Source organism: Crinia signifera, chromosome 3 (assembly GCF_055691185.1).
Source record: "Crinia signifera chromosome 3, ASM5569118v1, whole genome shotgun sequence".
Classification (NCBI taxonomy): domain Eukaryota; kingdom Metazoa; phylum Chordata; class Amphibia; order Anura; family Myobatrachidae; genus Crinia; species Crinia signifera.
Genome location: NC_139219.1, coordinates 155,780,410 through 155,918,530, shown reverse-complemented (window position 1 = coordinate 155,918,530; position 138,121 = coordinate 155,780,410). Strand labels below are relative to the sequence as shown.

General features: G+C 44.1%; 2 protein-coding genes across 2 annotated transcripts; both read left to right on the top strand.

Annotated features, from left to right (window-relative positions):
* The first annotated feature begins 19,504 nt into the window (after positions 1 to 19,504).
* On the top strand, positions 19,505 to 69,066 carry SMPDL3A (sphingomyelin phosphodiesterase acid like 3A). The gene is made up of 8 exons (XM_083176785.1): positions 19,505 to 19,679; positions 33,504 to 33,717; positions 36,524 to 36,668; positions 40,903 to 40,999; positions 49,760 to 49,932; positions 56,052 to 56,232; positions 64,786 to 64,910; positions 67,107 to 69,066. Exons 1-8 carry the CDS (start codon positions 19,583 to 19,585, stop codon positions 67,455 to 67,457), a joined length of 1,383 nt encoding a protein of 460 aa, XP_083032911.1. The 5' UTR covers positions 19,505 to 19,582; the 3' UTR covers positions 67,458 to 69,066.
* An 11,098-nt stretch (positions 69,067 to 80,164) lies between these two features.
* FABP7 (fatty acid binding protein 7) lies at positions 80,165 to 86,517 on the top strand. Its single transcript, XM_083176784.1, has 4 exons — positions 80,165 to 80,355; positions 80,744 to 80,916; positions 82,791 to 82,892; positions 86,239 to 86,517. The coding sequence occupies exons 1-4, from the start codon at positions 80,283 to 80,285 to the stop codon at positions 86,287 to 86,289; spliced, it is 399 nt and encodes a 132-aa protein (XP_083032910.1). The 5' UTR covers positions 80,165 to 80,282; the 3' UTR covers positions 86,290 to 86,517.
* The last annotated feature ends 51,604 nt before the right edge of the window (positions 86,518 to 138,121 follow it).

Sequence of the window (138,121 nt, the reverse complement as noted above, 5' to 3'; positions counted from 1 at the left end):
TGTGATACAGGGGGAGCAGCCTGTGGTGCCAGAGCATTATTATAAAGGGGGACATCTCAGGAAACAGCAGAAATATATACTTTTTTTATTTGTGAGTTTGATCCATTCCTCACTTACTGTATGTCGCAATCCTGCTGCTGCGGCTCCCAGCTTTTCAACACTGTCAGCCATGGTCCCCGACTCCCCTTCCAGCCTGCTTTCTGCTACTTCCTGTACAGACGCCCGGGCGGTGTCATCGTCATGACATCCAAACCCACAGTCTGTCACTGGGGGGATGAGAGGGAACAGGCGACCATGTTCCTGTAGCCACAGACATGTTTTAAAAGCCTACAGGAACATGGCCGCCGACAGTGCAGGACTAGGTAAGGCGACCGCGGAAGCAGCACTCCTGTCAGAGCGGTCTGGAGGGCACATGGCACCCTGCCCTCCGGCCCAGCCTGCCCCTGCCTACCATCTACTACAGCATGGTGGGAGAATAATTTGGTAGCAGCGAGCCATGCGAGGGGACGTGGTACACTTTTACGGTGTCCATGTTGACATTCGGGACGAATTGTGGAAATCTCATGTCAATATTTTCACTGTCAACCTTACCATTGTTGACCTTCTAACCTTGTCAACCTTAGCCATGTTGACCTATTTCAGGTGTCAACCTAAGCCCTGACGACCTTAGGTGGTCAACCCAATGTGCTACAGTAGTACATGTGCTACAACAAGCAGGTTCCTAAATGGTCATAAATCTATGCTTACATAGGGATAGATGATCAGTAGGCCATTATCGGTCTTTTGAATTGATACAAGATCATTAATTGCAAATTGATACATAACTAATATTGTATACAAGCCAGACATCTGTATTTTTTCAGGATAAATTGATAAGTCACACTTGTGCACTGGAAACCCTCTTCACTGATACCCCTTTCACACTGAACCTCTAACCCGGGAAATTGCTGGCTTGTTGCCGGGCCGACCATGGTGGTCGAGATGCGGTGTAAAAGCCCTAAACCTTATATCTCTGGTCAACCAACCCTGCAATTCGACCAGGGATATAAGAAGGGTTAAACCCTGGTCGCCCTCTGTATAATGGGACATCCAGGTGTATTGTGAATGAGTTTCTGGGTCTGATCTGGCAATTACGATGTGAAAGTGGTATGACAGACTAAAGCAACAGTAGGACACTTCTCTGGGGGTGTAGGGGGAGGCGGGGTGCGGGCGGGCCACGCGCGGGGGGTGCCACTGTGTTGCTGTGCCACTGGGGGCCCGGATTGAAGGTCAGTCCCGGGCCCCAACATTTCTAGTGGTGGCCCTGATACCGCTCATGTTTAGCATGAAAAAGATGCTTGGCAGGATAGGGGAGCATGGCTGCATCTGTATTTCCAGAATACAACTGCAGTGCTACTTCCACAGAAGGCTGTATAACAAACAACGATGACTAAGCATAGGTCTTTTTAAGGAGCCCAGTCACATGCTGTAGGTTTGATTATCAATAATGACTCATTTGAAAAATACAAATAAAATATTGGAATATTCTTATGAAAACAACGCATCAAATTATTATTTAAAATACTAGTAATTAATTATACAGGTACAGCACTGGCCCAGTAGCATGTTTGGTTACTAAACTTAATCTTGCATGTGTGAATCATAATAAATTACTTACAATGAAATATGTTTCAGTGTACTCATCTAATCAGAATGCTAGTTCGTGCCTCATTATTTTAATTATACTATCTTGAAAAATATAATTACTTAAATGCTAATTTTATTTAATGGGAAAAATATCATCTATCTTTCGGTCTTGAGGTTTGTCAGGGCACCATATCAGTGCATGTTTTAAGTATGTCCATGCTTGACCATAGATGACTTAATTAATACTTCAGTCAATTTGATTTTTATCATCTGTCCTGAGACATAGATATACTTAAAACTATGTCCATTCTGGATGGTACCTTGAGGACTGCGTTTTGGGAACATCTGCCCTAGCAGATGCATAAACCATACTCAAATTATCCAAATTCCTGAGTTTGCAATAATTAGCACCTGATGTAGATTTTATATAATAGCAAAATACTTATTGCACCAAATACAAATTAATCTCCTCCTTACATTAGTCTACTTATTTTAAGACATTTAAATTTTTAGATGCCACAAAAACAAACAAATTACATCAAAAAATGTATAGAGGGTATACTGAGGTTAACTATACTGTATTATTAACCTTAGCTTGTGAGCTTAATACTGTAGCTGGAGTCTGCATAGCAACCAATGAATTAGGCAGCACTGGTATGATAAACAAGCAGGCAGTGAAGGGAAGCATTGCTTAGCTGATACATTCTCTAACATCTCAAGATTATGATGCAATTGGGCGAGTGATTTCATGCATGAATTTGTTGCCATGCAACAGCTATAACCTGCAATAGAATGACGTAGGCTTAGTTGATGAGAAAAACAGTACAGAAATGTTAATGCTGCCAGATATCATTTGTATACAACTTAGGGTTAAATAAACAGTTTCTACAGTTCTAGTTTAATACAGTTTTTCCAAAGCAGCGTATCCATGTGTCACAATACCAAAGTTGATGTGTCCCGACAAAGGTAGATCCTGTGAGTGCTAGGCCCAAGAACTAAAATATGCTTTGGGCACCCCTCCTCTGCCCCAACCCAAGGCGATAGGGAGAACCAGAGGGTGACAAGGAAGGTAGACAGTGACAGGAAGAGGCAGTGGGTGACAGGCGAGTAAATGTACTATGCTCACACATATTGTGCAGGTATAGCAGATCCAGGAGAAAGGGACAGGGGGCGGCACCATGATAGGAGAGGGTTTGGGAGGGGGTGTTAGTGGTGCCAGTGTACATACTATGAGACAGGTGAGAGAGAGGAGAACAGAGAGAGGGCGGAAAATAGGCCCTGTTGTTTAAAGTACACTGGCCCACATAGGCGACAAAAGTGAAGGATGTAAATGTGGGGTGTGGTATAGGGGTCCGACAGTCAGGATCCCGATAGTCATTAGCCCGACATCGGGATCCCGACTGGCCAGACACAGACAGCATGGTGAGCGCAACAAGGCCCCTTGCGGACTTGCTGCGCTCGCCACGCTGCGGGCATTCTCCCTCTATGGGGGTTGTGGACCCCACGAGGGAAAATAGCAGGTGGCCATCGGGAACCCGGCTGTCGGTGTTTTGACAGTCGGGATCCCGACGTCGGGTAAATGTCGAGACCCCATCGGGCCCCCGTAATTGTGCGCGCACTGAAGGCGCGCTCTGGAAAAGGGGTTGTGGCCACTCAAAAGGGGGCATGTCCTTAAGTGTAGTGTACCACACCATTACACAATATGCAACAAAATACTAGACCCCATTATACTTGCCCCTTACACATGATGCCAAATGGATTGAGCCAAAATTCACATAATGCTACTTGATTTGAGCCAAAATTCACATAATGCCACACGGATTGAGCCTAAATTCACAATATGCTTTTGGCGCACATTAAAAATTTACACCATAATGCCCATTACATGTTAAGCAACACACCATAATGTCCATTTTGTTTTATGCCATACACCATAAAGCCTATTAAAAATTATGCTACATAAGTATTGCTTGCCTACATGCTCATTGCCAAGGGTTCCATGCTCATTGCCAGGGATTCCATGCTCATGCCATGTAGGATTACATTATCATTGTCAAAGGGGAATACATGCTTGCGTTAACTGGGGGACAGCCGCCACCGGGCAGAAGTGACAGCCATTGACAGCCGGGCAGAGAGCGGGGGGCTGACCGACTGTATTCAGAGCACTGCAGGTCCTGGATATGTTAAATAATGCCCCTTTCACACCAGGAAATGCAGGGACTTACTCGGAAATATGGTCCCAGGATCATGCAAGGACATTCCCAGGCTGGCCCCTTTTACACCAGCCTAGTCCCTGCATTTTCTGGTGTGAGGCGCCTATATCTTCAGAACCAACTGACCCAGTATCATATTGAAGAACCGTTGAGTCGGCTTAAAATGATTTTGGTCCCGTGAAACTTAGCCATTTGGTTCCAGAGAAATCTGCCCTCAAAGAACATGAACAGCCATGAAATTACATTTCAGAAATAAAATAAATGGTTTACCCGCAATATCTCCGGAACCAATTGACCCATATGGACCAGCCTGGTATAAGATTGAAGACCCAGTGATTTGGGTTCGAATGAGATCAACCACGAGCTTCTGTGAGTGACCGAAGTCTGGGCCAAGGGAAATTGCAGATGATTAAAACTGGAATAAATGTTGAGCTCAAAAATTGGCAAATTTGGTAAACTGCCTCTGATTCATAGATTCTTTCTATGAGTTAAAGCTAAGATGGCAAACTGATGCGGCTCCACACACACAAGGTCACCCCTTCCCCCAGCTCTCTAAGGTAAGGGGCAGTTTTCTCAGGCGGTGGGACCATCTTGCTCCCAGTATTGGCATTGATAAAAATGGTAATCTCTAAGCTAATCAGCATGGCAATATTTTTGGGTAGTCCCAGTACCCCCCAGAGGAATAGGCATCCCACCCACTGCTTAGTGAAGAAGGAAAGATGGGGAGATAATGACAAGAATCACAGCACCATCAAGGGGCTGCAAATAGCTGCAACAGTGGGCAGAATTATACTTTGCCCCACCCTGGCACAGCCCGCCACTGCCCTCTAGCCTAATGGGCACATGAAGCTTGTGCACCACCAGAGCCGTCATCCCTATGCCCCTGGCCACAAAAAAACAAGCTTCATGTTACAGTATATACAGCCCAATGTAGTGTCCTTGCTTCTCACGTCCCAGTGTGTATTTGGAATAGTAAGTCAATAATAAAATAGCAGGGAGTTTGGCTTTGATAGTAATAAATAAACAAGACTCTTCTGTTTTAAGGCATTTAGCACAGCCAATGCCTTATTCTGGTTTGCAGAGAAAGGGAAACTGAATACCAATGCTTTGAAGAGATGGTGTTGTAATTTAAGAAAGGCTACAGTAACTGATCAAAATACAGAGATGCAGTGGAGATCACTTGCATTCTTATACCAGTTGAGTTCTGTCAATCTCCTGGTGCAGTCATCAAGTCATTCCTTGGAAGGGAGGAGCTGATGGGAAGTAAACAAGTAATTTCATTTTTGCGCAACCTGGACCCTGCGCATCCAGCTTGTTGTGGCTCACATTGAATTTAGCTGACGAACCTCTTCCAGGTTGCCAAGTACGGTATTGCATCACTGAGGTCATTGACATCCCAAGGATGGTGGGACACACACACATCTGACTCCTCTACATTCATGCTTGAAAGAGTTGGACATCTGTCCATTAGTGCCAGCAGACGGAGAAAGGCAGAAAGTAGTCATCTCATCCAGATGCACCCTGGGACCAGTAGACAGATCTGTAGCAACCTCATTGCCTTTGTAGTTATGCCTGTAGTGTACAAGCTGGCTATCAAGCATACAGTATGTAGCCTGGGAGTGCTGTGGCCCCACAATTGTAAAATTGTACTGGCCCAGCCTGCCAACGATCCCTGCCCAGACACTGCAGGGTACTGTGGAAGTGGACTAGACTGGGAGAGACATCCTCCTGTCTTTCTCTCCCAGGAGACACTGTGGGCCTGTGGCCAGAGATAGGATAAGAGTCAGGAGATGGCAGGGCTTGCAGGTGGAAAGCTGCAGTGCTGCCTGCTGTCATGTAGGCATACCTCACAACTTTTAAAATGGGAAGGTCGTGACTTCTGTATGCACCTAAGGCGTGTGCGCCCAAAATTTAGGGACATCAGTCACTCACACTGGGCCATGCCCTTATTTTGCCATTGTGGGGGCATGTCAGCACTGTGTGAGCTGCTGGCCATGCCCCCAGCCCCTCTGCCTCCAGTAATAGATGAAGGGCCGGAAATGGGGGACTCCCAAATGCACTCCCACATCGGGACACTGCAATCCGCGGGCGGGATGTGGGACAGTTGGTATGACAGAGGTATGTAAACTGTATGTGGTGGTGTGCTCGGCTTCTTCTCTGCTGAGAGCACCACATACAGGAAGGAAGGCAAGAGAAATGTATGTGTGTATGTATATTATTTAAATTATGATTATTATTTGTTTATATGGTGCCACAAGCATTCCGCAGCATCTGACAATACATAAATAAGCAAAAAATATATATATATGAATTGCAGTACAAGGCAATTTGGACAAGTACATGGTAAATTGAGACAGTTCCATATATATACTTGTAGTGTGGCCGGGCACAACCTCCAAATAGGTTGCTGGTTGAGTGCCTTCGTCGACAGTAATGTAGACTTCTTTGGGATTGAGACGCGGAACTCCAAACTTGTGAATTTGCGTTTTTCTTTATTGAGACATACAGCAACGTTTCAATGCAGGTGCATTATCATCAGGCTCAACATATAAATCACATCTACCCTCTTAAATACTCCCAGGTGTACCTTACGCTGGGAGAACGGTAACACAAACCACCCCCCTTATGTAACAGCGTGTAGCAACCGGCCTGTCAATCAGAGTTACCCTGTTGTCAAGGGGCTCCGGGGCAGGCTGGTTAACCCTTATCGTGCAACATAAATACCGTAGATAAAGTACAAGAATGCACAAATGGACAAATATATGAAACATACAAAATACATGAAGTAAAAATATACATAGAATCTCGTGAATATAATCCAAATGTATGTACAATATGGGGAGCATATTGGGGAAAGCCCGAATATCCACCCCCGTAACGTGAATAACACATATATACACATCAGAATGTGGCAAATGGACACGCTAGTCTAAAGCTTGCCGATCAGAACCATTAATATACCATATTGGAGCAACAATTGTTCACAGTAGGACATTAATGCCTGAGTGTTCATAGGCCTTTCGGTGAAAGGGTACCAAGTTTAGCACTCCAGCGGGCTTCACATCTCAATAACTGGAGTCCCCTGTTACCCCCAAGTATGGAGGTGGGGATGTGATCTATTATTCTGTATTTGAGAGATGCCAGGCTGTGTTTTGCCGACACAAAGTGTCGTGAGACGGGCTGGTCGCTGGTGCCTTTCAATAGAGCTTTGCGTATCGCTGACCTGTGGGCCGTCATCCTTTCTTTGAAGGGGCGTTCCGTTTTTCCTATATAAGACAACCCACAGGGGCAGATAATTTGATAAACAGTAAACAGAGTATTATAAGTCAACAAATGTCTAATCGGGATGGGGTGTCCCGTATGGAGATGGTTAAATGAAGACCCTGGTATCAAGAAACTGCAGGTGGTACACAGACATCTCACACAACCCACCCTATTCGAAGATTTACAGGGACGATGCGGTGAAGCATTGGATTTTACCAGGATGTCCCTGATACTTTTGGAGTGTTTATAACTGGGCATGATAGTAGTATGGCTTAACCCCAATTGCGGGTCCGCCTGTATTAGGGGCCAATGCTGGCGTACAATTTTAGTGGATGTAGGGCTGTGTTGATTGTATGTCGACACCCAAGGCAGTCGATTACGCAATTCTCCTCTATCTGTGTTAGTAATAAGCAGTGCATCATGGTCTAAAGATAACACCTTCTGCTTGGTAGTCTCTAGTAGATCAGCTGGGTACCCCCGCTGTCGGAATCGGGCAATCATTTCGTCCATTTGTATTTCAGCCATAGATGATTCCGATACTATTCTCCTCACTCTCAATAATTGTGAGTAAGGGAGACTACGTATCGTGGATTTAGGATGACAACTATGATAATTCAAAAGGTTATTTCTATTGGTTGGCTTGGCATACAGGCAGGTTGAAATGTTACCCTCCGTCAGTCTAATTAATACATCTAGATAATGAATTTCATGATCGCTAAAGTTATATGTTAACTTGATCGGGTGATCGCTACTGTTTTGTGTCTCAATCACCCTAATGAGGTCCTCTGGTGGGCCACGCCAAAATATCAAAATGTCGTCGATATAACAATTGTAATGGGTTATTCTATCTGCAATTGATGGGGTGTCAAAGAATAAGGATTGTTCCAGCTCGAACATAAATATATTAGCGTACGACGGCGCTACGGCCACCCCCATTGCGACCCCCATCAATTGCAGATAGAACATCCCCATACATGAAAAAATTTCTTGTCAGAATCACAGACATATGCTCTAGCACCAATTCTGTGGCTGGTCCCTGGTATAGGGGGTTTTGTGTAAAAAATCTCTTTAAGGCTGCAAGTCCCATCGAAAGGGGGATAGAAGTGTATAATACACTGACATCTATCGTGAAGAGGTACATTTTTTCAGTTTTACCAACTGAAAAAATTTTACCTCTTCACGATAGATGGTGTTACTTAATACCCATGAGGGGGCATATACAATGAGAAATTGGCCATATTGGCCCTTTTCGCATTGTTCCCTATGAAAAATAATGGCATCCGACCGACGCGATCAACGCGATTTTAACTTTAAAACTAATTTAACATTGTTCTCTATGGGAAAATCGCGTTGATCGCATCGGTCGCATGGGCAATCGCGTTGATCGCATTGATCGCATCGGTCGCAAAAAGAGATTTTGTCATTACCGGCAATTAAAGCTGGTAATTGACAGAAAATCGCGTCCATCGCGTCAATCGCATGCCTTAAGTACCTTAACTTAAGGCATGTGATCAACCCCGACGGGCGCTGTGCTAGGAAACAAGTACCAAAATACCATTCATGCAACAGTCATATTTGAACTAGCATCACTAGTGATTAGTATACTGCATTGTCTTAGGTAAATGTACAAATTTCTTTTTAAAATTAGATAGTGACTTAAAATTGACTAGTGACTTGGACATGGTCTGTAACATCTCACCATTTGCTTATCTCAGTTTTATTGCTCACTTTCTCTAGTGGGAGAGGGGCATTGGGTGCGGTCTTAATTATTGACGTTAGAAACAGCTTTGAAACAGACTAAGCCTTGGCTGGCTATAGAAATTTAGTCAGAATTCAAAGTAGGAAGAATGTAAGTAGGAATATACAACCGCATACTGTCAGCCTAGACTTAGCCTGGACTTAAACTGGACAGAAACTGAAGGAAACTACAATCAACATAAGTGCAACTCTTAACTGCTAAAACTTACTCCTTCTGCTTGCATATGCACTGTCTGTTTTGAAAATGCACAGCTGTACCTCTAATGACTTCACCTCTCCTGCTCTTCCATTGATAATAGGTGTCCCCCAACATTTTATTCTTGGCCCTCTTCTTCTCTATCTCTACATGTCCTCTGTGGGTGAGCTTATTTCCTCACTTAACTTCCACTATCACCTCTATGCTGATAATACTCAAATCTACCGATCCTTTCCTGATCTCTCTCCCTCTATCCTCACTCATATGTCCAACTGTCTCTCTGCTGTCTACTCTTGGATGACCCAGCGCTTTTTTAGACTTAAAATATTAAAGACTAAGCTGACCTCTTCCCACCCTCCTGCATAAAACATGACAATCTCTCATCCTAACCTGTTTAAGCTCACTTCTTCGCCTTCTGTGTCACCCCAGTCTGTCTAACCCTCCCCTTTAGAATGTAAGCTCTCACGAGCAGGGCCCTCTCTCCTTATGTGCCCCACATCAGACCAACTTTACTCCAACCATCCAACTAGTTGCTTGGATGGAATAAAAATATGGTACTGGATGGGAGCAAAGGACAATCAGAAATGTGCTCACAAACCCAGGAAAATGGACAAAAGCATTCAGTCAAATTGTTTAAATCAAACAGGTTACCGTGTCTGAGTGACAGTTTTTGTCCTTTTTTCAGATTTTGGGAGCAATTTTCTGAAGTAAATATTACATCTGCTCCCATCCAGTACCATATTTTTATTCCCTCCAAGCAACTAGTTGTATGGTTAGAGGAAAGTTGGTCATATGTGTGGCCAGCATTAGAATATATAAACCTTTGCCACCCTGATAATTGTTTAAGTGTCCTGTCCCCTGGTGCAACTATCCATATTAACCATGTACTTGTCCTAAACTGTCTTGTACTGTAATTTGTTATGTGTTTTTGATTATAACTATGCTCTGTAAAGCGCTGCGGAATCTGTGTGCGCTATATAAGAAACTGTTAATAAATAAATAAATAAATGAAAGCCTGATGGCTTGGCTAGTCCCTGAAGTGGAGACGAGCAGGGTCCCGCTGCCCTGCCGCCGAGAGACTGAGATATGCGTGAGACGCACGCGTTTCCCAGTCTGATGGAGTCCCTCTCTGCCGGCTCTCTCCAGCGGGGACCTTCTGGTGAGAGCTGAGCAAAGAAGAGAGGGTCTCCATCTGTATGTCACATTTGTTATTTCATTTCAGATAAAACATGTTGTGTAAAAATATATATATATATGTTTCCTGTATAAGGTAAACATCACAGGTCACTATGATGAATAAAAATGTTTGCTCTGCAAATTTTACTCCTATTTTGACAAATTAAATAGGCACTCAAAGGGTTAAGAGACTTGGCACTCAAAGGGTTAAGACTTGAGACAGGTGAGTATTTTGAGATAAGGTTTAATAAAGTATGTGCTTTATTTTTTTTTTTTATATATGTGCTACCCTTTTTTTTTTTTTTAAAGGGTGTGTTACCGAGGTGAATGTTTCAGTAGTAATAGTATTGGGTTATGAAAGATATTGTCACATTGATATGATTAATCTGACATTTATATTATTACCAGAGTTCAGTGAACTTTTCCAAACACACAAATGCACTGAGATCCTTCCAGTTTTATTATTGTTGATTTTACAGTACCTTTGAGATTTATGAATTTCCCTTTTCCTTACATTACACTTCCTCTTCCACACCATTTTATATATCGTAATGCATAGTGAAAACTATTTATCTATGTCAGGGGAATTATAGTTATAGAATGGATACGTGTGACATTATTACTATTAATGACGAAGTATGACATTCAAGTGGCTATAGTACATTTTTAAATATAATGCTTACATGGCCAAAACGTAAAAATAAAATTCAGAATCCAGCTTTAGGGTGAAATGTAATAGGATGAGAGATTAAGAAAGTGAGAGATTTGGACAGAACTCTCCAGTTTTTTTAAAGCGGCAATATTTACACTGCAAAACCAGTTTGATTGCTGCTTTAAAAAAACTGGAGATTTCTTACCAAATCTCTCAATTTCTGAACCTCTCATCCTATTATATTTCACCCATATCCTGGTTTATAATTTTTTTTGTTTGTTTATTTTGGTTAGTGGGTGCAAAGCCCCTTGCTAATTATAGCTATGTAGAGGATCTGCTTATGTGCAACTCTGCATTTTGCACAGCAATTACTGTAAACTGAAGAACTTCTTCATTCTGTTTACTAATGTTCCTCTGAGCAACTGCTTTGCATACAGACTGGGAATATCTAGTCTCTGAGGGAAATGCCCATGTTACTAAAACTTAAAATTACCAGAAAAAAAAGCAAACGTCTCTGAGCAGCCATTTAATTTTAAAATGAATTATTTCTCCGAAAATACTGGCTCATAATTTGTGAAATAACTCATTGTGGACACTACCAGTTTTTAGAAAAGAAGACATATACCAAAAAGCAATAATGAGCATAGTGCTTCCTATTCTACATTTAAACACAAGCCATGGGGCGTAAGTTCGTCCAAGTTGCCCGGAGGCAAGATGTATATTGGTGCCCCCCCCCCCCATATACACACACACAATCTTATATAAAATATATCTTATGAAATACAGATATATATATATATATATATATATATATATAGATACAGTACATAGAGAGAGAGAGAGGGGGAGAGAGAACATATATTTCAGAACTCAGCCACAGATGCTATATTAATGCCTTTCAAATAATGAATTTAAACTCACAGGGGAGGAGAGGTGCCCCCTTGGGAGCAGGAGCCCGACGGCAGATGACTCCATTGCCTCCCAGAGTTCTGCCTCTGGTAATGCAGTTGGCAGGTTGATATTAAATAGGTCTACATTAAATAGTTCAAAAGGTTGACACATGCAATAGGTCAAAATGGCAAACATCGACATGAAAAAAAGGTTCACATTAGTTTTCCATTTTTTCCCAAAACAGGTGTTTTTTCATTCTTTACTATTCAAGTGGACATATAGGGGAAAAATAATAGTGTGCCGAGCATAGCAAGCCATGTGAGATGCGAGTTGAAACCGTACAATTATACGGTGGCCATGATGATATCTAGTATGGCAACGAGGGGCTGAAGAAGGTGATGAGATATACAGAAAAAAAACCCATGTGCATATAGTAGTTATCACAGAAAACTAAGTATCATTTCTAGACAGAGGGTGATATTAAGTATAGAGGTTAACAGACGGCTAGGTATTCTCCTTCAAAAGAGGAACAATAACACAATTCAGTTCTCCGTATCAAGTAGGATATCAGCTCCTTTTTGAGTGGTAAAATAGGTACAGTATGCCAGCTATTCCACTTAACTAATGGGGATTTTGCAAATAATGAATAGGGTAGACCTTGAGTCTCCATTCCAAAAGCTGGGTGAGTTTTGCAAATAACTTTAATCAATAATAGGGGAGAGGGATCTTTTCAGTGTTGAGCTATTGTAGCCCTAGTAGCTATGTAGATATGGGCCAAAACATAGCAATCTGCTTGCGACAGACTTGGGGGAGTAGTTTTAAGCACTGTAGAGGTGAATGCAAACACTGCATACCAAAGGGGCATATCCTGGGGCACAACCAAAATATATGGAAGATGTCTCCCACGTCTGAACAATTGCTCCAGCAATATTTGGATTGATCAGGCCAAATTCTGTGTAATTTGGCTGGGGTATAGTACAACGGATTCAGTATTGAATCCCGGCGGTCGGGATCCCGGCGTTCAGAATCCCGACGCCGGAATCCCGACAGCCGAAATGCCGACAAGGGGGGGACGTGGATCGCCCCCCTTGCGGGCTTGCTGCGCTCGCCACGCAGCGGGCCCGGTGCCTCGCTACGCTGGGCACACTAATTTATTCTCCCTCCAGGGGTGTCGTGGACACTCACGGAGGGAGAATGTGTCGGCATTTTGGCGGTCGGGATCAGGGGCTGGCTGGCAACTTTCAGCCTGGGGGGGCAAAACAAGCAAGTGGCCCATCACCATCGACTTCATTTCACCACCCTACCCTCTTCCCTCTAGTATGCAGCCAGGATTAAACAATCCTTCCCCCCCCCCCCCCCTCACACACACAAATACAACAGAAAAGGGGAAAGTACGCGCGCGTTGCAAAAATTTACACTGTAATGCCCATTACATATTACGCCACACACCATAATGCCCATTACACATAATGCCACACACCGTAATGCCCATTACACATAAAGCCATCACTGTAATACTAATTAAACATAATGCCACACACCGTAATGCCCACTACACATAATGCCAACACTGTTATGCCCAATACACATAAAGCCATCACTGTATTGCTAATTAAACATAATGCCACACACCGTAATGCCCACTACACATAATGCCACACACTGTAATGCCCATTACACATAAAACCATGGTTGTAGTGCTAATTAAACATAATGCCAATTACACATAATGCCCATTACACATAAAGCCATCACTGTAATGCTAATTAAACATAATGCCAACACTGTAATGCCCATTACACATAAAGCCATCACTGTAATGCTAATTAAACATAATGCCACACACCGTAATGCCCACTACACATAATGCCAACACCGTAATGCCCATAAAACATAATGCCACATGCTATAAAGCCCATTAAACATAATGCTAACACCGTAATGCCCACTACACATAATGCCAACACCCTAATGCCCATTACACATAAAGCCATCACTGTAATGCTAATTAAACATAATGCCACACACCGTAATGCCCACTACACATAATGCCAACACAGTAATGCCCATTACACATAATGCTAACACCCTAATGCCCATTACACATAATGCCAACACCCTAATGCCCATAAAACATAATGCCAACACCCTAATGCCCATACAACATAATGCCACATGCTATAAAGTCCATTAATGCCAACACCGTAATGCTCATTACACATAATGCCAACACCATAATGCCCACTACACATAATGCCAGCACCCTCTCATTACACATAATGCTAACACCGTAATGCCCACTACACATAATGCCAACACCCTAATGCTCATTACACATAATGCTAACACCCTAATGCCCATTACACATAAAGCCATCACTGTAATGCTAATTAAACATAATGCCACACACTGTAATGCCCACTACACATAATGCTAACACCCTAATGCCCATTACACATAATGCTAACACCCTAATGCTCATTACACATAATGCCAACACCCTAATGCTCATTACACATAATGCCACATGCTATAAAGTCCATTACACATAATGCCAACACCGTAATGCTCATTACACATAATGCCAACACCCTAATGCCCATTACACATAATGCCACATGCTATAAAGCCCATTACACATAATAATGGCAATTACATATTATACCATATAACTGCTGCTTACCTACATGTTCATTGTCAGAAGTATATCACTTGTTGCCACTGGTTACATGCTTCTTTGCAGGTGTTTCCATGGGGATTTTTTGGCAGGGGGCGGCCAGGGTACATGCTCATCGCCAAGGGGTTCTATTTAAATAGCGCGCCAGCGCTACCCGAATCCGCACTTCCGGGTAGCGCTGGCCGCGCTGTTGTCTTCTGACAGACACTAGAGGTATGGCAGTACCTCTAGTGTCGGTCTCCTATAAGGCGGCGGCCATTTTTGGAGAGGCCGTCGCCTTACATTTCTGTGGCCAGGAGGAAGCCGGGGATGCTGAAGTGCAACACGGAGGTAGCGGGTGTCTGCAGAGGTGACGGCTGGGTTGCGGCAGCGTGTGCAAGATGCACACAGCGGCCCAGCCTGCACCTAGTCACACTGGCCTGGGGGGCATGTGCCACCCTGCCCCCCGGCCCAGCCCGCCCCTGGTCGGGATTCTGAACGCCGGGATCCTAACTGCATCCCAGTACAACCTGTGTAGGAGTTGAAATGTATTTCTTTATGATTATTACATCTGGACATACAGTAGCATGAGTAGATGAGTAGATAGTCTCCCATTGTTGCTGTGTAAGTGTACAATGTAAATCTCCCTCCCACTTCAGTTGAGCTGGGGATTTACCTGAAATCAATGTTTCTTGGAACATAGAGTACCAAAATCTAATGAAGCCTCTACTGGTACAGAAGGACAGTTTAGAAAGTACATTTGGAGGGGAGGGATAATGGGCCTGAAGATCTAATAGCGCTAGACAGCCAATGTGATATACATAGGTATGTAAACATTTCGGTATAGGGTAGATTAAATTGAGATTGTAATCTGGGGAAGGTGGTTATTCTGGAACCATCGACCCGGTCAGCAATAGTAGTAATACTGCAGGAAATCCACTTTGAGACATTCAAATCAGCTATCAATCCAGCGAGGGCTGCTAATGACATTTTTTGAGAAATTAGTGTAACTGCTTTCGAGTGCATTGTGATAGCATCCCACCCCTTAAGAGAGTCTGACACCGTATGCAAGAGATTCTGTATAGTGGGTCTGAGTTGAGTGGGAATCCATAGTAGATCTATAAGGTTAATTAGGATTTAGAACTTTCTCCATATCTACCCATTGTTTCACTCCTGGAGGCAGTGACCAATCGCTTATTTGGGCAACTAGGCATGCATATTGGTACGTCCTTAAATCGGGGACTTGCAGGCCTCCTAGTTTTTGTTGACTGGGTTAAATGCTTGTAAGCTATACCTTTCCAAATATAGTGGACTATGACTGCTTTTGTCTGATCAATACATTTCTGTGGGACCAAATAGAGGATGGTGCAGAGTAGATACATCAGTTTTGGCTGAATGGACATCTTATATGCTGCCGGTCTACCCAACCAGGAGACCTCTAAACTGCTACACCTTTTCAAGATGGCTTTTATTTGTGTGAGTAAGAGGGAGAAGTTAAACTCCACTGTTGTAGACAGCTTATTAGGGATATTGATGCCGAGATATAGTATATTATCTTTTTTCCAATTATAGTTATATTGAGATTTAAGTCTTGTCAACTTACCAGGGTTTAAATTAAATGGTAGGGCTTCTGTTTTGGATGTATTAAGTTTATAATACAAGGCCTGACTGTAGCGGGTAAGCAAATCTTGGAGCACACACAACGAGGATTCGGGGTCTGTAATAAAAACAAGAACATCGTCCACAAAGAGGCTCAATTTGTGGTGGGTGCAGTTTACCCATATCCCTGGAAAAAGGGGAGATTGTCGCAGTAGGGCTGCCAAAGGTTCTATGGCCAGAACATACATGAGGGGGGACAAGGGAAATCCCTGTCTAGTGCCGTTTGAGATCTTAAAAGGGGGGGACTGAAAGCCCTTACTAAGCACTAAGGCAGATGTTGAACTAAACCGTAAGCCGGCTCTCCGGAGCACTTCCTCAAGAAAGCCCCAATGTAGGCAATCAAACGCCTTCTCAGCATCTAGGGAAAGAAAGATGGCTAATAGAAACACTCTTCTTGTAATATCAGAGGCTTGTCTACTGAAGTCTGATGAAGCCGACTTGATCTGGGTGTATAAGTTGAGGTATAAGGGGAGATAGTCTAGTGGCTATAAGTTTAGAAAATATCTTTAAATGAGTATTAAGGAGTGCTATGGGTCTGTAGTTTTGGCAAAGCGATGGGTCTTTTCCCTGTTTATGTATGGTTATGATGCGAGCCTGTAACATTTCCGTAGGGAAAGAACCACAGTCAGAGGCATATCTATATATTGAGGTGTCAAAGTAGGAGCAAATTTTTTATAAAAATAATTTGTGAAGCCGTCTGGACCAGGGGCCTTTCCTTCTGGTAGGGAATTAATAACTGTTGTTATCTCCTCCAACTCAGAGTTCAGAGCGACCAGCTGCTCAGGAGGCAAACTAGGGAGATTTACACTGCTCAAAAAAATAAAGGGAACACTAACATAACACATACTAGATCTGAATTAATTAAATATTCATATTAAATACTTTGTGCTTTACATAGTTAAATGTGCTGACAACAAAATCACACAAAAATTATCAATGGAAATCACATTTATTAACCCATGGAGGTCTGGATTTGGAGTCACACTCAAAATTAAAGTGGAAAAACACAATACAGGCTGATCCAACTTTGATGTAATGTCCTTAAAACAAGTAAAATGAGGCTCAGTAGTGTGTGTTGCCTCCACGTGCCTGTATGACCTCCCTACAATGCCTGGGCATGCTCCTGATGAGGTGGTGGATGGTCTCCTGAAGGATCTCCTCTCAGACCTGGACTAAGGCATCCGCCAACTCCTGGACAGTCTGTGGTGCAACGTGGCTGGATGGAGCAAGACATGATGTCCCAGATGGAGCGAAACATGATGTCCCAGATGTGCTCAATTGGATTCAGGTCTGGGGAATGGGCAGGCCAGTCCATAGCATTAATGCCTTCATCTTGCAGGAACTGCTGACACACTCCAGCCATATGAGGTCTAGCATTGTCTTGCATTAGGAGGAACCCAGGGCCAACCGGACCAGCAAAACACTTTTGTTGGTAAGCTGCTCAATCAGAGGTGTGTCATTCAGGTGCCAAAAGGGAGGGGTAATTCTGTCTAGGAAAAAAAACATTTTGTATCCCAATTGCACACTGAGAAAATAACTACATATTAATCAGATAATACAGAGATCTTGGTTGCATATATCTGCAGATATAGGGCTAAGCCCCCAGGCCGTACGTCAAGGCCTCTCTGTCACTGGGGGTCCCTAATACTGGGTATGGGTCTGGGGTGTGGGCCCCCAACATGCCAACACAGGATGAGTACCCCATGGCAGCACACAAATGAAAATTAGTAAGGGTTAATAAGAAGCACAAAGTGCTATGTAGGGAAGTGAAGGTGGGATTAAAATACAAAATATATACAATGTGATAGGAAAAATAAGAGTTAATAAAGTGTTAGGGTGTGCTTACCTGGAGCAAACCAGCCCTACCAACACAGGGGGCACAGGACCAGCATATGGTCTCACAAGGGGTCTGATGATCTCATCTAGGTACCTAATGGCAGTTAGGCTACCTCTGGCTAGCACATGGAGGGCTGTGCGGCCCCCCAAAGAAATACCACCCCACACCATTACTGACCCACTGCCCACTGTCATGCTGGAGGATGTTGCAGGCAGCAGAATGTTCTCCTTTGCATCTCCAGACTTTGTCACATCTGTCACATGCTCAGTGTGAACCTGCTTTCATCTGTGAAGAGTACAGGGCGCCAGTGGCGAATTTCCCAATCTTAATGTCCTCTGGCAAATGCCAAATGTCCTGCATGGGTTGGGCTGTAAGCACAACCCCCACCTGTGGACGTTGGGCTCTCATACCACCCTCATGTAGTCTGTTTCTAACCATCTGAGTAGACAGATGCATATTTGTGGCTTGCTGGAGGTCATTTTGCAGTTCTCCCCCTGTTCCTCCTTGCACAAAGGCGGAGGTAGCGCTCCTGCTGCTGGGTTGTTGCCCTCCTATGGCCTCCTCCACGTCTCCTGATGTACTGGCCTGTCTCCTGGTTGCGCCTCCATTCTCTGGACACTACGCTGACAGACACAGCAAACCTTCTTGCCACAGCTCACACTGATGTGCCATCCTGGATGAGCTGCACTACCTGAGCCACTTGTGTGGGTTGTAGACTCCGTCTCATGCTACCACTACAGTGAAAGCACCACCAGCTTTCAAAAGTGATCAAAACATCAGCCAGAAATCATAGGAGCTGAGAAGTGGTTTGTGGTCACCACCTGCAGAACAACTCCTTTATTGGGGCTGTCTTGCTAATTGCCTATAATTTCCACCTGTTGTCTATTCCATTTGCACGACAGCATGCGGAATTGATTGTCAATCAGTGTACTGTAGCTTCCTAAGTAAACAGTTTGATTTCACAGAAGTGTGATTGACTTGGAGTTACATTGTGCTGTTTAAGTGTTCCCTTTATTTTTTTGGGCAGTGTATATCTTTTAGGAAGGAGAAAACTATTGAGGAATTGGGGGGGGGGGGTTTCATGTGACAGCTGTCACCAGGGAGCCTCTGGTGAAAGCTATCACAAGGACCCCCCAGACATGACACCCCCCGGACCTTAAATTTTAAGCTCCAGAATGCAGATTTTGATGTCCGGTCCGGAGGTCTGGGGTCTTGTCCAGGTTCGGTTTTTACATAGTCCTTGTTTTAACATTTGCATTGTGGTGTAAAAAGCGACCTAATTTCCATGAAAGTTACATCTATAGTAACTAAACAAATGTTTAATTTATAGTAAACAGATTAATAGACCTTTGCTTACAGTAAATACTTTCCATAAATAAATAAATCATTACTGGCTACATAAAGCTCCACAGACATATCCGAGGGCTATCATTAGAAAGTACAGCAGTAGTAGTAGTAGTACATAGTAGTACACTATCTATACACAGTGCCGTGCCTGCAAAGGTTAATCCCTGTAACCAGAGAAGTTACTCACTCCCAACATTGTGTAAACAAGGAAGTTTTTTTTTTTTGTGTGTGTGTGTGTGCAAGTCATAAAGAAACCTCATAGAGAAACCTCAGAGTCAGATAGTAAGTTAGCAGAGGAGAGAGAGAGATGGGGTCTCTCCGTGTCTGCTTGTGTCTCCTGCTCTGTGTTGTGACCTCAGCTCTTCCAGTGGTTCCTGATAGTGAGCAGCAGCAAGGGGCTTCAGGTAAGTACACCAGGCAATCTGTAACCGGCTCTGGTAGTAGTAGTGTTGTTTACATTACAACACACACAGAGGCTGAGCTAATATACTTTTGCTGTGTACAATACTTTGTAAAGTAATAGTACATAATATTATCTGTGTAAGACATGCTTCAATGCCTACAGGCAGAGTGACATTTACTGTATGTAGGGTATAGTTTTTTGCCAGGCAGGAAACATTATGGATAGTGTTTCCTTCTTTCTTGTCTGTCTGTCTGTCTGTCTGTCTGCCTGTCTCTCTCAGGGTCATAGTTATTTATAGGTTCGCCACCCAATAATTATAATATCAACATGGCAGTATGAAATGAATAGTATGTAAACAGATACACCTGCGCACAGATTAGATAATTGTTCGGGAGAGCTTCAGGATGTTGCAGGATTGCTCTTCCTGTATGGCCTGGTAATAGAGTGGATGGATCCAGCGCAATGTTCATACCTCCCAACATGATCTTCTCCGGGAGGGACAGTATTATTTGGTACTGGACTTGCTTGTTAATGTGTAATTACTGTCACCTGTGTTGAAACATCTTTCTCACCGCTTTACCTGTTCAAAACAGGTGATGGCAATCATACAATAACAAGGAAGTTCAGGACCAGAGCATTCTGTCCCTCCTGGAGAGGGTCATGTTGGGAGGTATGAATGTGTCTGTGGTGGAAGTGGAACTATGGACTCAATAGTTGTGTTCATTTGAATACATTTTTATTTATCTAACGTCTGACAGTATGGGGGTAATTCAGACCTGATCGTATGGCAGCAAATATGCACAACGGTTGATTTATGGATAGATTGCGCATGCGCGGGACCGTCCTGCAATAAAAGCCTACTACTATTTTTAATCGTTGTTTCATGGGGAAAAAAAACAAAACTTAGATGTGCGGAAAAAAACGTGCCTGTTTTTGTGGCAGCCGCTACTCTGAGCCTGCAATGACTGGTGCCCAGTGGAAAAATCATTGGATGGGGAGCGGCTTATGAATGTTTTTGAAGATTTGAAAAATCTGCAACCTTGCACATCAATTTAAACATCGGTCACATTAATTCGCAAGGCGAGATTTCACTCTAGCGGGGCGGCATCTACCTGAACGCTTGCCACTGCAAATTTGTGGCCATGCAATCAGTTCTGAAATGGCCCCTATATCCTAATGCGGGGTACACACCAGGATGACCCGCTCACGATGTGCACCGTAAGCAGGTCCGATCCGATGGCGACCTGCACCCAGGGCCGGTGCAAGGCACCAGAGCGCCCCAGGCGAGTCTGGGTGGGGGCGCCACGGTGCCGGGGGAGGGGGTACCTGTCCTGCGGCACTGTGTATTTAAAGCTGGCGGCGGAGGCAGCGAGGGGTCCCTGCAGTTAATAAGAAATAACAAGCGCTATCTACCGGGCTATGCGGAAGCGCTTCTGTTGTGAAAACACTGGCCGCACGGCGCACGCTGATTGGCTGAATCTCAGCCAATCAGCGTGCGGACAGTGTTTTCACAACAGAAGCGCTTCCGCATAGCCCGGCGGATAGCGCTCGTTATTTCTTATCGACTGTAGATTGTGTGGTGATTGGGCCCTTTTCTGTCCTGGTGTGGACCGATACCGGTCCCGCGGGTCGGTCGTTATTCAGATCCTACCTGCAGCAGGTAGGATCTGGAAACAACCATACTCCCGGGTGCAGGCAGGGCCGGCACCACCACTAGGCAAATCTAGGCATTTGCCTAGGGCGCCGGCCACTGGAGGGCGGCATTTTGCCCCCCGTGCCGCGGGGGTACCTGTCCTGCGGCGCTGTGTATTTAAAGCTGGCGGCGGAGGCAGCGAGGGGTCCCTGCAGTCGATAAGAAATAACGAGCGCTATCCGCCGGGCTATGCGGAAGCGCTTCTGTTGTGAAAACACTGTCCGCACGCTGATTGGCTGAGATTCAGCCAATCAGCGTGCGCCGTGCGGCCAGTGTTTTCACAACAGAAGCGCTTCCGCATAGCCCGGTAGATAGCGCTTGTTATTTCTTATTGACTGCAGGGACCCCTCGCTGCCTCCGCCGCCAGCTTTAAATACACAGCGCCGCAGGACAGGTACCCCCGCGGCACGGGGGGCAAAATGCCGCCCTCCAGTGGCCGGCGCCCTAGGCAAATGCCTAGATTTGCCTAGTGGTGGTGCCGGCCCTGCCTGCACCCGGGAGTATGGTTGTTTCCAGATCCTACCTGCTGCAGGTAGGATCTGAATAACGACCGACCCGCGGGACCGGTATCGGTCCACACCAGGACAGAAAAGGGCCCAATCACCACACAATCTACATACAATCGGTCGGAATTGGATCTAGATTGATGGGATCGGACCCTTGTCGTCCTGGTTCGTACCCAGCATAAGTCTGTGGATAATTGCTACTTGTCAATATGGAAATGGTTGACATGAAAAAGGTCAACATGTTTTTTTTATGTTTATTTGGTGTGTCTATGTCGACTTAAGTCGACATGGACACCGTATAAGTGTACCAAAACCACCTTTAAAAAAAAAATAAAATAAATAAAAACATGAAAATCTCATGTCAGCCTTTTTCATGTCGACCTTTTCAATGGAGACCTAATGCTTGTGTCAGCCTAATGACCTATAGTGGTCCTAAGGCATGTCGAACTAGTGACTGTCGACCAATAGTGGTTGACCTAATGACTTCCAACCTAATGCCTGTAGACCACATCCCACCACCACCACTAGTGGTGCAGGGTATAGCTCTGGGTTGAAAGCTGGTTCTTTGGAATTACAGCCCTGGGCTGACAAGTTTTGGGGCTTGTTAATGTGTATGCCATCTATGACATGATCTCCCTGACTGGAACCTCTTGCCATTTTTCTACCTATTTTCCGTTACTAGATCAAACTCAAAGATCCAGGGCTGGTAATTGATTTTTGGGGATGCCATTGTTTTTAGATTGGATATGCTTTGCATTATGGAGCTTGGTAAATTCTGCAATCAAATAACCCCCATAGAAATCTATAGGAACTGCTATAATGGTTGAGAATAGTGGATTGCAGCAGATACTGTCTTCTTCCGTTCAGTGTCAGACTGAGGCATGAAGGGCCCACCGTGGGGAATGGGATCCAATGGCTTTTTCAGCCTGGTTCTGGTTACGGCTATGGGGGGGACCCCACACCGTTTATTTATTTATTTATTTATTTATTTTTCTATTTTTTACACACTGAAGCCTGCACGGATCTGACTGATAAAATAAATAAATAAAGTGTATTTTCCTGCCGTATTTGGCACGCCCGAGAAAGTCGGCTCCTGATTGGCCGCTAGGCGGCCAATAGAATCATTCGGAGGAGAGGCGCGGATGGCGAAACATCTCTGCGTCTCTCCTTAGTCCGTCTTGGGTTCCGGCCGGAATAGCCGGTGTTTGTTATTTTCTGAAGACCTGGGGCAATCATTGACACAGCAAAATCACACTGGTTTTGCTGTGTCAATGATTGCCACTTTAAAAAAACTGGAGATTTCTTACCAAATCTCTCACTTTCTGAATCTCTCATCCTATTACATTTCACCCCTGGATTACGTTGGACAGAAGAGGACAGATTTTCGCCAGAGGGGCTTAGTAAGTGGGATTTCCTTCCACAGGTACCCCTATGGATTTCTTTGGATCCTGGACCCCGGACTCTGCAGCCCTGGAGCCCTGGACCAGCCCCGGACCCAGGACAAAGGCCCCGGACCCTGGACTCTACAGCTCTGAAGCCCCGGACCCTGGACCAGCCCAGGATCAAGGCCCCGGACCCCAGACTCTACAGCCCTGGAGCCCTGGACCCAGGAGCACCGGACCCAGGACCTAGGGACTTACCGACGGGATCAAGATAGGTAAGTATCAGTATGTGTGGGCTTTGGATGTATTAAAGTTTTATTTTTCATGTGTCTGTGTGTGTTTATTTGACTATTTTTAATACTGTGGAACTACAAGTGCCAGCGGGCCCTTTAATGCCCCGCATGCTGGGACTTGTGGTTCTCCAAGTCCCAGCTTGCAGGGGAGGCTTGCTGGGACTCATAGTTCCACAGTATTAAACAATAGTTAATTATTTATTTTACACTTAATCAGCCCAGTGAGCACTGCTCCAGGGGACAGCACCAGGCTCAGCCTGGTCAGGTAAGTCCTGGAGGTGGGGACCCCTTTATTGGGGGGTCCCCACTCCCCCAGGGCCCTTGGCCAGGCTGACTGGTCAGTAGGGTTAATGTTTTGGCCGCGGGAACTTATATAATAAGTGTCCCCCAGCTGTGACCTTACCCTGCTGGCTGGTTTGGCCTGGTTCTTAAAATACGGGGGACCCCTAGTCATTTTGTCCACCGTATTTTGGGAACCAGCCCTGGTCCTGGAGCCTGGGGCTGGTTTTAAAAAATCGCGGAACCCCTATTCGCCGGGTTTCCTGATTTTTTATTACCAGCCCCAGCTCTTTCAGCCTGGTGCTAATTACGGTTGTGGGGGGGACCTCACACCGTTTTTTTTTAAATGTATTTATTTTTCTATTTTTTACACACTGAAGCCTGCACGGATCTGAGTGATCCGTGCAGACTGCTTATACGAATTCGTATTAGCGGCCGTATATACGGCCGCTAATACGAATGTTTACGCCATCGGAGGGTTACAAAGCATTTGTCGTATTTGACTGCTTTGTAAATTCCCCTCTGGAACACGACTTTGCATACGGCTGAAACAGTAGTATGCAGTTGTATTCATTCATATTAAGAATACGAATACGATTTTTAGTATTCGTATTCTTAGTAAATTTCCCCCTTTGGGTATGGTGCCTTGCTACGCTTTGCACACTATTTTATTCTCCCACCATGCCCTAGTGGATGGTAGGGCATCAAATACTGCCTGTGGGCACGTCGGCTCAAAAAAAAGTGAAAAAAACCCCACCTTTTGACTGTTGACCTTCCCCATGTCGACCTAATGACCTATCGACCTAACCAATGTTGACATTCAGTCATGTCAACCTTCATGCATGCATACCTCCCACTTATCTCGGGAACATTTCTGCGTCCCTCCCACGGCTGGCAGTGTCCCGCGGGGGGGGGGGGGGGGGGGGTTGTCCCCTGTCAATAGACGCTGTGCGCATGCAGTCCCATGGTCTAGGGATATAGTGAGCAGCTCCCAGAGTCGCTTGCCATGCTCCCACAGTGGCGAAAATGGGGGCGTGGCCTCACGGCAATAGGTCACGCCCTCTTGTCGGGAGGCCATGCCCCCCAAATTTTGGGCTCGCGCAGCGCCCCTCCTCCTGGCCCGGCAATGTTAGGAGGTATGTGCATGTCAACCTCAGTCATGTCGACCTTCATGTTGATCTTGTGGTGTCAACCTAATGCTTGTCGACCTAGTTACTGGAGACCTAGTGACCGTATCCCCACCATGGAATGCAGTGATAGGAGCCCATGTTAAGGGGTGGGGCCAGTTTCCATTTGGGGTGTGGCGAGCTGTCACATTGGTTTGCCTAACCATTAGAGCAGTGGTTCCCAAACTTTTTAAAATCAGGGCGCCCTCGAGCATCAGAATTTTTCCGGGTCACGTGATTCGAGCATATATATGTTTTTTTTAAAGCCTAAATTTCTGTTCATTAAAAGCAAACAAGATTTATCTACTTGAATATTGCCTCCTATCCGAATGTAGATGGTAGAGTTATCATTGTTTACACGGTTATCTAAAATTTAGAGTTTATTGTACTTAGCTTGTTCACATGTGAATCATTCAGTCAATTAGCAGCTCAGATATAAAACCTAAGACTGGCTGCACCACTATCACACTTGCTCCTGAGGAAGCCGGAGGTGCATATTCCGGGGAAACGTGTTGAGCACATCTAAAATCTGACATCTAAAAACATCATCCCTCTGACTTCCCTTATTGAACATCTGAATACAATCTTGTGGGTTACAGCATTATCCCTAATTCAATCCAAGAGAAAAGGAAGATCGTCGAATGGGAGTCCTGAGCCTTTGAAATTATAAGGCAATTTAGAATTATCATTGTCACAGACATCTGGACACAATTCTACCAGAAAAATTGGATGATAATATTTTCATTACATCTGTCAGCTCCAAACATTCCCCTATTAAGGGATTATTCTCATGAGATCATACTCCAAAGTGATATATCTTTAAATGATTCCATTTAAAAACCAGTGCTGGTGGCTTCAAATCATAATATATATATGAACAAACAGAAGCAAATTCTGTCACTCACCACACAACTGACCCTAATAGTGTGTACACATGGTACAATTTGCATTCCGATGTTGACGATATAGTCAACATCGGATCGGCATCGGATGCAGATCGCAAGGGTTTTAACCCTTGTGTTCCAGATCCGATCCCGATGCACGTTCACGTATCGCAAGCCAGAAAGTCTTGGTTGCCTTGACTATATAGTGCAGATCTGCACTATATTGTCAAGATTGTATGCAAATCGGATGTGCCTTGCGATTCGATCCCGATCCGATCTGATCATATCGGGGATCGCATCTCAAGGCACATCTCACCGTGTGTACACACATTAGGATGATGTATATACACAATTTACTTCATTTAATATATTTTTCTAAATGACTCCATAAAAATTTTTGGCCTAGGGTTGCCACGACAAAATTTCTAATACTATAGGCAGCTGTGATTCAAAAAAAGTTTGGGAACCACTGGCCTAGTCTGAAACCTAATCCCTATAGCAGGCAGCTAGTCCAAACCTGCTCCTGTTCCCTTTCTAGATACTTATATTTGCAAGTTATTGCCCAAAAATACTTGTTTTTCATATGCTACTAGTATTTGTTGATAAATTTGACTCATCCCAATCTTTCATTCTGTATGTCTGTCCCCATTTTATATTAGTTGATGTAATTAGGACCTAGTATTAACACACAGAGCTAAAATATGTAGCTGAGTCAATAAGCTGATTATATTAAAAGAAAAATTGGTACTTGTTTCCTAGCACGGCCACAACGATCATGATCGTGGGCATCGTGAGGAAAAATCGGGGGCATCGCGGGCATCGCAAGCACTAAAAAAATCGGGTGCGATGGTCGCGACGCGATGCCCGCGATTTCCCCATAGGGAACAATGTTAAATGCCTCAATTTAGCCGCGATGCCCCCGATTTTCCATAGGAAACAATGTGAAATGGGTCAATTTACCCAAATCATCATAGGGAACAATGTTAAATGGGCCATAAACCCCCCAAAACACCCCTGAACAGTGAAATGTCCCCCCAAAAGTATTTTACGCCACCCCACGATCAACGCGAACCCGAAGCGTGGCGAGCGCAGCGAGCCCGCGAGGGGCGGCGGTACGCCTCCTCCAACCTTTTCATACCCCCACTATTCACTAGGGCGTGGAGTTGAGAATAGAATAGTGTGGCGAGCGCAGCGAGCCACCGAGCCCGAAGCGTGGCGAGCACAGCGAGCCCCGCGAGGGGACGCGGATACCTGTGAAGGCCGCGAAGGGACGCGTTTACCTGTGAAGGTATCCGCGTCCCCTCGCGGGGCTCGCTGCGCTCGCCACGCTTCGGGCTCGGTGGCTCGCTACGCTCGCCACACTATTCTATTCTCAACTCCACGCCCTAGTGGATAGTGGGGGTATGAAAAGGTCGGAGGACGCGTACCGCCGCCCCACGCGGGCTCGCTGCGCTCGCCACGCTTCAGGTTCGCGTTGATCGTGGGGTGGCGTAAAGTACTTTTGGGGGGACATTTCACTGTTCTGAGGTGTTTTTGGGGCTTTCTGGCCCATTTACCATTGTTCCCTATGATGATTTGGTGAAATTCAGGTATTGTTCCCTATGAGAAATCGGGGGCATCGCGGGTACATTGAGCCATTTAACATTGTTTCCTATGGGGAAATTGTGGGCATCGCGTCTGGACCATTTAAGGGTTTTTTAGCCGCATACGACGCGACCGATGCGATTTTGACTATTTTCAATGCATTTCAATGGGAAAATCGGGGGCATCGCGTCGGTCGCGTCGTATACCACTAAAAATGACACACGATGCCCGCGATTGTGGCCGTGCTAGGAAACAAGTACCAAAAAATTTCACACATTCAGTACAATCCCCTCCCTGACACTGCAATAAAACACACAGACAAGGAAAACCATTGATTTTACCAATTTATAATTCCTAAAACCACTGCTAGCCTTATATGTATTTATGTTACGGCCTAATGAAAAATCATATGTGTCATTGTGGAACGCACTAAAGGCCTTTCTTTTCAAAGCTCCTAACCGTGCTCTACAACATCCCTCCCAACAGTCCCCATTCCCGCAGGAACATCCCGGTTTTCGTGGACGTTCCCGCATCCCGGCCGTGGCCGGCTGTGTCCAGTGGCATGTGGGGGGGAGGGGGGGCTGTTGGGAGTATACACAGTGAATAAACACTGTGCGCATGCGTCTATTCCCTCAGCCAGAGGGTTTGGGGGCATGGCACCACAGCGGCATTATGGGGGTGTGGCCTCACGAGAAGACGCGCATACAGGCCACACTCCCTTTCTGGCTAGCCACGCCTCCTAATTTTGTGCGCCTGTGTCCCTCTTTAAAGAGCATGAAAGTTGGGAGGTATGTAACAATGATGTCACACATATCATTTTTCACTATGCCTTAGGGCAGTGGTTCCCAAACTGTGCGCCGTGGCTCCCTGGGGTGCCGCGGGACACTTACAGGGGTGCCCCAGGTTGGTGGTCCAGGACCAATTAAAATTATTAATGGTGAATTATTTGTAAGCAAAACCAGTGCTGGTGGCTGCCAATCATAAAATGTGTACAAACAGAAGCAAATCCTGCCTTTTACCACATAACTGACCCTAAGAATCACATATAAACCCAATCTAATTAAAACATTTTTGGCCTAGGGGTGCCGTGAAAAAATTCTTATACTCTAGGGTGCCGTGATTCAAAAAAGATTGGGAACCCCTGCCTTAGGGTTATAAATTTACATTCACATCTTGCATAAACACAGTTTTCATTTACCCACAAGGACATGTCTAAACAGAGAAAAACTCTCACGTTTCAAAGTAATAAAGTAATAATTATGTGTATATTATAGAAGTAAATGAAATGAATGCTGTTACAGTATATTATATCTGAAGATACAGTACACGTGCTTTTTATAAAATTTTGAGCCATCTACAAAATATAATGTCACACTTGGAAATAACAGCAACCCGATAGTCTTGTCATCTGCAGCAATTTGTTTCTTTGGATAATGATAGCCTACATATTGCAACAATATTTTCTTGGTAGCTGATTGATAGACTGTGATAGGTAACCCTGGGATCACTTGTTGTTACTTAGGGCAGTATTCAATGAGAAAAATTTAAAAAAATATATATTTTTTAAATTAAATATATATTCATGTGCTATAAGCACATGAATAAAAATAACATTCCCCTTCACAGAAAGAAAATCCTGATTTTTTGACACCAAAATTAAAAAAAAAAACCTTTTAGTTTAAAAGTTCACATTCCAGTTCTCCATGAAAAGATGGAGAATTGCTACACGGAGAGACACGGCGAAAATCACTTAAAAAGACGGCGAAATTATCACATTGAATAGGGTGGTTCACTTTTGGAGAGCAAAATGCTCCTTCCAACGCGAAAATAGCACAAACTCGCCATAAAACACGGCAAATTTTTCTCATTGAATACTGCCCTTAGGGCCTGATTCAGACCTGTTAGCAATATTGCATTTTTTTGCAAATGGTCAAAACCATGTTGCACTGCAGGTGGGGCAGATGTAACGTGCAGAGAGAGTAATAGGGCTTACACACACAGCGACACTGCTGAGCGTTCTGAGCAATGCTAGATCTCTCAGAACACTCAGTGATGTGCCAGCGATGTGCCAGCAATGTGTGCTGAGCGATCTGTCAAACCTTACCTAGATTTATCCAGCATGTTGGACATTGATCACTGGGACAGTGGTGAGTGGCAGGATCGCGCATTGATATGCCCCTACACACGGGGAGATACAGGGGCATTTTCTAGTAAAATCGCTCTGTCCAGGGACCTGGTGCATTTTCTCCCTCATGGAGAGGGTCAGGTAGGCAAGTATGTAGTAAGTCAGGTTTAAATCAGGCATGGGGAGGGGATACCAACATGTATCAGACAACTGGGATGAACTTATGCCACTTGGTCACATCACATGCAGCGCACTGTCCCAATGTTTTCTGCCCCCGATGTCCACAGACCCAGTGGTCTGCTGACCCTACTGAGTGCTCTGGATGTCTGCCACAGAGAATGTTTACATTCCTCTCCAACAGCCAATCCTACAGTAAGTGCGTGTGCATGTAGCTGGGCAACCGTATGCCCAGTACAAACAATGCATTCCCCACTGCAATAAGCAAACAGAAGAGTTTTTAAAGCGGATTGTCAGGACAGCTTCATATTGGAGGCTGTGTCCAGACAAGACTAAAATAATAAATCACCACATCATTTAGGGCCAGATGTATCAAGCTTCAAAAATTATAAAATGGAGAGTGATAAACAACCAGTCAATCAGCTCCTACCTGCAGGGCAGCCAAGAGGGATGCCGGGCCCCGGTAAATTTTTGGGGGAGTGGCCTAATTGCGGGAGGCCATGGCCCCAAAATGTTTAGAGCTTGGTGGCTCTCACGCTGTTAGTGAGATGCTCATGCTGAGCCTGCTGTCAGCACACCAAATGCTGTAGAGGTGTGTGGGCTGCTGCTGCCAGGGAGGGACGGAGGGGGAAAGGGGGGGGGGGGGTCGGATCAGGGCACCCACAGGCCCCTTCAGAAAACCTGGGCCCGGATAATTAGTACCCTCTCCCCCCCTCTCAGCGGCCCTGTCTAACTTCCATGTCAAAGGTTGGGTTTGAAAAAAAGGACAGGTAGGAGCTGATACATTTATTTATTTATTTATTAACAGTTTCTTATATAGCGCATACATATTACGCAGTGCTTTACAGAGAATATTTGAACATTCACATCAGTCCCTGCCCCAGTGGAGCTTACAATCTATATTCCCTACCACATGTACACACACACACATACACAGACATTCTAGGTTTAATTTTTTTTTGTTGGAAGCCAATTAACCTATCTGTAGATTTTTGGATTGTGAGAGTAAACCGGAGTACACGGAGTAAACCAACGCAAGCATGGGGAGAATATACAAACTCCAGACAGTTAGAGCCATGGTCAAACCGATGACCTCAGTGCTGTGAGGCAGTAATGCTAACCATTACACCATCCGTGCTGCCCCACATCGATTGATACAAGATTTATACTTTGTTACTAGGCGCTGGCTGTGTGTGTGTGGGGGGGGGGGGAGGGGGGGCAGCTGCTTTACCGACACCTGTGGCTGCTGCCCCCAGGTCACCCCCTGAACCCGCTTTGCCTACTGCCGGCGTTGCAGCTCTAATGCCCGGCAGCAGGGTCCCTTTGCTTTGCTTTGGTGAATGCGTGGTATATTACTGGTTAATTACCGTGTACCTTTCACAACGGGTTCAATGTGAAAGGTACAAAAAGGGTAATTAACCAGTAATATACCGTTTACAACATGCAGTGTGAATGGGGTGAAACTTGCTCTGACCCGGTTAAAGAAATGTAAAAAAAAAAAAAAAGGGTCAGAACAGGTTTGGCAGTGTGAAAGCAGCGTCAGAGGACTACATTTATAAAGCAAATACAGTGTTACACTTAGGGTGGTATTCAATCTGGGGTCACAGCATTTGAGCTTGCTCGACAGCCGTGACCCTGTCCCGTTCTCGGGCTGCTCGACCGAGAACATGCAGGCGGGATTCAATTCCACCTGCAGTGGGACGAGAAGGGGGCCTGGTCACGTGTCACGGCTGCTTGTGAAGTCGGGTTTGTTTTGCCGAGCTCCCCTGTTCAATGCTGTTGGGGAAGACAGCATTGAATAGGGCCCGGCGGCCATCTCCCCCGTCAGGAGATGGTCTCCGGTGATTGAATACCCCCTTAGTATAAATGTTGTCTACATTTGTTTTATATATGTATGTAAAATTCAAACAGCTTATCTTTAAATTAGAAAGACTGAAAGCCAAATTTAATCTAATCAACAATTCTTTACCTTAAATAAAAATATTAAGGGGGCGATTCTCTAAGACAGAAATGCGGTGGCAGCGCTGCGGAGGGAATCGCCAGCAAAAGCTGGCGATTCCCTGCAGAAGCCTATGGGCTTCTTACCGCAGCGCTGTTTGAGGCATCTGTAACGGATCCCTCCCAGCATGCCCTGCGCCTGGCGCATCACTCTGCACATGCGCAGATGGACTCCAGGGTCACAGACCCGGAAGTCAAGTGCCTGCACCGCATTGCAGGGGACAGCTCTTATCGCAAGAGCTGTCCCTTGCGTTAATGTTAAAACATATGCCGTTATTAATAATGCGGTGGCCGGCGAAGGGGGGGGGGGGGGGGGGGCGAACAGGGCTGCGGATGTTACAACATCCCGCCCTAAGTGTTTTGGTCTAATTGTCAAACTTATATTAACAATGATCTTAGTATTCCATTTAAGGGCCTTGTGTGGCAGCAGTATCTAAAAAGACCATTCTCTCCAAATGTATTCACAGAAATAGTTCACCCATTACTTTAATGACTCCTTTAACATAACTATATAAAATGGATTGGATAGAATGCTCTCTGTCTATGTAGTCTAGAGCCAGTACATTTTTTCAGAATATGGCTTCCTTAATTGGATACTCTGCTGAATCCTACTAAGGCACATATGCATACTTTAGTTAAATTTACCACATGGTATAATACAGTATGACTACTTTAACCCTTTGAGTGCCAACATCTCTGTGAGAGATGTTCAAAATATCCACTTTTGTTATATAAATTCAAATAAAAAAATGTGTAGAAAAAGATTACATTTCCTATAGGCGGTAAACATTACAGGTTATTATGGTGATTCAAAATGTTTGCTGGGCAATTTTACACCTACTGTATTTTGACAAATTCACTTGGCACTCAAAGGGTTAAAAAAAAGTCTCTCCTCCTTTTTACGATTTCCCGGCTTCATTAGTTACATGGGTGTCTTATTATTGTTCATTTGGAATTATTAATATTAATATTATTTCTATTGGAACCATTCCTTTAATATAATCTTTCTCTATGGTTATTTAATGTATTATTTTATTTGACATACTGTATGCCACATTTTACTGTATTTGCAAATGTTCTGCATTTAATCATTAATAAAAAAACAAACAAATATAAAACAAAGTTAACTGAAATGTACTGCACAAGCTCAAAAGCTATATGTTTCATTGGGCTGGGTTCATGTTTACTCAGGCCCATGTAAATTCACTGCAAGTGTATCGTGAATGTGCAAACCTGGTGTGCGAACTCCTTCATGACTATCACAGTTACTGAGGCGTTCACACACAATGGTGCAGGAAGTGGGCGGGCAAGGGGCTGCCACATGGGGACGCCCAGTGTGCGTCCAGAAAAATGCTGGGTGTCCCCATGCAAATACAGGCATGGTGAAGCCTGCACGGGTCAGGCTGATGTCACATGATGTCAGTGCCTGCCCCATTCTCGGTCATTTATGAGGCAAATATAAGTCAGTAATTAGTAATTAGATGGTTGGCAACCATCGAATGATTTTTCGCCTGTGTGCCTACATGTGAATGGATGTAAAAGCGTACACATCCATTTGCATGTCTGCATGGACATTTGCGCTGTGGCGGACAGCGGTCATTCGCTCGCCTGGCAGATGGCATTTACCCGCTCGCCAAGCAGTGAAAGAACACACTTTTTCATTATGTTATGTTATTAAAAGCATTGTTGGATGCTCAAGTTTTACCCCAACTTAATGTTTTCTTTGTTTTCTGTTCAGGGCAGTTTTGGCATATTTCAGACCTACATTTGGATTTCTCTTATCACCTAACTGATGATCACACCAAAGTGTGTTTGTCATCTAAGGGTGTCAATGCCTCAAGCCCAGGAATATATGGAGACTTCATGTGTGACTCCCCGTATGGACTTATATTATCAGCAATTCAGTATCTAAAGGACTCAAAACAAAAAGTTGACTTCATGATATGGACTGGGTAAGTCTCTATCCTGCTTTCTGCCTAGATGCATACAACTTTAAGGGTTGTATCTTTCTTTAGACTGCATGCTCCCTGTTCTGCTCCTGCAGACATACTGGGGTTTATTTACTAAGATGAGATTTCTATTGAAGATGCGATGTTGCTATGGGCAACCTATCAGAGTCTATCTATTATCTCCTTGAAGGTGTAATAAAATAGTATAGCAACATCCCATCTTCAATTAAACTCCATCTTAGTAAATAAACCCCACTGTAGGAGCCTGATTAATAAAACACGTTTGGGAGATATTTATCATTATCCCCTATTCAGAATATCTGTGCTGATAAGCAACTGACGGTGAAGCCTAAAGCTGGCCATACATCAGAAAGATCGATCTTAAGATCGATTGCGCTCATGATTGTGTACAATTTCCCTTGAAATCCCCAGCAGTCGTTGGTGGTTTTTGGACACACAATGTTCTCACAATCCATCATACAATCAGTCATACAATCCATCTGCTGCATGATTGTATGATTGTGTACACAAGATGTGCACACAATCTGCATACAATCCATCTTACAATCAATTGAGATTGTATGATTGGGTACAATATCTTTCTGATGTATTGCCACCTTAAATCTTATGTTCACTGCTAATAATAGTACTGTAGTACATAAGCCAGCATGAATCAGCTAATTCTACACCCTATTGGGCTAAATGACCCCTGAAGTCACAAGCATGTGACATGGTACAACTGGGGAAGGTGGACAGTCTAAACCTGGGAGCTCAAATGTACCCACATAGGCTCACTTTCCTCACCACAGTTACTAAAGGCAATAGATGGTGATATGGATAGTGACAGAGCTGGGCCACTGACCTTTCTTCTTCCTCCTGCATCGCGCGTCATGGTTGGTCATTAGAGGCTAAGGGGGAGATGTCTGTGGTCTTCTAAAGAGGATAACTGGTTGATGCTGCACATATCAACCAAACAACTTTTAGCTATCATATGCCCTACCCTCCTGCATACCCAGGAGGCTCCCTAAAATAGTAGCAATCTCCCTCATGTCACCTAGCCCACATTGTGTATCTTTAATTTTTTTGGGAAAAAAAGGAAGGAGCGACAGACACATTTACTTTCAATCATCAGCGTCATTTCCCAGCGTTGGTGATAAAACACAATGATCCTTATGGCTACATGCATTTCTTGTGGCCATTTATATGGAACCATGTGTAAAACACAATAGATGAACAATCCCTGACATGAATCAGTGACTTTTCTTTACCGAGTATAGTAGCTCTTATTAACTGCGTTGGGGCTCTTCTACATGTGGATATAAGTCAAAATTAAAGATTCCTCTCAGATGTAGCAGTACACACCCACGCTTCTAATTGCCATGTTCACAATCTCTTTTCACAATCTCTCCATATATGGAACTAGCCACGCCCAGTGGCGTAACTATAGTGGGTGCAGCTGCTATGGGGCCCGGCCGCTTGGGGGGGCCTGAGGGCCAGCAGCTATCCCCTGCACCCTTTAGATTTTGTTTTTAAATGAAAGTAGTGCTTCGGGGGCACGCGCTGTGGCAGCACTGCAGCGGCAAGGCGGCTGATCCAGCCCCTCCTACCCCTTTCTGGTGCTCCTGGAATCGGCGGCACTGCAGGATCTGGCCCCAGCGGAAATGAAGTAAAGCTGTGCGGTTGACAGCTTGTTGTCACTGATCCGTGCTGGAGGACCAGAGCCCATGTGCGCAAGGTCCGGCCGGCACCTACGTGCAGGAGAGCCGGCTTTTACAGAGCCAATGACCGGGAGACACAGACCTAGCGCCGATGTGCGGGAGACCCAGCGCTCACATGAGAGACCCAGCATGGATGTAGCCACCAATGCTGCAGGTACAAACTAGCGCTGCTTGCACTGAAGGGGGAGGGGGGCAGTGCAAGATAGGGGAAGGAATGGTATTAAAGGTTAAAAGATGATGCCTGTCTCACATGTCTCCCCCCTCTTTCTCCTCTTTTTCTGTGTCCACTCTTTTTGTTTCTCCTCACTCTCTCTCTCACTTTACCTCACCCACCCTCACTGGCTCGCCCACATCTCTTCTCACCTCCTGCCCCCTTCTCTATAACACTTCTCTCTCTCTCTCTCTCTCTCCCTGCTCTATTTACCCTTGCTCCTACACAGTGCACACACACACTCACTTCCCCCCTCTCTTCCCCCCCTTTCTCTCCCCCCCTCTCTCTCTCCCCCCCTCTCTCTCTCTCTCTCTCTCTCTCTCTCCCCGTCACTCCCCTTTTCTCTCCATGACACAACCTCTCTCTTGTTCTCTCTCTCATTACCTGTCTCTTCTAACACCCTCTATCTCCCATCTCTCCCTGGTGCCCTCTCTCATCTCTCTCACAGACACCCCCATTCTCCCCCTAACATCCCATCTCTTTCTCTCTCCCTCACACAGTCACACTCCCCTTTATCATTATCTCACCCTGTCCCTGACACTCTTTCTTCTGCCCACCTAAGGGGCATTGTAGTGACAATAGACGGGAGAGAGGGGGGGGGGGGGGCGGCCCATAGCAAAATCTAGCTACTGGGCCCACAAAGTTATAGTTACGCCCCTGGCCACGCCCCTTGGATGGAGCATGACATGCCCCCTCAAAGGGGCGTTGTGCAAAATTCTACTACCAACTATAATCTCCCTGAAACTAGTTTTCAAAAGTAGGCAAGGATGATTTAAATATAACCTTAAATAAGCACACATTGATAGCCTTGTCAAATGCAATGATACTGTAAAACCATACCCACTATATACAGTAAATGCAGTTTCTATGTCTTCCACAGAGATAGTCCACCACATGTTCCTGTAAATGAACTATCAACAAAAATGGTAATAGATGTAATAAGGAATATGACTTCTACCATACGCAACCTCCTACCCGACTTGCTTGTATTTCCAGCACTTGGCAACCATGACTACTGGCCCCAGGTATATTTTCTTTTTGCAACTTGTGAAAATAAGGACTGGGACAATTTTAATAGCAGAAGGATTGATAATACATTTTGTGGGACCACACTATCATAAATCATTTCTTCCACATTGTGCCAGTATTACCAGATAGCAAGAAAGAGGCCGCTCAGCTGGTCAGCTGAATGTACATTGTGCTTCTGGCTGAGCAGTCCTGCAGTGTTACATCCAATCAGTAATTAGCTTTGAATGCTAAGAAACATGTTAGACTAATTAAAGAGAATGTATGACTAGCTGTGACATGCTACTGTTCATTTCCACTTTGCTAATACATAATCTCCACATAGAATGCACTTATTTATAGAACGGCTGGCAGTGCTGTTGCTTGGCATGTCAACGTTGCTTGTAGTTGTACAATAATAAAGATGTCAATTCGCCATCTCTGTCCAGCTTTGCAATACAAAATTAGTTTGATTTGCATTACAGGGAACAAAGGTACATAAGCCTGATTCAGAGTATTGTGCAACCCTGACGGTTTGTGTACTGCTATGGCTGGTGGACTGAGCATGCTCAGGATCCGTTTTGCACGTGCAGAATATGTTCTGCATTGTGCTGTCACGCAGCAGCAGAGGAAGACAAAAGCGTGCAGCTGCTGTGTGCACTGTGTCCATCCCTATATTGTCTGTTAAACCCATAAAATAGATTCTTCAGTGACATTAATTATTTTTATTATGCCAATCCCCCTTTATTAGCAACTGATTATTCAGTGACAGTATAGGCGGAACATTTCTATGTACAGTAACTTTCTCTTTAACACACTCTTACTGTACGTGCTATTTTTCATAGCACACTAATAGAAGTTCTGTCTATTTAATTTAAAACATACTGTAGTTTTTTGGAACACAAATAGAAATGATATGTATACATTGTGGCATTGCATTTAATTCTCTGGGAGCAGTTAGAAACACAAAGCCCTGACTCACATAAGTTCTCCTCCATTCAGCTTTATTTTTTCCTGCCTCCTTTGGGTTCTATATACTTACTGGCGAAAAGGGGTAAAAATGCTATAGGCATAACACGTAATGGGTGAAATGTAATAGGGTGCGATAAGTCAGAATTCGCATGCGATTTAATAAGGTTGCGATTTTTTGTAAAGAAAATGTACCATTTTTAGAGAAATGAGATTTTTAGACATGTGCGATTATTAGTACTTATAATGTGCGATCTGGTTCCAAAAATACAGGGGACAAAAAGCATAGGGGTTCCCCATATTTCTGAAACCAGCCACAAACTCTTGAACTGGTCCTGGCTCCAAAAACATGGGGGACAAAAGAACTGGGGGTCCAGCGTATTTTGGAACCAGCACCAGGTTCTAATAGCCCACGGAGTCATGCCACAGCCTTGGGACACGTTTTACATAAGGTCCCCTAGCCGTAGCTTGCGCACCATGGCTGGTCAGCCCTGGGTACCTGGGGGAGTGGGACCCCCCCAATAAAGGGGTTCCACCCAGGCTTCACCTATCCAGGGCTGAAGCCTGGGGCAGTCCCCTGCGTCCCAGGGCGGTGGACACCGGGCAGATACAGTATGTGTAAAATTAGACTAAGAGACATATGGGCAGATGTATTAAGCCTTAACAAGAGATAAATGAAGGGTGATAAAGAGAGATAAACATCCAGCCAATCAGCTCCTTACTGACTTTTTCCAAACACAGGCTGTAACATGGCAGTTAGGAGGTGATTGGCTGGACGTTTATCTCTCCTTATCACCCTTGGATTTATCTCTTGTTAAAGCTTAATACATCTGCCCCATTGCTTTTTACAGTTGAACTTCAAGTCCCAGCATGCCTCTCCCGCATGCTGGGACTTAGCAAACCACAAGTCCCAGCATGCAGGGCATTAATGAGCACCCTTAGACTCTCAGTTCACCTGTAAAAAGAATGTTTAAATAAAAAAAAACACACACTCAGAATGGTAAAGCTTTAATACACACATTAGTTTTACACCAATATACATTACCATCCCTGGCTCCTGCGCTGATCCTCTGCTGCACCACCTCACCTGCACTGACTGCCGGGTGTGCCGGCTCCCCTCACACTGACTGCGGGGTGAGCCGGCTCCTCTTGCACTGACTTCGGGGAGAGGTGGCTTCCCTTGCACTACAGACAGCATGGAATGCCACTGTAGAAGCCCTCAGCCCTGATTGGCTGAAAGCGTCTCCATGGAGACATCTACAGCACTATGAATAATGGCATTCCCTGCTGTGATTAGTAGGAGGGGATAAGGTCATGAGGCTAATGGAGTACTGACTAAGGCGGCATATCTATCACAATCCGCATCTCAGTTATGAATAGGATGTTCTAAATTGCAATGTGATATTTAAATACACCAAAAGAATTCAGCAAATATCAGAAGAAGGGGCAGAGCTTGAGAGAAAGCTTTTTCCCTTCAAATCTTCCCTCTGCACTCCTCAGCAAAAAAATACACCACTATCAACAGTATACCACCGCCAATCTACTAAACTCACATTTACCTCCATTTGGCAATTTGGTGAGCTCATATTTTGCTGGGCTCAAGCTCTATTTGTTATACATAATCTGATCAGTGCTGTAAACTGAGATGCAAACCTTGACTTGACAGCTTCAGTTCACAACAGATCAGATGATTGGGCTTACCAAAGCGCACCGCAATCACCTGACTAACTGCATTTCACCAAATCACCAACTATAACTATTTTTCTTTCATTGTGATCAGCCTGTGGATTATTTAGAGACACAAGGCTGATCACAGAATCCAGCTCTGAAATCTGCTCTGCTTGTCAGATTAGAGCAGGATGGAGTAGGGCAAGTGTAGGCCTGCATAAAACCATCTGAATGTGGCATTACTATCACAAGGCTCATAATGGTAATTTTTTTAATTGAATTTTAGTAAATTTGAGCATATCACATTTCCCATAAAACTTATTTCTAAGAGCATTAAAGGGATTGGAGGATAATTTTGTGTATTCTTATACAGTTGCCCACTAGTACATTTACTGTATGTGATACTAAAGCAATATGAAATATTAGTAAAATAATAATGCTAAATATTAAGATAAATGTGTTCTCTTGCACTTTTCCTGAATATACCATGCAGTGCAAGATGCCAGGTAAGAGTGAAGTATTGAGCATCTTTTGAGGCAACCGTGATGCACTAGGAGAATTTGCAGATTAATTTGATATGCAACACTTGTGCATTATGTGTGACTGAGTCCAGATGGGGTGTGGTGATACCTGGTGCGCATTAACACTACCACCCCTGAAGGGGGTACATTACCACTGGTGGCTCTTACCACTGTGGAGGAGGGAGGCTGCCACAATGCCACCCCCAGCCCACATAGAGGCATCCTGGACGGAGGGAACACCTCCCAATGGGACTGCCTTGGGTGACTGGCAGGTCGGGCTTCCAATAGGAAGTCACTGCCAGTCACAGTGAATCCAGTGCAGTCTCACAGACTGCATCTGGCTTCACACAGTGGCGGATTTTACCTGGGGAGGGGGCTGCAGCCCTGCATCACATAAGTAAAAACTGCCACTGGGCATGACCATCCAAAAAAGGTGGCATGGCCTAATTAAAAGAGTGTGGCCTCTTGGAGACCCTGTTTTTGTCACTCCGGAGGCCTGTTCAACATCCCTGGAAATTATGGCAGTCTGCATTGTTGCATCATTATGTGGGGGAGGAGCCGATTGCTGCACTACAGCACCTGGCTCCTGTCACTGTAGAAGAGGCGGTACATTGGTGTTACCCCTTTTGAGGTTGATAACCAGGTGTAGGACTGCACTTCATTTAAGACACAAAGAAGACTCCCAATGCTAGCAAAGTCTCATAAGACCTGAGAGGAACCAATTTGTGTGACTAAAACAATGATGTACGAGAAACATAAATGCCAAGGCTAAATACTCTTCACCCTTTTGAGGTGAAATACCACTAGAGACCACTCCACCGACCAAATTACTCCTTAGCTGAAAATAAAAGCAAAATGATATATTTCAAACTTGCTGGACATGGAGAGAGGGAGCTGTGAAGATAGAAATTGGAGGTACATTAGGAGCAGATAGGGGCTAAGCCATCATGTTGACAGGCATTTAACTAGTGAGTTATAATGCACAACTGCTGTTTACATAGTCTTACCTAATAACAACTTTGTTACTATTTTGTGCTAGTGCTGAAACATCTGTTTTTACAGACATAACTATGTGTGGTTACTATGTATATTTTAGGATCAGTTACCTGTATCAGGGAGCGAGGTATATACAGCAGTAGCAGAGTTCTGGAAACCATGGCTGACTGAAGAAGCACTCTGCACTTTCCGGAAAGGTAAAGCTGTGTTTTCTGTGATGATTTTGTTATTTTTGCAAAGCAATATTGAAAACTTAAAAACTGTAAACTTTTATCCAGGTGATACAAATGCTCCTCCTCTCTGCTACAGTGCTGTAACAGGGTGGTACTGTGCTCTGTGCCGGCCATGCCCCCTGACCAATTTAGGTCCTGGTATTCCATCAAGGGGTGTGGCTACCAGTGGTCAGAAGCACAGCACTTAAGCCCCACTGAGGATGCTCTGGGACTGTACAAGATGCTGCAATGTGCATGTCTGGAGCAAGTAAAGCATGCTCTAAGCAGTCCTGCAGCAGTGATACTGCAGTGGAGTCCGAGTGCTCTAGGGCGGGATGTATCAACGCTTACCGTCACGCTGACATCCCGTTTTCAGCCCAGATCATCAGGGCTCAAGAGGCAGTGAGGTGTGAGGCACACTGCCTCTTGCCTAGCCCTGATGATCTGTGCCTCACACCTTCCAAAAACAAACCAATCTTGCCTCCCATACAACAAGTAAAATACATCCCACAGCACAACCTGTTTTCATAAGGTAAATAAAACACTGGAAATACATTATACTTTAACAATTGAACTGTCACAATCTGTAGTTCGCCAGCAATACAAGGGATAAGTCAAACAAAAGCTGAACGCTGCGAGCCGGGGAAACCCAGCCAGCAGCAGGACGCATCTGCGCATGCGCAAAAAAAAAAAAAAAAACAACGAAAAGATTCCGACGGAGGTCTGCATTACCGCAGACCTAAGAACAGAACTCCGCAAAAAGCCTGCGAAAACACCATGAAAAAAAGGACTCCACTTCACTACAGAAATGCGAGTATTGATAAATCCCGCCCCTAGTGCTCAAACTTTACAATGTTGTGCTGGTGCCAGCTGTAGGAGTGATACAAAAATCACCAGAAAGATGGCTGCAACGCCATATATCTGGAGATTCGCACCTGCGCAGTAGGGTCTGAGTAATCTAGTGATCCCGGCATTTTTGTCACTGCTCCCAGCAGAGAGGAGGGGGCCCGGCCGGAGGAGGCTGCACACGGGTCTCCTACTCTCTTAATGTGCCCCTGGTGATGTTACAGGCACCCTGCTATCCAAACACAAGGGACATGGGGCAGTGATGGTAACTTCACCAGAGCTACAGTATATGCTCTGTGCATGGGCACCACTAAAACAACTCTAGTTATGGTCATAGTAAAGATAATACATGGAATTTGATTGGTTGCTATGGGCAACATCCCATCTTCAATAGAACTCCCATCTTAATATAGATGCGGGGGTCTGGCGGTCGGATCGTCAACCGCCATCCCCCACCAGCCGACGGAAGGGGACACGTGCGCGCACGAAGTGCTCGTGCATCCCCTACCAATGGAGCTCCCCGCCAGTCCCCACCACCTCTCCGCTGGTCCCCACCGCTTGCTCCCACCTCCCCACTCCCCCCCTAACCCTGCCAGTTTCCCTGAAGTGAAGACGAGTTGGGTTTGCATCCCCCACCGCCCAGAAACTGGGACGCGCAGGCGTGTGGGACACTCGCGCGTCCCAGTCAGATGGAGCGTCATCTCGTCAGTGGGGGCATTCTGTATATGTAGTGCCAGCAGGCAGCTGACAAACTGATACATTTCAAGTAGGGTTGTATGGGTTTAGGGCTGCTCATGCTGCTGGCAGTCAGTAATTTACATCAGAAGACACAGAGCCTGATTCAGACCTGATCGCTTATCTGCAAAAGTTGCAACCAGCCCAGTGCAAATCTGCAAATGAATTGCAAAAATATTGCTATCTGCTATTCTGTTACACAGCCATATGCAATTTACTCACCATTAAATGATCCACAACTCTGCCACAGATACAGGCTGACTCAGGCCAGCTAAAGAAAAACAAGCTACTGAGATACAGATGGAGCCCCTCTCAGCCATGCTGCCAGATCGCCATGGCAATGTTTCTGGTGGAGCTGGCGGCATGGCAGACGGCAGGGCCGGGGATGCACGAGTGTCTCACTCGCTTGCGCATCCCACCTAGCAAGGCAGCAGGGAGCGGGATAGAGTGCTTCCCTGCCCATCTCTGCTTCAGGGAGACAGGCAGGGAGCGGAAAGGTAGATATGTACCAAACGACCACTAGAGGCTTGTAATCCATGCAAGTGTCCTCAATGGATGCAGTGAAGGTGCCAAGCAGGGCACATTTGTGTGTTATGATCTCCTGTGCCACGCTGCCTGGCGAGGCACCACGTGACACTGACTCGAAGGAGATGTGTCGGGAACGGTGCAACCTCGCCAACCTGCCTCCGTTGCGACCAGGAGAAGTTGGCGTGTGAGTGCAGAGCTAGGCTTCACCACTAATAGCCGCGTTCGTAGGAGCCCGTTAGTCAGGCTCCCACCTCGATGCCACCTGGTCTTATGATGTGACAACTCACACGCCAAGGTCAGTGATGAGCAAGGGGAACACCTAACTGAACCCTACCCCTGGCGAGGATGCCAACAGGTCTCCCGTAAGGGTGAGCGGAGTGCGGATAGACAGTACTATGAATGCACACGCATGGGCGTAACAATACGCAAGGTGACCCACAAAATCCTAAGGGGGTGTAACAATACACAGGGATGTATAAATAACAATAAAGAAAAGGGTCTGGGGGGAACCCCCACTTATCTGAGTGTAATGATACGCAGACTGCAGGATCCAGGGAACAGACAGGAGGAAGCACAAAATGACGGATGAAGTCTGGATATGAAGATGGACACCAGGACAATGGCAGGCAGCAAACGGATACTGGAGCACACTGGGGACTGGACACGAGTACAGGGATTCTGGAGACCGTACACAGATACTGGAGACGAGGCTGGAGACAGGACACTGATGCAGGGAAACACTGACCACTTGGACACTGATGCAGGGACCAACAGATACAAAGAACCAGCAAGGGGAGCACGGGAACACTTTAGTATAAACAAAGCTATAGCCGGCGTCTGCCTGGTGCAGACGCCAACTATTTATTCAATGTCCCGCAGCGCGTGACGTCAGACGCCGCGTGCGCTGACGTCAGCGCGCCGGCGCGTCCTCTGCAGGCTTGGGGCGTTGCCTAGCAACGCCCCGGCTCGTGGCCTGTACGGACGGAAGCTAGGGGCGTTGCTAGGCGACGCCCCCGACACTTCCTCCGTACGGAATTAACACCGGCTGTCCCGGCGGGTCCGGGACAGCGGTGTTTAACAGTACCCCCCCCTTGAGGAGGGGTCACCGAACCCTTAGAGCCAGGTTTCCAAGGAAACTTTTTTAAAAAGTTGGTCCTTAATCTGGGTGCATGTAAAAATCTTTCAGGAACCCAAGATCTTTCTTCATCTCCATATCCCTTCCAGTGTACAAGGAACTTAAGATGACCTCTGACCCGTTTGGAATCCAGAATTTGTTCAACTACATACTCCTTGTGTCCTTGCACTAAGACAGGTCTACGAGAATAAGTGGGTACAGACGGAGGATTTCCAGAGACAGGTTTAAGTAATGAACAGTGAAAAACATTGTTAATGCGAAGTGATCTGGGAAGGCGTAGCCTAAAAGCGACTGGATTAACTTGACCGATAATCTGGAATGGTCCAATAAATCTTGGACCCAACTTGGGGCATTGCTGTCGCAATCTGATGTGTCGAGTGGATAACCAAACCCTCTGACCCACAGTAAAAGGACACGGTCTCCTATGTCTATCAAAGAAGATCTTTGACCGAGCTGATGATTGTTTCAAAGCGTAATTTATCTTCTTCCAGGCTCTTCTAAAGAATGACACAGCAGAGGAAAATCTTGAGGACTCAACAGGAGGTATAAATGCATTACATTTCGGGTGAAAACCTGAGTTGCTGAAAAATGGAGAAGTTTTGGTGGAGGAATGGTAAGAATTGTTATAAGCAAACTCGGCCAGTGGAATGAGCTCCGCCCAGTTGTCTTGACATTTGGAAACAAAACAGCGGAGGAATTGTTCTAAGGCCTGATTGACCCTTTCAGTCTGTCCATTTGATTGTGGATGATAGCCCGACGAGAGACTGACCTGAATACCTAAATTAGAACAAAATTGTTTCCAAAATCTGGCCACGAACTGGGAACCTCTGTCTGAGACAATATCAACCGGAAGCCCATGAAGTCTAAAGATATTGGTGATAAATAATTGGGCCAGAACTTTGGCTGTGGGGAGTCCCTGCAGTGGTGTAAAGTGTGCCATCTTAGTGAATCTATCCACCGTGACCCAAATAGTGGTAAATTTGTTAGAAGAAGGGAGATCCACCACGAAGTCCATGGAAATATGAGACCATGGTCTTTCAGGAATGGATAAAGGCAGTAACGGTCCAACCGGAGATTGCCGAGAAGATTTATGTCGTGCACAGATTACACATGAGGAAACAAATTGCTCAACGTCTTGCCTCATGGTGGGCCACCAAACTGACCTGGCTAAATGTTTAAAGGTCTTGGTAATTCCGGGATGCCCTGAAGCTTTGACCGAGTGAAAATTTTTTAGAACGGCTTCTCGAAACTTTTTTGGGACAAAGAGACGGTCTTGGGGCGTTTGTGGCGGTGCAGATGATTGGGCAGCAATAACTAAAGCAGCTAAATCTTGTGTCACCCCTGCCATGATAACCGAACAAGGAATAATGGGAGACACTTCTAATTCAGACTTCTGGGAGGTTTGAAAACTACGGGAAAGAGCATCTGCCTTAACATTTTTGGACCCTGGTCTGAAGGTAATGATGAACCGGAACCTGGTGAAAAAGAGTGCCCATCGAGCCTGTCGTGGATTGAGGCGCTTAGCAGATTCAATATAAGAAAGGTTCTTATGGTCCGTGATAACCGTAACGATGTATAGGGCCCCCTCAAGCCAATGGCGCCACTCCTCGAATGCCCATTTGATGGCTAACAATTCCCGGTTCCCCACATCATAATTCACTTCGGCCGGAGAGAATTTACGGGAAAAGTAAGCACAGGGATGGACCTTTTGATCCTGCGCATCCTTCTGTGACAAGACTGCCCCAGCGCCTACATCAGAGGCGTCTACCTCAACAAAGAAGGGCAGGCCGGGATCAGGATGACGCAAGATGGGAGCGGAACAAAATGCTTTTTTCAGTTTTTTAAAAGAATCTAACGCTCTCGCGGGCCATTGCGCAGGATCAGCGCCCTTGCGAGTCAACTCTACAATGGGTGTGACTATATCAGAAAATGAGCGAATAAACTTCCGATAATAATTAGAGAAACCGAGAAAGCGCTGGATAGCTTTGAGGGTGGTTGGGCGAGCCCAAGACTGAATGGCCTGAACCTTGGATGGATCCATGGAAAATCCCTGCGGAGAGATTATGTATCCAAGGAAGGTTACTTGAGACACCTCAAATTCACATTTCTCTAATTTAGCATACAGATGATTTTCTCGTAACTTTTGCAGCACCAGACGAACGTGCTGTCGATGCTCCAGGAGGGATTTGGAAAAAATGAGGATATCATCCAAATACACTACGGCAAACCCACCCAGATACGGCCGAAGAACCTCATTGATAAAATCCTGGAAGACTGCCGGAGCATTGGCCAGACCAAAAGGCATAACAAGATATTCGAAATGCCCCGAATGGGTGTTGAAAGCAGTCTTCCACTCGTCCCCCTGTTTAATTCTGATCAGGTTATAGGCCCCTCGGAGATCTATCTTAGAAAAAATCACTGCCTCCCGAATTTGATCGAACAACACTGAGATGAGGGGCAGTGGGTATGAATTCTTTACCGTGATCTTATTGAGAGCCCTATAGTCGATGCACGGTCGTAATGAGCCGTCTTTTTTCTCAACAAAAAAAAACCCTGCTCCTACCGGAGACTTAGAGGGACGAATGAAACCTTTCTCCAGACTTTCTTTGATATAGAGGTCTACGGCTTGAGTCTCGGGTGCTGTAAGGGCATATAAGCGACCCTTGGGAAGTCTGGCATTGGGCATTAAATCAATGGCACAATCAAAAGAACGGTGTGGAGGTAAGGTATCGGCTTCTTTTTTAGAAAACACATCAACAAAATCTCTGTACTGGGGAGGAAGAGCCCGGTAGTCAGGATGCGCCACTCGGAGCGGGAGAGTGAGACAACCTTCCGAACAGGATCTTCCCCACCGAGTAATTTCTCCAGTCTCCCAATTGAACTCAGGGTTGTGTTTTTTCAGCCAGGGTAACCCGAGAACAATGGGAGTAGAAGGGCAATTAAAGACAAAAAAAGAAATACCCTCAGAGTGCAGTGCCCCAACTGACAACTGGAGAGTGGGAGTCCTAAGTGAAATACTACCCTTGGACAGTGGATGGCCATCTAATCCACAGACGGAAATCTGGTTAGTCAAAGGTATGGGCTCCAGTCCCAAATGACGCACCAGGCCTCCGTCAATAAAATTGCCAGCCGCCCCACTGTCCACAAAAGCAGAACCACTCCAGGACCGGTTGGCCAAATAAACTGAAACTTGAATTAATACTGAATCAGAGGGAGAACAATTCAACAGGCCTAAGCGAATTCCCTCACTATCACCTAGGCCTTGTCTTTTCCCGCCTTCAGGGGGCATGTAGCAGCATGGTGACCAGGACCCCCACAGTATAAACAAAGCCCCTTGAGACGACGGCGGTTTTTTTCGGAAGAAGACAGTCGAGTAGCCCCCAGTTGCATTGGTTCGTCACCGGGTACCTCGGTAGACTCCCCAAGCGATGTGGCAGGTAACACTCCAGACCGTCTCTCCCTCTGCCGCTCTCGAAACCTCCTATCCACTCTAATGGCCAGTTGCATAATCCCGTCCAAGGTGTTGGGAACGGGATAATGCACTAGCGCGTCTTTAAGGGATTCGGATAGGCCAATCCGAAACTGACTTCTAAGGGCTGAATCATTCCATCCAGAATCAATGGCCCACCGCCTGAATTGTGTACAGTAAGCTTCAGCCGGGTCTTGCCCTTGACGCAACGCTCTAAGGTTTGCCTCCGCAGAAGCAGCACGATCTGGGTCATCATATAATAAGCCCATGGCAGCAAAAAAGGCATCTACCGAAGAGAGAGCCTCAGACCCACTAGGAAGGCCAAAGGCCCAGGTCTGAGGATCCCCCTGCAGCAATGAAATCACAATACCCACTCGTTGGGTCTCAGAACCGGAGGACATAGGACGTAACTTAAAATACAATCTACAAGCCTCCCTAAAATTAAAGAACTGGGAACGATCACCAGAAAAACGATCCGGCAGGTTTAATTTAGGCTCCTGACCCCTGGCCGAAGAGGAGCTGGCCTGTGACCGTTCTTCCTGAGAATCTACCCTTAAAGTGAGTTCTTGTAATTTTTGAGTTAAGGCGTGCATTTGTCCCATAATTGCGTGCCCGGTAACCTGCTGTGCAGGATCCATGATACCTCGTGGAACCAGACAAAGACTGAAAAAACCTCTGAGCTGAGGGAAGGCCGAACAGCCTCAGAGTGTTGGCCGGCTATAATGTTATGATCTCCTGTGCCACGCTGCCTGGCGAGGCACCACGTGACACTGACTCGAAGGAGATGTGTCGGGAACGGTGCAACCTCGCCAACCTGCCTCCGTTGCGACCAGGAGAAGTTGGCGTGTGAGTGCAGAGCTAGGCTTCACCACTAATAGCCGCGTTCGTAGGAGCCCGTTAGTCAGGCTCCCACCTCGATGCCACCTGGTCTTATGATGTGACAACTCACACGCCAAGGTCAGTGATGAGCAAGGGGAACACCTAACTGAACCCTACCCCTGGCGAGGATGCCAACAGGTCTCCCGTAAGGGTGAGCGGAGTGCGGATAGACAGTACTATGAATGCACACGCATGGGCGTAACAATACGCAAGGTGACCCACAAAATCCTAAGGGGGTGTAACAATACACAGGGATGTATAAATAACAATAAAGAAAAGGGTCTGGGGGGAACCCCCACTTATCTGAGTGTAATGATACGCAGACTGCAGGATCCAGGGAACAGACAGGAGGAAGCACAAAATGACGGATGAAGTCTGGATATGAAGATGGACACCAGGACAATGGCAGGCAGCAAACGGATACTGGAGCACACTGGGGACTGGACACGAGTACAGGGATTCTGGAGACCGTACACAGATACTGGAGACGAGGCTGGAGACAGGACACTGATGCAGGGAAACACTGACCACTTGGACACTGATGCAGGGACCAACAGATACAAAGAACCAGCAAGGGGAGCACGGGAACACTTTAGTATAAACAAAGCTATAGCCGGCGTCTGCCTGGTGCAGACGCCAACTATTTATTCAATGTCCCGCCGCGCGTGACGTCAGACGCCGCGTGCGCTGACGTCAGCGCGCCGGCGCGTCCTCTGCAGGCTTGGGGCGTTGCCTAGCAACGCCCCGGCTCGTGGCCTGTACGGACGGAAGCTAGGGGCGTTGCTAGGCGACGCCCCCGACACTTCCTCCGTACGGAATTAACACCGGCTGTCCCGGCGGGTCCGGGACAGCGGTGTTTAACATTGTGATCCACGTATGGAAGATCGGTATGGCTGGCTGGTTTGGGTCAATCGTAGTTGGTGGGTGGAATGAGGGGGTTTGGTCCAAGAAATGTGTTAGTCTACATGACCAACTATATAACCACATACACACTTTAAGGAGCTGGTATGTTTTACCAATGCTACAATATTTCTGTTGTTACCTGCGAAATAGATTTAAAAAACACTGTTTCTATCAAATGACACATAATAATAACATTATCACAGTTTTACATACTACAAAGATATGTTGCTTTTATTTTTTATATGTACAGGAGGATACTATTCTCAGATCTACAAATCAAATACACATCCTCTGAGAATCATCAGTTTAAACACCAACCTGTACTACAGCCCTAATAAAGTGACACTCAACATAACTGACCCAGCTGATCAGCTGGCCTGGCTGGAGGAAACACTGCAATATTCTCGGCAGAACAATGAAAAGGTAAAAGAGCAAACATTTTGCTAATATGCTGATAGTATGTTAGTATGTTAATAGTATGTTAGGTGGTATGCTACAAGTAGGAGCATGTGTTGTCATACATAGAAACTGATACATTTACATTACATTTACATCTCATTTAAGATTAGAGTTTTATTGCATATGGGATGTTGCCCATAGCAACCAATCAGATTATATTTCTTATTAATTTAGCACCTTCTAGAAGATAATAGATATTATCTGATAGGTTGCTATAGGCAACATCCTATCTTCAATATAAATCCCATCTTTGCTCAATGTGTGCAGTACAATGCTTACAACTTATGCTCAGGGCCATAAAGAGTTGGCCTGGCTGGAGTAATGCAGGGAGCACAACTTAATCATTAAGGCCTCTGAACAGGTAGGTGTTTGCATGATTATCAGCAAGATCAATGTCCCCCCACACTGCAGCACGAGACGCAGAATGCTGTGTAGTCAGGACTGAATATTGATTTAGTAATATAAGAATAAGAATGCTATATTTTCTACAAAAATGAATTGTATAACTATACCTCCATTTAATGAACAAAACAGAAAAACTGAGTTTCCATTACTGTCATCAGGAGACCAATATAAGGAATGGGTCCATAACAGCTCTCTTTTGGTGCTGGACGAGCTCCTTGAATATGTTAATAGCTAACAGACAATTTCTAGTACTCTTAATTATTAGAACTGTGAAAATTAAGATGTATTTGAATGGTGGACTCTTACTGCCAAAACTCACCCAAAATCTCTCACTTTCTGATTCTCACACCCTATTACATTTGACCCTCAGAGGAAGTATTTGGTGCAACTGAAGCTACAGTATATGAGGACACATCTATATACACAATTGGTACATTATTAAATATCAGATTGGAGTATGCTTTGTATATATCTTATAATATACCAGAATGTGCGCTGTTCTGTATACTATTCACCAGAGTGAACTGTTTTGCTTAACCACTTGCTGGGCATGGGGACATCAGATGCGGCCACACCAGGCTGGGCTTTCCCGGGCATGATTGCATCTGAGGCAACCATTCAGAAAGCCCACTGTATAGCTGCAGTGCTGCTTGAAAAGATTCCTCCATCAACTGCAGAGATCAGAGAATCCTCATGGCCCCTCTGCTTCCTGGTTCCTTCCCTCCAGTGCTGATCCAGTGCCTATCAAAGCCCATCTATTGCTACAGACATTAGTAGTCACTGGAAAAATGTTAAATATACTCCCCTCACCATCTGTGTGTGGCCTCCCAGTGGTGAAAAGTGGATCAGTTTTGGGAAAATATAGTCATGGTGATCCGATATATCGGTCATCAATGTTAGTGCCAATGTTTGGGGTTTATAAAATATATATATTTTTAAGTAAAATCAGATTGGATATGTATTAAATAAATGTTCTTAATCTAATTCATTCATAAAAACAATGACTATACTTGAGCAGTTTTTGGGGAAAATATTAGCCAGTTAAGTGGATAAAGTATTAAATTCAGCAGCATAAAGAAAGAAGGTTCAGTTATAAGAAGAAAACGTTGTAGAGGAGGTAGTGCTGAATATCTGTCTTCAATCGTAGCTGCATCTCCATATGAAAAATAGGAAATAACAAGGCCTTCCCTTCCCTAGTTAAGACGTATGTTGCAGGCAGGGCCGGCAACAGAAATCTTGCGGCCCTGTACAATGATATTTATGCCCCCCCACACCTAATCCTAAATTCACACACCCCTCTTCTACAAGAGCCTCATTTGACCTTTTGCGGCTCCAGATCCTGCTTTTGTGTGCGGACTTCTCTCATTCCAGCTGCCCTGGCTCCTGCTTCTTGCTGGCTCCTGGCTGCTGCTGGCCTGTCACCTTCGCCGAGCACTACAAGCAGGCAGGACTGGTCATGCGCAGAGCGCGGAACAGATGACCCGTGCTTGCGCAGTAAAAGTACAGGAGTCCGGCTACAGTGCCAGCAGCGGGTATGACTGTGCGCCTGCGGCCCTGGGCCATGCGCACACACAGAGTAGACGGCTCTGAGTGCCGAGCGGCAGGGCGCACACACAATAGATGGCAGTGGCACACAGTGAGTCAGTCAGCTACACACAGATAGTGCACAGTAGACGGCAAGGCTGTGAGGTTCACTGACAGGCCAGCAAGTACAGGCAGTGGCTGTGCTGGGGTGTGGAAGCTCTGTGGCCCTTCAGATTGCTGGGGCTCATCACACTTGTCCCCCTTGACCGACCCTGTGAATCGGCGGGATAGATGTCCAAAAACAGCCACATTCAATAGGTATGTCGGAATTATTCAGCTAACAATGAATACTGCACATAATAATGCTTGAATAGAACTATTGACAAGTAGTGACTTATTTTCCTGCAAGAACAATGCTAAGTTTCTCATATTAAGGCACACAAGACTTCTTTGTAGATACACCCACACAAATGCTGCCTGCGGTTTGGTTTAGTTGGTGCTGCATTCACTACTAACTTCGGGGTCCATTTATTAACATTATTTTTTCTAAAATAATATGGACATTATTTTAATGTTACTGGAATGTATTAAAGGGCTTTTGGAGCAGTTTTTGTGGAAAACTGTTGCAAACACTTTAATTTACTTTATTTTATTTTTTTGTTAGCAGATAATGGGAAATGCAAATTAACTAAAATATATATGTGGAAAAAAACAAAGTGAGTACTGCGATAGTAATGCCAATCACAGGGCTCACATGCAATTTGCAAGGTACTGTAGTGCTTTCTCTGCTCCTAGGGCCAGTGTGATCAGCTATGTGTGCCTGATGGACACACAAGTTGATCACTGGGTAAAAAAAAATGAACTCACCTCCCCAGGGTTTGGTGATAACTGCTCCGTTGAGGGCTGTTCTGTCACCCCCAGTGCAGAAAAGAGACACTGCAAAGCAGCAGGTCACTCTACAGCACTAGGAGTCACAGGAAAGGAAGCCTCAAAGACTGGCAGCCATACAGTAACAGATCCCCTGGTGGTGAGTATGATCAGCGGTGGAAAGAAGGTCATGGTAAGGGGAGGTGTCAACGTGATTGGGAGGAGGGGGGGGGGGTTATGGTTATGGCAGTTGCTGTGATGTCGACAGCAGCGGTGCATGAACAAAAAATACCTCAAGGGTGGTGCGGAGACCCATCACAGGGACAGAGCTTTATCGCAATCTTTGCCCCTGCATTCGATGATTGATACATCCATATCACGTAGTCAATTATCGCATTGTGATTTGGGCTGATATTATCAGAGCACATCCGCATCCTCAATTGCATCCAGATAAATCGGTCCCTTAATCATTCATTGAACATTGTGCATGTTACAGTATTTATCTGTTAATATATTGCCAATTCAGTATTTAATACTATATTTAGTAGTTTAGTAGACAGTCCAGGCTCTTCTAATGTCTATGGTGAACTGTTTGAAAAAAAAATGTATATATGTTGCATTGATTATTTTTTTCAAAGCATCATAAACAGTTTTGCAAGTTGACAGATTTTTTTAATACAATTTGGGGTACGTTAAGTTTCACGGCGCCCAATATATCGGATGCAATATCGACCGATCTGATGCAATCCGATGCGATTTTTTACCTGTTCATAAACCAACTATCCACTATGCATGGAGTTGATTTTATATCGTGTGGCGAGCGCAGTAATCCGCGTCCCCTCGCGGGGCTCGCCTCGCTGCGCTCGCCACACAATATAAAATCAACCCCATGCGTAGTGGATAGTGGGGTTATAAACAGGTAAAAAATCGCATCGGATCGCATCGGATCGGCAGGTATATTGGCCGATATCGCATTCGATATATCGGACGCCGTGAAACTAAACAAGTACCCAATTTGGTTTCCATTTGTAAGGTTCACTAAATCTTTTTTCTTAGAAATTATTAATGCATATAAAATGCATTCCTGTTTAATTTGAGTTAAAACTCCTCTAAAAATTTTAAGAGCGTACGATGGGATCTTGCCAGTGGTATATCTGTAATGTGTGCAATGTGGAAGATGCACATGGCCCACTGAGTGTTACCCCTCTGGAGTTCTGCTGTACTCTTACCAATAATGTTTACTTTTCATAAAAATGAGTGCAAAACTAAAGCTGTGTACACACGGGGCGATATATTGCTCAGTGTCTCCTTTTCATCAGCGACCTGAGATGGTCGCTGATGAAAGGGAACCTCTGCCGGGGGAGCCGCAGAGGGAATCATAAGGGGGCTAAAGACGGGAGCGCGCACCCGGCGATTTATCGCTGGTGCACACTCCAATCGCTGGCAATATGGTTGCTCAGCGACCATATTGCCAGCGATTATAGCTCATGTGTACGCACCTTTAATGTGACAACCAGAAAGGGTTAACTTAGTCTGTATTCTATTTTGTTGGATGCATTCATGATGTGGAGTTGCCATCTAGTGGTTAATCAAGGATACAATTAAATTATTCAGTGGAAAGCATATGTACTGTACATATACATATAAATAAGTGTGACTGGTCCCTGTCACACTGGATACGGGGTTGCTGCGGACTGGTGCCTTCCCTTGAGTCCCACTGTATATATAAATATAAATGTGAAAGTGCTATTACAAAGTCACAAGTTCATTACTCAGGCAATATGCCCTCCTACATTTTGACTGTCTGTAAATACCCTGTTTTGTTGTATCACTGTCTGCTATTGTAAAGCGCAAAGGAATATGCTGCGCTATATAAGAAACTGTTAATAAATAAATAAATAAATATATATTGTTTGCTTATGATGCACAGTGCATTTCTGTTAACACTTTAAAAAAAAAATTATTAGAAGATCAAACATGACCTTGTTACATTTCTTCACGTTTGTAGACTTTTTAAAGCAGACTGATATAAACATATGTTCTTAAGACAGTATCTGACTGACTATCACTTGTTTTATTGCCAATCATATAAAAGTGCCCATACACGTTACAATTATTGTATACAATATTGTATACAATATTGCATCACATCTCGGTTTTGCGATGAGATGAGACCTAGTACAAAAAGTATGTGCTGCACATGCTTTTTGTACTAGATCTCATCTCATCTCATTGCAAAACGGAGATGCGATGAAGTACGATATTGTATACAATATTGTATACAATAATTGGAACGTGTATGGGCACCTTTAGACAGATTTTGTGGTAACTTTGTGGTGCTGATTGCAAATATTACACCAGCTTTGCTAGATTGGCTCTTATTTTCACCTGATAGTGTCTGACCCATGATATATGGAGGGGTATTATACTAGAATAATTGTGGGGGTAACATCTAGAAAATGTGTGCGTCTCTTCATACTGAAAGTTCCGGTACATTCTCATATGCACGCTAGTCATTATCTCAACAACAAGAGCCAATTCAATAGCCGACTTTCATTATTGAACTACTGTAGGCGACCCCCAAATATCCTAAACAGTTTTTTTGTTGGCCTATGTTATTTTTTGTATTGTAATTTAATTGTATTTTGTTTTCTTCAAATTAAAGTTTTTATTAACAATTTGAACATGCTTTGTGAATTAGGTCAATGGTTCCCATATATTTTTAAGCACGGCATCCCAGAGTATCTGTATTTTTTCATAGCACCCTTTGGTCAAAAGTTTCTTGTTTTGTGGTGATGGACAAGTTTATGTTTCTGTCTACATTTGTTATAATTGTCATTCAACATTACTGGATTTGCATATCAAATTGACCATTAATGATTTGATTTGAGTGGTACTGAACAACCAACTTATTTCACCACCCCTGCATGTGCGCACAGTTTATGAATTGGATTAGATACATATTGGCAGACTCTGGTTTTCTACAAAAACATATTTTTTCTACATTTATTACAAATATAGTGTTAATAACATCACTGTAAAACGTAAAATGTGATTTTGGGCGCTTTTTTGTGATTTTGTTCTGCAACATGAAATTGTTCACAATGTCAATGTTGTTTATTAGTTTTGTATCATCTTGATTGGCACAGTACTAGTCCTTATAATTTACTGCAGGGAATGTTAATACAGAAGTGTTCATGGAAATATTAAATATTTCATTAAGTTTATTACTTCATACATCCATACAGTTATTAATGTTCTTCTGTTGTATAATTTATTTTACCAAGGTATACATCATTGCCCATGTTCCTATTGGCTTCCTTCCCTTTGTGCTATTAACCACAGCAATGAGAGACAATTTCAATGAGAAACTGATAGTTATTTTTCGAAAATACAGTGATGTTATTGCTGGACAGTTTTATGGACATACTCATCGAGACAGTATTATGGTTCTTTTGGATGAAAAAGGTAAGCCTACTTGTTCTGTTTTGTGAATATGTTGATAATTAATATACTTTTGTATCCAAATAAGTAAATGCATTTGTTTTAAATACAAATTATGTGTATTGGCACTTCTACTATTAGAAATTTGCAGAAAAGCAAAAAGTTCCCACACAGTACTTCTATTCATTGAAGCTTTAAAACAGAACTTCATAATGACGAATACTGCAAAGGTTTTGCAAAAGAAAAAATGTGAAGATCAGGTTAGACTACAGCTAGACATATACAATGGGGCCAGATAGAGATAGACCTGATCTCTAGATCATTTGAGTACTTAGTTAGGAGTGCTACCTTTTCATCCCCTAATTCCCAGAAAGAACCAGCCAGGAAGTAGGATTGGTGCTTCATGCCCCTTTATATGCCTCAGAGCCAATATTGACCTTATATGCCAGCCCAGGGTCCCCTCATGTACTTACCTTTTTTGCTTGACCACTGAAAGTCCAGCCAAAAGTTTGATAGCTGTACCTCCAGACTCTCTCTCAAATATCTCACTTCCTGGATTCTAGCGCCGCTCTCTGCATGCTCCAGTCATTCCTGCTACTGGAGGGATTATTTAGACGAGATGATATAGAGGGGACCGGGCCGATTTATTTATATAGATATATTGATTTATGCAGAGCTGTTGACCAGAGCACATCTCTAAAAAGGAAAAACGCCTCCTAGACAGTCTCTGACTCTGTATTGAATATATTGCTTTTATATTTTGAGTAAGACAGAGAAATTGACCGGATTATCCCCTGGATCTATCAAAACCATATACCGGGTCTATTAAGATCATATGAAGCTGTCTATATTAGTATTTTAATCTATTAAAGGCACCTCAAAAATCATCAGGATCCAATTACAACCTTGTTGTGAACACACACTTGTGAAAATGGTCTGAAATAATTATTGTAATTCGCAAAACCCCTGATGAAGTCCCGGTAAGGGGCGAAACGCGTTGGGTATTCGTTTGCTTTTTCCAAGTGTCTGAAACTTCTCAATGAACCTCAAAACGATCTGAAAAACTGTTATCAATGCTTGAAATAAGATACTTTTTAGTAAATATTTTAAACTTATGGACTTTATTCTGTATGCTTTGGAAAATATATTATTAGGCTCTATTGGTCTAATTGTAAAGTTCAACATAAGGGGCTCCAGCTCACAACTATATATATATATATATATATATATATATATATATATATGTGTGTGTATGTATGTATATATATATATATACACACACTCCAAAAGAATGGCACTCCAGAGGCACTACTACTGTAGTGTATCCTGACGAAGGGGATCAAACCCCGAAAGCTTGGTTTCTTAATACACGTTTTTTATGTGCTCTTCTTGCCTGGAATGGAGTGCCATTCTTTTGGAGTGTGTGTACTGACTATCTATTGGGCACCGGGGCCCGTTGCTTTATTACTTTCACTGAGTGCCGGCAGATTTGGAACATTTATATATATATGTGGCTCTCTAAGGACCGGTGCTACACAGTGATCTCTCTATTGAGTTCTGTTGGATACAAAAGTCTACAGCCAAAAACTATTTCCGTTCTATGCAGCACATATAAAAGCGACGGCCCAGGAAAATCTCTGTCACTTTTAGAATACTTTCTGCAGCGTCTTGTTTGAATTATGTGTGCAGTATATGCAAAATCGGCGGCCTAAGAAATCTCTGTCGCATGTAAACACCTTCTTGCAGCATCTTATTGGAATTTTTATATAAAATCGGCGACCTAGAAAAGTTCTGTCGCATTTAAAAACAACGATTAGATACCATCCCCGTCATTTTTTCAGAGGATCTAATACCTCTAGAGATTTGTTCATTGCCCCTGATGAAGTCCTGAGGGACGAAACGCGTTGGGCTGCGGATCTTTCGTTTGACACCTGTGAAAAAGCTGATGACTTATGAAACCCAATAAATGTCAATTTGTTTTTTAAAAATTATTTTTTATTGAGTGAAAAAGTTTAAATACCAGTGTCATAAGCGCACCTCCTATCCTTTGTCGCACTGGGAAATGACATAATAAGTGTGTTTACCAATAGGACCCTCCTAGTGATAAGTATAATTTCTGCAACTATTACTTGTAATTACTTGTAATTATTGAGGGTGTGCTACCTCAGGCATGGAATTTCACAGGAAAAGAAGACAGGAAGAATGCCTTTTGTGGGTGCACCTAAGAATAATTGAACTCATAATACATAACTTTTAATAAATCCATATATAAAATATCTGCGAAATATAAAACCAAAACATACAACAATCATACAAAATAAAAAAAGGGGAGGACATTCCCCTGACTCAGTGTGACCCCCCGATCACCACAACCCCAATGTATTAATAGGTGCTATAGATAACAATAAAGGAGTGGGTATTCTCCTAAGATAGCGGTAATATTGGTCAAAAAAAATATATATATCTGTCTCACTTCTAGGGAGATAGTGAGTCAAATGAGGGTAAGGCACGCACTTGTTGAGGACAATCCTCTGATAGTGCTGCCCTCAACCTAAATGTCCACTAATGTTCACAGGTGCTTGAAGGGCTGGTGAACCCAATCCTAAAGGTATATAAGCACACATAAGCCTTTTTCACAGGTAAGTAATGAAGGAGTAAATATTCTCCTATATATGGCGTAATGGCAATAGTATCTGTGAACCGAATACTATCTCATGCAGTGAGAAGGTAATTAGTGAGAGAGGGTGAGGCACGCACCTATTGAGGACAATCCTCTAATAGTGCTGCCCTCAGCCCAGGTAACCGCTACCGCTCACAAGTGCTGCCGGCTGGTGAACCAAATTTGAGGTGTGCAGGGATGCACTTGCCTCGTTCACTCAGCTCGTTCTAACCGCGCTGAGTCTGGCGCCAGACTAGCGTGTCAGTCGTCGGGCAGGACCGCTCTCAGTTTGTGCACAGCAATACAGAATAAAATTTCAACATTGTAAGTGGGGAGGGGAAGAGGGGGTTTTAAAACACACTGAGTGTGTCAAGACGGTCAGCGTACGCTTCGCAGTGAACGCTTCCTCAGGACCTGGTATTTTTTGGTCACATATGAGGCATTGCCGTACTCGGGAGAAATTGGGGCACAGATTTTGGGGTGCTTTGTCTCCTTCATTCCTTGCGAAAATGAAAAATTTTGAGCCAGAACTGCATTTTTGTGTAAAAAATTACATTTTTTTACACAAAAATGCAGATCTGGCTCAAAATTTTTCATTTTCACAAGGAATGAAGGAGACAAAGCACCCCAAAATCTGTGCCCCAATTTCTCCCGAGTATGGCAATGCCTCACATGTGACCAAAAAATACCAGTTGGGTGCATGGCAGGACTCAGAAGGGAAGGAGTGATTTTTGGATTTTGCAGCACAGATTCTGGTTGAATGACCCCTGAAGCACCCATACAGTGGAACCCCCCCACAAGTGACCCCATTTTGCAAACTACACCCTTCAGGGAATTCATCAGGGGGTATAGTGTACATTTCAAACCCCCAGGGGTTTCACCAATTTTGATACAACTGAGCTGTGAAAATGAAAAATTAAATTTTTTCATTTTCACAGCCCAGTTGTATCAAAATTGGTGAAACCCCTGGGGGTTTGAAATGTACACTATACCCCTAAATGAATTCCCTGAAGGGTGTAGTTTGCAAAATGGGGTGACTTGTGGGGGAGGTTCCTAACTTTTAGCACTTATGGTGCCTAAAAAAAAATCTCATAAAAAGGAGGCTCCAAAATCAAGTAGGTGCTCCTTCTATTATGAAGCCTGTGGTTTGGTCAACGTGCACACTAGGGCCACATATAGGATATTTATGAAAACAAAAGAATTGGGGGAATCAATTTTTAGTCACATTTCTCTAGTAAAATCTACTGTGTTTGTTAGAAAAATGTATTAAAATTGAAACTCTGCAAAAAAAAAGAAATTTTGAAATTTCACCTACACTTTGTTTTAATTCCTGTGAAACACATAAAGGGTTAACAAACTTCCAAAATGCTGTTTTGAATACTGTGAGGGGTGCAGTTTTTGAAATGGCATCATTTATGGGGGTGTCTCACATACAAGTCCCTCAAAGTCACATCAGAACTGAACTGGTCCCTAAAAAAATCAGTGTTTGAAATTTTCTTGAAAATTTGAGAATTTGCTATTCATATTTGAAGCCTCCTAGTGTCCAAAAAAATGAAAAGGAGGTTGAAATAATGATTGCAACATAAAGTAGACATATGGTCTTTGTTAGTTATTAACTATTTTGAGTGGTATGTTTATTTGTCTCACAAGCAGAAAATGTGACATTTTGCAAATTGCAAAATTTTCCATTTTTTCACGACATTTTGGTATTTTTCACAAAAAAACACAGACTGTATCGACCCAAATTTACCACTAACTTGAAGTACAATGTGTCACGAGAAAACAATCTCAAAATCACTGGGATAAGTAAAAGCAAAAAAAAGTTATCCCCACTTAAGTGAAACATGTCAGATTTGAAAAAAATGACTCTGTCAGGAACGCAAAAACTGGCTCTGTCAGGAAGGGGTTAAGGACACTATATTCTTTCTATATATATATATATATATATATATATATATATATATATATATATATACACACACACAAATCCTGGAGTCCCCCTCAGAATGCGGGACAAAAAGCACTCTCCAAAAATTCAAAGAGAGCGGTTTACTTTTTTATAATAAGCAAAAATCAACAATGGTGAATTATTAAACAGGAGAAAGATATAACCTGTATGTAATATTCACTGATTCCACTTCCAACGTTTCGGTCCATACCTAGGACCTTTGTCAAGGAAAGCTGCTGGGGAAATTGAGGCAACAAAGGCAAGTAATAGCTGAATAGCCAACAAATCAAAAACACCGGAGGAACTGGAGTCAGTGTTTTTGATAAAGGGCTACCCGCCCGAAACGTTGACTCACACCATTTGTCTGCGCTAGTGTTATATAGAGTGCAATATGGCTGAGTCACCGTTCCACACAGTTTTTAACACTAGCGCAGACACTGGGATTTCTGTTCTTTTTTGTTGGTCTATAGAAGGCAAACCTACACTTGTGTGGGATCATTTCCTTCTAATTAGGTGTGATCGCACAGTCACACCACCCCGTCTGCAGCTGAAATTATACCAGGGAGTCTTTATTTCATTTTTATTATTATTATTATTTTTATTTTTTTATTTATATATATTTTTTACATATATTCACACAAATTGATATACAGCGCATAAAATAGGAGGATAAATTTGTGTCAGTTGAATTATTTATTGCCACTGCCGCCGAGCAGTTTCAAAAGCTTGAGAGTGACCCCTGTTATATCGTTTGTATACTTCCCTCATGGGATTGAGGGTCACCTAAGTTGTTGCTGTTACTGACTGAGTGCCAGGACTCCTTTGGATATATATATATTTATATATATATATATATATATATATATATATATATATATATATATATAGTGGTTCAAAAGATACCCCACCCGCCGGACTTCTTGGCTGCAATAACGTCACACAACAACTGCCATTTCCAGTTTGCTGGAAATGGCAGTTGTTGTGTGACGTTATTGCAGCTAAGAAGTCCGGCGGGTGCGGTATCTTTTGAACCACTACATTTAACCTCATACCAGCACCGCGGCAGCTGACACCAGAAAGCGGGTGCAGGGACATCGCATGATATATATATATATATATATATATATATCCTGCAGTGGCACTACAAATACCAGAAGATATTGATGACATGATGTGCTGGCTCTTACATTTCAACTACAGATGGAAAATCGAGATTTCTGCATAATACTGTATTTTCCCAGCCTGCTTACCTCTGTGTGATTCCCCAAGTACATGGTGGATATGAGTTTGGAGAGTCTATGGCACAGGAGTCAGCACAGCCTACAGTAAATTAGGGGCAAATTGTACTAATCCTTGAAAAGTGATACAATGGAGTATGATAAACCACCAATCAGCTCAGCACAGCCTGTGACATGACAGGAGCTGATTGACCTAGCAGGTCTGAATGGGCCCCTTAGTCTTATATATATATATATATTATGGTATATCACAGTATACCTAGAAAGTTTGGGCTACTACTTATTTTTGTGAATTGCAAGGTATATTATTGTCCCTATGTTACTGCATGTAATGTGTATTTTACCTGTTGTAAATTAATTGTAAAATCATCAAACTGTATTATACAGTATTAAGTTATGGATCAGTCTATGGGACAAGATGATCATCCTAGTGCTAGTAACAACACTGGCACTAGTAGTGCTTCTACCAGTAATACAGATAATGCCATTAAAGTGAATGGACATCAGTATGTACATGCGCCTGCCTCCCATTCGCTTAACTTCTATGCAAAATCGAAGTGAATAGGAGTCAGCATGTGGATGTGGTAGCCAGCAGTCCCCATTATTAAGCTGATATATGCAGAAACAATGTAGTGGGAGACATCTGTACAATATCTAGTGGAAACACAGTTCACATAGGAAGAATAAAGTTTAAAGGCCCCCATACACTATGCGATTTTGGGCCAATTTCATCAGCACTTTGGGCCGATAATCGGGTGAAATCGGCCCAGAATCACAGGTGTGTGACATCTGATTTGATCCGATGCGCAGTCCCGTGTGCATTGGAATGGATCAGGGAGGTCGGACGTTCAGCACATAAGCTCACATCTGACCTCCCTGTATGCATATGCCTGACCAGGGGAGCAGTGGGGCAGGCAGCGGGGGCTGATCCCTACACTAGCGTGCAGTGAGTGCTGACCGCTGTGCTAGCGGGCCGGGCGGTGAACATAGATATCATCAGCGGGACGGGCAGTTTAGTGGCGGGTATAAGATTTTTTAAATAACCTGTCATATAACCGGCCATTCTATGATTGGCTGAGAGCTCTCTCAGCACTCGCAAACTGAATTATATTCAGTTATGGATCAGTCTATGGGACAAGATGATCATCCTAGTGCTAGTAACAACACTGGCACTAGTAGTGCCTCTACCAGTAATACAGATAATGCCATTAAAGTGAATGGAAATTGGTATGCACATGCACCATTGAAGTGAATAGGAGTCAGCATGTTGATGCGACGGTCTCTAATTTACTACTATGGTAGCCAGCAGCGGCAGCGGGGGCTGATTGCTACAATAATGGGCGGCGAGTGCTGAGAGAGCTCTCAGCCAATTATAGAATGGCCAGTCATATGACAGGTTATTTTAAAAATCGAATACCTGCCACTGCACTGCCTGTCCCACTGATGATATCAGTGATTACCGCCCGTCCCGCTAGCACAGCGGTCAGCACTCGCTGCACGCTAGTGTAGCGATCAGCCCCCGATGCCCGCCCCACTGCCCGTCCTGGCGTCCCCTGATTTATCACATGTAAAAAATGGCCCATCAATTGCCAAATTGTGTGTGAGCTTTCCAGGGAGCTGCCGGGCAGCTCACAGGAGAATTGGGTCTGACTGACCCTAAGGACAAGTCGACCTAATGTATGGGGGCCTTAAGCTTTTCCAAGTAAAAGAACGCCAAACTAAAAATGTAGTATCACTTACGACTATCTTGCAGATTCTCAAATTTCTGTGAGTTCTTCAAGACTCCCAAGAGAGTAGGTCACTCTACTGAATTTACGTCTCCTGTTGCAATAGTGATTCCACCTGTATTAGGATGCAGGTGGAATCACTATTGAAGCAGGAGGCGTCAACATGGAGCAGCATTGGATTACTCACTCACCATCAGGTGGCTTGTAGTACCTATGGTGATGGGCAAGCCACCTGCCGGAGAGGCCAGAAGATCCCTGGCCTCTTCCCTGCTCATAAACGGTTGCAACACGCCTCTGTTTGGAGAAATGGAAGCCATAACAGCCCCCTAACTGCCCCCAAAAGTCATTAGACTGTCATTAACAGATCACCATCTCAGGTCACAGGACCCTTTCGCACATTCAAAATGGGTCCTGCACATGCACAAGTACTGGTAATCGGTACTTTCTGCATTATGTTGCAGGTCATATTATCCCTGATGATGCATTTCACCTTTGGGATTCATATAAAAATGCCCTGATTCCCCCAGAACCCTTCTGAGATCTTTGGAAGAGAGGATCTCAAAATAGAGATACTGTATGTATGGAAAGGAACATTATAGCTCCACCACTAACAAAAGACCAGACTTTCTGGTAAGACTCACAGGTGTTCTGCTACGTTTTAGAGGTGGTGTGAGTAGAAAGACAAAGAGGACATTGCAGCTTCTCATTAGTCCCATTGCTCACACATGCTGGTGCAATCATATTTAAGCATTTTTTTCATTTTAATTCAACAATTTTGTGCATTTGAAACTTTGAAGTATATTTAGTTTAACAACAGTAATAAAGATCAACTCAAGTTTTGTATAATTTTAATTTGCTCAAAAAAATGACAGCTTCATACAGTAGCTGTCATTTCAAATGTATGAAATTACATGATTATTTGCACAGGTTAAGCAATTTTTTGGTGTGTGTGCTATTTTCTGTTGACAAATGTTAACTATAATTACTGGTTCCATTTTATTTCAGAGAAGCCAGTTGAATCTGTATTTGTTGCACCAGCTGTAACACCCATTAAATCCTTATCAGAAACAGATGGCAATAACCCAGGGTTTCGTCTGTTCCAGTATGATACCAATAGTTATGATTTGCTGGTGAGTGGTTATTAACACATAATACAGTATTTTTATTACTTTATTAGTCCATATCGTTGACTGTTTTGTCTCCTCCATGTTGGTGGTCATTTTGTTGAGGACATTTCTATACATTTATACACTCATCTGCAGCTACAGACTCTCTCTCTCTCTCTCTGTGAAGGCCAGGGACAACAGTTCCAGTAGTCCCCCCCCCCCCTTATGGTGGCCCTGAATACATGTATAGAGCTGACACAGAAAACATGTCATCAATTACTTCCCCAGAACTATTTTTGGGTTCCAAATGAGTTTAAACTCTTATAACAAAATTTGTCAACATGTTCTTTTTTGTAGGATTTACTAAGGTTTCCATTTATGCCAAAATAAGTGAGTTAAAGTTTCTAGTTAAAAAGGGGGACTGTCATGAACACCCTGTACACATTGGTGCCACTTATATGTATAGGATCTATTATCTTAGTTCCAAATATTATTGCTACAGTATAAATGGAATTTTCTCATTCACAGACAGTAACAACAAATGTTTCTTCATGCAGTTACTATACTATAAGGTACTCTGCATAGCAAAGCATCAAGTAAAGGACATTTTTTAGTGTGTGTTTAGCACACTTTAAAGGCCCGTATTCTTGTTCACTCACAAAGGCAAATTCCTTCTCAAATGGACAAAGCCATGTGCACTGCAGGAGGGGAAGATATAACATGTGCAGAGAGAGTTAGATTTGGGTGGGCAGTAGCGCACGCAGGGGGGGTTTCTGAGTACCCAGAAACCCCCCCAGGAGTCTAAGGGCCCTCAGCTGAAAGCTGAGGGTCCCCTCTTTCCAACGATATAAGAACTGTAAAAATCGGCCCTTGAGAACCGGAGATATCTGACTTCAAAGCAGTGGTCCCCATCTAATCCTGTTAATTGTTATTCCCAGTCAGATATTTCAGGTTCTGTCTGACATAGAGTTTTTCTGAGGATATATTCCAAAAGCTGGGACTCTACCCCTTTGATGGACACTAGCAGCTTGTCTCTACTCTTCTGAGAACCAGAGATATCAGCCTTCCAAGCAGCTAGTTACTGCTCCAGCTCCACACACCTGGTATGTAGTTTTATATTCTCGTGGGCAAATTGCTCTGCCTCCTGAACTCTGATCCCCTAGTCCCCAATACCATTTGGTAGTTGGGATTCTCTACTTTTTAATTCCATTAAAATCAAATAAATCTATTTCTGGGAACTGGAGATATCTGCAGTCAAGCAAGCTGTCCTCCCACCAGAAAATTATGAATAATGAGCCCACTCCACTATACACCCCCTCCTCTGCATATTAAACATCCTCTACCACCCTGGAAGTTATGTATCAGGGCCCCTTCATTCAGCCCAATGCCCCTTCTCCTACCGCATCTCCCACCATCTGTGCAGTAAAGGGGTAATCAGTGGAAATTACTGATCCAGGCCCTACATGCTGAGCGGTTGATATAATACCCCCTACCACCCGCGGGACATCAAAGCTTTCCCCACCCCTACCGCTGGAGGATCGGTAGGGGCCCCAATACATTGCTATGCCCAGGGGTCTACACTGCTGTTGATGCCCCTGTATGTATGTATATGTATGTATGTATATATATATATATATATATATATATATATATATTTTGTATTATTATTATTATTAATAATATTTATATACATTTGGTCTATCTATAATACTTTAACTGACCCGGCATATACTGGGTCACCTAAGTGTCCATCTCCGTGCTTTGCTCCGCCCCTCTGGAAATCCCCTTCTGAAAATCCTGCGTTTGCCACTGGTGGGGGTTATATTGCAGTGTAAAAATAAAGTAGTCAGTATTTTCCCTGCACAGAAACAAAATAACTCACCCAAATCTAACTCTCTCTGCACATGTTACATCTGAACCACCTGCAGTGCACATGGTTTTGTCCATTTGAAAGGGCATTTGCCTTTACAAGTGAACCAGATAAGGGCCTTTATGTATGATGCATCACTTCCCCAAGTATTTTAAATACTTGTCCCCTCTTGGAATTTACAATGATTAATGATGTTTTAGAAAAGAAAAGTTTATGTATTATTTTTTTCTAACTGTGGTGTTTATTTACTAAGGTGTTAGTTCTATTGAATATGTGATATTGGTAGGGACATCCATTCATTATTATAGATTGTTTTAAAATAAAATTATTTTATTACCTTTGTATTCTAGGATCTCTGGCATTACTACTTAAATCTCACTGATGCAAATTTACGAAAAGAAGCTTCTTGGATGCTGGAATATATTATGACTAAAGAGTACAACATAAAGGATCTAAAGCCGGAAAGTTTGCAAGAACTTGTCCAAAGACTTAAAAAGCCAAAAAGTACTGACTTCCAAAACTATTACAAGAACTACGTAGTGAGCTATGACAAAACTAAGGGATGTGAAGGATTATGCAAGGAACAGCAGATTTGTGCCATACAGCATGTTGATGCAGCTCACTATTTCAAATGCATTATACATAGTTTAAAGCTGAATAACAGTACTGAAAACAAAGCATTGCTGCGAGAAAAATTATAGTGATATCCACTATTAGCAACTGTATTCTATTTTTGTCATAGTTATCAAATAATGAGGCAGATGTATTAAGCCTGGTGAGGAGATAAAGTGGAGTTAAAGTAGAAGGTTATAAAGCACCAGCCAATTAACTCCTAACTGACATTTTTATAAATATGGCTGATGTGTTATCACCTTCTACTTTATCTCCACTTTATCTTAGGCTTAATACATCTGGCCCAATGTTAATAATAATGATCAAAACCAAAAACACAATATTTCCATATGACATAAGGGTGGGTAAAAGTAAACTACAGTATTAATAAAATAAACAATAAGCTGTAGAATTTCTGATCATGTAGTTCATGCTTATGGAACCTTGGTCCAATGTAAAAACATGGCACAATAGTTCCCATTCCTTCGTACTACCTTATTCAGAGGTGGACACTTAAGGCAAGCACTGCTGTGTGTTTGTACTCAGTAGACGTGAAAAAGCAGCCAGATGTGTCTTAATAATGAAGACATCCACTGCAGGCTTCTGTGATTCTCTGCTCTGTCAATCATGCCAAAAATGATATCTGCGATTGCCCAGTGTGACTCATGCACAAGCGCATATAATAAAACATTGGAGATGTTGGTACTTCTTTCCTAGCACGGCGCCCGTCGCAGGTCATTGCATACCTTAACTTAAGGTATGCGATGGACGTGACCGACGCGATTTCAGGGCTATTTTTAGCCTTTTCCCTGACATTTAAAAAATCCCGTCCATCGCATGCTTTAAGTTAAGGCATGCGATGCGACTGATGCGATGGACGCGATTTTACATAGGGAACAATGTTAAATGGGCCAATGGACCCGATTTTTCATTGTATACCCACCCTTATGGGTATTTTACATGTGACATGCCCCCCCATTGTTAACGCCACCCCACGATGAACGCCACCCCGAAGTGTGGCGAGCGCAGCGAGCCCGTGACGGGCAGTGGTACGCGTCCTCCGAAGCGAGCCTCGTCCTCCGCAGCGAGCCCCGTGAGGGGACGCGTAATACCTGTGAAGTAATGCGCGTCCCCTCGCCACGCTTCGGGCTCCACGCCGACATGGATAGTAGGGATATGAAAAGGTCAGAGGACGCTTACCGACGCCCCTCGTGGGCTCGCTGCGCTCGCCACACTTCGGGTTGGCATACATCATGGAGTGTTGTTAACAATGGGGGGGCATTTGACCCATCAGGGTGGGTATACAATGAAAATTGGGGTCTGGGGGGCATTTAACATTGGGCCCAATGTAAAATCGGGTTTCAGGGACCATTTTACATTGGTTCCGATGTAAAAATCGCATCAATCGCAAATTTTTGGGACCCGATGGATACAATCAAAATCGCAGGCGCCGTGCTAGGAAACAAGTACCGAGATTTACATAAATATCCGATTTACACTAAATTGGGAATCAAGGCACCAGTCGTCAGTATTTAACTGCAAAAGTAAGTGTTTAACTCATTACACCTAAGTCACATGATTATTTTTTTTACAGGGTACATAAATTTGATCTTGTTGTTTAGGGATTTCCTTCTGATTGAGATCATTTCTGCCAGTCAAACCCGACTATATAGTGAAATCAATAAATTATTACCTTCAGCGTGTACTTATTAATCAATGTCCATATTATGAGATATGTTGAAAAAAGAAATACACTTCTCCACACAGGTATACTTCACATTCAAGTTAAATAAATGACATTATCTATTATTAATCACATAAGGAGAAGAGGGTGCGGTCAGGGACAACATAAAATATACTGAGAATTTAGGAAAGGATGTTTTTGACGCACAATAAAAGTTAAATCTTAACTTTTATTTCATAAGATTAAAACCTTTAATCAAATGTATATAATAATACAGTCAAAAATGTATATTTTAAAAGATAGATAAAGAGAATAAATATATAATGTGAAAAAAAGTGTTTAAAATGAGCCGTTCTGTGCAGAAAGTTACAACGGTAATAGGGTATATTGACTTCTAGTGTTCTCGATCTGAGATGGGAAATGTTGAAGTAATCAGTGGATGTGATCCATTCTGTAAATATCTTTTATGCCACCCATAAATTCTACAGATAGTAAAGTATCTAATAGTCCTCTGCCCGCAGCACAGACTATACGTGGTGTCAGGGCAGCCATCAGGGGAGGACTGCAGGGACCCCAGTCTTGGGCCCAGACAGAGAAAGGGGCCCAGGCCTGAAGTCTGTCAAGTATAATTTGTTATAAACAAAGTTCACATTCTGACACCCCCAGAGGCCTCAGGCATGCCAGGAGTCGAGATGGGGAGGGGGGACAGTGCTTATTCATACCTCCGAACTTTGCGAGTTCAGCAGTAGGGATGCTGCTGCTGCGCGCCGTAGGCGTGCCGAAATGTCCAGGGGCGTGGCCTAATTCGGGGGCGTGGCCTATACTCGCGGCTCTCCCGTGCGGCCACGCCCCCATTTTGCCGCTATGGGGGCATGACCCAGAGGCTCTGTGAGCCTCTAGCCATGCCCCCAGCCCCCTGGCTGCGGGAATAGACGCTGTGCGCATGCGCACAGCGTTTATTCCCCGCTGCTTAGCAGCTGACAGGGGGAGACTCCCAACAGCCCCCCCCCACACCGCGGGACACTGCCGCCCGCGGGTGGGACAGTGGGACAGTCCCTGATAATCGGGACTGTCCCGCTAAAATGGGGACTGTTGGGAGGTATGCTTATTTTCTATGTCCTGGGCTCCACAATTTCTGATGGCAATCCTGCTTGGTGTGATGCCTTCCTTAATAATGTATATTGCGCTGTAATTCTCATAAATGAGGTATGCAATAGCATAGAATGGGTTTTCCACTACACAAACCAAAACAATTGTATTGTGTCATCAATGCCAATCAGCAGCAGCAGTGACGGATTCTGACAGGTTAGATCAGTGGATCTATTCTGTGCCATAATCTGTTATCAGTTGTGTATGTTATCACACATGGTTATATAGTGGAATATTTCAATATTATTTATCTTGCTATTATTGTGCAGCAGTATATAAGGACATATGCAAATATATATATACCAGCCTATTTCTGCAGGTGTTACTATCCTACTATTATATGTAGTATTCGGGGAGGTACATACTGTACATAAGTTCCCCTGCCCCTAGGCTAATGTATTATGTGCCTCCTATATTGATCACAGATAGTAGCATAAAAAGTGATCAATAACCCTTGCAGGGGGAAATAGATGGGAGTTCTATTTCACATGGGATGTTGCTATGGGCAACCAATCCATATCTACAGTACTTCTTATTTATTTAGCACCTAGAAGATAATAGTATCTGATTGGTTGTCCTTCTGAAATAGAACTCACATATTAGTACATTTTCACCATAGTTTATTACAGATATAAATGAGTATTGGTTCTTATACCCGAAAACCCTGTATCTCAATCGTTTTTGTCTGGGACTCGACGCTGCAGATCCGAATTGTTTAAAATTTGGATATGCATTGTCAGAAACAGACGCTAAATTGGCAAATTATCAGCCCTTTCCGACCAAAGAGATGATGTATCCAAAAGTCAGAAGAGCGGAAATTAGATTGAATAGGTCGAATATCAATTCGACTTAGCATCCGTTTTCGACAAGAATATTTCCAACAATTCAGAAATGTGGCCGGCATTCAATACCACACTTAGAAGAAAGGACCCCTGGATAAAATGTTTGGGAGTTATGGAGAAATAGAAGTTCAGACTTAATGGTGTTAATATGATATCCACTGTGCTTACCAAAGGCCAAAATTACCCTCAAAATTTAAGATGGGTGCCGAATGACTGCCTGACAGACTAGGGATTCTGAGGGTCAGTACAACGACATCAGATTCCCGACTGTTTGAATGCCTGACAGTCGCGATCCCGACTGACAGGGAGAACAGAACCTGTGGCGAGCGAAGCGAGTCACCGAGCCCGCAATGTGGCGAGCACAAAAAGGGGCTTGTTTGCACTCGCCCTCCTGTCGGAGTGCCAGCAGTCGGGATTCCGATGTCCGGATACTGACCGTTGGTATCCCGATTGTCGGACCGCCATACCACACCCATTTAAGATATGGTGAAATTTGGGATAGAGACAACAACAGAGCAGAGGGCAACCCATCATTGTCTCTTTTGTATAGTTAAATAAATCCATTACAGTTGGGTGGTGGGTATTAAGCAAAGATATTGACAAATGACTCAGTAAAACCAAAATGGTCCCATTCAACTAAATCAAAGGCCTTTTCGACATCAAGGGAAATAATATATTCTAGGTAAGATGATCTTGTAAAAATCATAGTATATAATCAGGGGCGGATCCAGGATAAAATGACAGGGGGGGCACCATGATAAAAGAGGGTTTAGGTGGGGGAGGGGCGGTGTTAGTGGTGCCAGTGTACATGCTAAGAGAGCGGCAGAGAGAGGGTGGGAATGGGATTAAAAATAGGCCCTGGCATTTAAAGTACGCAGGCCCACCATGGCGACAAAAGTGAAGGAAGTAGTTGTGCGCGCGCCTAAGGAAATGAAAATGGGGTGTGGCCACTCAACAGGGGGCGTGTCCTTGAGTGTAGTGTACAACACCATATACAACTTCTACACATTATGCAACAAAATACTAGACCCCATTATACTTGCCCCTTACACATGATGCCAAATGGAATGAGCCAAAAGTCACATAATGCCACACGGATTGAGCCAAAATTCAAATAACATACCTCCCAACATGACCCTCTCCAGGAGGGATACATAGCTCTTTTTCTGGACTTCTCCATTAATTTATGATTGCAATCACCTGTGTTGGAGTGCCTTTCTTATCAATTAACCTGTGTGACACAGGTGATGCCAATAAAACATTATGAGGGAAGTCCAGAAACAGAGCAATGTGTCCCTTCTGGAGAGGGTAATGTTGGGAGGTATGAAATAATGCCACATGGATTGTGTCAAAATTTACATCAAGACACACGGATTGAGCCAAAATTCACATAATGCCACATGGATTGAGCCAAAATTCAAAAGTGCCACATGGATTGTGTCAAAATTCACATAATGCCACACGGATTGTGTCAAAATTCACATAATGCCACACGGATTGAGCCAAAATTTACATAATAACACGGATTGAGCCAAAATTCACATAATGCCAAATGGATTGAACCAAAATTCACATAATGCCACATGGATTGAGCCAAAATTCACATAATGCCACACGGATTGAGCCAAAATTCACATAATGCCACACGGATTGAGACAAAATTAACATAATGCCACACGGATTGAGCCAAAATTAACATAATGCCACATGTATTGAGCCAAAATTCACATAATGCCACACGGATTGTGACAAAATTCACATAATGCCGCACGGATTGAGCCAGAATTCACATAATGCCACACGGATTGAGCCAGGATTCACATAATGCCACACGGATTGAGCCAGAATTCACATAATGCCACACGGATTGAGCCAAAATTCACATAATGCCATACAGATTGAGCCAGGATTCACATAATACCACACAGATTAAGCCAAAATTCACAAAACGTTTCATAAACAGGAACATTGTCCACCAAAGGCGCGCATTAAACATTTACACCATAATGTCCATTACACGTTAAGTTACACGCCATTATGTCCATTATGTATTATGTCAAACACCATAATGCCTATTAAAAATTATGCTACATAAGTGCTGCTTATCTACATGCTCATTGCCAAGGGTTCCATGCTCATTGCCAGAGGTTCCATGCTCATTGCCATGTGGGATTACATGCTCATTGCCAAGGGAAATACATGCTCGCGGTAAATGGGGGACAGCCGCCGCCAGGCAGAAGTGATAGCCACTGACAGCGGCAGAGCCTGGCTGTATTCAGAGCACTGCAGGTCCCGGCTATTTGAAATAATACCCCTTTCACACCAGAAAATGCATTCCCAGGTTGGCCCCTTTTACACAAGCCTAGTCCCTGCATTTTCTGGTCTGAGGGGGAGAGAAAACCACCCCTCCCCCCCCCCTTTAACCAGTTATCTTATTTAACCGGCTATATCTTCGGAACCAACTGACCCATTTACATGAGACCAGTATCATATTGAAGAACTTTTTATTGTGCTTTGAATGATTTTGGTCAAGTGATACTGGAACGTTTGGTTCCAGAGTAATCTGCCCTCAAAGAACATGAACAGCCACTAAATTACATTTCAAAAATAAAAAAATTAGTTTACACGTAATATCTCTGGAACCGATTGACCGATATGCACCAATCTGATATCATATTGAAGGCCCAGCGATTTGGAATTGAATGAGATCAACCACAAGCTTCTGTGATGCCAGGGGGGGGGGAACTGGCAGCCGTCGGAATTGACGGGTCACATATTATCCTATGGGGAAAAAAACGTTACAGCTTTGCCAGGCGATATCTCTGGTTCCCGGGGGGCTAGAGACACAAAATGAAATGACAAGGGGGGCACGTGCCCGGGTGCCCCCCCTGAATCCGCCACTGTATATAATTATTGTATTTCCTTCTATTGCCAAATATCGGGTTCTCCAGCTGTAATTGAGTACAAATAAATAGTAGAGGATATGTCTGTAGCTGGCAACAAGCAGTGATGATAATGTTACTTAATTATACGGTACTTGTTTACTAGCACGGCGCCCATCGTATATACATATCATAAGGCATACGATGGTATGCGATACGATGTTAGCCGATGTTATACAATTTTAAATTGTATACCATCGAATTGTATGCCATTGTACAATTTTAAATTGTATACCATCGAATTGTATGCCATTGTACAATTTTAAATTGTATACCATCGAATTGTATGCCATTGTATGGCATATACAATGGTATACGATTTTAAATTGTATAAGCACCATAATGGGTGTTTTCAATGCTTATAATTGTATAAGCACCGTAATAGGTGCTTTCAATTTTAAAAGCACCCCCACGTCACCCGTAATATCAACGCCAACCCGAAGCGTGGCGAGCGCAGGCGGTACGCGTCCTCCAACCTTTTCATACCCCCACTATCCATGTTGGTGTGGAGTTTATTTCATATAGTGTGGCGAGCGCAGCGAGCCACCGAGCCCGAAGCATGGCGAGTGCAGCGAGCCCTGCGAGGGGACGCTGAATACATGTGAAGTAATTTCGCAGCCCCTCGCGGGGCTCGCTGCGCTCACCACGCTTCGGGCTCGGTGGCTCGCTGCGCTCGCCACACTATATGAAATCAACTCAGCGATTGTATATTATCACATCGCCCACCTTTTCCATCGTAGGGCATTGCACAATTAAAAAATCGCGCTGCATCGCATGAGATGCGATGCAACGCGATTGGACCCAATTTTTAAACGCACAGGCAACCAGATGCCTGATTCCTATGTTAACTGCCCCCCCCAGACCCGATTTTTAATTGTTTACCCACCCTGATGGGTAATGACTATGTTAAATCCCCCCCCCCCCATTGTTAACGCCACCCCACTATCAACGCCAACCCAAAGCATTGCGAGTTCAGCGAGCGCGCGAGTGGTGGCGGTATGCGTACTCCGACCTTTTCATACCCCCACTATCCATGTCGGCGTGGAGTTGATTTTATATAGTGTGGTGAGTGCAGCGAGCCCCGCGAGGGGACGCGGATGACTTCACATATATTCCGCGTGCGCTCGCCACGCTTCGGGCTCGGTGGCTTGCTGTGCTCGCCACACTATATAAAATCAACTCCACGCCGACGTGGATAGTTGGGGTATGAAAAGGTCAGAGGACGCATACCGCCGCCCGTCCCGGGCTCGCTGCGCTCGCCACGCTTCGGGTTGGCATTGATAGTGAGGTGGCGTTAACAATGGGGGGGCATTTAACATAGTCATTACCCATCAGGGTGGGTATATAATTAAAAATCGGGTATGGCGGGCATTTAACATGGGAAGAAGCCCAAATCGGGCATGATCGCGTCGCATCGCATTGCATGCCATTATAATGGCATGCAATGCGACGCGATATTAAAATTGTATGCTCACGCCCGGGAAAAGGCTCAAATCGGGTCCCATCGCATACCTTAATTAGTGGCATGCGATGCGCGCTGTGATAATACACAAGTATCAAAAATTGGATATACAATTTAAAATCACATCGCATTGCATTGTATGCCATATACAATGGTATACAATTTTAAATTGAATACAATGCCATACGACTGAATATCGTGGGTGCCGTGCTAGGAAACAAGTACCAAGTATATTATTAATTGTCCACTAGATGGCATTGGTTCTCTAAACAGTCCCATATTTTGATACTTATTTATGAAGCGCTGCCTTTGCAATTGAAAACAACATAATTTCCTACAGTACCAAAGCACCTGGATGTTTCAGCCAGTAAACATCACACCAGCTGTTTCCTGCTGTCCCACTGATTTTATTACCTGTCATAGCAGGACATATACTTGGCTGACACAATTTCAAAGGGAATCATCCTGTAGCAGAATGCAGCAGAAAACGTCATTTTAAATAATCCCCTGTTCGAATTTGCTCCTGGTCATTAACAAACATGATATGATTCTTATAGTTATAGCTTTTGTTTTACAATAGCTTTGCTCTGGCTACTGTACTAATACTTCTTACTGCATCATTTTGTGTAATTTTAGCCCCACTCCCAATCCACAGACCCACAAATTGTGCCGTTTGAGTGACATGGGGGTAGGGCTTGGTAATGTCAGCCTCATCCCCACCTCCAGACATGTATTATTTGGACTCTTCTCCGGAGAAAAAGCAAAAGTAGGCAAGTATGTGTATACAGATGTGCAAACCGCAAGTGAATTTCTGTGATAAGTGTGTCTGCAGCTGTGTGCTGATATGTGTGTAAGCACCCTCTACCATTAGGAATGCAATGATGCATATGCTTCCCTACTAGATGCAGACAGTTGCGAATTGTCTCTGCTGTGGTCCGCTCGCTTACCCAAATGGAGTGCAGCAAGGATGAGGGAGGACACATCTGTACATGTATTTTCTATCCGGAGACACCACCACATATCGAATTACTTGACCTAAACATGGTACACCATCGCCAGGTCAAATTAAGGGCTATATAGGCATGGGCTGAAAAAGGCAGATTATATGCACCCCCTCACACACCCATACCCTAGACATGCACCCAACACCCTCCTTCACACACCCATACCCCACACCTGCACCTAGCACCCTCCTTCACACACCCATACCCCACACCTGCACCTAGCACCCTCCATCACACACCCATCCCTGCACCTAGCACCCTCTATCACACACCCATACCCAGCCCTGCAAACTCTAACACACCCATACCCAGTCCTGCACCCTCCCTCACACACTCATACCCAGTCCTGCACTCAGCATTTCTCTCACACATCCATACCCAGCCCAGCACTCAGCATTCCTCTCACACACCCATACCCTAGCCCTGCACCCAGCACGCTCAATAACAGACCCATACCCCAGCCTTGCAACCATCACACACCCATACCCCAGCCCTTCACCCACCACCCTCCCTCCCTCACACATCCATACCCCAGCCCTACATCCAGCACCCTTTGCTGACTGATATGAGAGCATGCAGGCATGCCGGAAAAAAATGGAACAGTTCGGCGGTATGTGATAGTCACCACTAATATTACTGTTAAGAGAGTAAGAGCTAATGTCCTAAAAGCCGGGAAACCTGGACAAATTGCTGCGCACGTGAGGGTAAAAGGCTAAATATTTGTTACAAACATAGAAAATGTGCTGATCCTGTCAGTTCTAGGAATGTGCTAGCCAGGGATGCAGTTAAAATCCCGGCGGAATCCCGACACATTCTCCCTCCGTGGGTGTCCAAAACACCCCTGGAGGAAGAATAAATTAGTGTGCCGAGCGTAGCGAGGCACCGGGCCTGCTGCGTGGCGAGCGCAGCGAGCCCGCAAGGGGGGGGGGGGGGGGCGATCCACGTCCCCCCCCCCCCCTTGTCGGGATTTTGGCTGTCGGGATTCCGGCGTCGGGATCCCGACCGCCGGAATTCAGTACTGAATCCGCTAGCCATATGTATATTTAAAAGAATGGATTCAAAGTCATATTTGCAGAGGGGCAGTGTGCTGTGTACAATACTAGCGGTATAGTAATGGCAACGTAACCTACGCCAACAATTGTATATTATGGACAAGGGGTAGACTTATACAAAGGCAGCCTCCAGTTTTAACCACTCCATGGATCTGTGGCATAGGAAATTGGATTAGATCATACATGGGTTTGGATTCTAAGATGGATAAGGGATCTTGGTTGCAGGATAGGGAACAAGTGTTGTAGTGAATGGAATGCAGTTTTAGGAGGGAAAGGTTACAAGTGATGTATCCCCCAGGATCAGTTCTTGGAGTTGGACCAGTGCTTTGTTTAATATCTTTGTTAGCAACGTTATAAATGTTATCAAAGAGAAAGCATGTATTTTTGCAGATGACACAAAAAAACCAGCAGAGGTGCTTTTAAGCCCCCCATCCACTATGCAGACACCCAAAAGTTCAAAGCGCTATAACCAACAATATTGAAAATTGTGACAAACAAATGTGACAAAAATGTGCTCAGGATGAAGGACAGGTACTTCCCTTCTAGGTGTCCATCTCCTCCAAAATACAAGTGTGTCCAAAACAGAAGATCTTTTTGAAAATCTCAGAAAAATGTTTGTTAGAGATGCCGGATGCCGGCCATGCTGTCTGTGTAGGGACAGGGAGCACCTGCAGCATCCAGCTCTCTGACCCTCACTGACATCATCATGGCTTGAGCCTGCCACCTGCCGCTGGGTTAGAGCATACAGCATGGCCCCAGACATAGATAAATATTCTGGTGCAGTGTTTCCCGCCATCTCACAAAAGAGATGGGCCAATACAAGCCTGGCTGTCACTATTAAAGATCAGCAGTGCTGCTGTTGAGGGGGCTAGTGGCCGGGCGCATCTGCTTATGAAGGAGTGCTGGTGGTGCCGGTCATGTTGGGATAGAGATGCCTGGGTCCTCCCCTCTGTCAGAGTGACAGATGGCAACTCTAAGCCCTGTCAGCACAGTAACATTTGAGCTCCTATGAAATTGTTCATTTTAGTATAAGTTCTTCAAATGAAATACCAATATTTGGCTTACACTGCCTCAAACGGACTGATTAAAAAGGAAATCACATAAACTCAAGTGGCATACAAGAGTTTTTGTTAAAAATTAAATTCAACATATATTTCTATAGCACCGTGCAATTTCAATTTAGGGGTTCCAATGTATCTAGTACAGTCTATAAAATGGTAGGCATAACCTTGCTAAAGGCATCGTCTACATGTGTCCTCTTTAGATGGTTTAATACATCTCCTGTTTGTGCAGTCATTCTTGCTAGCTGTGTTGCTCCATGTGTAGTCACATATCTGCTTATGTATGTGTCCCAAAGGAATTTATTAAACATTACAATGCTTCTTTTTAAAGAGATTGGGCAGCATATTGAATTATGCGCCAGAAGAGAAGTTTTTTGTCTGGAACAAACAATAGGGACAAAAAGTGTTTTCAACTTAGCATTAGCAGAGGCATACATAGTTAGAGGTGCCAGGGATCCATTGCAGATTTGTGGTGGGATCCTCTGCACTTCATCATAAAGCCTTACCCACCACAATGTACCCTCTGCAGTCAATAAAATAGGATCAGTATCAATCTGGCACATTGTTACCTCTTTGTTTTGACAATCATATAGCAGCTTGGAAAAATGTATTATGGTGCATCTTAAGTTTTTACTTAAAAGCACATTTTTTTCCGTTTGATAGTGTCCCCATTAGTTATGCTACTGGTTCTTTTTAATTATTATATTTGATTTTTATGCCTGAGAGAATAAACATTTATTTTTCAATTCTTGTTGTCAACATAGTGTTAAATATAGAACACTGCAGTGATATACTACAGTAGGTAGAGCAAATGTTACGGCAAGATTCAGAATAAATAAAGCAGCTCATTGTTCTTCTGGAAAGGCATTGCAACAATTGGATTACATTCTCAAACTTGCTGTAGCCCTAGTATTTAATCACCATCCATGCTCCCACCCCCACCACCCGCTTAGCATTTGGGAATGAACTAGAGTAACCTCACATCACTCAGCATGAAATGAACTCGATTGCTGGGAAAAAAATCAGCTTCAGTTGCATATATAATCAAAGACAGTGTGTGTCCTCCACATTAGATATTGGATCAATAACATTTTAAAAGGTTTCTATGATATTAATTAGGTATACGTCTCTCTGTATGCAAGACACATGACTTGGAATATAAAAAGCAACCTCATTTGTTTCCTAATTAATAAGTTATCCTGTGTATTGTGTATATATGGCAATGTGGACTATAAGATAAGTTTGAAATTTAAATGGAAGTTTGGGGATTGTGCTACTACATATTATAGTGTACATATTCGAGGTTCATGTGACTTAATTCTTATGCTGTTTTCTACAGTATAAATGAATCATACACCTAATTTTGTGGCTCTGTCTACAGGGACTCATCTTAAAATAAGTCTTAAAAATTAAGCTTTTTTTTCTGATGTGACCTCTTGTAGAACGAGTTCAAGTGCACTGGGGTATGCCTTTATTTTCCTGACCCTTTGTCTGAGCCTGAAGATTTATCCAAACCACGCCCATTGCCAGTCTATTGGTGTGTAAGGCTGGATATGGTTGGACCCCTTTCTTCTTCCATATGCCCAGCCCCCATCACCAGTTGCAAGTCTCCCAATAAGTACAGCTCCCATGTAAAGCAGAACAGAGCATCTCTTAGACCGGAAAAAAAGCAGGATCATATTTATCTCTGTGCTCTGTTCCCTACATCCACTGATAAAATGGTAGATGCTTTCTGTGCCACCTGGAAACTCGTAGACAGCCAGAATTTTGATGAGTACATGAAATCACTGGGTATGTGCACATTCCGAAGCCTATATACCTGTGACGTGTACAGCATCTGTTCTAGATACTGGTAATGCACAGCATCTACTGAGCTGCAAGCCAGCAAACCTGCAGCACAGCTTTTCTAAACGCCTACAAATTGCAGACAGCAGACATTTAAATGTTTTAATTCCACTAACAGGATTAGGAACTATTCCAACCAGCAGATGACTTTACTACTTAGTGCCAACAAAGTAGGACTGCAATAGCATTTTAATATGATTTTACAAAGTTGTCATTTTTTTTATACACAGTTTTTATTTTCTAATGTTTGCAGCAGTCTTTTCACCAGGAGATGGGACACTATTTTAATTTACTTTTATGGCTGTTTATTTTCTATCTGTGCTGCTTTCTGCAGGTGTTGGCTTTGCTACCAGACAGGTGGGAAATGTGACAAAGCCAACAGTCATCATCAGCCAAGAAGGTGACAAAGTGGTGATCAGGACCCAGAGCACATTCAAGAATACAGAGATCAGCTTCAAGATAGGGGAGGAATTTGATGAAGCCACCGCTGATGACAGGAACTGCAAGGTGAGTGCTCACTAATAAGTAAATAGCTTTATGTGACACAAATGGTAAAATAGCATTTAAAAAAGAAAGTTGCCTGGTGTGCTCTGTTCCTTTAAACCACTGCAACCAAAGGTGTTATTTTTCCATTTGACATAATTGTCGAACTAAATGAGCTTTTAGGGTATTTTTATTGTAGAATAATAATAATAATGCTTGAAATATTAAAATGTTTAGTTTAAAATCAATTCTAGTTTATTGTCAACTTCCAATAATGTTTTTGTAATTTTACTGTCTAACACAGTGGTTCCCAAACTGTGTGCCTGCAGGGGTGCCTTGGGTTGGTGGACCAGGATCAATTTATATTATTTATGGTCAATGTACCAGGCTTGTGGCTGCCATCATAATTTATGTGGACAAACAGAAGCAAATCCTGTCCTTCACCAGATAACTGACATATAAACACAATGCACTTAATTTAATATTTTTTTTTCTGAATTTCTCAATAAGAAGCATTTGGCCTAGGGGTGCCTTGAAAATATTTTAATGCTCTAGGGTGCCATGATTCAAAAAATGTGGGATCCCCTGGTCTAACACAATGCAATAACTCAGTGGTCTCAAGCTCTGCCCTCTACCCCCCACGCAGGTCATGTTTTCCAGGTCACCCAGCAGGAGCATTGTGTATCACCAACTGTCACATTTTAAAAATCCACAAGTGACCTGAAAAAACACACACTGTGTGGGTTTCTGAGGAGGAGTCTGAGGACCTGTGCAATAACTTATTTTAGAACCGTTATTGTTACACATAATATGGACAGTTTGGAATGTTTTTGTAGAAATGCTTATGTTGTAGAATTGTTTTCACTGAATGAAAAACCTACGTAGTAAGTCTGCTCGAAGCATATACTTTGAAAGCTAGTCTGCTACTTTGTGATTGCCTCTGTGTTTGTGCATGTGTGAGAAAGAGATGTAGTTTCACTCGCTGCCATTAGATGGCAGTATTTTAGACACAGACAAATGGACACTAGACATATATATATATATATATATATATATATACTGTATATACTCGAGTATAAGTCGACCCGATCATAAGCTGAGGCACCTCATTTTATAACAAATAAATGGGAAAACTTATTGACTCAAGTGGGACCCTCACTCGAGTATAAGCCGAGGGGGTCTTTTTCAGCATAAAAAATGTTCTGAAAAAGTAGGCTTATACTCGAGAGTGTGTATGTATATATATATATATATATATTAATATCTACAATGTTTATTTTAGTTCATTTTTTGTCAATTGCTGGTGTCATGTAACAGTTTTTGCAACTATAATACAAAAAAAGTCTACCCTAACGATATCAAAATTATTGTTACATAAACATTTAACAGTTTTTGACTACTAATTTGCTAGAATTAATAACCATATAAAAATAGCTGAATAACTATAACTTTTTTGGGAAGGTGGCAATTATATATTTGCCTTGTACTCCCAGAATTACAAACAACCAATGAAACCGGATCTGTCCTGTCTCAGCTTTGCTACATTGGTAGCACTGTATGTTACAACCTGGGAAGTATTACTGCATGACATTAGTTGCATTAAGTGTGCTGCTTACCTGGCTTCAGTCTGTAAGACTAGTTCCCAAGGTTGATGCACACTGCTTTGTAATGACTACACTGCACACCTACAGTGTTTGTAGTTGTAGTCCAGTAGTTGTTTGCCGAGATGGCCATATTTAATGTGAAGCTGGGAATAGTTATTTCATTCTATCACTGAAAAATACGCAAGTGATAATATCTCACTTTTTTAAAATTGGTTGCAAATAAAGAATACAATATTAATTTAATGTAAGTTGGCCGTTTTATGTTTAACTTTCTCACATTACTGTCCCCAACAGTCATTGGTAACCCTAGATGGGGATAAGCTGATCCATGTGCAGAAGTGGGATGGTAAAGAAACCAAGTTTGTAAGAGAAATTAAAGATGAAAAAATGGTTATGGTAAGTAATTAGATAAGGAGATGGTGATAGCTCTAAACATGTATGAGTAGATTATTTGGTGACATGGAATTCATGCTATTTCCCAAGCAATTGTCCTTTGGTATAACTATATGCTTAATGTGGATCTCTGGAATAGATTATTTACATGTTGTCAAGCACCTCACAAACAGCAGGGTGCAATAAATCTGCATACAAAGATGATCCGTCTCTTAGAATTTAAGACTGTATGAATGGAAATATATTATGCTGATACTTAAGATGTATATAGGGTTTCCTATGCTTTGTGGATTCCAGATCACATACATGTTATACAGTACCTACTGTACTGTACTTTCTGCCTAAAGGCCCCATACACTATACGATTTTGGGACGATTTCATCCGATTTCGGCACTTTGGGCCGATAACCGGATGAAATCGCCCCAAAATCGCAGGTGTGTGATATATGATCCGATCCGATGCGCGGTCCCGTGCGCATCGGACCGGATCAGGGAGGTCGGACGGTCAGCACATAAGATCATCCGACCTCCCTGTATGCTATGCATATGCCTGCCCACCTGTCAGGCATATGCATGCAGACACCGGGGGGCGGGGGAGCACGGCGGGCAGACACACTGACCTGGCCGGCTGTGATAACAAATAGCAGCGGCAGTAGTGGGGGCGGGCGGCGGCAGTAGTGGGGGCGGGCGGCAGCTCACAAATAAGTTCCCGGCGGGTGCGGCGAGTGATGCTGACCTGGCCGGGCATGCTGTGATTACAAATAGCAGCGCTGCCGCTGCGGGACGGGACGCACAGTGGCGGCTATTAGATTTTCAAAATAGCTGTCAAATGACCGGCCGTTCTGTGATTGGCTGAGAGCTCTCAGCCAATCACAGAACGGCCGGTCATTTGACAGGTATTTTGAAAATCTAATAGCCACCACTTTGCGTCCCGTCCCGCAGCGGCAGCGCTACTATTTGTGACCACAGCATGCCGGCCAGGCACTACTGACGCCGCCCGCCCCCACTACTGCCGCTGCCCGCCCCCACTACTGCCGCTGCCCGCCCCAACTACTGCCGCTGCCCGTCCCACTGCTCCTCACCGCCCTGCAGCTCCCCATTTGTTTTACATGTGATAAATCGCAAGAGATTTAACACATGTAAAATCTGGCTCATCAAGTGCCAAATTTTATGTGAGCCTCCCGGGGAGCTGCCGGGCGGCTCACAGGAGAATTGGGTCCGACTTGTCCTAAGGACAAGTCGGCCTATTGTATGGGGGCCTTTAGTCCTTTTGATATATTAAATGAGAACAATTAAATGTTCAGATGCTCAGAAAAGCTTTTTTTTCTGCAGTCCACAAATTAGGTGTTTATATGAAGACTCATTAATATTAATTACAAGTAAAGCCAGATTAGGGAGCTGCCCACTGTGTAATAGAAGATAATGGATTTGTAACCCCTTACATATCCCAATTAGGCTAGAAGAGCAGCAGATTGTGATTATGATTGCCTTACTTAGACCACAATGAGATAATCACTTACTCAGTTATTATGTCAAGGCCGTCTGTTTTAAATGTCTGATGCAAATGTCTGAAGCAGCTGGTCTATAGGTTACACCATGCTGACTTAATGGGGAACAAAGCTGTCAGTTTGTTCTTCTTAAATTAACCATTTGAGTGCATACTTTGCTGTGAGAGATCCTCAAAATATCCGCTAAAAACGCCAGCGTCGCTCACAGCAACTGTTCTTTTAGTACAGGTCGAGTATCCCGTATCCGAGTATCCGTTATCCGAATTATTCCGAAATACGGACATTCCAGAAAGTGAAAAAAAAATTTTTTTTTGCTAAAAACTCACTGGGGACATTTGTAACAGCATCACTGGGGACATGATATGTAACTGGCACTATATATGTGCAAGACAATGATTGCTTGGCATTCAAATTCAGTGCTGAGATAGTACACACATTTTGTTTCACGTTTTGAAACCTTGTTTTTTGAACAATTAAAATATATTTGTGTGTATTTTATGTGGTAATAAAATATATTTGTGTGTATATTATGTGTTTATACAGCATACATGCAAGATACTTCAAAATACATCATTGAAATATTAAAATATTCCGAAATACGGAATAATCCGTTATCCAAAATTCTCCTGGTCCCGAGCATTTTGGATACGGGATACTCAACCTGTATTGATAAATATAAACACAGCCAAGTCAATTAAATGAAGTTTAGTTAAATATTGTACCCAAAAAAGAACAGTCGCTCTGAGCGATGCTGGCACTTTTGGTGGATATTTTGAGGACCTCTCACAGCAATGATGGCACCACTCAAAGGGTAAGGCTCACTGCTTATAGAAAATGCTGAAACTACTGTAACACATTGTGTTTATCTCTATTTAACCATATATAAAATAAAAGCTATATGTGGGTTCCAATAACATTGCATTATACAACCTCAACATTTAATGACATATATCCTGATTTAATATTCCTAATCTGTAACAATCTATACATTGACTAAAAAAGATACCAGATTAAATAAAAAGACAGCTGGTTCCATAAACAGATTATTAAAATGCACAAACTTATGCAACACTTTTATAGAAATCATAAATGTCAAACTGTTAATTACAGATGGAGCCCGACTCATTCAGCTGGGGGCTGGCGATACAATCGCCAGCCACCTCATTCCGATGCAGCTCCCGGCCGCCTACCATAGCCTCCCCGCCGGTCCCCGTTTTTCTCCGCCACCTTCTCACACCCCCTAACCCTGCTCGTCTCCCTGAAGCAGAGACATGCAGGGTTTCCGTTTCCCGCCGCCGAGTGACTGGGATGAGCATGCATGCGAGACACTCGCACATCCCCTTCAGATGGAGCGCCTCTCGCCAGCGGATGGAATCTGGCGAGTGCTGGAGCTGCATGAGAGGCACTCCATCTGTATGCTGTTAATTAAAAAATAAAACAATTGTGATTCTTCATTAGCTACTGTATAAGTGCACCAAAGAGATTAGATAAAAAAAATCATCCTGTGATCAAGTTAACTTGGGCTGCATAAATAGAAAAAATTCAGTTTATGTTTTTATGTTTTCAGATAAACACCACTACTAACATATATTACATAAAATATAATATAAATTAAACCTTAAATGATAAATTGACTTTACAGCTGCCTAAAGTAACGTGCGTAACTGTTGGAGCTTCCAGTTCTTTCCATTAACTTAGTTAACAAACCATATGTTCATCAAATTGCTTCAGAAGTTAAAATGGGGACTGATTAAGGTGTAGACAGAAGGGATGCAGAATTTTAGCATTTCAGTTTGGAAAACCAAGAATTGAAATAAATGTTTTCTTCTCTCTCTCTACAGACTCTAACCTTTGGTGACATTGTATCAGTCCGTCAGTATGAGAAGGCATAAACTCGGCCAACCTGTCTTGCTCACTCTTTATTACTAATGTCTTACATGCCATGTACAAACTGCACTGAAGATGACAGACCACTGCTGACATTATTTTGCCCTGCAATGAAAACCGTCTTCTGCATCTCTGATCTATGTACATTACCAAATTGATAACTTTGCATTTTCACTGATAATATCAATGTAACAGCTTTTTATTAAAATGGTAAAGGCCTGGATTTTTATTCATGATCTGACTTTTTTTTTTAATTCATAGACTCAGCAGAATGAGATTTGGTATATTGCTGCTATAGCTTGTGTTTGGGCGTTCAAGGGAAATCGGATGTAATACATCACAGGTTCCTTAAAAGCACCCACAATGTGCCGCTAATGGCTATGATTTCAATTTATCCTAGGTGCTGCACATATAGTACCACCACCGACTTCAATTTGATGCACATGGGAACATGCACAGGATCCAATCAGATGTCAAACACCATCGATTTGGCCACTTTTCATCTGATTTCTCGCACCAATCTGTTGGAATCGGATGAAAACAGGCCAATATGCACTATTGTATGGGGACCTTAACAGTTTGCAAACCTTTAAACCAAAGATTCGTTAGGTAAAAATTATAAAAATAGATACAGTTGCCAGTTAAGGTGTGTGTTCCACCCTACCAGGCTTACTGGCTTCAATTAAATGCAGTAAACAAATAAACACAAAAAATCCCTACAATCAGCAACATGCAAAGAAAATGTGTTGGGCAAGGGGGAGAGGTGTAAAGCTGGAGACAAGTGTGTTGAAGTTTGTCTGTGATATGGAAGTAATCAGCAAGCAGTGTGTGGTGTGACGCTATGGTATGTGAGATAAATGGGGGGTACTTATGTAGTATCTGGGCGTCCGATTTAGAAATCGGGTCGGATCGGGCGCATCGCATGCGACCATCGGATGCGATGCGATGACCCGATTTTTCCATAGGAATCAATGTTAAAATGGACTGAGTCCATTTTAACATGGAATTCAATGGGAAAAAGGGGTCCTTTTCATACCCCTACTATCCAAGTGGGCATGGAGTTGGATATAAACCTGTGGCGGGCGTAGCGAGCCACCGAGCCCGAAGCGTGGCGAGGGGACACAGAATACCGTCCCCTCGCTGGGCTCGCTTCGCTCGCCACGCTTCGGGCTCGGTGACTCGATACGCTCGCCACAGGTTTATATCCAACTCCATGCCCACTTGGATAGTAGGGGTATGAAAAGGACCCCTTTTTCCCATTGAATTCCATGTTAAAATGGACTCAGTCCATTTTAACATTGATTCCTATGGAAAAATCGGGTCATCGCATCGCATCCGATGGTCGCATGCGATGCGATATCGCATCTGATCTGATTGTATGCCTTAACTTAAGGCATACAATCTAAAAATCGGACGCCCAGATACTACATAAGTACCAAATGGGGTTTAGAGATAACTGCAATAGCATAACTAGATATTTGTAGGCCCCATACCAAAAGTTTGTAATGTCCCCAATGTACCCTCTTGTTGAAAAATACAGATGGAGCCATGGTTATCTGTAGCGCCGGTGTGCAGAGACGACCCGTCTTGGAGAGACACGGGTCTACTGCAATGAATGGGGAGCGCAAGCGTCTCACGCGCATTCATGCCTCATTTACGCTGCATGGAGCCTGGCGCTTTACATCATTAAGCCTAGCCCAAAATACCAGCAAAACCACAGCAATTACATGAGCCGGCCAGCCTGGGGAAAACTTTGCTTGGGTGGGAGGCGCCAGCTATATCATGCAGCATGCGAAGGCTGGGCGGAGGGGCTATGGCAGTGGAAGGGAGCTCTGTCCCCTACATACAGCACTGTGATTTTTATGATCATCATCCTACCAACTTCACTTGGAAGCAGGCAGGATGCAAGAGATCTATTCCTTGGGTATGCAGGGGCAACCCGAAAAAAACTAGGGGACTCTTTCAGCTTTCCTAGAGAATAGGCAAATATGGTACACACTGAACAATGCATACATAGTATGGTAAATTTTATCTTCACAATGTATATTGCATAGCCTTAAAGAACAAAAGACAAATATTCAGCTTTGGAGCCGCAATAAAATTTACACTAAAATAATATGCAATCATAAACAGGTTGGGTCAACCATACCCGTGTATTCCAAAAACGGAAATATTCCGAAAACCGTGTTTTTTCACAATATAATTTTTTTTTGTTGGGGAAGGGGTTTCCCCGCCCCTTCTTTCATACTTACCTCTTCCCGTGTGTCGACGGCTTCTTTCAGGATCCTCTTCAGTGGCATCTCCAGTCCCAGAGGTGCATTGCGCAAGGGTGTGGGCGTGCTAGTGATGTCACTGGGATGCCCACGCACTCAGACGGTTTCGGACTCTAAAGGTGCCCATAAACTTATCAGATATGGGACTGATATCACTTGATTCCAATGGACGGACTGAGATTGTGCCCAAATCGGATGTGCCTAACATCCAATGCCATTCGATAAATCCTATGGGCAGCTGTCAGCGGTACATGGTGGGTGCTTTTAGCACCTGTGATGTATCGCATCCGATCCCATTACAAATACCCCAGTGGACTGAACATGGGGCTTTATTCAGACTTGTATGATGGGCTGTAAATTCGCAGCCCTGTGGATTAGCCTTTGCTGTCTGCATGCAGGGTAATTGACACCCTGCGGCCATTTGGGTGGCGGTAACTCAGCGTTCTCTAGGAGTACCCTAGAAAATGCAGGTGTTGCCCGGACATTGGGAGGGAGGGCTGCTGACATCCTCAGTAGCCTACTTCTCCCCATGGCCTTTGCAGCGCTGAGTGAGTCTAGACATACTCTGCGCTGTCAACAGAAGGGAAAACCCTTTGATGGTGAGTGATTCCAAATGGTTTCCCCCTCATTTGCATGGCTGCGAATGCCCCAGGACAATCATGGGGCAGCATTTACCTGCCTGCTGGGCTCTGAAAACTCGAAGCCTAGAGAGAAGGTCTGAATCAGGCACATAGAGTAGATGTGAATGCTAGATATTCATTAAATAGGAATGTAAAATGTTGAAGGTAATACTCTATGATGAGTTTAGAATTCCTAATTACCGATTTTCCTTAAATAATATATTTCACTATAAATGTATTATCTAGGGCAGGGGTGGCCAAACCGGTCCTTGAGATCTACCAACGGTCCACGTCTTCCAAATCAACTAGCTGGCGCACAGCTGTAGTCATTACTAACCTCCTGTGCACGCAGGAGGAATTTCCGAGTACATAGAAACCCCCCTGGCAGCAGATGCTTTAGAGAAATTAGGCAGGGTGTCCTCCTCCTTACAAGGAGCTGGATGTGTGGCTGCTGGCTGCCTGTAGGGGGAGCAGCAGCATCACCGCACAGCTCCTCTCAGGCAAATCAAAGTGAAAGTGAAAAACGTGGATCAGAAAAAGAGTTGGGAGAGGTCTGTGTTTGTCACCACACTCACCAGTATACCCAGTGAGTCTGCAGCAGCCAGTTGGGTGTAACATATATTTTGGGGGTGAAGGAAGACCACTACTGTGAGTGGAGCTACATGATGTCCCAATTACTGCAGCAGTTTGTAATAATGGTTGAACAACATGTGTAAGGGGGGGGGGGGGGTTCCTGCTGAGTTTTATGTTAATGGTAAGAACCTATGCCGTGTGCATGTATATTGTGTGTGTGTGTGTATGATTTGTCCATGTATGTTGTGTGTGCATGTATACTGTGCAGTGGCGTATCTACATTTTTTTCTCCTCACTGCAGAAAAGTTCCTGGTGCGCTCCCCACTATATATATATATATATATATATATATATATATATATATATATAGATTTTTGCATGTGTGCGGCACTCCGACCTGGTGCTGTACAGGTAAATGAAGAATCCCGGTGCCCTCCGTGTGGTACACCTGCCGACTGCAGGTGCCTGTATTCAGTTTGCTGGGGGCGGCGGCACTCGGTCCGATTACGGAATAAATAGTCAGGAGACTGTGTAGGTAAACACCAACGTTTCAAACCCCCGTGGGTTCTTTATCAAGGTGAGCAAAAGACAACTTCACACAGTGAACAAACATACCTTTATACCGTGCACCTCCGTTCACGCTGACTCCCCGGCGTCCCGCCCGGCGCTGTAACATGACGTCATCCTGGATGGAAGCCGACGAGTCCCGCGAAGGGAATCCTGCATATACAAGTGCAATGTTAAAAAATAATAATAAATGAAACAAACCATTATGAGTGCTATGCTGTGCTTAAGAGTATCAAGTGTGGGACCAGCCCGCACCCATACATAGTAAAATTGCATATTAAATACGACATTTTATAAATACAAAAAAATGACATTTAAGTGTAAGTGAAACATATATAAAAAAATGATAAAATGAATGGAACACTTCTGCATTGCGGATTAATGACATATCCGCTGGACCATCGGGATTTGTCTAGTGCTGTAACAATCCCTGTAAAATTTGAGGTTAAAGGAAACACAATAACCCGTGGTGGACATTTAACAATGGGCTATGTTCAATTGCTGGTCAACAGACTGTGTCGACACCCAACTGATATTAAAGTGCGGTCGGCATGTGGATGAACACAGTCGACACGCACCAAGTAGATAACTCCTGCTGATACCATTATACCCAATTATGCAAAAAGAATTTTTTACAAAAAATGTGACAGTCCAGAGTGCTCATTGAGCCCTCTGGGAGATAATGTATCTAAGCGGAAAATCCAACGGCTCTCCGCTCTGTTTAGCATTAAGCCTCTATTTCCCCCCCGTTTTAGTGGGGGAATTTGCTCAATGATTCTGTACCTCAAGACCGATATTGCATGCCTGGCTTGTGCAAAATGCCTGGCTACAGGCTGATCACTTGTACCTGACAAAAGGGCATGTTTGATTGCTGACCTGTGGGCAGCGGCTCTCTCTTTGAATGGCCGGATTGTTTTGCCCACATAATGTTGGCCACAAGGACAACTGATCAAATAGACAACGTGGTCCGAATGACAAGACACACGCTGCCTAATTTTGAACGGCTTCCCTGAGTAGGGATGCCTAAAGGTGTCTCCCACTGTCATGTGGCTACATGTGGCACAGCCCGTACATTTAAAGCATCCTGGTTTGGGGGTGCCTAAAAACGTAGATCTTGATGGGCCCATGTTGTCAGTGATGTCGTTTTTTACTAGGTAATCTTTTAGATTTTTCCCTTTGGTGTATGCACACATCAATTTGGAATTTTGAAGGGACCGCAACGATGGCTCTGTGCGGATAATAGGCCAATATGATTTGGCCATTTTATTGATGGCATGACTCCTGGGGTGAAATGAATTAACCCAAATGAAATGGTCCCCCTTCTTCCGACTGGAAGGAGACAGGGCTTGTTCCCTGGACATGGACAGCACCCTCTGTTTAGATTTAAGCAAATCCACTGTTTTGTACCCCCGGATTTTAAATTTATCAACCATGGCAGATAACGTTGTGTCCAATTCCTCAGAGTTGCTGACAATCCGTCTTGCCCGCAACATCTGGGAAAAGGGGAGCCCAGCTTTGAGGGGAGTGGGATGATGGCTGGTAGCCATAAGCAAGTTGTTACGGTCTGTAGGTTTACAGTATAAGGCCGTGGAAATGACGCCCCCCTGGTTCCTAATCTCCACGTCCAAATACTGTATGCTCTCTTGGCTCATAGTGAAGGTCAATTTAACTGGCGATGTTGAGGCATTATGTTTAGAGATAAGCTGCTCAAGGAGCTCACGGGGACCTGACCACAAGATCAGCAGGTCATCTATGTACCGTGTGTACAGCACCAGATGCCTGCTGATCTCGGGGTCCTCAAGAAATAACCTCTGTTCCACTTGGAACATGTAGCTGTTGGCTAGCGACGGGGCCACAGAGGACCCCATCGCACACCCGCAGCGCTGTAAATAAAATTTGTTATTAGACATAAAGAAATTTCTTTTAAGCGTCAACTCAAGCAATTGTACAAATAAGTCTATGTCTGGGCCTCTATATAGGGGATTGTCTGTTATCAACGATCGGACCGCCGCGAGCCCCCCCTCGTGTGGGATACAAGTGTAGAGGCTCGCGACGTCCACCGTGCACAAGAGACACCCCTGGGGTAACTGCCCAAGTTGTTGTAATTTAAGAAGTAGACTATTAGTGTCCTTTAAATAAGTAGACATCCCCTGGACGCAGGGCTGTAAGAAACTGTCCAAAAAAATGGATACGGGTTGGTAAAGTGACCCACGGGCCGAGATGATGGGTCGGCCCGGTGGGTTCCTGGCATTTTTATGCACTTTGGGAATCGTGTATAACAGTGGAACCACTGGAAAATCCGTGGTTAGTGCTGTTTGGATGTTGGCATCTATGAGTCCATGTTTAACACCTTCCGCCAAGATGCCGTCCAATTCACGCTTATATTCAATGGACGGGTCCTTACAGAGCAGTGTGTATACATTGACATCTGCTAATTGTCCAGCGATTTCCCGTAGATAGTCTGAGGCATTTTGAATGACTAATCCGCCCCCCTTGTCTGCAGGGCGGATAGTTATGGAGGTATCAGAGCTGAGTGTTTTCAGAGCCTTCCACTCTGATGTAGAAAAGTTGGAATTAATGTCCATCGGAGATGACAAGATTGTGGCGGTGTCCTGTTCAATAAGTCTATTGAAAGTCTTAATTGAAGGGTTCACTGACATAGGTTCAAATTTGGATTTCTTTCGGATAGCTGTAGGTAGAGGTTCCGTTGCAGGTGTCACTGTTTCTTTATCCTGGAAATGCTCTTTTAATTTTAAAAGGCGATTCAATTTGAATTGTTCGATCTTGATCAAAAATGGATCCGCTTTATTTGTCGGAATGAAGTTTAACCCTTTAAGGAGTACTTTTTCTTCATCCTTGGTAAGGGGACGAGATGACAAATTGAAAATGGGCTCAATTACTTTTTGACAGGAGGTTTGGTTTGTCTTTTTTGACCTTTGGTTTTGGCCTCCACGGCGGGTAAAACTTCTCCGCTGCGGGCCAGTTGGTTGCGAGTGCGCACCCCACCTAGTGTGCGGCCTCGGGAGTTTTTTGGACCCTCGAATTCACTAGCCGAGGACCCATCATCCCGGGATGACTCTGTGTCTCTAATATTGCGTGCAAAACGGTGTGTGTTTTTGCGCCTGTAAGGTCTAGGCTGGTTGTCCCCTCCTGTGAGCCACGGATATACCAGATGTTTTTCATAGTCGTTGTTAACGCGTTCCTTTTTGTTCTTTTTGTATGCTATTAGATCTTTTTTGTATTTATCAAGTTGGCCAGCCAATCTTTCCATCCAATTGGTGCCAGCATCTCCCAATAATGTGGGTGAATGGATGTGCTCAAAAGCTGCAATCTTCTCCCTTGTAATAGCGAGCTCCCTAGTAACTTCTTCTATGACTAACAGCATAAGATCGAAAGAGCATTTATTCAATATAGAGGTCCATGTCCTGCAAAACGGAATGCTGTATCGTCCCAAAGTGGGGACATTCTTGATACGGAAAACCCTAGGGATCTTTTTGTCCCTTATGTAATCAGAAAGTGTCAACCCATGATAGAAAAAATCGGTTTCTCTCCTTCTCAAATTCAATAGGTCATGATAAAGTTGTATATTGTCAGGGGTAGATGTTCCTGCTGCCACGTCCTCCTTAAACAGTAATTTGTCGTAATCTGTATCCGAGTAACTAAACGTAGCTCCCAGAGTCAGTTCCACTCGGGATTGTGCTCCAGCTGCAAAATCTGCAGAAATAGATGAACCGTCCATGCTTAAAGGATCCATGTGGAAATAGTGAGGGTGAGACCACCACCAGTGTGTCCCCCTCTCCAAGCAACTTGGTACAAAGCAGGACTTGTGGTCAAATGGACAAAAAAGGTAGTAGATAAAAATCAATAAGAATAGCATTGGGTGCCCGCAACGTTTATCAAGCTATGGCAGGCTTGAACAATGTAGATTTTTGCATGTGTGCGGCACTCCGACCTGGTGCTGTACAGGTAAATGAAGAATCCCGGTGCCCTCCGTGTGGTACACCTGCCGACTGCAGGTGCCTGTATTCAGTTTGCTGGGGGCGGCGGCACTCGGTCCGATTACGGAATAAATAGTCAGGAGACTGTGTAGGTAAACACCAACGTTTCAAACCCCCGTGGGTTCTTTATCAAGGTGAGCAAAAGACAACTTCACACAGTGAACAAACATACCTTTATACCGTGCACCTCCGTTCACGCTGACTCCCCGGCGTCCCGCCCGGCGCTGTAACATGACGTCATCCTGGATGGAAGCCGACGAGTCCCGCGAAGGGAATCCTGCATATACAAGTGCAATGTTAAAAAATAATAATAAATGAAACAAACCATTATGAGTGCTATGCTGTGCTTAAGAGTATCAAGTGTGGGACCAGCCCACACCCATACATAGTAAAATTGCATATTAAATACGACATTTTATAAATACAAAAAAATGACATTTAAGTGTAAGTGAAACATATATAAAAAAATGATAAAATGAATGGAACACTTCTGCATTGCGGATTAATGACATATCCGCTGGACCATCGGGATTTGTCTAGTGCTGTAACAATCCCTGTAAAATTTGAGGTTAAAGGAAACACAATAACCCGTGGTGGACATTTAACAATGGGCTATGTTCAATTGCTGGTCAACAGACTGTGTCGACACCCAACTGATATTAAAGTGCGGTCGGCATGTGGATGAACACAGTCGACACGCACCGGCTTCCATCCAGGATGACGTCATGTTACAGCCCCGGGCGGGACGCCGGGGAGTCAGCGTGAACGGAGGTGCACGGTATAAAGGTATGTTTGTTCACTGTGTGAAGTTGTCTTTTGCTCACCTTGATAAAGAACCCACGGGGGTTTGAAACGTTGGTGTTTACCTACACAGTCTCCTGACTATTTATTCCGTAATCGGACCGAGTGCCGCCGCCCCCAGCAAACTGAATACAGGCACCTGCAGTCGGCAGGTGTACCACACGGAGGGCACCGGGATTCTTCATTTACAGTACCTGTACAGCACCAGGTCGGAGTGCCGCACACATGCAAAAATCTACATTGTTCAAGCCTGCCATAGCTTGATAAACGTTGCGGGCACCCAATGCTATTCTTATTGATTTTTATCTACTACCTTTTTTGTCCATTTGACCACAAGTCCTGCTTTGTACCAAGTTGCTTGGAGAGGGGGACACACTGGTGGTGGTCTCACCCTCACTATTTCCACATGGATCCTTTAAGCATGGACGGTTCATCTATTTCTGCAGATTTTGCAGCTGGAGCACAATCCCGAGTGGAACTGACTCTGGGAGCTACGTTTAGTTACTCGGATACAGATTACGACAAATTACTGTTTAAGGAGGACGTGGCAGCAGGAACATCTACCCCTGACAATATACAACTTTATCATGACCTATTGAATTTGAGAAGGAGAGAAACCGATTTTTTCTATCATGGGTTGACACTTTCTGATTACATAAAGGACAAAAAGATCCCTAGGGTTTTCCGTATCAAGAATGTCCCCACTTTGGGACGATACAGCATTCCGTTTTGCAGGACATGGACCTCTATATTGAATAAATGCTCTTTCGATCTTATGCTGTTAGTCATAGAAGAAGTTACTAGGGAGCTCGCTATTACAAGGGAGAAGATTGCAGCTTTTGAGCACATCCATTCACCCACATTATTGGGAGATGCTGGCACCAATTGGATGGAAAGATTGGCTGGCCAACTTGATAAATACAAAAAAGATCTAATAGCATACAAAAAGAACAAAAAGGAACGCGTTACCAACGACTATGAAAAACATCTGGTATATCCGTGGCTCACAGGAGGGGACAACCAGCCTAGACCTTACAGGCGCAAAAACACACACCGTTTTGCACGCAATATTAGAGACACAGAGTCATCCCGGGATGATGGGTCCTCGGCTAGTGAATTCGAGGGTCCAAAAAACTCCCGAGGCCGCACCCTAGGTGGGGTGCGCACTCGCAACCAACTGGCCCGCAGCGGAGAAGTTTTACCCGCCGTGGAGGCCAAAACCAAAGGTCAAAAAAGACAAACCAAACCTCCTGTCAAAAAGTAATTGAGCCCATTTTCAATTTGTCATCTCGTCCCCTTACCAAGGATGAAGAAAAAGTACTCCTTAAAGGGTTAAACTTCATTCCGACAAATAAAGCGGATCCATTTTTGATCAAGATCGAACAATTCAAATTGAATCGCCTTTTAAAATTAAAAGAGCATTTCCAGGATAAAGAAACAGTGACACCTGCAACGGAACCTCTACCTACAGCTATCCGAAAGAAATCCAAATTTGAACCTATGTCAGTGAACCCTTCAATTAAGACTTTCAATAGACTTATTGAACAGGACACCGCCACAATCTTGTCATCTCCGATGGACATTAATTCCAACTTTTCTACATCAGAGTGGAAGGCTCTGAAAACACTCAGCTCTGATACCTCCATAACTATCCGCCCTGCAGACAAGGGGGGCGGATTAGTCATTCAAAATGCCTCAGACTATCTACGGGAAATCGCTGGACAATTAGCAGATGTCAATGTATACACACTGCTCTGTAAGGACCCGTCCATTGAATATAAGCGTGAATTGGACGGCATCTTGGCGGAAGGTGTTAAACATGGACTCATAGATGCCAACATCCAAACAGCACTAACCACGGATTTTCCAGTGGTTCCACTGTTATACACGATTCCCAAAGTGCATAAAAATGCCAGGAACCCACCGGGCCGACCCATCATCTCGGCCCGTGGGTCACTTTACCAACCCGTATCCATTTTTTTGGACAGTTTCTTACAGCCCTGCGTCCAGGGGATGTCTACTTATTTAAAGGACACTAATAGTCTACTTCTTAAATTACAACAACTTGGGCAGTTACCCCAGGGGTGTCTCTTGTGCACGGTGGACGTCGCGAGCCTCTACACTTGTATCCCACACGAGGGGGGGCTCGCGGCGGTCCGATCGTTGATAACAGACAATCCCCTATATAGAGGCCCAGACATAGACTTATTTGTACAATTGCTTGAGTTGACGCTTAAAAGAAATTTCTTTATGTCTAATAACAAATTTTATTTACAGCGCTGCGGGTGTGCGATGGGGTCCTCTGTGGCCCCGTCGCTAGCCAACAGCTACATGTTCCAAGTGGAACAGAGGTTATTTCTTGAGGACCCCGAGATCAGCAGGCATCTGGTGCTGTACACACGGTACATAGATGACCTGCTGATCTTGTGGTCAGGTCCCCGTGAGCTCCTTGAGCAGCTTATCTCTAAACATAATGCCTCAACATCGCCAGTTAAATTGACCTTCACTATGAGCCAAGAGAGCATACAGTATTTGGACGTGGAGATTAGGAACCAGGGGGGCGTCATTTCCACGGCCTTATACTGTAAACCTACAGACCGTAACAACTTGCTTATGGCTACCAGCCATCATCCCACTCCCCTCAAAGCTGGGCTCCCCTTTTCCCAGATGTTGCGGGCAAGACGGATTGTCAGCAACTCTGAGGAATTGGACACAACGTTATCTGCCATGGTTGATAAATTTAAAATCCGGGGGTACAAAACAGTGGATTTGCTTAAATCTAAACAGAGGGTGCTGTCCATGTCCAGGGAACAAGCCCTGTCTCCTTCCAGTCGGAAGAAGGGGGACCATTTCATTTGGGTTAATTCATTTCACCCCAGGAGTCATGCCATCAATAAAATGGCCAAATCATATTGGCCTATTATCCGCACAGAGCCATCGTTGCGGTCCCTTCAAAATTCCAAATTGATGTGTGCATACACCAAAGGGAAAAATCTAAAAGATTACCTAGTAAAAAACGACATCACTGACAACATGGGCCCATCAAGATCTACGTTTTTAGGCACCCCCAAACCAGGATGCTTTAAATGTACGGGCTGTGCCACATGTAGCCACATGACAGTGGGAGACACCTTTAGGCATCCCTACTCAGGGAAGCCGTTCAAAATTAGGCAGCGTGTGTCTTGTCATTCGGACCACGTTGTCTATTTGATCAGTTGTCCTTGTGGCCAACATTATGTGGGCAAAACAATCCGGCCATTCAAAGAGAGAGCCGCTGCCCACAGGTCAGCAATCAAACATGCCCTTTTGTCAGGTACAAGTGATCAGCCTGTAGCCAGGCATTTTGCACAAGCCAGGCATGCAATATCGGTCTTGAGGTACAGAATCATTGAGCAAATTCCCCCACTAAAACGGGGGGTGAAATAGAGGCTTAATGCTAAACAGAGAGGAGAGCCGTTGGATTTTCCGCTTAGATACATTATCTCCCAGAGGGCTCAATGAGCACTCTGGACTGTCACATTTTTTGTAAAAAATTCTTTTTGCATAATTGGGTATAATGGTATCAGCAGGAGTTATCTACTTGGTGCGTGTCGACTGTGTTCATCCACATGCCGACCGCACTTTAATATCAGTTGGGTGTCGACACAGTCTGTTGACCAGCAATTGAACATAGCCCATTGTTAAATGTCCACCACGGGTTATTGTGTTTCCTTTAACCTCAAATTTTACAGGGATTGTTACAGCACTAGACAAATCCCGATGGTCCAGCGGATATGTCATTAATCCGCAATGCAGAAGTGTTCCATTCATTTTATCATTTTTTTATATATGTTTCACTTACACTTAAATGTCATTTTTTTGTATTTATAAAATGTCGTATTTAATATGCAATTTTACTATGTATGGGTGCGGGCTGGTCCCACACTTGATACTCTTAAGCACAGAATAGCACTCATAATGGTTTGTTTCATTTATTATTATTTTTTAACATTGCACTTGTATATGCAGGATTCCCTTCGCGGGACTCGTCGGCTTCCATCCAGGATGACGTCATGTTACAGCGCCGGGCGGGACGCCGGGGAGTCAGCGTGAACGGAGGTGCACGGTATAAAGGTATGTTTGTTCACTGTGTGAAGTTGTCTTTTGCTCACCTTGATAAAGAACCCACGGGGGTTTGAAACGTTGGTGTTTACCTACACAGTCTCCTGACTATTTATTCCGTAATCGGACCGAGTGCCGCCGCCCCCAGCAAACTATATATATATATATATATATATATATAGTGAAGTAAGAAACAGGCGTCACTCGGAGGTCTTTTCAAATACGTGTATTCAAGCAGAAAGGCTTAACGTTTCGGAGCAAAGCTCCTTTGTCAAAAGCGTGCGGTGAGGTATTCTCGTATTTATTTATAAAGACTTAAACCACTGTTGTTGGTTCATTTATTTTGCATCATCGCGCTGAGTGCCGCACCTACACCAGACTTTGTAACCTCATTTGTGCGGGCACCAGCCCAAGCTAAAAAACATCATTGGGAGTGCCGGACCTTCGGATACTATATATATATATATATATATATATATATATATATATATATATACACACACACAAACATAAACACAGATCAGCTCCACACATAAACACAGATCAGCTCACCCCAACGCAGCCATGGGATATGCTGCTGCTGCAGGTGGGAGGCAGCGCCGGAGCTCTGTACTGCTCCTGCTGTCTGACATGGTGCTGCTGCCAGTTCTGTGTCCCGAGGCCGGGGACACACAATGCTGCTACAGGTGCTGGGTCTAGCAACAAGTCCAGGGATATACACAGTCCCCCCGTAGCTGGCTGACTTGGGATAGCCAATGGCAGGCGGGGGGCGGGGTGAGGCCTCAAGGAAAGCGAGCTGAGCCACCACTGTCTCTCACCTATTATCTCCCCGCTGTGTCCATCCCTGGCAATAGCTCCCGCAGACCTCCGGCGCCCGGGGGCTATGGAGCGATAGTTACACCACTGATACTGCGTATATGTGTGTGTGTATGCTGTGTGCAAGTATACTGTCTGTGTATATCTAAAGTATGCTGTGTACATGTTTACTATATATATATATATATATATATATATATATATTAAGTTGTGGGTGGTCTGGCACTCCGCCCATCCTTGCAGTTGCTCCAGTGCATTTAGCAATGAAAGGATTGGAGCTGTAGTGGTAGCTGCGGCACATCAGAGACTGGTCATATGTTGAAAAAGTTTTTTAATAAACTAAACACTCAAAAGGCTCTTATACATATACACACACACAGGACCGGACTAGCCATCTGGCACTTCTGGCAAATACCGGAGGGGCCGATGGCCAGGTGGGCTGATTTTCCTCTGGAGGTTTAAGCACCACCTCAAGATCAGTGCACAGAGAGAGCTTCTGGACTCGTGGTGGGTCCAGCGTCTGTCTCTTTGTGCCGCGCGGGTCCAGAAGAGAGGGGGCATCACATGTAGCTATTCCTCTCTCTCCTGCATGCTAAGATCAGCAGCACACGCATGCCTGTGCACTGGTACGAATATAGTCGCACGCGTGCACAAAGGCAAGGCCCGATTTGGTGACCCAGTCCGTCACTGTGTGTGTGTACATACATACATACATACCTACCTACACACACGCACACTGACAGAACCCCTCCATGAAATTCCTGCATTTGCCCCTGCTAACTGTCACACTTGCAAATCCACTGCATTCATTCCTACTACAGATCCACAGGTTGCTTGAAAAACATGAACTGTTGTCAGATCTTGAGGACAGGTTTGGCCACCCCTGGGGCAAAAAGCTGTTACTCTTATTACTCTAAGCTCATATCTCTTAATATTCTCATTTTCCACATTTCATTAATTATTGGACTTGCACCTAATAGAGTTAGTGACATAACTTACTACATTGATTGTACATTAATATAATTATGCGTACAACAATTTGAGGTTAATGACATTTGCAATAAAATAAAGTGCCATTACCTTAACATTATATGGTAATAGCAAGTGATCATAGGCAAATCTAGAAATATGGTAATGGATGGTCCCAGATCCAAATACTAAAGCAGGTTGGACCTGAAAAGGGGGCATGGCCTCCTGGAAAGGAGGCGTGTCATCACAAAAAGGGGAGTGGTATTGCTTTTTGGAGTTTGAGTTGAGTTACAACAGGTTTCTGAAATGTCAGATCATGTGTAAGAGGCCTTAAATGAGACATGTGAAACCATAAGGTTTTTTGTCAATGGAATTTCATAGCTTTTTTAAATTTATTTTTTAACTCAGAAATGTAACATTTCACTGTAAGAATAAATATTGGATTTTTTAAAATGTTTAATGGAAATGTTTGTATAACATCACTGTTTTGTGCAAAATGCTAAATATATTTTTATTTACCAAACAGAATTTTTATACTTTAACTTAGGTCAAACTACTCTGTTGCCTTAAAAAAAAAAAAACAGGAACAATATCAACATATAAATTCCAATTTTTTACGCTTTATGCTTTTGTCTTCATATTTTACTGGGATTGGGATTCAATTGGGATTCCAATTAAATAGGGAACTGTATTGGGACAACACACAGGGTGCACTGACTGTAGTGGGGGAAAGCAACACATAGGGCCTTATTCTGGTCTGTGCGTACTTTCCTGCACTCTTTCGGATGGCGTTTTTTAGCCGTCTGCGCATGCGTGGGCAACGCTATGCGCATGTGCCACGCAAGGTCTCCGTACTTGTTCTCACCAATACCGTACAGAAATGTGCACCGCATTCACTTGGGAAATATGGGTGTATTATGGGCGTCATTCGGAACTACACAGGGGCGCAGATTCAAAGTGGGCTAAACTTGGCGTAAACATGGGCGTGCACGAGGGAGTGCACTAATTCTGGTACGCGTACATTCGGACAGCACACCGAATGCACGCAAACAAAAAGGCAGGAAACATGCAGTCTTCATAAGCAAGTATTGCTAGGCATTCGGAACGCCCAATCACTACGGGCGCACCTCAACCAATTTCAGCTGAACACAATACAATCCACTACTTTGCTCATTACTCATTAATTACACTCTTCTCATTGCTTCAATTGGAAACCTTGTAGCTTAAATGGACTAACACACAAATATATGCTCAAAGCACGGCAGCATTTTTGACACACATTTACAATGCAAGCAATGGACAGAACTTCCTAGCACTAATAGAAATAGACATGTCACTTGTACATTTACCAATAAAGCCACACATTTGGGGATCAAAATATAAATTTATTACACTAACGTCAAACACAAAAAGGAAAAAACATGTTTTAGGACACATGCAACAAATTAAAGGTACCATACCAGGAATGTTGGCAAAAAAATAAATATATAACAAGGTATTAATTACATACATAGCCACAGCAGAATCATTAGGAACACATCAGGTGGCTTCACAACAAAAGTATACCACCAACACTTCAAGTACAGCAGACAGTAATGGCAGCCAAAAGAGGCCAACAGAGGAACCAAACACAGCATTCGAACCGAGGGCAAATGTGGGTACCCTGTGCAGGGGATTGGTTTGCACACAGGAGGCTGACACACACACAGCAAAATGAAAGATTTGGGAAGACATAAGGGTGGAGATTAATGTGGACACAAGTTCATGTGCGGTGCTTTTTCGCCTTGGAAGTGCCCTTGCCATGTGCAGCAGCAGCTCCTCGCCCATGGCCACGTTGGGATGGTGGGGCAGGTGGGGCAGATGATGGCAAAGGGGATGATGCTCTTCCCCTTCTGCCAGAAGAGAGTGTTGGTGTTGGGAAAGCACCAGAGACGGCTGCTAATAGGGACCGATTGGTGGTAGCTAGGTCTTGGAGGAGGTCATTCATCTGGCAGGATTGATCTGCCAGCACCCGCAGGCTGGCAGCTATGGACTGCTGGGTGCTGACAAGACCCATCATGACCTCCTCCGTCCTACGCATCCGCTCTGATGCTATCTCTCCCTGCTGGTGAATCTGGCCAAGCAGCTCCTCCCACCTGTCCACATCCTGTGTGGCCGGTGGCTGCTGCACATGTCTGGCAGTGGTGGCAGGTGGCACAGACTCCTCCACCTCCTGAAGACTTGCCTGACCAAATGGCGGGGATGCTGGTGAAAGAGAAAATTACAATTACAACACATTCAAACAAAATTAGTAACAACTACTTATGCCATGCCAAATAATTACCTTCAACAAAAGCAGCAAAGACTTCTGCTGGGGCCTCGCTATCCATGTTGCTCACCCCCCGGATCTCCTCTATGGCTATGCAGCCAACTGCCATCTCTTCCAGGGGGGTGAGCTTCAATTTTGCTGGCATGGGGCCAGCCCCAGAGGTTTGGCTGTGTTTCCGTCGCTTGGTCAGCTTCTTCTTCAGGTTGGTTTTGAAGTCGTGCCACCTGCATGCAAAGTTCTCACATTAATACATGTCACCCCTGACGTTTGATGTAGCATGCATTGGAATCTGCTACCGTTGTCAACCTGTGCTTCATTCTACATAACTTATATTATGTGAAACTATCAACACAACACTTAGAACAAACATTCCCAATCAACCTCCAAAAAATATAGAAGAAGAGACATGCCAATCATGTCTGTTGCTCCTAGCAACGTGACCGACCATTTGCCAACTCCATCTAACATATAATACAAACATGACTGGTCTACTTCTGCACAAATGTAGCACACTTTAACTTGCCTCTTCTTCACATGCTCCCTCTCACGAACTTGTGGCGCTACCACATTAATCTCCGCGGTTATGTCCTCCCAAATCTTCCATTTCCTGGTGTGTGTCAGCTTATCCTGTGGACACTCTATCCAATCCCTTGCACGGGGTACCAGAATGGCAAGCTCCTGCGGTTCGAATGCCATGTTCCTGGTGTCTGGATCCTCTGTTGGGCTCTTTTACCCACGGCCACGGCCACGCCCACGGCCACCTGTCGCTGTACCTGAAGTGCTGGCCATGCTACTATCTTGGGAAGCCACCTTCTGTGTTCCCAATTAATCTGCTGAGGCAGAAGATGGGCCAGCTGCCTGCTCTCCTCCAAATGCCAGTTGGTGGAGGGGCACATATGAGGTGCTGGAGTCCAGGCATTCCATGAGGCTATGGATCTCTTGCTCTCCCTCAGAATGAGAGCCAGCCATGTTTGTAACACCATTTTGTGGTTCTAGCTCACCTTTATTTGTGTCAGTGGCGTACTTCAGCCCCACCCTGGGTTTTTTTTTTGCGGCAGCGTTCCGTACGGCAGCGTACGCCGTGCTGTTTGTGCGGCGCATAGGCCACGCCCATAGTAGCGGCAATTCGATTTAACAAAACCTGGCATACCTTCAAAGTCTAATTTAGGTGAAATGTTGAAAGATTTACTATAATGGCCACCTCCAACGTTATGAAATCATAAATGCTATCTGTGAATGTTCATTAGTACTGTGCTATTGTTGTGAATGTCCTAAAAATGTAAGTAACCCAATCCATTTGGAAATCCAGCCCACAAGTCATGCAATAGTCATCACTGATGTCATGCACAACACATGTGATAGGCCTATAAATAGTGGTTTGCTGCTAGATTCATTTGTCTCCAGATCTGTATTGTGCACGGGTCTAAGGTAAGCTCTCCCATGGTCATTGTAGAGATGATATACATTAACAATGTAAGGGTAATAATGTATGCACCATTGGTTCACATATTACAGATTTTTTGGTCAGCAAAGGCTTGTTAGCATTAATGAATCATGTTACCTGGCCACCACTTAACACACAGGTGTTAAACCTGTGTGCCACCATATATTGTTGAACTACATGTCCCAGCAATAGTTGAAATGTGTCATACTTCAATGTGAAATACTGTTACAGTTCACAATGGAGGTTATTCATGTTACAACATTCCCTTTCACACCATCAGAAGGCGTACTTTGCTGTGCCATGCATTTTCAACCAACATATTCTTTCAATTTGACATACATGTGTCAGACTACATGATTTCATGATCAATTGTTCTTACATATAATACTGAATTAGTGTTTAGGTGTTAAATGTATTCAAGATATTTTTGTTTACAAAGTTGTGTGGGGAGGTAATATTATTGTTACATCATTGTAGATCATTATGGATATTCGGGACTTCACTGGGCGCCCGTGTATTGTACGTATGGATTCATCTAATGAGACTAATTTTTTGGAATGAGCATTCTTTGCATAGGTGTTCCATTTTTTTTAAACATTTTATTGTAGGTTGCTGAAGTAATGATGGACTTCATGGCTAATAGCCTAAGGGCACTTGCGGCTCAACCCACTCGTCGCCCAAGGAGGCCAGGACGTGCAAGAATCTTTCGCACACGGGTGACACTCTTTGGGATGCCCGATGATGAGGTACTTACTAGGTACCGGTTACCCCCACATGTCATTCTAGATATACTCTCTTTAATTGAGAGTGATCTAGAACCTCTTCATGGGCTCACAACGGCAATTCCGCCTCACACTCAGCTGCTGGCGGTCTTGCATTTCTGCGCCTCAGGATCATTCCAACAAGTAGTTGCAGTACTTGCTGGAATATCCCAGCCTGCTTTCAGCAGAATCCTGAGGCGTGTGACGTCAGCCATGTTTAGGTGCAAGGGGCACTTCATGGCCATGTCTTTTGCCCAAGAGACCCTTCACAGAAGCCAGCAGGCATTCCATCAAATTGTTGGCTTCCCTAATGTGATAGGGGCTGTGGATGGCACCCATGTACCATTTGTGCCTCCATCACGAAGTGAGAAGATCTATAGGAACCGAAAAATGTTCCACTCACTCAACGTGATGGTGGTATGTGGCCCATGCATGGAAATTCTCTTCTTAAAGAGTGAGTCCGTCCGAATGCGGAGGACCGGTGGGCGTTTTTTCGTATGATGTCCATACAGCGTGGTGTGCGGACCTTTTTCGAAAGACTAGCGGCCAATCAGGAGCCAGTAAAGTCGGCTCCTGATTGGCTAGAATTCATTCTTAGTCCAGACGTCGAGGAGGAAACATCTCTGAAGCTCTGAAAGTCCCGGGAGCTGCCGGCAGCGTAAAGAAGAAGAAAGAAGAAAGAAGATAAAGAAATAAGCCCTGGAAAAGAAGACAGAAGACACAAGACCATCCATGGAGGACCTGGTGAATAGGATTTCCTTCCACAGGTCCACCATGGATTTTCTTCAGACAGGACGCCGACCTCGGAGCCGCTAACACCGGAGCCAGCGACCTACCGACGGGATCAAGATAGGTAAGTATCAGTGTGTGTGTGATGTGTGTATTAAACTTTTATTTAAAATTTGTGTCAGTGTGTTTTGTGTACTATTTTTTTAACTGTAGAACTACAAGTGCTAGCGGACCCTTTAATGCCCAGCAGGCTGGGACTTGTGGTTCTCCAAGTCCCAGCTTGCTGGCACTTGTAGTGCCACAGTAAAAAACAATAGTTTGGGGGGCGTGGCCTGGCGGACATAGTGGACGCACGCACATCGTGGCAGCTCCTGCACATTATAAAACATTCAGGGCATATCCTGGGTCCTGTGCCCCATTCCTGCTCCCTGCCTGACCTGCACACCCCTTCGGCATTGCCCCGACCGTGTCTGCTGCTGGTTGCGGAGCCGGGGTGCACTTTTCAGTGCGCCTGCAGGTTGCGGCCTAGCAGACGACCAGAGACCGGGGACTAAAGTAGCGCGGACGCGGCGTGGATCTCGAGGGGACGCCGGCGCGGACTCCTAAACCACCTACCCGGACAGCAGAGGAGGTAAGAGTGCCTACTCCTGTCGGGCCCTGCTACTGCCGGCGACAGACCCAGACGCCCGCTGTGCGCCGCGACCCACAGCGTGACAGGCGGCGGAGGTGAGCGGCTGAGAGGGGGAGAGACGCGGGACACCCAGACAAGCTAGCCGCTGCGGAGTGGATCCGGGGGGACACGGGGGGTCACCCGGTGCCACAGAGGACACCGCCTGGGGCCCCTAGATGCCCGACTGCCCTGTAGTTGTAAAGTGACACCAGTCTCCCTCGCTCCCCTGCGGCAAACCCCAGACCAGAGCTGTGCAAATCTGACAGCCTCTACCTGACAGTCTCTAACAGAGGGACCAAAACGCACTACAAGGGGTTACTCTGAAGGAGGATTAGGAGGGAGACAGACTGTGCACAGACTGCTGTTCCTCTGAACAGCCCAGCAGACCTCCATTACCTTGGCTGTTCTTTCTCAAAGCCCATACCTCTGTCTACCCCTTTTGTGGTCCCAGGGAGCCATCTAGTGGCGTAAAAGAATTACAACACCCTCATAGCATATATTTATACTGTATGCCTATACCATCTTACATATTAGCCTAACCTCACAAGACTGCTATATACAACTTTCGCTGGGAGTGACGCAGCCTTTTAACAGATTCCTGACCCCAAAGTCCCATTCTCAGGAAGCCACACTTCCAGGAGTCCATGTAACAGATTGCCCTTAAGCACACCCTGGGCGAGACATCTAAGTAACAATGAGATAATGATAACAACAGACCGCAGGCCATGACCCCCTAACCACCCACATGTATGGGGAGGTGTGATCGCTGGTCACTCACCGGGCATACCTAAATTACTACCTTGTGATGGGTTACTAAAATACCAAAACAGCGGAACCACCCGCCATCTGTCTCTGTCCAGTTAACTTATGGGGAGGACCAAGAAAGGCCTGCAAACGCCGGTGCCCAAGCGTTCGGGCAACAGTCAACCTAACCCTACTATCTTTCAATATCTCACTCAAGCCTCAGAAACCAATGTAGACGACACCCAAGCAACATTAGACTGCTCTCAATCGCCGACAGACCCCTTACAAATGGCTTTCTCCCCTGGCCCCTCCATCTCGCGGAATTCAGAGGCCACGTTGTCAGAGGTTTTAGCACATCTTCGCACGCTGCCTACCAAAGCAGACCTTCCATCCAAAAAAGATTTCCTTGACCTGGAACAGACGTTACGTGAAACAATAAAAACGGAAATCTCGTCAATCCAATCTGACCTAAATCAAACGACTCAACGTGTCGCTGAACTAGAGGACCTGACAGGAGACGTGGCCAATTACCAAGATAAACTTTATGAAATAGCTTCTGTCCACGCACAAGAACTAAAGCTCCTACAGCGCCGTCTAGATGACATGGACAACAGGGGAAGGAGGAATAATCTACGGGTCAGAGGTCTGTCTGAAGACATACAGGGAGCTGGTATGACTGATGCCCTCACAAAAATCTTTAATGAAATCACTGAGGCCGCACCTGATCACACTATCCTATTTGATCGTGCCCACCGTGCTTTGAGACCCAGAGGCCTACAGTCTGAAAAGCCCAGAGATATCATCTGCCGGCTCCACTACCATAAAGAACGCGAGGACATCCTAAACAAAGCCCGCAAGCTGGAAGCTATTGAATTCAACGGCGACAGGATTCAAATATTCCCAGACCTTTCTTGGAGTACCCTCCAACAAAGACGCCTGCTTAAGCCTCTTACCGACCTGCTCAAACAGAAAAATATCAGATTCCGTTGGGGCTTTCCATTAAGTATCCAAGCGTCACATGAAGGCAAACAGGTGACCCTACAGACCCCGGAAGACCTGGACTCGTTTTGCAGGGCTCTGGACATTGCTAGACCACATCTTGCCGACTGGGTACACCTGACTAACCGTCTAGACCCACCGTGCCCTCCGACCAGCCACTCCCGTTGGCAGACGGTAGGAAAAGCTGCCTGTCCTGCCTCATCCTCTCGACAGGATCAACCTGATGCCGTGACCTGATATGGACTCTCCCCCAGGGAACTGATTACCAGTTGATACAAAGGAGGGTTTGTAAGAATTAATGCTTTAGCCCTTTCTGATGTTTTGTTATTGTTCAGTGGTCTAGATTGGCTCTCAGGTTTTTTTTTTTTTTTTTTTTACAACCCCTAGACTGCTGAGAATGTTCAAAGAGAGGCCTTATGTTACTCTCTCGAGTTAAGACGATAGAAAGTTCGCCCCCGGTGATCCTTATTATAAGGCCAACTACCACCCCCCCCCCATTCTAATACTATAGAATAGTGTATCGGCTATTTTTGCTCATCCCTAAAGGCCTCCGCCCTCCATTCCACTAGGACCACCTGCACTCTCTTCTTCAATTTACACTATATCCCTTGTGGTAGGTCACTATAGATCGAGACGAGGCAGTTGACAGGTCATAATTAGTGAGAGGGGACCCCCCCCTTTATGAGAACATCCATGATCACTGGATTGGGACAGTACTCGTTTAACGTACTACGTGGTTACTAAATGTTATAGAACTATTGACTTGACAATTTACTAGTTATGTGCTCACCCCATCCTCACCAAATGCCCGGTGGGGACTGTAGACACCGACCCCAGTTAGGGTGAACCACACTTCCTTTGGACTGCGATGCTCCGTGGTAGCACCGCAAACTCCAACAGTGGTTTCACATTTCTTATGTTGACAGTTTATAGTTTTCTGTATCTCAGTATGTGTTTTCTCTTTCTGTGTCCTTCCTCTCTGTTCTCCCCCCCTCTCTCTCCCACCTCTTATGTCCAGAGACCTTCTTACCCGTATATGATCAATCCTGTCATGGAAACGATATTTATAGGTATGCCCAAGACAGTTTAGACATGTCCTCATCAAATACAACAACACTTAATCTCTGCTCCAAAAAATGTAAAGGGGCTAAACATCCCTGAGAAAAGGTCCAACCTGGCCAGGGAACTGAAGTCCAAAAAGATCGACGTGGCCTTCATACAAGAAACCCATTTTAAACAAGGAGCTGCTCCTAGATTGAGCAGTCATCATTACCCCTTAGTATATTCTAGTAACAACTCATCGGGGAAGACTCTGGGTGTCGCCTTATTACTTTCCCGCAGATTACATCCTTCAGATATTTCACATCATACCCTTGTAGAAGGGCGTTGTCAAATATTAAAATGCACAATTTCCTCGCAGAAATATACGTTTGTAAATGTCTACTTCCCAAACACTAAACAAAGACAATTTTTTAACAGGATTCTACGCCTTACTGAACCACTCAGGGAAGGTTGCCTCGTGGTAGGCGGGGACTTTAACTGGTCGCTAGATCCACTACTGGATTGCAATCCAATCCCAAGTTCCCCCCGTATCCGTGACCATCGTAGGATTAGGCAGCTCTTACATGACCATAAACTGGTAGACGTGTGGCGTATCCTTAACCCTTCAGTGAAAGACTACACCTATTTCTCGCCCCCTCACTCCGTATACTCCCGGCTAGATTACTTTTTAGTAGATCATCAGTTCTTGCAGCACTTTACACACGGCGACATTGGGCAGATTACATGGTCTGACCATGCCCCTGTCTATATAACAGTGACGGCCCCCTCCTCCTCCCCGCGCCCATGGACCTGGAGATTTAATGAACTCCTCCTATCCGATCCTAGGTTTAAGAAAGACTTAGCTACGGCAATAGCAGAATACAAAACCCATAATGATAATGATTCAACTTCTCCAATAACGGTATGGGAGGCGCATAAGTGTGTACTTAGAGGGAAGTGCATTCAGATGGGGTCCTTAATGAAAAAAGAGAGGGAGGCGGGGAAGAGGAAATTACTCGAAAAAATTAAAGCCTTAGAAACATCCCATAAATCCACACTCTCACCAGACACGTTAAAAGAGTTAACGGAGGCAAGATCGTCACTTAACCAACTAATGCACGACAGGACCAAACTTGAGTTACGTAAATGTAGACAGAAATATTACCTTTGGGGGAATAAACCTAGTGCGATGCTGGCTAGAGCTTTAAGAGCCCAAAGGACAGAAAACTACGTCCGGAATATTATAGACACTGACGGGAAAAAAGTACATACCTTTACTCAAATTGCACGTGCCTTCGAGACATATTACACTCAACTTTATAATTTGAGGGGAGATCCCACTACATCAGACAAACTTGCACTCAAACAAGAAATCAATGACTATTTAAAATCGGTTCAGTTCCCACTACTCTCAGAAACCGATATAGCAGCCCTTGAACGACCCTTCACTATAGAGGAACTAGAGCAAGCCCTTTCGAACACCCCTTCGGGGAAGAGCCCAGGCCCTGATGGGTTCACGATAACCTATTATAAGGCTTTTCGTTCGACACTTATGCCCCTCTTTTTAAAGGCATGCAATGCTATCTCCAAAGAGAAGGCCTTCTCCCCCCAGAGTCTTGAAGCCCATATCTCTATAATTCAGAAAGAGGGGAAAGATCCGGCACAATGCTCAAGCTATAGGCCTATCTCCCTATTGAACACGGATCTGAAACTATTTGCCAAACTTCTCGCCCTAAGGCTAGGATCCCTTCTCCCTGGGTTGGTTCATGGGGACCAGGTGGGCTTTGTCACCGGCAGGGAAGCAAAAGACAACACAACTAAAGTGATTGACTTGATCCACTTTGCTAGACTAGATGGAGCTCACGTGGTCCTCTTGTCAACTGACGCAGAGAAGGCCTTTGATAGGATAAATTGGACCTTTATGGAGGCTCTCCTTGAACATATAGGTCTAGGCCCGAGATGTTTACATAGTATTCTAGCATTGTACAGCACTCCCTCCGCCCGTATTCGGGTTAATGGGGCTCTTTCCAATCCGTTTCTTATTCAGAACGGCACTCGCCAGGGCTGCCCCCTATCGCCTCTAATCTTTGTACTATGTATGGAGGCTCTGGCGCGTGCGATACGAATGAACAAAAATATCAACGGCATTGAAGTTGGCAGAAATGAACACAAACTAGCTTTATATGCAGACGATTTATTGGCAACTATTTCTAGCCCCATTACATCTCTGCCTTCTTTAATGCTGGAATTTGAGAAATTTGCTCACCTATCTAACTTTAAAATTAATTTTACCAAATCTGTCGCCTTAAATATCTCTGCTCCAAATGATCAAGTAGAAGCACTTAAAAAGGCGTACCCCTTCCACTGGCATCCAACGCACATCAAATATCTAGGGGTCTTTGTGTCTGGGGACAGCGCTAACCTTTTCCGACTTAACTTTGTACCTTTACTTGCCGGTTTAAAAACCAACATTTTGAAGTGGTCCAAACTTAAACTATCCTGGTTAGGTAGAATTAACACGATAAAAATGACCTTCCTACCCAAGATTTTATACTTACTCCAAGCCCTTCCAATTGAAATACCCTCCTCCTTCTTTAAAGAATTACAAAGCATTGTAGGTAAATTTATATGGCAGAACCGTAGGCCTAGGATATCCCAAAAGGTCCTAGTTCAAAATCGTGATAGGGGTGGTCTGCAACTTCCCCACTTCCTAAGCTATTACCACTCGGTTCACATCACCAGGATTGTGGAAATGTCTAGGCCCGTGCAAGCTAAACAATGGCCTGCCATTGAGGGACATGCAACCGGTGTATCTCCCCGAGTCATTCCCTGGCTCCAGAAGATCCCCCGGATTCAACACCCAACCTTGTCCCCGACACTATTGTGTTGGAGCAGGCACAGACATCTCCACTATTTTGACTCTGGCACGACACTCCTCACCCCGTTAATTAATAATCCTGAATTCACCCCTGGCTTCAACCTCCGGAATCTCTCCAGTCTCTTCTCAATAGATGTATCTTATCTGGGTCAACTAGTGGACCGCTCTGGCTTGCGCTCCTTTGAAGACCTCCGCGGAGCTGGCTTCCCGCCGGGTCTTTTCTGGTTTTATCTGCAAATCAGACACTATGTAGCCTCGCTTCCCAAGAGGAATAGAGGTTGGGAACCAACCCCTTTTGAATCACTTTTCCTCTCCCAAGAGCCTCCAAAACATCTGATCTCTACGCTCTATCAAATATGCCTAAGTAATCTACCAGATTTGGTACCTGGTTACACTAAGGCTTGGCAAAAGGAGTTGGAAAAAGATATATCAGAAAAGCAATGGACGCAGATATTTAAATATACCTTTGCTTCCTCATCGTCAGTACAGACACTGGAGACCCAGTATAAGATATTGTCCCGCTGGTATAGATGTCCATCTATATTACATAAACTAAATAACTCTCTATCAGATCTCTGCTGGAGATGTGGCCAATCACCAGGTACACCCCTACACATTTGGTGGTCATGTACGGAGATTCAAGGATACTGGCGTCAGGTTCACAATATCTCTGAAAAAATCACCAATTCTTCCCTGCCCTTCAGCCCCGAATTTTGGCTATTAAATCTCATGGATATGCCTATCTCCCGATTTAAGAAATCTTTGCTTAGACACTTGATGAATGCAGCCAGGGCAGTAATACCTTGCCACTGGAGATCACCATCCCCCCCTCCCCTATCACACTGGTTTCGAAGAATAGACCTATATATGTCAATGGAGGACCTGACTTCCTTCTTAAAGGACTCCACCCAAAGCTTTGCCACCACGTGGTTAAGCTGGCTTACTTTTAAAGAATCCCCAGATTACTCCCGCCATGTTTCCCATGAACAGATCCCCATAGTGTAGAAGTTTTTGGAACCCCCCCCCCCCCTCCACATTCTCCCCTCCCCAGATTACCCTTCCCCCTTTCCTCCCCCTCCATTCTTTTCCTTCCTATTTCTAACTTTTCTTTATATACCTGCTCTCACTATTGTACTTTCTACTTTTTTTCTTTTTAAAATTGTACATCGTTCCTTGTTTAGTAAGAGGAGAGTAACTTGATATACCAACGTTTGTCTGATAATTATAACCTCATTATAATTGTATATCTGAAACATTACATACAATTTGCGTAATTATCCTCTATTGCTGTTCCTCTGAAAGTACATTGCTTTGTAATATTTTGAAGATGTTCTGTACTCTTCTTTAATAAAAATTGATTGAGAAAAAAAAAAAACAATAGTTTAATCTTTTTTTACACTTGAATCAGCCCGATGCCCACCGCCCAGGGGCATCGGGGACAGCACCAGGCTTCAGCCTGGTCAGGTAAGTCCTGGAGGGGGGGGACCCCTTCATTGGGGGGGTCCCCACTCCCCCAGTGCCCCTGGCCAGGCTGACTGGTCGGTAGGGATGAATGCTTTGGCCGGGGGGACTTGTATAAAAAGTCTCCCCCCGGCTGTGGCATTACCCTGCTGGCTGGTTTTGCCTGGGGCTGGTTCTTAAAATACGGGGGACTCCTACTCATTTTGTCCCCCGTATTTTGGGAACCAGCCCCAGAGCAGGAGCCTGGGGCTGGTTGTTAAAATTCAGGGAACCCCTATTTGTCGGGTTCCCTGATTTTTAATTACCGGCTCCAGGCTCTGTCAGCCTGGTGCTGGTTTCGGCTGTGGGGGGGACCCCACGCCGTTTTTTTATTTATTTATTTATTTTATTTTATTTATTTTTGCACCGCAGCCTGCACGGATCTGACTGATCCGTGCAGGCTAAAACGAGAATACGACAGGAAAATTATGTTCTATTTTTCTGCCGTATTTTCGTGGACAAAAGCAGCCGTATTCTATACGGCTGCTTAGTAAATCAGGAACAACCATTCTTTTGAATGGTGATTTCTGTCGTATCCTAACGATGGTGTAGACATTCGTATTTGTAAATACAAATACGAATGTTCCTTCCCTAGGACTACGAATTGTTGTATTTTGGGGATAGAAAATCCCGAAAATACAAATTCGTAAAAAAAAAGGTGTATTTCTCCCTACGAATACACCTTTTTTTTACGAATCCATTTTGGTAAATTTCCACCTAAATGTAAAAAATAAGTGTATTTCTGGATACAAATACACTTATTTTTTTACAAATTTCCTTTAGTAAATTTCCCCCAACATGTTTCCGCATCTGATGGCTGTGTTGTTTATACTATACACATGTAGAGAGAAATCCTGCCACTATTCTAGCTTCCAGTTATGGTGTGATTTGGCTTCAGGTCTCGTACTGCAAAGTGAAGCCCAGACACTGTACACTGCAGAACAGCATCAATTATTTGCCAGGATACCTAGGACTTAGCATTGACTCTAACAAGGAGAATGAACTCAAGTAACCTCACATCACCACAAGAATACAGATAGGGAGAATTACTCTTTGTAGTGACATAGTATGAGGTAATGGGCTTTCTATTTTATTGGCTGCATAATTTAGCAAAGAGATGATAGAGGTATACTACATTGTTCATCAGTTGCTGGGTTCACTATAGTTTGTGTGTGTGTGAGAAGACTGAATGGAACCTTGAATTCCCACAGTTTACACTGAGCATGTTACAAATCTTGCTGCCTGACCTCTTGGCATGCATGACTTCCCTCATCCATCTTAGAAGGGAATCATTGTTCTCTACAGAATAACAACAAGCCAGTTCTACTAACAACAGTGAGGTTCATGATGGCAAAGATCCACAGTGGGAACACCAGACCTCCGCAATCCATGCTTGATTTTCACAGAAACCTTATTCTTGCAAGAATTCCTGATTTCCGGGCTCAAGTGTAATCTATCATTCTTGAAGGATTTAAATATTTGTGCCAAGAATGAAATTAACTGAAATGTGGTATTTCCGTGTACAAACAAAGGTTAATTGGAAACTGAGCACTTCCACCTAATAAGATGTGTATATGAAAAAGGAGAGTTCAGATAGATAGGTAGATAGATCGATAGATAGATATAATAGAATAATAATAATAATAATAATAATAATAATAATAATAATAACAATCATAATAAGAATAAAAATAATAACATACATGAAAAGGAATCATACATAGTTATAGATTACCTAGTTATCATGCAATTATAATAACATAACAACAATAATAATAATAATATTGTTATTATTATGGTACTTGTGTAGTTTGGCGGCGCCCATCGCATCGCATACCATAAGGCATACGATGGTATGCGATGCGACGCGATATCGCACGATATTGTACAATGGCATACAATTTTAAAATTGTATGACATTGTATATGGCATACAATGCCATACAATGCGATGCGATGCGATTAAACATTGTATAAGCACCCTAATGGGTGCTTACAATGTTAAATGCACCCCCCCACCATAAACGTGAACTCGAAGCGTGGCGAGCGCAGCGGTACGCGTCCTCCGACCTTTTCATACCCCCACTATCCACGTTGGCGTGGAGTTGAGAATAGAAAGTGTGGCGAGCCCGAAGCGTGGCGAGCGGACGCGGACACCTGTGAAGGCCGCGAGGGGACTCCGATACCTGTGAAGGTATCCGCGTGCGCTCGCCACTCTTCGGGCTCGGTTGCTCGCTGCGCTCGCCACACTTTCTATTCTCAACTCCACGCCGACGTGGATAGTGGGGGTATGAAAAGGTCGCTGCTCGCCACGCTTCGGGTTCACGTCAATTGTGGGGTGACGACGGGGCATATATATCGCGCGATGGTAATCGGGGGCGCCGCCAAAATACACAAGTACCTTATTATTATTATTATTATTATTATTATTATTATTGTTGTTATTATTATTATATTTTAACAGTTGAGGTATTTCTTACCCTTCTGCTAGGTCATTTTGGGTTGGGCACATTCATAACATAATTTTCAGTCATTCACTCAAATTACAAATGTTACCTTATGTTTTTACAGATTACTGATCTTTGAAATTAATAAATATCATTAGCAAGCGCGAGCCTTGGCAAATCAAATCAAGCCAACATTACCAAAAACGGGGGTTTTACATGAAATTGCAAAAAGAACTGCTAAAAGCTAATGTGTATATCTATTCTACGCACTAGAAAAAACTACTCTGTGCTTCTTGTTATGGCCTTTCAAAAATAGGACCCCCCCCCCCCCAAAAAAAAAAAAAATAACACTGATTTTGTTGCCAAATTATATATTTTGTGGCAATGTTCTGATGTTGATTCCGATATAACGTCAGCTTTGCTACACTGGGTCTAATGTTGGAGATACAAGAAGAACACGACTGTCAACTGACTGATCACTTACAGTATATAAGAATATAGAAAGATCACAAAGTGAACACCTAGAATAATCACGTGTCTCATCTTCTAGAATGCACTGGTAGATTGTTTTGTTGGCTAAGCTTCCTATTAATTGAATGTTTCCATTATCTAAAAAATTATAGCCAATTTGGAAAAAATAATAATAGTTTCATTTTTGAATTCTGCGACCTCAAAATACCCTAAATTAGTTCAAATATCCTTGGCAACTTTTTAAAAATTTTGCTGGGTTGTGTAATACATTTTTGTTTTAATTGTTGCTAGTTTGTATTGTCAATTAAATACATACAATGTTCAGGAATAATATGGAAATTCCCCAAGGTATAACATTTTTAAAACTAGAAACCCTAAATGAAGGGACCCCTAAGATTATTTGAACCAGGGCGGTGGACATCTGAACACCATTCTCTCCCCTACCTCTGCTTTCTGTAGTAGAGGATGCTTGTCAAAACAAAGTAACTACTAATGGGGCAAATCCAGTGGTGAGTTTATAATGGGTGCGGTGTGCGGTTCACATGGACCTCTGAGTCCAGGGTGTCCCACACTGCACACCCTGTACCAATTTTTTTTTATAATCACCCCTCCATAGTCCCGTGATGATAGTTGCAGCATTGCACGGGACTATGGAGAGGTAATTTAATAAAAAAACACCATAAAAATGCCAGCCATAGACTGGGTCCTCTAGTGTTTAGACTCTATAGCACTGCGTGGTTGCCAGCAGAAAGGAGGGCATCCAGAGTGAGGAGGTTGCACATGGGCCTCCACCTCTCTTAAAATGCCAGTGGGCACATCCATTGCAAGAGGCTATTATTTTCAAATGAAGAATCCAGCAGTTGGACGGGGAATTACTTACTCTTCTGTACTTGGACTTTTTTTGTGTGGAAAGTGTATAATTGCAGATGTATCGTCATAAAAAAAGGTGTTTTTCAGCCTACTGTGTAACCTAATTTGTTGTGCAGATACAGTCGCATATGCATGCCTATATTTTGCGTGTATTTGCTACTGTAAGGACACACCAAATGGTGTTTGCTATGCAGATACAGTGCTTACACAGCATAACATTTTTTATGCAGATGCAGCCGCAGAATATTGACATGCTGCATATCATTTTAATCTGCAGAAGCTGATTGTGCATCTTTTTCACATAGCAAAGTGAATAAGATGCATTTGATGGAGTATAAATTCAAAAATGACATGTACAGAACATGAGCTACTTTGACAGATCAAACTAGATTTTGCATAATTGATTTTCTAAATGATTACTTGTTACAAATGTTCTGCAAATATGTACTTGTAAGTAAATTTAAATATTAGCATATGCAACTTACCCAAAAAAGCCAACTCTAATTATTATAGAGCTGGTTTGTGTCCAACTTTCTATCTTGGCTCCCATTACATTAGCCGTGTATTAGGGATTCAGTATTGAATCCCGGCGGTCGGGATCCCGGCGTTCAGAATCCCGACGCCGGAATCCCGACAGCCGAAATGCCGACAAGGGGGGGACGTGGATCGCCCCCCCTTGCGTGCTCGCTGCGCTCGCCACGCAGCGGGCCCGGTGCCTCGCTACGCTCGGCACGCTATTTTATTCTTCCTCCAGGGGTGTCGTGGACACCCCAGGAGGGAGAAAGTGTCGGCATTTCGGCGGTCGGGATTCCGGCGTCGGGATTCTGAACGCCGGGATCCCGACCGCCGGGATCTTAACTGCATCCCGTGTATTAGACATATGAATCTGACTTCTTAATTGCCGCTGAGCAGTAATCAGCTATTGACTGACCTGGTGACATAAACATTTTTTGTGTGGCCGCGGTCACCTAAAAAAGTGGACAGGGTTAAAAATCCCCCGATCCCCCACCATACCAGTCTGAGACTGGGCAAAATTTGGGTGTGTATACAGTCGTTAGATTGACACCCCTAAGATCAACATGCATTGGGTCGACCACTAAAGGTAGACATGGCCTTAGGTCAGCACATGAAAAGGTTGTCAGACATCATCAGGTTGACACAAGCATTAGGTTGACATGGGGAAGGTTGACAGTCAAAAGGTCAACATGGGTTTTTCGCTTTTTCTTGTGCTGTCATGTGCCAACAGGCGGTATTTCATGCCCTACTTCATCTCGTATGTGGAGGGAGAATAGAATAGTGTGCCGAGCATAGTGAGGCACCATGCCCGAAGCATGGTGAGCGTAGTGAGCCATGCGAGGGGACGTGGCACCCCGATATGGTGCCGATGTCGACTGTGTCAACATTCATGACAAAAAAAATTTAAAAACCCTTGTTGACCTTTTGACGTATGACCAACCCGATGTCCACCTAATGCTTGTGTCAACCGAATGACCCTGTCGACCTACAGTCATGTCGAACTTTCCAGGTGTCGACCTAAGGCCATGTCGACCTTTCGTGGTTGACCCATTGCATGACGACCTTTCTGTGGTCGACCCAATGACCAGACCCGTTTGGGAGACCCATTTTCAACCACTGCTCTACTGTTGGGAGTTATAAAAATGAAAGAAATTCCTGCATTCTTCATCTAGGCAGACAGTTGCAGATAGGGATGGTGGGAAGGACTCACACACTATGGGTGACATTCTATGGGATGAGATTTGTGTTTTTTGGCGTTAATTAGTAAACAAAATGGCGACATCACATTTTTCCGTCAAATCGCCTATTTAATAGGATGCGCAAAGGGACTGAAATCGCATATTATGTGCGTTAAAGCATGCGGGCCAAAAGTGCGTGACAAATTCGCATTTATATCGCATCCAGATGTTTTCGTACAGAAAAGTATAATAATCGCTTATTTAATGCATTGCGTTTTCGCAAATCTCACTTTTTAGGTGTCTAATAATCGCACTTATTTCAGACCAGGTTCTGTTTGGCGATTTGGCCCAGAACTCACTTTGGTCAAGTGCACACATGGTTAATTTCAGCACAGGTGCCCTCATTTTCACTCAGAAACACCCCTACATAAACCCCAACATCATTAAGGACACCTGTGAGGGTTTGAGACATGGAGATTTTGCAGAGTGGTTTGGAGTTGCTTATTTGTGATGTGGCCCATTTGGAGGAGCTGCGCAGGAGGGAGGAAGCTGCGCGCCAGATCCAGGTAGCCCCCAGACTACTGCGTACCCCACGTATGTATCGTGCTCGGCTGTACCTGGACTCCCTCTCGGATCAACAGGTTGTGGGGATGTTTAGGCTGAACCGCATTAACCTGTTGGACTTATATGACTATAGACTCTCAGCATTCCCTCACGTGCTGGGAGCTATAGACTGCACACACATTGGGATTAGGGCACCGCACGTGCGGGGCCACGTCTACGTCAACAGGCGTGGGCGGCACTCCCTGAACATGCAGGTTGTTTCCAATGCTCACCTCAAAATCCTGAGTGTTGTTGCAGGCTTTCCTGGGAACTGCCATGACGCCTATATTCTGAGACACTCAGCCCTCTGGAACCGATTTACCGACCACCAAATGCCAGAGGGCTGGCTACTAGGTAAGTACCTTTTTACATATTACCCTGTCTGTCCTTATTTGTACCTGCTCTAATGTGTGTGTTTCCTGTTTCACAAGCATATTGTTCTTCTACCACTGTCTCCTGTTTGCAAAAAACACATACCTTACCATATAAGGCAATCACTTCCTATCTGTGTTTTAGGTGGCTCAGGATATGGGTGTGTTTCCTGGCTCATGACACCTTTGCGCTCCCCAGAGGGCCCTGCACAGCACCGGTATAATGAAGCCCATATTGCAACCCGCAATGTGGTGGAGCGCACATTTGGCGTTTTGAAGAGTAACTATTAGGTAACTATTTGCAGGCTTTGGGAGGCCATAAATTCTATTTGTTTCTCCTTGAAATTGACCAAGGAGTTAGCTACTTGGGAAGCAGAAGCTGCTGTATGGGGTGTGTTTGTGGGTGGGGGTGGGTTGGGAGACACCCCACTTGGGGGAAGATCACTCTGTGATGAGGTCTCTATTTCTTCCTCTGCCGCAAAGGTCTCCACGGGTTCCAGAATGATGTCCATTTTGTCCAACACCATCATCGAAGAATCAGTTTGATGTGTTCCTAGTTGTATAGTACCTGTGGATACAGATGAGGAGGTAAGTACTGATGCATATATAGGCCAGACTCTCTTCAGTACTGTTTTAGAAAGGGCTTGAGATGCTGGACGCACATACCTAGGGGTCTTATGTACTTACACATGTACCCCGATACAGCATGTAACATTGACATTAATAATAAGTGAGATGGCTAGGTCAGATTACATTCATTTCCATTGCAATGTAGCAGCAGGAGATGAATGTAGTGTGACATATTGTTGATGTGACATGGGTGTGTGTACTGTATGTGTAATGGCGTGTTTTTTGTTCATTTACCTGCTTCCACAGATTCTGCAGCAACGGGCCTTCTTGTCTTGGATGCGTGAGCACTTCGGGATGGACAATCTGTGAAATTAAAGATGTGCAGCCATTATGTACCTTGCAATGGATAAGCATTTACGGCAAACATGCATTGAAATGACATTAATGGACAATACTTCCTTTGGTTAAGGACTACATTATTTAGTCCCCACATTATTTGACATCTGTTTTTTACCTGATTATTTTGTTAGAGTATTATTAAACTATTGTACACATTACAACTGTTGGATAATCTGTGGTATGTAGCCATGGCAGCTAAACCACCAGTACACCTATGTGTTTTTGGCCACATACATGTTAGGCTGCTAGAAAGAATGTTACAGTGTTGATCAATATCAGCAGTTGTGGAACTACAAGGCCCAGCATTATGAGCAATTTGAAAGTAGGAGCAGGCAATTTCTTGTGCATGACCTTGCTGGGCTATGTAGTTCCACAGCAGCACTTTACTTAGCATAACAATTCAAGTGAACATTACAGTTTGAAAACATTGGCATGTATGTTTAAGATTGCATGTGGTCACACTTACCAGCTCTGGATGGCGTTTGCGGCCAATCGGTATCCGCAACGTGCATGCCAGGCAGTACCTCAGGGGGTATGATGCGCTTCAACTTCACCTCATAGGACGTGTAGCAGACAGAGGTGGGGCTTCCTCCGCCAGTCTTGGTGGCCTCCTCCAACTCCATGGCCATTTTACTTTTCAGCTGCCTTTTGATGTCATTGAATCTCTTCTTGACATTTCTGACCAGGCGCTTGTGCTGACTTACAGCGTTCACCGCCTGGGTGATGTCCTTCCACATAGCCCTTTTCCGCTGTGCTGTGGTCTTGTGGTGAGTTTTCCCAAGTAACCGGTCAAACACAGGCATGATAGCCCGGACAAGTGCAGCATTTTCCTCGTAGGAAAATCTGACCTTTCGGCCACTTTTTGTGCGACCAGCTTCTACCTCCTCCTCCTCCTCCTCATTTTCTACTCCAGCCATGTACCCCTCCTCCTCCATGCCAGTGTCTTCCTCCTCCACAACTCCATCTTCCTCCACCTCTGACATTTGGCCCTCCTGCAGCTGCTGTGGGGTATGGTCAAGGTCTTGGCTATAGGATGGGGATGCCAGTGGATCCTCCACCTCCTCCTGCTGGGGCTGGACGCCCAGGGCCTGGTCTGGGGCTGGCCTTGCTGTGGCCATGCTGCCTGCCACACTGCTGGCTCTCCCACTTGGCTGGCTGCTGCCACTGGTCCCTCTGCCAATTCTCCCTCTGCCACTTCTCCCTCTGCCACTCCTCACTCTGCCACCAACACCTCTTCCTCTACTCACACTGCCACTGCTCCTCTCCATGCTCCTTACTTCCTATCAAAGAGTGAAATGGCGCCAGTGCCCCTTTATATAGGGGGTGTGATGCATAATGGAGGGGACAGAGGTGGGCCAATAGGTTGGGGGTTCTTAGTCATGCGGAGACAGTTTTGTAAATCGCACTCCGGTTGGTCCAAAACTCGCACATGACCGGCGGAAGAAATCGCACTTTTTTGTGACTTAAATTCGCACCACATCACCGCTAATCGCACCACTTCGCACTTTTCAGCCTCCAAAGCGCATCCCATTAAATATGCAAATTATTACAAAAAAATGCGATTTTAAAAAGGTCGAATAGCGGCTATGTGGTGCGATATAAAAACATGCACATTTATCTCAATCCATAGAATGTCACCCATAGTGACACTTTTATTTCCATCAATATTATATTTAGCACTTTTTAAATTTAGACAGTTATTTCTTTTTCTATGTTACTTTCTGCGAGTAAGAAAAATACTATTGAAAGTTATAAATTCAGTTGGCAACTGCAGCAAGTTTTCAAAGCTGCAAATGCAGGTACAGTTGTGTCTTTTTTTAAATCTACAGTAGCTATTAATACTTTTTTTATATAGAATACTTTTTAGTAACTTTTGCATCTTAATGGCAACTTAGTAGGGGTGTAGATCACTAGGCCAACAGTGTCTATGTCCACAGGCAATAGGATGACAGGCTAAAGTTAGACACAGGAAAAAGGTAGACATGCATTACAATAGGGCGACATGGTCACTAGGAACTAGGTTTATGGGTATATTTACTAATGTTCCATTTTGGTGATTTTGCATTCTGTTTGCATTTGGAGATTTACTAAAGGCAAAATCAAATATAGGAAAAACATTGCCCCCTTTACATAGATGTATTTAGAATCCCAATTTAATAACATTCTAATTGAAAATCAAACAAAAATCAAACACTAATTTGAATTCAAATCCCCCAAATAATAAATGAATTGCAGACAGTAGCTTCTAGATAACGTTCTATTGTTTCCTAGCATGGTGCCCAAGATTTTCATCTTATGCGATCGCATCGCATCGCATGCCATATAGCCGCATACGATGCATGCGGTGCGATGCGATGGTATACGTATTACTTTACATGTATTGCGCGTCTGCACGCCACGCTTCGGGCGTGGTCGCTCGCTGCGCTCACCACACTATCTGAAAGCAACTCCATGCTGATGTGGATAGTGGGGGTATGAAAAGGTCGGATGACACGTACCATCGCCCTGCGCAGGCTCGCTGCGCTCGCCACGCTTCGGGTTGGGGTTGATCCTGGGGGTAGCTTTGACAATGGGGGGAGGGGGGGGGGGGGCAATTAACATTGTAAGGACCCATCAGGGTGGTTGTACAATAAAAAATCGTATACCATCGCATTGTATGGCATACGATGTGATACAATATTTTATTGTACAATATCGCATTGCATCCCATTGTATACCATATTTAGTCTTCTGGTATACGATGCGATGGGCGTCGTGCTAGGAAACAAGTACCGTTCTATTATCTAAATCTTCATCATGATGCCTCTCGATCAGTGGCATAACTATTAATTCTGCGCCCCCCCCTGCTGAAAATGCAGGGGGTTGCCCCCCCCCCCCCTTCCGGGTAAAGAAGCAGTAATAAGGGGAGTGAGTACTCACAGTGCTGCAGCATCCAGTCCCAGCTTCTGCTCCCCCAGTGCTGTATTGTTATCTCGCTGTTACTGTACGATCCGAGCCGGATGACAGACAGGCACCAGAGGGGAAAAAAAACACAAACTGTTCCCCATGAGAAAAAAAACCCCACACACTCTAATGGCAAAAAATAAAACTCATTGGCCCCAGACAAAAAAGCATATACATTAATCCCCCCAAAAAAGAAAACACAATGGGCCTTATTCTAGTTCACTCTTTCTGACAAAATCCTTCTTAGATGGACAAAACCATGTGCACTGAAGGGGGGAAGATGTAAAATGTGCAGAGAGAATTAGATTTGGGTGAGTTATTTTGTTTCTGTGCAGAGTAAATACTGACTGCTTTATTTTTACACTGCAATAAAGATCTCACTTTGAAGTAAAACCCCACCCAAATATAATTCTCTCTGCACAAGTTACATCTGCCCCACCTGCAGTGCACATGGTTTTTTCCATCTAAGAAGGATTTTGTCAGAAAGAGTGATCTAGCATAAGGCCCAATGCCCCAACAGTAAAAAAAAAAAAATCACATTTTCCCACATAGTAAAAAACTACTACAAAATGGCCCTCACAATGGCTCCCACTGTAAAAAAAAAAAATCTAAATAATGCTGCCCTTACACTTGGAGTGCAATATCCCATCGCATCCGCTTTCATATTATGGTGCAAAAAGTGCCCTCTTCCAGCACCCGATGTCGCATGCCATCTGGGTAGCGGGGTTCAGCATGGCGGTAAAATGTAAAACACTGAGCGGCCCTCTGTTTGGCCAAGAGAGCAATCAGATGGCCGCCCAGTGTTTTAAATGTTTTTTTTTTTTTATTTTGCCGCTGCTGACACCTGCCGCCCACTAGTGCACCTTCATAGAGCTGCGATACTCCAACGGACTCTGCTAGCACTCCCTGCAGCCCCCCTCTCTGAACCGCCACCAATGAAAGTGGCCATGAAAGAAAAGACTACCTTACAAAAACACAATAGAGCCCCTTAAACCTGAAAGGGAAGCAGCGGCGCTGACACGGGAGGACACCGCCGGACACAGACAGCGCCAGCAGCACTACAAGTAAATTTACCCCTAGATCTAAAGATGTAGACATGAAATTTATTCATATAACACCCTTTATCCAAAAGATAGCAATAATGATTTTGGGGTAAATCCATTTTCACATATATGAAATTAAGTGGTATATGATGTATTCTACTTGCTATTGGTGGAGCCTGGTATAAATTTCAGTTCAGGTTGAGAATCTCTTTAACATAAGAAAGATTGCTTGTGACTCAAAATGCATTGTCGAGGAGACATGTTTGCCAAATCTTTTTTGCATGTGCCAAAAAGGCAGGGGAATTAGTTAATGTACCCAGGCTTTACATCTTTATCATCACCCATCCCTTGTACCCATGTTGACACCACAGGCTATTCCTGTATGAGGTTAATGAATATGTTTATGAATATGCATGTGGTGTGTTACGCTACACAAAACATTATGAATGTTGTAACTGGCTATTCTGGGTCATGTTACTCTGTCTTTTTCCACAGTCATCCACCTGTCCATAAGCAGTCCATTAACATACCATTGGCAAACATTCCATTGGCAAACAGTCAAAATACCAACATGTTTAAAATGCTGACATTCATTAAGCTGACATGGTCAAAATTTAAAATGTCAGCATGTTAAAAAGTCAAAATGCGTTTTTTATTCTTTCTTTGAAACCGACTTGTCACAATCAAAGTCAAAGGGCGGTATTCAATGAGCCGGAATCGCCAAGTTTTATGGCGATTCTGTGTTTTTATCGTGTCTGACGGTGATTTTTGGAGCCCCAAATGCGAATCACCCTATTCAATGAGCTGAAATCGCCGATGACGACCGGTGAATGAAGCAGCAATCGCCAAATGTTATTCTCTACAAATCGCCGTTTTTTGTCTATAGGATTTTACATGGGGAATCGACGGTAGTTGAGGGGAATCGCCAAAAGTGTATTCAATGAGAAGTTGGCGATTCCTTTTTCTTCTTTCATATCGCCGTTCCTCACCGAGTGTCCCTCGTCATCTTTTTCTGGTGAACTTTTATAGGAACATGTGAAATAATTGGTTTTAAGTGTTCTATTTAACTATGCAAGTCTAATGTATTATTATTTGCTGCCCTTGTGTGATGTCATGGTCGTAGAAGTGCTATACAAATATATATTTAATTTTTTCAGGTATTTTTTTTTTCTCCCACAAAGCACTGTTCTTACCCATGGTGCACCTCACTTACCCATGATTCTCCTCCCCACCTCACTCCTTCGTTTGCCCTTTGAGCAGATTACCCAGCGTTTGCCGTATGCTGTATGGGAAGCGTTTGTCCAGGGTAATTTGCTTTTTTCTTGCATTTCTCTGCATTTTTTTAAACAACTGACTACATTAATGCGGCTGTATAGGGAAACGCCGGTATGGCTGAGAATCGCCGTTAGGGCCGGCGATTCTCAGCCACGTTGAATAGGGTGACTTGGCGACTCCCCACGAATCCCCATGCATGGCGATTCACAGCTAAAAACCGGCGATTGGCAGGCGAATGTTAAATCTGGATCACTGTGACCAACGATTCTGGCTCATTGAATACCGCCCATAGAGTTAGATTATAATCGTGCGGTATACTTAGGTGCTATACACCCCCAGAACCAAACCTTTTGGCATATGGACATTTTGACCGTGTCAGCATTTTGGTCGCTGGTATTTTCAATGTCAGCAAATCATTCTGAACCCCTTCATAATACTCTAAGTTAAGACCCTTATTCTGGTTGACTCGCAAGGCTGCAAATTTGCAGCCTTGCCAGTCCCCCAGACGCCACCTGCCAAATGCCAGTTCACCAGCCCCCCTTGCACACCGGGTTCGTTTGCATGGCCTGCGAATGGATGTTTAACATAAACATCCATTGGCAGCCTATGTGGAAACACCCACATCATTCGATGTTTGACGACCATCAAATGATGTGAAACAAGCACGCATACACTTAGATTTGTGTGCACACAGGAATTGGGCAAGCCGCTGACATCCAGTGAAGTAAGCTGCCTGTCTCCTACCCCTGTAATACCATTGGAATGCCCAGCGTTTTCATGGGAACGCCAATGAAAATCTGGGTGTTCCCATTGGTGATTCCCCCGGCCCGCCACCCCACAACCTTGGGTGCATGTGCCTGTTGAACACTCTGTTCACCATGGCCACACGCACCCTTCAGATGCGAAACATCGGCTCCATGTGCAAATGCACGGGGGACCGAATATATCTGAATAACCCCCTAAATGAGTTGCAAATGCCAGAGGAGTAGTTACTGGGCATCTTTAAAAATGTTTAATGTACATTCTAAACCTACACACATATGTATGGAAAAACTCTTTTTCCAATTGTTTTTGTATTTATAAGGGGTCCTTGCTTCTGTTGCTCCAGGCTTCTGACTCCATTGTTGCTTTGACATGCTCCTGTTGTCCTGCAAAGCATACATGCAGTATGAGACATGTACATTCAGTAGATCAGTAATGGAATGCATTTTAGGGCTATTAACCACTCACCTGGCGTGATCACATTCAGCGGGATACCGTCACTAGATTAACAATCATTAGGTTGACCACTGAAGGTTGACATAAATGAAGGTCGACATGCATGAATGTTGACATGACTGATGGTGGACATAGGTTAGGTCACAATAGGTTGACACAAGCAATAGGTCGACAGTGAATAGGTCGACATGGTTTTTTTCACTTCTTTTTTGAGCTGACGTGTGCCGACAGGTGGTATTTCATGCTCTACCATCCACAAAGGCATGGTGGGAGAATAAAGTAGAGTTCCATGCATAGCAAGGCACCGCTTCTGAAGCATGGTGAGCGCAGCGAGCCATGAGAGGGTCCATGGTGCACTTTTTTAGAAAAAACCTATGTCGACCTTCCCCAAAGTGACCTAATGCTTGTGTAAACCTAATGACCCAACAACATAACCCATGCCGATCTTCAGTCTTGTTGACCTTCATGCATGTCGGCCTTCAGTCACGTCGACCTTCATGCATGTTGACCTTTAGTGGTCGACCTAATGCTTGTAGACCTAATGTCTGTCTATCCCTTGATCCTTACCCCTTTCAGAATAAGGACTGACGCTTTTTCTCAGCCCGCCCCTGACTCTTTTAAAACTAGCCATTGGGAGCCTTTGGTGGGCTTAGCAGGAGTGTGTGAAGCTTTATGCTGAGTCCTCTGATTTATTTTCCAAGTATATAACAGTTACATAATGGGGGTAAGTTACATTCAAGAATATTGCTATAATCTTCAGGGAGTCAGGGAGATTACTAATATTTCAGGGAGTTTCCCTGACATTATGGGAGAGTTATCAAGTGTGATTTGGGTGTTGCTGTTTTTTTTTTTTATTCAGTGTGCCCCACATGATGAAATTCACCCCTCGAGGGTCGAGCCACTCTCATTTGCTGCTTATCACAGTGATGCAGGATGTCTTAGTGTAGGAATGGATTAAAGTTTTATGAACACATTCCTCTGGGCATCTTTGTCTGACTGTATGGCATCAGCATATTGCTGATAGACTATCTTTGGAACATTTGCTTTAGCAGAAATGAACATTTTTTTATTGTTTATCCACTTATATATGAGTCATTGTTGTTTGATAAATTGGCTTATGTAGCATTCATTTTAGAGTTGCCCCACATTGTTATTAGCCAGCCCTGGCTCTATTCTGTGTGATTAATATTTATAACATAAAAAAAACATAAATGCTGTCATTTTACTTTTTTTAAACTATTAACAAATTCTACGGGCCAAATACAAGGTATCCTCATAGCTAGTTGATAGTCAATAGATTGACATACCTATGGTCAACATGCTTAAAATGTTGACACGTAAAATGGTTAAAATGGGTATAGTCGATCCATTATAAGGTCAACATTACTTTTTTTATTTTTTATTGTTTAACTTTTTCATAATTTACCATGGACTCCAAATCAAATGGAAATGGTGAAGCACAGGGGACACGGTACACTAATTTGAGGTCCGCATGCTATGGTGTCAACATTTTAATGTGTAGACCTTTTCAGTGTCGACCTTTTGCTTGTAAATGGGCACTAAACCACATTTAACAGAACTCGCACATGTAATAGCTTGCGAGAATACGCAAACTTAACAGAACTCGCAACTGGATTTTTTTTTTTTTATGAAAAACATACAACTAGCCCCCCCCCCCCCCAAAAAAAGACCTGCTTGTGATCGGCGAGTTTGACGAAAGAAAACACAGGCACATTATCATATCTGTGATATCTATGCATGCTTCTGACTATAAATGGTAGGAAAAAAGCCAAAAAAATTACATGGAGTCCTCCAGAAAACATGATCAGCTGGTCTCGGTCTATTTGAGCTGGTCTTGGCTCTAAAAATACAGAGAAAATAATGTGTAGGCTTCCCCTTTATTTTAAGTACAGGTCGGGTATCCCTTTCTCGGATATCTAAAAACAAAAATATTCCAAAAAACATAGGTTTTTAGAATATTCTGGTTTCTTTTTAAATCTCCCCCCCCCCCCCCCCCCACCCACAACTACATTTTTTGTTTTACATACTCACCTGGTCCTCCGGCATCCACAGTATCCATCTTCTTCAGGGGTATCTCCGATCCCAATGATGCATTTCATGGGTACACCCACGCAATGCATCGTTGGGACTGGGGATGCCTCAAAAGATGGAAGCCGTGGGGGCTGGGGACACTTGAGGACCAGGTGAGTATGAAAAGAAAAATCTGATATCCAGAATAATCCTCTATATGAAATGCTCCTGGTCCCGAGCATTTCAGATAAGGGATACTCAACCTCTTCCAACACCATGCTCTTGGTCTGGCTCTAAAAATATTAGGTACAAAATGAGTAGAAGCCCCCTGTATTTTTAGAACTAGCACTCCACCAGCAGATGGCTAATGCCAGGGGACTTAATTGGCCGATTCATTAGCCCACTTACAGTAACTAGCATTTTGGCATCATTTTGTGGTAGAGGGACACCCATGTTACGTCCACACTCACCCACTTCTTCTTTGTAATGCCTTTGAATATACCTAAAAACGCTGAATAAATAAACACTCTATACATTTGTAATAACTGCAAGCAATTAAAATCAATATGAATTTATATTTCTTATATGTGTAAAATGGTTATGATTACTTATTATAATTTTATTTAAATTGAATAGAGATTTTTTTTTTTTTAATTTGATGATTTTAGGTTTATTAACATTCTAGAACTGGACTCAAGCAATTATTTCCATCTAAAGTGACAATGAACAAAGTCTTTTATTAATTACTAATTAAAAGACCTGAGGTTACCCCAAGTAGAGAGGAAGAGTTTGTACATAAAAGATGTACACATTTTAAGCTCGGCCTCCCTGAGAAACATCCAACCAAAGCTAGTGCTTTACATTTCATGCTTCATTGATGCTTTGTGGAGTGTGAATGCTTTTCTGCCTTTGCTGTCTTTGTAAGACAGCTTGGGCTAAGATGTGATTTACGCGTAAGCTGATTGTTGTTCCATGCATGGATAGAACATGACCAGTTTGGCATTAGCCAGTCACTGTGAGCCATGGCCATTACATCACCATCAGACCATGGCTTAGCCAGACAGTACCAAACAGCCTTTTGCTTGTTAACTTTCAAAGGCTGTGAGAATGCCTGGGAAAGGAATACAGCCATCGCTTTACATCCAGAGCAGCTATTCATTCTAGCACTGTCATAATAAAATGAATGAAAAAAGTATCTTCGGTACTTGTGTATAAGCCAGGCGCCCAATTAGCATATGTATGCAGCCGTAGGCTAAGCTACGCTGTCAGTAGTTAGCCTAGTGACTCCACGGCAGCCTGCCTCTGTCCCCGGAGTCCATGGCTCTGTCCCCGGCGTCCATGTCAAGCCTAGTGAGCGCCTCTCACACAGCGCCGGTAACCGCCAGATCCCCTGTGCTGGTGGACGGCGGTGGAGAAGGGATCATGCAGGCGCCAGCGGAGAGGAGCTCCAGCTGTCTGACATGCAGGTGTGCAGCACTACGCTGACTCTGACAGAGACGCTGGCTACGCAGCAGCTGGAACACTACACTGATTCTGACACTGACTACGCTAACTATGCTGGCCGCGGGAACACTACGCTGACTACGCTAACTATGCTGGCCACGGGAACACTACGCTGATTACGCTGGCCGCGTGAACACTACGCTGATTCTGACAGCGCAGCTACGCTAACTACGTACCGGACGCCCAGCTAATACACAAGTACCATATCTTCATATAAATTCTGCAAGGGAAAAAAGACATTATTATAAGCTACTATTACACAGCTCATATGCTGTAGTGAATACACAATTGCCAATATCGGCAGTGACGGAGCTATGATAATGCTCTATCCAGCAGCATGGCCCTTGCTAGTAATGTCTTTCGTTGACCCTTCATGCATGGCCAAAGGAGGATGTCATTAATGATGTGAGAGTGTGTGCATCATCAGCGCCATAGCCGGTACACACTGGACGATTGTGACCAATACGTTGGTCCGATCCACTGGATCAGACAACCTATTGCATGCCTGAGGCCATCCTGCGATGAACTCCTGCAACCAGATCTGTTTGCTGGCCTTTCGCAAGGTGATTGACAGGGAACGGGTGTGTGGGGGTGGAAACCGACTGTTTTTGGGAGTGGCAAAAAAATGCTGGGATTGTCCGGGAAAATGCAGACGAGCCAATCTGGCTTAGTTGAGGGTTTGTGATGTCAGCTTCAGCCCAGATGTATACAAAGAAACCACTATATCAGGCGCACTATTAGGATCTAGTATTATAAATCTCTGTGGTATTAATTGGTTAATCATAAATGATCAAAAATAGATAGCTGGACAACTGTAATAGACAAATATTAAGGCAGCTCCCAGTAGCAAACTGGATATTTGCTTAAGAAAGAAATATAAAACATACATATATGTGTGAAATGAAATCACACACAAATTTACTTTTATGAGAGAGCGCCACACAGCTGAGTATAATTAATCAATTTATTTTGCTATTAGCATATTAATCAATTTATTCTTATATACAACAGTTATAAAAACAGGATTAAGAATTTGATTAAGAATGATTTGAAACAATATATTCACTGGAAACCACACTCCGATGTTATTTATATTTCAATTATTCCAATTTTAGGAAAGCAAAGTCCCGTGCTGTGTGTAATGAACAGCAATGCAATATTTTGTGGCACTGTTTAGTTGGTTTGGTAATGGTATCCACAAACAGTTTGCGATCCTTTATGCAAATATGGCAAATATATTCCTAAATTGGAATAATTGAAATATAAATAACATCGAAGTGTGGTTTCCAGTGAATATATTGTTTCAAATAATTCTTAATCATGTTTTTATAACTGTTGTATGTTTTTTATATATAAGAATAAATTGATTAATATGCTAATAACAAAATAAATTGATTAATTATACTCTCTCATAAAAGTACATTTGTGTGTGATTTAATTTCACACATTTATGTATCTTTTATATTCTTTTGTATTCTCAGCCCAGATGTGCCACTTTTCTATTGCAGCGACAAGTAAGTTTTAGGCTATGTGGCGCCTGCAATGACATGCCCTATCCAAAAGTAGGGTGGAGAGCTTCTTACGAAGGATTTCAGACATACAGATGGAGCCAGGCACTTTCCATCTCCTCTCTTTTGTGGCAATGGGACGTACAAGCAGGTGAGATGCTCACATGTCACCATCTCAGCAAATGGCTCACTGGCTGAATAGATAAACCTGGCTCCATCTGTATTCGCAGTGGTGCGAACGGATATGCACATGTACACATACATTTGCACAGCGAGCACTATAATTCGCAAAATGGGATTCCACTGGAGCAGGGCGGAGGCTAAACTGATTGCTGGCTGCTGCGATCACATATGAATTACCCCCTTAGTCTTTAAGGGTGGATGCCACAGGGGTGCTAGGGCAAGTTGCTTTGATTTCTCCTAAAATCATTATTTTCGGGGTGCGATTAAAACAACAGCGGCTCATTTAGTATCATCACTCATTTAGGAAAGACGTCAATATTGGCAAATGTAAGCAAAGCTATGCATCTGTCATTATCAGCACTTACGATAGTGCGCAATGGGCCTTATTCTGGTTCACTCCTTCTGGCAAATTCCTTCTTAGATGGACAAAACCATGTGCACTGCAGGGGGGCAGATGTAAAATGTGCAGAGATAATTAGATTTGGGTGAGTTATTTTGTTTCTGTGCAGGGAAAATACTGACTGCTTTATTTATACACTGCAATATAGATCTCACTTTGAAGTAAAACCCCACCCAAATATAATTCTCTCTGAACAAGTAACATCTGCCCCACCTGCAGTGCACATGGTTTTGTCCATTTATGAAGGAATTTGCCAGAAGGAGTGAACCAGAATAAGACCCAATGTGCAGTATGAACAGTACAGGACAATGTAGGAACAGCAAGTTATGTGCGCTGATATTGCTTCCCCTCATTTAAGAAAGTAATCAATACTGGCAAATGCCCTGGAGCTCACTCCTGATTGGTTGAGGGAAGACCTGAGGACTGACATCACAGGGGATTCCCTCATTCGGGGGAGGGACTGCAAGTGTCAACACACATCCAGTTCCCTCTGTTGGTTGGATTTATTTTTATTATTTATTTACAGTTTCTTATATAGCGCAGCATATTCCGTTGCGCTTTACAAGTGGAAACAACAGTGATTAAACAAACTGGGTAAATACAAGCCGACATGGAGGTAGGAGGGCCCTGCTCGCAAGGTTACAATCTATAGGGATAATAGGAGGGATACATAAGGATAGAATTCCATAGCATGGCAGTCCCATCAGATTACAAGACAATCCTGCCGGATGCAATTAGATATGAATGCTACTGTAGGCTGTGGGGGGGTCCTGAATATCATAAGCTAGCCTGAATAGGTGAGTTTTCAGGGAACGCTTGAAATTTTGGAGGCTAGAGGAGAGTCTTAATGTGCATGGAAGGGCATTCCATAGGGTGGGTGCTTCCCGGCAAAAATCCTGCAAGTGGGAGTGAGTAATGAGTGTGGATGAGAGACGCAGATCTTGCGTAGAGTGGAGAGGTCGGGTGGGGATTTATTATAGTCAGAGTGATGGCTTTTTATGTAAGTAGAAGTATTTTATATTGAATGCGGTAATATACAGGCAACCCTTCTTTTTTTGACACAGCCGTGGATGCTACTGCCTGGGCCGGGGTTCCCCTGAAGGGGGGACCCTTTTATTGGGTGATCATGCTTTCACTGGGGGGCCTTATGTTAAAAGTGTCCCCCCGTTGTGGCATGACACCGCTGGCAGTTTGAGCCTGGTGATAGTTTATGAAATATGGGGAACTCCTACTCCTTTTGTATCAGTATTTTGGGAACCAGGACTAGGGATGTGTGTGTCCGGATTTCTGAAAGTTTCCCACCAGCCCTCAATGAGGCAAAATTTCATCATCCTTGGATTCTCGCAAGATCTGAACTATATATAAGTTGCTACCGCGGCCATCTTCACTCCAGCATTGGAGAGGGTTGAGGGAGGTTGTGGGTGGCTGTATCTCTGAGAAGCTGGCGTGGGGTGGTGACTTGGTCGCAGCTGTGGTGTCCTGTGCAGTTCAGTGCAGTCCAGTCATGTGGTACTGTGCTGTCTGCTGCCGGTGTCCTGTGCTGCTATATAGTCAATGCAGTGGTGCTGTGCTGCTATACAGTGCTGCTGTAAAGTCCAGTGGTACTGCTGTTAAGTCCAGTTATATTACTGTCAAGTCCAGTAGAACAACAGTATAAGTCCAGTAGGACAGCAGTATAAGTCCAGTGGTACTGCTGTTAAGACCAGTGGGACAGCCGTATAAGTCCAGTGGGACAGCCGTTTAAGTCCAGTGGGACAGCCGTTTAAGTCCAGTGGTACAGCCATATAAGTCCAGTGGGACAGCCATTTAAGTCCAGTGGTACTGCCATTAAATCCAGCGGGACAGCCATATAAGTCCAGTGGTACTGCCGTTAAGTCCAGTACTACCGTTAAGTCCAGTGGGACTGCCGTATAAGTCCATTGCGACTGCTATTAAGTCCAGTGGTACTGCTGTTAAGTCCTGTACTGCCGTTAAGTCCAGTGGTACAGATGTATAAGACTGTAAGTCCAGTGTACACCCTAAAAAAATGAAATGGTTATTTTTTAATCCATCTAATTTTTCCACGCTTTGCCGTGTGTGTGTGTGTGGTACTCTCTTTCTATGCCGCATATTAATAAAATAACCCCAAAACAAAATGGCTGTTTGTGTTTGTGGTTTAGGGGTACACTCTCCTGTGCCGCATATTATTATAACTCCAGAAAGATAATGGAGAAAAAAGTTTGGAGGATAAAATAGTGAAAGAACAAGAACCACTTCCTCCTAGTGCTGAAGCTGCTGCCACTAGTCATGACATAGAACATGAAATGCCAAGGCCGATGCCCATTGTCATTGTAGAGGGCATGTTAAATCCAAAATGCCAAAGTTCAGTAACTTGAAGAAAAAAAAAAAATGTAAATCGTTTTAAGAGAAACATAAGCTTGCCAATATACCAGTTACGACATGGAGTGGCAAGGAATGGCTAAGGCCCTGGCCTATGTTCGTGACTAGTATTTTAGCTTCACACGATGATCAAAGACCTCCTCCTCCTCCCCCCGCTAGAAATGTTAAGAGATTTAAGGTGTCATCAAAAACACAGGACAAATAACTGTGCCTTCTAAAGATATGGTATCAGAAATTCCCTAGGAGAGTTCAAGGAAGTTGATGGTTGCGATGCTTGACCTTCCCATCACTGTATGGGAAGAGGTAGCTCCTTCCTCCATTTGCAGCACTCCGTCTTCATAGGCTGCAAAGGATCACCCACAGTACAGTTCCTGATTTTGAAGGTGTCAATGTTGTTCACCAGGAGGAGGATATTGATGTAGCTGGTGCTGAGGGGGAAGTTGACGAGGAGGATGCTGCTGATGGTGATGTGGTTTGCTCAAATGAGGCACTGGGCGAGACAGAAATTGTTAATGGGATGCAAAAGGCCATGGCAGCAGACCCAAAATTCCACCTCTTTGGTCTGGAATTATTTTATATCCAGATCCGGACAACAATTGTCTAGCCAAATGTAGCTTATGTAACGGTGCAGGGATAAGGCCTTTGGCCTCCTAGGGACATCCTTGCTTATGCGTCACCTGAAGTTAGTCCATAAGTTACTGTTTAGTTCAGAAACTGTGGCTAGGACCATAATCAGTCCAGGGACAGCTAAATCCCTTGATTCTGTTGTATCTAAGAGCCTATAAACAACACCAGCAAGTCACTCCTTGTCAATTTCTCCTTGATCTGAATCTGAGGTAGTCCTGCAGGCCATGTCACTGGCATGACTGACTCCTATTCTATCTGGAATTCCTCCATAGGCTCCTGCATCGCTACTCTTACTACTGCTTCTGTTGCTGCAATGAGTCGGTCATCATTGATGAAGGTATTGCTTCCCCGGTACCAAATCCCATCTAGGTTCCACTTCACTAGACAGGCGATAGCCAGGATGAGCAGAAGCTTCCAAATAAGTGTCCTAACTGCACTGAAAAATGCGGATGTACCCATTATCCCCTGGATAATGGATAATGGATGTACCCATTATCCAGCATGGCCATGTGGACAAGTTGTTCATAGCATACTAAGGACTATATGACTGTGACAGCCCACTGGGTAGATGCATCGACAACTGCAGCAACAGCAGCAGCATCTCCGAAACACCAGTTCCTTCCAAGGCAGGCTTGGGGGTGCAGTATTTCCTCAAAAGTGACAAGAGCATGCAGGAGATGCTTGCAGTGGCCCGCAAAATTGCGGGACACATTTGCCATTCTGCCACTGCCTGCCGAAGGCTGGAGCTACATCAAAAACTCCTGACCCTGCACTGCCATCACCTCAAACAACAGGTTGCAATGCGCTGGAACTCCACCCTCTATATGCTGCAGAGGATGGAGGAACAGCAAAAGGCCATTCAAGCCTATACAACCACCTACGGCAAAGGTGCACTTAAAACTGTGTCCATGTTGACTTTGTCGACATTCGGGTAAAAAAAACAATGAAAACCCCAATGTCGACCTTTTTGACTGTGCACTTAAAACTGTGTCCATGTTGACTTTGTCGACATTCGGGTAAAAAAAACAATGAAAACCCCAATGTCGACCTTTTTGACTGTCGACCCAGACCATGTTCACCTAATGCCTGTGTCGACCTGAATGATGTGTCGACTGTGTGACATGTCGACCTAGACCCCTGACGACCTTCCATAATGTCAACCTGGTGGTGTCGACCTAATGACTATCGACCATCTTTAGGTTGACCATACAATCCATACCCATCCAAGTAGACATGTCAGGCAGTCCGTATTTGTACTGGCAGGTTTGAGGCCCCTGTACAAACTGTCTCTATTTTACCTCCCCCTCCAGTGTGTACTCTGAAAGAGTTTTTAGTGCAGCCGGTAACCTAGTCAGCGAGCAAAGTAGGAAATTGGTTTTGCGAAAAGTGGAGAAGATGATGTTCATCAAAATGAATGATCAATTCTTCCATGAAGACCAGTAATTGCCTCTAGAGACTACACTACTGTGATTGTGGAATTATGTGGGGATGAATTGATAATCTGTAAGGAT

Excerpts from the sequence above, each read along its gene's own strand:
- SMPDL3A (XM_083176785.1), top strand. The coding sequence starts at position 19,583 with ATGGGGTCTCTCCGTGTCTGCTTGTGTCTCCTGCTCTGTGTTGTGACC. Across the intron at positions 19,680-33,503 it reads GCAGCAGCAAGGGGCTTCAG|GGCAGTTTTGGCATATTTCA; the intron begins GTAAGTACACCA and ends TTTTCTGTTCAG. Across the intron at positions 33,718-36,523 it reads GACTTCATGATATGGACTGG|AGATAGTCCACCACATGTTC; the intron begins GTAAGTCTCTAT and ends TGTCTTCCACAG.
- FABP7 (XM_083176784.1), top strand. The coding sequence starts at position 80,283 with ATGGTAGATGCTTTCTGTGCCACCTGGAAACTCGTAGACAGCCAGAAT. Across the intron at positions 80,356-80,743 it reads TGAGTACATGAAATCACTGG|GTGTTGGCTTTGCTACCAGA; the intron begins GTATGTGCACAT and ends TGCTTTCTGCAG. Across the intron at positions 82,893-86,238 it reads AAGATGAAAAAATGGTTATG|ACTCTAACCTTTGGTGACAT; the intron begins GTAAGTAATTAG and ends CTCTCTCTACAG.